At 44.6% G+C, this 144,179-nt stretch overlaps 1 protein-coding gene across 2 annotated transcripts; it reads left to right on the plus strand.

Moving 5' to 3' along the window:
• The first annotated feature begins 265 nt into the window (after nt 1-265).
• TRIM33 (tripartite motif containing 33) lies at nt 266-121,291 on the plus strand. Of its 2 annotated transcripts, XM_044288508.1 has the most exons (20): nt 266-854; nt 60,877-60,995; nt 65,155-65,302; nt 67,089-67,221; nt 76,777-76,893; nt 77,615-77,729; nt 79,195-79,341; nt 79,566-79,683; nt 81,472-81,716; nt 88,576-88,761; nt 90,790-90,993; nt 96,332-96,464; nt 97,626-97,689; nt 97,931-98,084; nt 101,875-102,230; nt 104,849-104,972; nt 105,604-105,678; nt 116,380-116,532; nt 119,551-119,601; nt 119,680-121,291. In XM_044288508.1, exons 1-20 carry the CDS (start codon nt 431-433, stop codon nt 119,890-119,892), a joined length of 3,279 nt encoding a protein of 1,092 aa, XP_044144443.1. In that variant the 5' UTR covers nt 266-430; the 3' UTR covers nt 119,893-121,291. The 2 variants fall into 2 exon arrangements, with proteins under 2 accessions (XP_044144443.1, XP_044144444.1); XM_044288509.1 differs by lacking the exon at nt 119,551-119,601.
• Nucleotides 121,292-144,179: the final 22,888 nt, after the last annotated feature.

Here is a 144,179-nt window from a genome sequence, read left to right on the forward strand (position 1 = left end):
TGTATTTGACAGGGCATCACCTGACATTATTATATTCATTTGGAGAATACTGGGCGCATGATTGAGGAAGAGGTGTGCTCAAGTACCACACTCTGCCTCCACTAGTTTCCGGCTACATGGGGGACGTCACCAGCTCATGCTTTCTGGAACCGCCCTAGTTTGCACGTATACGGAGAGCCCCTGCGCAGCCCGCCTCTCATCTACCAGTACGCATGCGTAGAGCTCCATGCCGTGCGCAGGCTCACTACGTCCTCGCTTCTTTCCGACGCATGCGTTATCTACAGTGTCCTGCACGTCGCCGCTGACGTCACCTCGCCGTGGCCGTTAGAGTAGAGGGAGGGCGAGAGGGTGGCCTTCATTGCGGCGGCGTACTGTACGTGCGCTGGTGGCGTCGCGAAGCGGTCAGTTCAGGGGTTCAAAGAGGAAAAACATGGCGGACAACAAAGGAGGCGGTGGCGGAGAGACGGAAGGTTCCGTGAGCAGCGACAACAACAACAATGGCAGCGGGCAGGACGGGAACGCTGCGGGCACTGAGGCCCAGGCCATGGAAGAGACAGAGAACGGGGAGAAGGCTGCGGCCCCCGTTGTGCCAGTGGCTGCCCAGGCAGCGGAGAGCCCGGCCCCCCCCTCCTCCTCAGCGGCCTCTTCTGCCACCGCTGCCCCATCGTCCACGTCGTCCGTGGTGTTTAACCTGCTGGATACGTGTTCTGTGTGCAAGCAGAGCTTACAGAGCCGGGACTCGGAGCCTAAACTGCTGCCCTGCCTGCACTCCTTCTGCCGCCGCTGCCTGCCGGAGCCTGAGAGGCAGCTCAGTGTCCCCCTGCCTGGTGGCAGCAACGGGGACATCCAGCAAGGTGAGAGGCCGCATGTGCTCGCCGGCAGCTGTCACGGTGCGGGCTCTCCTCCTGCACAGCTGTGTTCCCACCAGCCTGCCGGGCAGTAGTGTCGTTTCCCAGTGTTTTGGTCTCTAGTAACGTCTGTAAACTTGTCAGAGTTTCAGGGGTCTCGGTGTATTCTGCTTGGCTTGCTCCTCAGCCCTGCGTCCTACCGTACTACTTGTGTCATCTGCTCCACGTTTCTAATGTTGTTGTCGTTACTTGGATCGTACTTGATGCTTTGTGGACCAGCTATCCCAAAACGCTGTACGTTTGCCAGCAAAACCTCTCCTTGAAGTGTAGCCCAGAAACCCAAAACGCGCTTTCTTTTTTTTTTTTAATGGCAAGAACTGTGTTGGCATCATCCGAGAAGTGGAGAAATTAGTTGGTGTTACAGACGCCAACTTCTGCCAGGTTATTCACATGCCCAGTGGGTTTTCTGGTCTTGTCTGTATCTTGTGCTGTATATGGGAACGCGTTCATCGCTGACGTCGGTGGTGTAATATTACCGTACATTATTAGACTTTATACTGTATGGCAGGCACGCTCAACCTGCGGCCCTCCAGCTGTTGCAAAACTACAACTCCCAGCATGCCCGAACAGCCTACAGCAGGGCATTTTGGGAGTTGTAGTTTTACAACAGCTGGATGGCAGCAGGTTGAGCATCCCTGCTGTATGGTATTGATTTGCTTAAAGGGATTGTCTAGCTGATTATTATATAGATATATATATATATATATATATATATATATATATATATATATATATATATATATTTTTTTTTTTTTTTTTTTTTTGAATATGGCTTAGTGTGTAAAAATAAATAATATATCTCTCTGTGTGTGTGTGTGTACACACACACACACACACACCCCCCCCCCCCCCCTTACACACACCTCTTAGGCTAGGTGCATGTCAGTGGTGGAACTTTCATCCCATATTCCAGCAAAAGAGTAGCCGACTATAACAGTCAGTGTGGTCTGATGGGTGGCGATCATGTCTATATATTAATCCTCCGACGCTTCCCAGCCCCCCAACTGTCTCTACTTCCTGGTCCCACTCGACACACAGGAAATTACTGCTTAGCCAGTTGTCAAGAGGAAGAAAAAGCGAGGGGTCGATGTGCTGAGGGTTATTATTTTTATTTTTTTTAAATAATTTTACACGTTTCTAAGCGTTTTAGTACAAGTCAGCCAGACAACCCTTTTAAGCGTTTAAAATGTCCCGAATAGTGACTTCACAGTTGAGTTTGTGGATCATGGAGGCCATTTTTCAGTGTCGGTAAAAGGGGTTGTCACACTTCAGTAAATGGTATTTATTATGTAGAAGAGAAAGTTAAGACAAGGCACTTACTAATGTATCGTGATTTGTCCATGTTGCCTTCTTTGCTGGTTGGATTCATTTTCCATCACATTATACACTGCTTGTTTCCATGGTTACGGCCACCCTATAATCCAGCAGCGGTGGTCATGCTTGCACAAACTAGGAAAAAGTGCCAGCCTATCTGGTGGCCGCGACTGTGGGAGTGAGCATAGGCCAGTGCTTTTTCCTATAGTGTGCAAGCACGGCCACCGGTGATGGATTGCAAGGTGGTCGTAACCATGGAAACGCGAAGTGCAATGTGATTTAAAAAAAATGAATTAAGCCAGCGATAAATGCAATTTGCTGAAGGGAGACAATCCCTTTAAGGTTTCTTAAAGATGACCAGTTGAATCTTTGTCTTAAAGGGAACCTGTCACCTTCAAAACGCATATTAAACCGACCCCAGTACCTTACAGTATCCCCCAGTGTGTAGCTAATCCTGTTTTTCTTTCCTTTTTGTGTTTTTTCATACTGGTTAAAAATGCAGTTTTAATGTCGGCTGGCGCTGTCTCCGAGTCAGGCTTGAAGTCAAGGGATCAGCGGCCTCCTTGTTTCAAGTAAAGCTAAGCCCGCCCCTTATCCCTCCTCTCTACAATTAGATGGACATGCTGCCGTGATCGCGCTCTTCTAGCGCATGCACGGTAAGCTACCTGTTACAGTATGACGGCCGGGCGCACGTGCGCGATCGATCTGTCCGGCGCATCCGCAGTCAGCAGAATGCAGTCGGGTGAATGAGGATCGCACTGTAACAGGCAGCATACCGTGCATGTGCTAGAAGAGCGCGATCCCAGCATCACGTCCTTCTAATTGTAGAGAGGAGGGGTAAGGGGCGAGCTTAGCTTTACTTGAAGCAAGGAGGCCGCTGCTCCCTTGACTTCAAGCCTGACTCGGAAAAGGCGGCAACCGACATTAAAACAGGATTTTTATCAAGTATGAAAAAAACACAGAGGAAAGAAACAGCATTAGCAACACACTGGGGATACTGTAAGGTACTGGGGTCGGTTTAAAATGCGCTTTGCAGGTGACAGGTTCCCTTTAAACTGGGCGGCAGATCAAACCTGGAAATATTTTGGGTCCACATTTAGTCCTTGTGTACAGAGAGATTTCGGATTCGTTCTGTGGTCCGATGCATAGCCATTGTCCGTTACTTTACCTCACTGAGTTCAGTTTGGAGTTTTCCGAAAATAAACTGGGTTTTGTGGCATCACCAGCTGCATAGCGGAGTTGACTCCCAAGCTGCATCCTTAGAAGCAGCGTTCTGCAGTGAATTCACAGACGCACCATGTGGTAGCGACTCCATAGGGTGTTTCTAGAAATTTTTGGCATCTGTCCCATAGATTTATTTTAAGATTCTAATTTGGATGGATAAGGCAGGGGCTTCTTGGCCGTGATACTTGCTGCTTTACCATCGATTGCTGTTTAACACTGCAGCCATTGAACTGAATGGGGTTTTGGCACAACTATCCCAAAATTGCAAAAAAGAAAAAACTGCACTGCTGTTTACTTTGCAATTCTGTGGTCGCCACAGCCGTTACATCCCTGTCCGTTCAGTGGCTTCGGAGCTACACAACGATCGTTGGTTGTGATCAAGATCACCGTGTAACCCCAGCTAAAAAAACGGAAAAATAAGTAATCGAGCTGACCCATGCCATTGCTGTCCTCAGTCTCAGTAGTGTCTGCATCCATTATCTACTTGGTGGGAAAATATCAGGATCTCATCTTTGGAATCGGCGAGATGTTAGTATTCGTCATTTTTTTTTAAACTTTTATGTAAATCATATCGTTCCGATCTGTTGTATCTGTCATCCCATTGGCATGAAATATAAAAAAAAAGTACAATGAACAAAGCCTGAGTCTTTCACCAAATGGGAAAAGATTTGCGTACAAAATATAGTCTCCACCGTTAGAACACTAAGACGGTATACAGAGCGGGTCTTGCTGGTAACGTTCTGTCACTAATCCACGAGGGAAAGTAGGGAGAGCATCACGGAGAAGTACAATAAGAAAGGACAGGGATGGTAACGCACTTCTTTCCCTGTGATGAACACACGTCAGTGAGCAGATATCTGGGAGTGAAGGCTACACGCCATCTGACAGTCCACATGACATGCACGTGATAGGCTTCTGGCCAGTTTCATATGAATGAGCTTTCTGTGGCAGCGTCATTTCCCGTCCTGAAGTCTGGTCCGGTGACGGCGCCTCACAGCATTGTCATTTCTGATGCTGTGTGTCCCTGTCCATCAGCTGTAATGTCAGGCAGGGACACACAGCATTATGCACACGAAGCTTGTTTCCCGCAGACAACTCGCTCATCTGAAACTGGTCCGTTGGAAACCAATTACTCCAGAGGATATGTTACAGAGCTCACGCGCATCTTGTATACTGTCCCCTGTAACTTTGTGGGGAAAGTTTGACAACATTCATGACGTGTTTATTGTGGTACGTCGCATAAATAGGTCTGATCAGATTGGGTCAATTTATCGCTATTTCAGTGAATATTTGTTCTTATTGGAATGGCCGGGCATCAGACATAACTCCAGTCCCAGATGGACTTGGAAATGGAGCTGGGAGATTAATATTTGATTACGTAGAGAGAGAACTAGGAGATTAATATCTGTGATTATATGGAGATAGAGCTCGGAGATTAATAACTCTGATTACTTGGAGATGGAGCTGGGAGATTAATAACTTGGATCCCAGTTAGAAGTAGGGCAGTGATATTGGGCTGCAGGAACATCATAGGAGCCCTGCTCTTAACAGATGGGCATCAGAGATAACTTGGATCCCAGATGTTTAACCTCCACCCCCCACTCTCCCAGATTCCATGGTCGAGCATAAGATTAAAGCCTCATTCACACGTCAGTGTTTTGGTCAGTGGTTGGAGCCTCCAGACATTAGGTATAAGGGAAAGATCTGCCCCTGTTCTGTGTTCACAGCAGCACCTGGTTTTGGCTCCCAGTCACTCCCATGTAAATGTAGTTATCACCCCTTGCTCACAACCAGGCAGTTGTGTAAATGGGCCTTAGGTCTGCCCTAATAGCAGCCGCTGTCAGTCGGACATAGTATAGCACTTACATGCAGGAGTATAGTGATACATAAGATGTAAAGTACAGCGGCCCCTTGTGTTACTATATTGATTAGTTGAAATAATTGTAACTTGAGTTTATAACTTTATGGAAAAGTAGTAATTGGTTCCAAAGCCCCAAAATGTCACCCTGAGATAAGAAAAAAAGATTTAAGAAAAAAAAAAGCAGATAACTAAGGCAAAACAAGTCCTTCCATATAACAGTCGGGAATGGATGCTGGAAGCTGAAGTCACTTTCTGTGAGGACGACAGTGCACCAGAAATACACCATGGAGCCTCGCTCACCTGACCTCTCATCCTGGTACAGACAGGGGGCAGTACAGGACACGCACTGTAAAGAGGACATACCAGATAAACGGCCATGGTGATTGGTTGGATCTGACTCTGAGACATTGTATGTTTAGTCTCGTTTCAGCTTATGATTGCCCCAAGAAAGACCAATGTATGGTGAAAATACTGTATCCTAATGGGCCACCGTACTAACATCCTAAAAAAAGTTATTGCTAAAAATAATGTGCATGCATTACATAATAGAAAACTGTGTTTAGTGGTTATCCACCCAACCAGAAGAGCCTGTAGAAATAATTGAACAGATTATTCAGTTTGAAACATGAACAGTATTAAAAAAGAAACAGAACACAAATATAGCATCTAAATGAAAAAAATAAGAGTCTGGTCCTGGTGATTGGAGCAGCGGAGAGTGAGTGCAGTAGTAGAAAGTCCGCGGCCGCCTCTGCGGTTGGATGCAGGATTTTTCACAGTTGACTGACTCTATAAATGTTGAATTCTGGGAAGAAGGGATGTAGATGAGCCCTTAAACTGTAACTGTCATATTTTTTTATTTTATTTTTGCTAGTTTATTAGTGCTAGGCATGTATACCTGAGTTAGGATCCATTCACCGGGCCGGCACCCCAATAGAAATGCCTAATCTTGTCCGCAGCTGCTGACAAGAATAGGACATGTTCTATTTTTTTTTTTTTTTGCGGAGGCGCACACCGGAAATTCGGATGCGTACAGCACACAAATCGTCCCGCAAAAAATGAGCCCTCACACAGCCTCGTACACATAACTACAAAAAAGTTATAGGGGTCAGAATATGGTTAAACATTTTTTCTCTCCAAAGGTTTTAATTTTTTTCCTTTTTTTATTTTATTTTTCTTCAGTATTAAAACGCTAGAAAAATTATACAAGTGCAGGGTGGGCTTGATTTAAATAATAGTTTTCTACATAAAGTCTTATTCTTCCTGGTATAACTTATAATATGCAAGTAAATGAAGATTTTTTAGAATAACAACTTTTTCATATTAGTTTGATTAGGTTGATTCTGTATTCCTAGGTTTGTAGAAGTTGGGATCTTTTTCTCAACTCTGTTCATGTTATAACATTTTTGCTGTGAAGAAGAGGCATGTGATCTCTGCCGAGTCAAATTCAGTTTTGAGAACTGCAAAAGTAAACCAAGCATCTGTGATAATATCTTGTAGGCAGAGAAACTGCCCAATAATCTTACAAAAACCTCTGGAAGAGCATGACATTGTGAATGGACAAAGGGGGAAACTAACTCTCCTTAGGGAGAGAGCACCTTAATCAGTGTGAGGAGACTTTTAGGCCATATATGCTCCTCTGGAATTCTGGGAGGAAAGAAATGCAAATGAGCTCTTAACAAGCTTTGCTTCCAATGCCAACAGATGTAAGGCAGCTATCCTATAAGTCAATATTCAGCTCTTAAAATAGGCCTTGAGACATGACTTGGATATTAAATAAGCCAGCACCACATCTGCAGTCAGCTGTTTCAGACACAGGCCTTTCACCCAATTAAAGCCAGTACACTCTCTGCTCTGCACTGATGAGGGGCAATCACCCCGAAACAGCTGTCTGCAGATGGGGTGCTGGCTTATTTAATATCCAAGTCATGTCTCAAGGCTTATTTTAAGAGCTGAATATTGACTTGTAGGATAGCTGCCTTACATCCGGTGGCATTAGAGGCAAAGCTTGTTAAGAGCTCATTTGCATTTCTTCCCTCTGATTGTGAATGGATTAATGGAATTTATTTACCAAAAAAATTAACCATATACAGCTTTATTCTACATAATTAAAAAAAAAACTCTTTTGGATATATATATATATATATATATATATATATATATATATATATATATATATATATATATATTTTTTTTATATTATTATTATTTTTTTTTTAATCATTGATTTTTATCCAGCCTGCAAGTGTGGTATTGTTGCCGTACTGACCTGGAGAATGAAGATAACAGGTCAATTTTACCATATAGTGCACAGTGTAAAAAATAAAAAATTAAAAACCTTTATCAGAATTGCGTTTGTTCGAATTCTACCCCATTTGGAATTTTTTTCCCCGCTTCCTACTACATGGTATGCAACTCCTTAAGGGGTTAAACAGCCCTAACCAAGGGAGAAACTCAAAGAAAACAGTGGTATGTGAAGAAATTAAAAATTGCTTTATGCATAATGCTGCTGCAGCAGCAGTAAAATGTTAAAATTTATTTTTTGATGAAAACATGACGGTTACACTTTAACCACTTCAACCCTGCTAGCTGAAACCCCCTTAATGACCAGGCCACTTTTTACACTTCTGCACTACACTACTTTCACCGTTTATTGCTCGGTCATGCAACTTACCACCCAAATGAATTTTACCTCCTTTTCTTCTCACTAATAGAGCTTTCATTTGGTGGTATTTCATTGCTGCTGACATTTTTACTTTTTTTTGTTATTAATCGAAATTTAACGATTTTTTTTGCAAAAAAATGACATTTTTCTCTTTCAGCTGTAAAATTTTGCAAAAAAAACGAGATCCATATATAAATTTTTCGCTAAATGTATTGTTCTACATGTCTTTGATAAAAAAAAAAAAAAAAAATGTTTGGGCAAAAAAAAAATGGTTTGGGTAAAAGTTACAGCGTTTACAAACTATGGTACAAAAATGTGAATTTCCGCTTTTTGAAGCAGCTCGGACTTTCTGAGCACCTGTCATGTTTCCTGAGGTTCTACAATGCCCAGACAGTAGAAAAACCCCACAAATGACCCCATTTCGGAAAGTAGACACCCTAAGGTATTCGCTGATGGGCACAAGTTAGTGGATGATGATATTTTTTTTTTTTTTTTTTTTTTCTTCTTACAAAGTCTCATATTCCACTAACTTGTGACAAAAAATAAAAACTTCCATGAACTCACTATGCCCCTCACGGAATACCTTGAGGTGTCTTCTTTCCAAAATGGGGTCACTTGTGGCGTAGTTATACTGCCCTGGCAATTTAGGGGCCCATATGTGGGAGAAGTAGTTTGCAATCAAAATGTGTAAAAAATGGCCTGCGAAATCCGAAAGGTGCTCTTTGGAATGTGTGTGCCCCTTTGCCCACCTAGGCTGCAATAAAGTGTCACATATCTGGTATCGTCGTACTCAGGAGAAGTTGGGGAATGTGTTTTGGGGTGTCATTTTACATATACCCATGCTGGGTGAGATAAATATCTTGGTCAAATGCCAACTTTGTATAAAAAAATTGGAAAAGTTGTCTTTTGCCAAGATATTTCTCTCACCCAGCATGGGTATATGTAAAATGACACCCCAAAACACATTCCCAACTTCTCCTGAGTACGGCGATACCACATGTGTGACACTTTATTGCAGCCTAGATGCGCAAAGGTGCCCAAATTCCTTTTAGGAGGGCATTTTTAGACATTTGGATCCCAGACTTCTTCTCACGCTTTAGGGCCCCTAAAAAGCCAGGGCAGTATAAATACCCCACATGTGACCCCACTTTGGAAAGAAGACACCCCAAGGTATTCAATAAGGGGCCTGGCGAGTTCATAGAAAAAAAAATTTTGGGCATAAGTTATCGGAAATTGATTTTTTTTTTCTTCGTTTTTTTTCTCACAAAGTCTCACTTTCCGCTAACTTGGGACAAAAATTTAAAAGGACTTTCATGGACTCAATATGCCCCTCGGCGAATACCTTGGGGTGTCTTCTTTCCAAAATGGGGTCAGTTGTAGGGTGTTTGTACTGCCCTGGCATTTGAGGGTCTCCGCAATCATTACATGTATGGCCAGCATTAGGAGTTTCTGCTATTCTCCTTATATTGAGCATACAGGTAATGAGATTATTATTATTATTTTTTTTTTTCCGTTCAGCCTCTGGGCTGAAAGAAAAAAATGAACGATGCGAATGAAGAAATCTGTGCCGATCAATGTGGATGAAAAAATCTCTGCCGAAAAAAAAAAAAAGGAGGGGAAAGGCGTCTGCCAGGACATAGGAGCTCCGCCGAACATCCATACCCACTTAGCTCGTATGCCCTGGCAAACCAGATTTCTCCATTCACATCAATCGATGTGGATGAATAAATCATTGCCGGGATTTTTTATTTTTTTTATATACAAAGTGTTTGCCAAAGCATAGGAACACCGCCTCCTCCTCAGCTCGTATGCCTTGGCAAACGTATCTTTTACTGCAGAGGAGAAATCTCGTCTTTCAGCGCCGCATACAACGACTTGCGTGTAATCTGACAGCAGCGCAATGCTTCTGTCAGAATGCACATCAGTGCTGCAGCTAGTCGATCAGTTGGTCCACCTGGAAGGTAAAAAAAAAAAGAGAAAACCAGGCCGCAACGCAATAATTTTATTAACTTTGGAGCAGAACATATAAACTTTAACCTTTTTGCTTACTGGTGAATTTTTTTTTTTTTTTTTTTTTTTTACCTTTTATAGAACAACCCTCTCCTTCCCCATGGGTCAATGTGCAAAGCGCAAATCGCCCAAAGATGTGGCGAAGTGCGTTATGCACTTTGTCCCAGGTGAAAGGAGACATTTGCAGCAGCTGTATGTGAATGGGCCCTAATAGCCCTGTGTGCCTGTCCTGGTGAGATGTGATCCCTATGCTAGGTGTACCTGTGTGTGGTACTTCCGGAAACACTCCCCTAAGCATAGGGCAGGGTGGTCACGACAGTCAGGACAGAAATAGCGGGTGTCACGCCTTATTCCACTCCTGCTACAGACACAGCATCTTTTTCGGGGTGACGGTTGGGTTGAGGGGAAATGTCGCTCGTGTAGACGGCTAACTGCACTGGTGGATGGGGCCACGGAACCTCCTGGGTACAGGAGGTTCTCGATGATCTCTTCCTGAAATTTGAGGAAGGATCCAGTTCTCCCAGCCATACTGTAGAGAACAAAACTATTATACAGAGCCAATTGAATCAAATATACAGACACCTTCTTATACCAGCGTCTGGTTCTGCGGGAAACTAAATACGGAGACAACATCTGGTCATTGAAGTCCACCCCTCCCATGTGAAGGTTATAGTCGTGGACTGAGAGGGGCTTTTCAATGACACGGGTTGCTCGCTCAATTTGTATTGTCGTGTCTGCGTGAATGGAGGAGAGCATGTAAACGTCACGCTTGTCTCTCCATTTCACCGCGAGCAGTTCTTCGTTTTACAATGCAGCCCTCTCCCCCCCTTGCAAGACGGGTGGTAACGAGCCGTTGGGGGAAGCCCGCGCGACTAGTTCGCGCGGTGCCAAAGGCGCCAATCTGTTCTAGAAACAAATGCCTAAAGAGGGCCACACTTGTGTAGAAATTGTCCACATAAAGATGGTACCCCTTGCCGAATAAGGGTGACACCAAGTCCCAGACTGTCTTCCCACTGCTCCCCAGGTAGTCAGGGCAACCGACCGGCTCCAGGGTCTGATCTTTTCCCTCATAGATCCGAAATTTGTGGCTATAGCCTGTGGCCCTTTCAAAGAGCTTATACAATTTGACCCCATACCGGGCGCGCTTGCTTGGGATGTATTGTTTGAAGCCAAGGCGCCCGGTAAAATGTATTAGGGACTTTTCTACGCAGATGTTTTGCTCTGGGGTATACAAATCTGCAAATTTCTGGTTGAAATGGTCTATGAGGGGACGAATTTTGTGGAGCCGGTCAAAAGCTGGGTGGCCTTTGGGACGGGAGGCGGTGTTGTCGCTAAAGTGCAGGAAACGCAGGATGGCCTCAAAACGTGCCCTGGACATGGCAGCAGAGAACATGGGCATGTGATGAATTGGGTTCATGGACCAATATGACCGCAATTCATGCTTTTTAGTTAGACCCATGTTGAGGAGAAGGCCCAGAAAAATTTTAATTTTGGAACCTGGACTGGTTTCCACCGGAAAGGCTGGGCATAATAGCTTCCCGGGTTGGCGGTTATAAATTGTGTGGCATACCTGTTTGTTTCGGCCACGACTATGTCTAAGAGCTCCGCAGTCAAGAACAGCTCAAAAAATCCCAGGGCCGAACCGATCTGAGCTGTCTCAACCCGAACTCCAGACTGGGCGGTGAAAGGGGGAACTACAGGTGCGGCTGAAGTTGGGGACTGCCAATCAGGGTTTGCCAGCACCTCAGGGATTCTAGGGGCTCTACGGGCCCGTCTTTGCGGTGGCTGCGACGGGGTAACTACTGCTCGTGCCACCGTACCAGCTTCAACTGCCCTTCTGGTGCTCGCCACTTCACCAGGTTGTACGGCAGTACTGGTACTAGGTCCAGAGAGGGCTGCGCTCCGGTGTATGCCTCACCACGTAATCCGACAGCGCCAGCCCCACTCTGCTGCCCTTGAAGCGGATCCTGCGCAACCTGTGGTCTAGCGACACGGGGCCGGGCACGCCTGGTGCTATCAGGGACCTCAGCCTCCTCGTCCGAACTTTGGGTCAGAGAGCCACTGCTTTCTACAGGTTCATATTCTGACCCGCTAGATTCGTCAGATGAGGGTTCCCATTCCTCATCTGACTGGGTCAGAAGCCTGTAGGCCTCTTCAGAAGAATATCCCCTGACATTTGGGCAACAAAATTTAGCGGTATTCCCTGAGACTACCCAAGAAAAAAAGCAAGCCTGTCTTACAAATGGGAAGCTAGCGAAGTACCGGAGGCCGCTGCGGTTGATAAAAAATATCAAAACGGATTTATTTATTTTTTATCGCCGCAGCGCGTGTAAAGTGAATGTGCAGTGATCAAAAAAATAATAATTTTTGTCACTGCGGTGGGGCGGGTGTGGGCGAAAGCACGTGTGGGCGACCGATCAGGCCTGATCGGGCAAACACTGCGTTTTGGGTGGAGGGCGAACTAAAGTGACACTAATACTAGTATAGATCTGACCGTGATCAGTTTTGATCACTTCCAGATACTATAAAAGTACAAATGCTGATTAGCGATACGCTAATCAGCGAATCAGTGACTGCGGTGCGGTGGGCTGGGCGCTAACCGATCCCTAAACTACCTAACCAAGGGGCCTAAACTATCCCTAAAACCTAACAGTCAATACCAGTGAAAAAAAAGTGACAGTTTACACTGATCACTTTTTTCCTTTCACTAGTGATTGACAGGGGGGATCAAAGGGGTGATCAAAGGGTTAATTGGGGTGCAGGTGGTGATCTGGGGCTAAAGTGTGGTGTTGGTGCTACTCACTGTGATGCCTGCTCCTCTGCTTGATCCAACCGACAAAAAGGACCAGCAGAGGAGCAGGGCAGCCATATAACAGATCATATTTACTAATATGATCTGTTATCTGGCACTTTTTTTTTTTTTTTATTGTAATTTTTTTATTTTGAGCACATATAGCAATACATATGTCAATGCATTTAAAACAGTGTGTCTAATTACATATTATGGTGACATACATATATAAAAAACATCTATAGCCGAGGTTATCCTGACAATAATATCTTTTCCTAATCACATGTCGAGGTTCATCAACTCTATCCCCAGGATAAGAAACAATAGAAAAGTGGAAGACCCATTCCCCCCCCCCCCCATTATCCCCCACCCGCCGATCCCATCTAGTCTGGTCTGGTGCGGCGGCCCCGCGGGGCGATGGAGCACTCCTACCCCCATCTAAGATATCTATCAGAGTTTTATAGTATCCGATCCAGTTAATGTGGGCCATGTTCAGTGACATTTTTATTCAAGAAGATCGGGTATATTTATTAATGTGGGAGTGTAGCCTCACTGATAGCACTAAAGGAGCATCAGTTCCAGTCAGGGAATTTCCTCTCCCCATATCAACTTTCTCTATATTCCCATTTCAGTAGCAAAATGCACCCCACATCGTTTCATACTCTCGAAATTTGTTATTCTTGTCATTAAGGTTTGCCATTCATTAATTGTCGGAGGTCTATCTTTCACCCACTGTCTCAGGATTATTGCCTTGGCCAATAGAAAGCCCCTCAACCAGTAAGCCTGTTCAGTTTTGGAGGTTTTTTTTTTGTATTCAAGGGGGAGAAAGCCAAGCACAGCTACTTGAATGGTTAAGGGGGGGCTGATCCTGTTTTGTGCCGTCATTATCTGAAATATACTATCCCAAAAGGTCCTAATCACAGGACAGTCCCACAGCATATGTACGATCCCGGCGGCTACAAGGGAGCATTTCAAGCAGCTAAATTCTAAACCCTTATTGCTATATACTTTGGATAAGAGGCTCGGAGTGACATATAAACGGTGTATTATTTTAAATTGTAACAATTGATGTTGTCGTGAAGAGGAGGCCTTCTTGATATTTTGATATATTTCCCGCCATTGTGAGGGATTACATTCCCCTATGTCCGCATTCCACTTATCTATACTTTTAAATTTAGTGGTAATACTTAATTCCTCAATAAATCTCTTATATATTAGTGAAATCTTAATTTTCTTCCCGACTAAATTATAACAAAATACTAAAAACCCTGGGGTGTCTTTTATGGGTATTTTTTTAAGCGTACATGTTAGTGCGTGATATAGTTGAGAGTATCTATAGTGCTCTAGTGCAGTTCTTGGTGTCAATTGATTCAGTTCCCTTATTGGTTTAATTTTCCCTTTCATATATATATGTGAAACTAGTGTGATGCCTTTTTGCGTCCAATATTCCTTTGCATTAAGTGTCGAGAATTCCATTAACGCGGGATTGTCCCATATCGGGGAGAAGTCCAGAATTTTCGGAGCCAGAGTCAATTTCTTAATCTTATTCCAAACTTTCTGCAGCACAGCCCCAATGGGACAAGACTGATTTGTGCGCTGGAGAATTCCAGTTTCAAGTATATTAAATATGTTATACGTGGGTTGATGTCGTTGCCCTAGAATATGGGGCAGTAATGCTCCATCTCCGTTGTTACCACACCACTGTAGTTGTGCACACAAATAATATAGTTGAAAATGGGGCAAGCCTAAGCCTCCATTGCTAGCTGGCATTCGCAAGTATTGTAGTTTAATGCGAACCCTTTTCCTGCCCCATATCAGGTCGTTTATCAATCGATCAATCAGGTTGAAAACGCTGTCCTCAATCCAAGCCGGGCAAGAGCTTACCGTATATAGTATCCATGGCAGTAAAATCATTTTAATCAACGCAATCCTATTTATCTGCGACAGTGGGAGTTTCTGCCAGATCCTTATTTTTTCTTTTATCTTCCCGACTAAGGGGATAATATTTAACTTATTATAGTCGCTGATGGTATTACTAATTTTTATCCCAAGATAATCTAAATGATCAGTTGGAGCAATGATTCTTACCCGTAGGTCGTTCGGGGGGGGCGTCCGATTAATGGGGAAGAGCACAGACTTTGCCCAATTTATCGCATAGCCGGAGACTCTACCGAATTCCTCTGTTATCCGTATGACATCGGGGACATTTCTCCATCCGTCATTCAGGTAGAGTAACACGTCGTCTGCATACAGACAGATCTTATCATCCGTACCCTTCCCCCCAAAGCCCACAATGCCAGGTTCTGCGCGTATCCTGCAAGCAAATGGTTCCATAAAGATCGAGAAGAGGAGCGGAGAGAGTGGGCACCCCTGGCGCGTCCCCCGCTTTAGGGAGACGGCAGGGGTGAGTACCCCATTGACCTTGATTCTAGCGGTGGCGCCACTGTATAGCAATTTGACCCATCCAATAAATGTCTGACCCAGGTTCATCCTATGCATAACACGCCAGAGGAAGGGCCACTCCACCCGATCAAACGCCTTAGCGGCGTCTAATGACAGGATGGAGTGGTCCTCCCCCCCCCCCAATCTGGATGTTGAGAATGGTCCGACGTATATTAGTCTGTATCTGTCGCCCTGGTATAAATCCAGTCTGGTCAACATGGACCAACCGGGTTATTACTTTTTTTAGCCTATTAGAAAGAGCTTTGGCAATAATTTTATAGTCCGCATTAAGCAGTGATATAGGCCGATAGTCCTCAACCTTATTGCCGTCTTTTCCTTTCTTTAGGATCAGTGTGACTGTTGCCTCAGTCATGGACGGGGGCAGTTTTCCACATTCACTGGATCCATTCAGGACTTGTAATAACCCGGGGAGAAGTACCCCCGCGTGGCATTTATATACGCCAAACGGGAGCCCATCCGACCCGGGTACCGAGGAGCCCCGAGTCTCTTGTAGGGCCGCCTGTAGCTCCCCCAAAGAGATGGGGGAGCCCAAGGCGGCCGAGTCCAAATCCGACAGTACCGGGATCTTAACTTGTTTCAGAAATTCATCTATCTGAGGTCCTGCATCCGCCACGCCAGAGCGATATAGATTATCGAAGTATTTAAAAAACTCTCCCTCCATCTCCACTCCACCTCCCAGTCTATGCCCATCATCTGTCAATAATTGTTGGATCTTTTGGGAGGGTCTTTGATTCGCAATAATGGAGGTCAATAATTATCAATGGTCAATGTTATCTGGCACTTGATTTGTTTTTTTAAAAATCATCAGCTTGCCAGCCGCGATCATTGGGTGGCAAGCTAATGACGTGACCCCCCTTGACGAAATGCCGGCCCTCATTGCGCGGGCCGGCTAAGCGCGTCGTCTCGCGAGATGACGCGTATATGCGTCAGTCTGCGCAGCGCTAGGCGGTCCGAAGGCGGATAACAAGCGCTGCCTCTAATGCCACCAAATTTAAGGCATCTATCCTAGAAGTCAATGTTTGACCCTTTAATTATTCCATAAGACTTGACTCTGATATTAAATAAGCCAGCACCTCATCTGCAGACAACTGTTTCAGGGTGATTGCCCCTCATCAGTGCAGAGCAGAGTCTAATGGCTTAGGGTACTTTCACACTTGCGTTGTTTGATTCCGGCAGGCAGTTCCGTTGCCTGAACTGCCTGCCTGATCAGGCAAACTGTATGCAAACGCATGTCATTTTTCTGACTGACCAGGATCCTGATCAGTCTGAGAAATGCCTGATCAGTCAGAAAAATGCATTGCAATACCGGATCCGTTTTTCTGGTGTGATCAGGTATTTATTTTTTTCTCATTTTTACCGGTCTGCGCATGCGCAGACCAGAAAAGCAGATCCGGTTTTTTGAAGCCAGATCTGGCACTAATACATTCCTATGGAAAAAAATGCCAGATCCGGCATTCAGGCAAGTCTTCAGTTTTTTTTTCTCTTTTGCCTGATCAGTCGAAATGACTGAACTGAAGACATCCTGATGCATCCTGAACGGATTACTCTCCATTCAGAATTAATGGGGAAACACCTGATCAGTTAATTTCCGGTATAGAGCCCCTGTGACGGAACTCTATGCCGGAAAAGAAAAACGCTAATGTGAAAGTACCCTTAAAGGGGTGAGAAGCGTGTCAGGATTTGGGGGGTTCTGTCTCTTCTTGGAAAGGGAGCGCCTTAGTCGGATAGAGGAGACTTATAGGCCATACATGCTGCTCTGGAAATATGGGAAGAATGTGCTCCAGTGCAAAAGATTTATACTAGTCTGCTCCGGTCCACCTCCGCTGTGACTATGGTCCGGTCCCCGACGTCTTTCACATGCTCCGCTTCAGAGGTGACATGGCCACAAGTCATGTCTGAAGTCAGTCATTTGCTGCAGCAGAGCATGTGACACGCTGCAACGGATGTCAACATTGTGGGGGACATGGAGGCAGATGAGAGCAGGTAAGTATGAATCTTCTGTTTAGAGAACCCCTTTAATATTAGACAGGATTAGCAAGTGACCCCCATTATTATTTTTTTGCCGCTGATTTGCTGACAGTTCTATGGGAACAGCTTGAGCTGAACAGGATTGTCTATGGGGAGTGTTGGGAGCATGGCTGTCTGATGGCCATCTTCAGCACCCAGTGCTGTAGTGTAAAGTAGCTATTAGTGTGATTATCATCACATGTAATAGCGTTCAGCGATAAAACGACCAAAGATAAGTCCTTAGTTTTCTGTGATTTGGACAAATCTGTCAAACATTATCATCAGTCACCACCCAATCCCCTCGTTTAATCAGAAATCTGACGGCCATTACCAGTGTAAATGCTCAAGGGGCAAACGAACAATGATCGCGGTAACGAGCAAATGGCAAAAAATATTTCAAGGGTTTCTGTCACCTGAAAAATAGGTATTAAGCTGGCTGACTTTAGCGATGTGCTAATGTCAGCTGAACTATAGGCCGAATGCACACGGCTGTGAGCGGTCCGTGGACCCACGGGCTGGATTCCTGCTGTGAGAGCAGGGGCGCACCGCGTCATTGGTTGCTATGACGCTGTGCGCTCCCTACTGCCGCCGCAATACAGTAATACACTGGTATAGATAATACCAGTGTATTACTGTACTGTGGCGGCAGCAGGGAGCGCGCAACGTCATATCAACCAATAACGCCGTGCGCTCCTGCTCTCAGCCGTGAAAAACGTCTGTGTGCATTCAGCCTTACTATATTAGTGCCATCTCACTGCCTGACGCCGTTATTGAGAAAAATAAACTTTTATATTATGCTAATTGACCTCTAGGAGCAGGGCGGGCGTTGCACCTGCTCCTAGAGGCTCCGTTTGCCCACCTCTCTTCACACCCTTCTCTTGATTGACGGGGCTAGGGCAGCGCTGCTCTCCTCCCGCCGACTGTGTCTGCTAAGAAAATCTCGCACCTGCGCTGTCCTTTTCAGTATTTGGTGCAGGCGCAGTGAGGGAATTTCGGGGTGTCCGTGACACGGGCCCGAACATTTTCGTAGAAGTTCGGTGTTCGTCGCTTTCTTGACGCTTTTTGAAAGGCTGCAAAGCAGCCAATCAACAAGCGTCATACTACTTGCTAGGGATCGACCGATATTGATTTTTTTAGGGCCGATACCGATAATTTGTGAACTTTCAGGCCGATAGCCGATAATTTATACCGATATTCTGGGAATTTTCATTTTTTTAAAAAAAATAAAAAATTCCCACAAATCTGCTGAAAATTAATGTTTATTGTTAATGTGTATTTTTTTTTTTTTGTAAATCTTTCTTTTTCATTTATATTTAATATTTTGGTGTTTTTATTATTTTTTTTGTAACTTTTTTTTTTAACTAACTTTTAGCCCCCTTAGGGACTAGAACCCTTGTCCTATTCACTCTGATAGAGATCTATCAGGGTGAATAGGAGCTCACACTGTCCCTGCTGCTGTGTGCTCTGTGCACACAGCAGCATGGAGCTTATCATGGCAGCCAGGGCTTCAATAGCGTCCTGGCTGCCATGGTAACCGATCGGAGCCCCAGCATTACACTGCTGGGGCTCCGATCGGAGGAGCAAGGGAGAGGGGATCCTGTGGAGGGGCGCACTGCGACTGGGGTGGGGGGGAGGCGCACCACTGCTTAATACTGGGGGGGGGGGGGGGGGGGCGCACTGCGCCACCAATGCTTAATACTGGGGGAGCTTGGGGGGGAGGCACACTGCGCCACCAATGTCTGATACTGGGGGGCTTGGGGGGGCGCACTGCGCCACCAATGAAGCTTAATCTCACATTTATATACAGGAGGCGGGAGCTGGCTGCAGAATCACATAGCCGGCTCCCGACCTCTATGAGCAGTAGCTGCGATCCGCGGCACCTGAGGAGTTAACTACCGCAGATCGCAGCTACAGCTACAGCTCAGAGGCCGGGAGCCGGCTATGTGATTCTGCAGCTCCCGCCTCCTGTATATGAATGAATGATAGATTAATCTTCATTGGTGGAGCAGTGGCCATAGCTCCTCCCCTCCTCCTGTCCCCTGTCCTTACATTGGCGGCAGCAGCAGCACAGGGGGAGGAGACACTGCTCCTTCTCCCCTGTGCTGCTGCTGAGGGAACACGGAGAGCGCTGTCAGCAGCGCGATCTGTGTTCCCCATACACTATCGGAATATCGGCAAAATAAATGCCGATACCGATAGTGTTCAAAATCCTGAATATCGGCCGATAATATCGGTAAATCCGATAATCGGTCGATCCCTACTACTTGCCCCAAGAGGCTATCACAGCCATGCCTACTATTGGCATGGCTGTGATTGGCCAGAGCACCATGTGACCCAGCCTCTATTTAAGCTGGAGTCACGTAGCGCCGCACGTCACTCTGCTCTGATCAGTATAGGGAGAGGTTGCAGCTGCGACTGTTAGGGCGAGATTAGGCAGTGATTAACTCCTCAAAAACACTTAATTCAGTGATCGATCTACAGCTTTGGATCATTGAACTGCTGCTATTCAATTGCTCACTGTTTTTAGGCTGCCCAGAGCGTTTTTCGGTCACTTTTTTTCTGGGGTGATCGGCGGCCATTTTGTGTCTTGTGGTGCGCCAGCACAAACTGCCACCAAGTCCATTTAACGATCAATAGTATGGTTATTTTTTTGCTATATCCTACATCAGGTGCTTGGCTGTACTTGCTATTTTATTAAGGGGTGAAATACAATTGCTAAAATATCAGTACCCTAAATCTGGGGTACTGCTAAAATCTAAAAAGTTTCAGCTGTGGCCAGCCAATTGTAATACTGTTTGCTGTCTGGCAAAGGATATATTTTTGTTCTGGGTTGAAATACAATTCCCAACTTGGCAATTCCCTAAATGGTTTCTGCTGTATCAGGCCTACTTTAACTCTATCCATAAAAGGGTATATTAGATTGAAGGTGCAGATAGGGTCATTCTCAATAACTTCACACACAAGCTACCGTGCATTTCCAAGTCTAATTCTGTCCGTTAACGTATACCTGTCACCCAGCGCCTAAATAATAGGCCTCAAATTTATAGTCTGCTAAATCTGTCGTTACTGCTGTGCCTGTATTAGTGTAATACGGAACCTAAATAGATAGCCAGATAGTGTTAGGTGCCTGTAAAAAAAAAAAAAGGCCTGAATTTGAATTCAATACATTGGGCCAAATAATATTTTTCTTATTGTTGTGAACGGTAACAATGGGGAAAACATCTAGTAAGGGACGCGGACATGGTCGCGGTGGTGTTAGTGGACCCTCTGGTGCTGGGAGAGGACGTGGCCGTTCTGCCACAGCCACACGTCCTAGTGTACCAACTACCTCAGGTCCCAGTAGCCGCCAGAATTTACAGCGATATTTGGTGGGGCCCAATGCCGTTCTAAGGATGGTAAGGCCTGAGCAGGTACAGGCATTAGTCAATTGGGTGGCCGACAGTGGATCCAGCACGTTCACATTATCTTCCACCCAGTCTTCTGCAGAAAGCGCACAGATGGCGCCTGAAAACCAAGCCCATCGGTCTGTCACATCACCCCCTTGCATATCAGGGAAACTGTCTGAGCCTCAAGTTATGCAGCAGTCTCTTAGGCTGGGTTCACACCTGAGCGTTTTACAGCGCGTTCCTACGCGCTGTAAAACGCTCAACAAGGAGAAACCAATGATTCCCTATGGGAATGGTTCACACTTGGGCGTTTTACAGCGCGTACGATCGCGCTGTAAAACGCCCGACGCTCCAAAAAGTACATGAGCGACTTTTGGGGCGTTTGTGGCCATAGGACACTGTAGTGAATCACACAAACGCGCGTCAAACGCGCGTTTACTATTACAAAAACGTGCATAAAAATGCGCGTCAAAAACTTTACGCGCGTTTGCGCAACGCTCAAGTGTGAACCCAGCCTTATGCTTTTTGAAGACTCCGCTGGCAGGGTTTCCCAAGGGCATCCACCTATCCCTTCCCCAGCGGTGGAAGACATAGAATGCACTGACGCACAACCACTTATGTTTCCTGATGATGAGGACATGGGAATACCACCTCAGCACGTCTCTGATGACGAAACACAGGTGCCAACTGCTGCATCTTTCTGCAGTGTGCAGACTGAACAGGAGGTCAGGGAGGAAGACGATGCAGGGGACGATGAGGTCCCAGACCCCTCATGGAATGAAGGTCGTGCCACTGACTTTCACAGTTCGGAGGAAGAGGCAGTGGTGAGACCGAGCCAACAGTGTAGCAAAAGAGGGAGCAGTGGGCAAAAGCAGAACACCCGCCGCCAAGAGACTCCGCCTGCTACTGACGGCCGCCATCTGGGACCGAGCACCCCAAAGGCAGCTTCAAGGAGTTCCCTGGCATGGCACGTCTTCAAACAATGTACTGACGACAAGACCCGAGTGGTTTGCACGCTGTGCCATCAGAGCCTGAAGCGAGGCATTAACGTTCTGAACCTTAGCACAACCTGCATGACCAGGCACCTGCATGCAAAGCATTAACTGCAGTGGAGTAAACACCTTAAAAACAAGGAACTCACTCAGGCTCCCCCTGCTACCTCTTCTGCTGCTGCCGCCTTGGCCTCTTCCTCCGCCTCTGGAGGAACGTTGGCATCTGCCGCCCAGCAAACAGGGGATGCACCACCACCTCCATCACCAAGCATCTCAACCATGTCACACGGCAGCGTTCAGCTCTCCATCTCACAAACATTTGAGAGAAAACGTAAATTCCCACCTAGCCACCCTCGATCCCTGGCCCTGAATGCCAGCATTTCTAAACTACTGGCCTATGAAATGCTGTCATTCAGGCTGGTGGGCACAGACAGCTTCAAACAGCTCATGTCGCTTGCTGTCCCACAGTATGTTGTTCCCAGCCGCCACTACTTCTCCAAGAGAGCCGTGCCTTCCCTGCACAACCAAATATCCGATAAAATCAAGTGTGCACTGCGCAACGCCATCTGTGGCAAGGTCCACCTAACCACAGATACGTGGACCAGTAAGCACAGCCAGGGACGCTATCTCCCTAACTGCACACTGGGTAAATGTAGTGGCGGCTGGGCCCCAGGCGGAGAGCTTTTTGGCGCACGTCCTTCCGCCGCCAAGGATCGCAGGGCAACATTCTTTGCCTCCTGTTGCCTCCTCCTCCTCCTCCTCCTCCTCCTCCTCCTCCTCCCCCCCCCCCCCCCCCAGCCACACACCTTCAGCACAGCCCAGGGTAAACGTCAGCAGGCCATTCTGAAACTCATATGTTTGGGGGACAGGCCCCACACCGCACAGGAGTTGTGGCGGGCTATAGAACAACACACCGACGAGTGGTTGCTGCCGGTGAGCCTCAAGCCCGGCCTGGTGGTGTGCGATAATGGGCGAAATCTCGTTGCAGCTCTGGGACTAGCCGGTTTGACGCACATCCCTTGCCTGGCGGATGTGCTGTATTTGGTGGTGCAGAAGTTCATTCACAACTACCCCGACATGTCAGAGCTGCTGCATAAAGTGCGGGCCGTCTGTTCGCGCTTCCGGCGTTCACATCCTGCCGCTGCTCGCCTGTCTGCGCTACAGCGTAACTTCGGCCTTCCCGCTCACCGCCTCATATGCGACGTGCCCACCAGGTGGAACTCCGCCTTGCACATGCTGGACAGACTGTGCGAGCAGCAGCAGGCCATAGTGGACTTTCAGCTGCAGCACGCACGGGTCAGTCGCACTGCGGAACAGCACCACTTCACAACCAATGACCGGGCCTCCATGCGAGACCTGTGTGCCCTGTTGCGCTGTTTCGAGTACTCCACCAACATGGCCAGTGGCGATGACTCCGTTATCAGCGTTACAATACCACTTCTATGTCTCCTTGAGAAAACACTTAGGGCGATGATGGAGGAGGAGGAGGAAGAGGGGTCATTTTTAGCACTTTCAGGCCAGTCTCTTCGAAGTGACTCAGAGGGAGGTTTTTTGCAGCAGAGGCCGGGTACAAATATGGCCAGCCAGGTCCCACTACTGGAGGACGAGGATGTGGAGGAGGATGAGGATGAAGCATGTTCACAGCGGGGTGGCACCCAACGCAGCTCGGGCCCATCACTGGTGCGTGGCTGGGGGGAAACACAGGACGATGACGATACGCCTCCCACAGAGGACAGCTTGTCCTTACCTCTGGGCAGCCTGGCACACATGAGCGACTACATGCTGCAGTGCCTGCGTAACGACAGCAGAGTTGCCCACATTTTAACTTGTGCGGACTACTGGGTTGCCACCCTGCTGGATCCACGGTACAAAGACAATGTGCCCACCTTACTTCCTGCACTGGAGCGTGATAGGAAGATGCGCGAGTACAAGCGCACGTTGGTAGACGCGCTACTGAGAGCATTCCCAAATGTCACAGGGGAACAAGTAGAAGCCCAAGGCGAAGGCAGAGGAGGAGCAAGAGGTCGCCAAGGCAGCTGTGTCACGGCCAGCTCCTCTGAGGGCAGGGTTAGCATGGCAGAGATGTGGAAAAGTTTTGTCAACACGCCACAGCTAACTGCACCACTACCTGATACGCGACGTGTTAGCAGGAGGCAACATTTCACTAACATGGTGGAACAGTACGTGTGCACACCCCTCCACGTACTGAATGATGGTTCGGCCCCATTTTGTCTGAACGTGTATTCAGCACGGCAGGGGGCGTCGTTACAGACCAACGCAGCCGCTTGTCTACAGCCAATGTGGACAAGCTGACGTTCATAAAAATGAACCAGGCATGGATCCCACAGGACCTGTCCATCCCTTGTGCAAATTGGACATTAACTACCTCCCCTAAACCATATATTATTGTACTCCAGGGCACTTCCTCATTCAATCCTATTTTTATTTTCATTTTACCATTATATTGCGGGGCAACCTAAAGTTGAATGAACCTCTCCTCTGCCTGGATGCCGGGGCCTAAATATATGACAATGGACTGTTGCAGTGTTGGGTGACGTGAAGCCTGATTCTCTGCTATGGGACCTCTCTCCAATTGATATTGGTTAATTTTTATTTATTTTATTTATATTTTTATTCATTTCCCTATCCACATTTGTTTGCAGGGGATTTAACTACATTTTGCAGCCCTCTAGCCCTTTCCTGGGCTGTTTTACAGCCTTTTTAGTGTCGAAAAGTTCGGGTCCCCATTGACTTCAATGAAGTTCGGGACGAAGTTCGGATCTCGAACCCGAACATTTCCGGGAAGTTCGGCCGAACTTCTCGAACCCGAACATCCAGGTGTTCGCTCAACTCTACATATTATAAAAGTTTGTTTTTCCTAATAAAGGCTTCAGGCAGTGAGATGGCACTAATATAGTTATGTTCAGCTAACATTAGCACATCGCTAATGTCAGCCAGCTTAATACCCATTTTTCAGGTGACAGAAACCATTGAATGATTTGTTTTGTGTAATGAATGTCTTTTGAATGCAAACAACTCACTAAATTGTTCATTGCTGCTCGTTAAAGGGGTCGTCTTAGGGTACTTTCACACTTGCGTTGTGAGGAACTGCCTGCCTGATCCGGAAATTCATATGCAAATTGACAGCATTTGTCAGACGGATCTGGATGCGGATCCGTCTGACAAATGCATTGAAATTCCGGATCCGTCTCTCCGGATCCGATATTTGTTGTTCGCATTTTTAAAGGTTGCACATGCGCAGACCGGGAAACCGGATCCGGTTTTCCGGAACACTTGGTACCAGATCCGGCACTAATACATTTCAATGGGAATAAGTGCCGGATCCGGCATTCTGGCAAGTGTTCTGGAATTTTGGCCGGAGAAAATACCACAGCATGCTGTGGTATTTTCTCCGGCCAAATACTGTAAAGGGACTGAACTGAAGACATCCTGATGCATACTGAAAGGATTGCTCTCCATTCAGAATGCATTTGGATAAAACTGAAGCATTTTTTCCGGTATTGAGCTCTTAGGACGGAACTCTATACCGGAAAAGAATAACGCTAGTGTGAAAGTAGATGGCATTCATTATGTAGAGGACATTATTAATACACTGCACTTACTAATATATATTGCTATTATTCATATTGCCTCCTTTGCCGGCTTGATTTACTTTTACATCGCATTATACACTGCTCGTTTCCATGGTTACGACCATCCAGCAGAGGTGGTCGTGCTTGCACACTATAGGAAAAGGCACCGGCGCATATGTAGTCCCAACCACCAGAGAGACCAATGCTTTTTCCTAAATTGTGCAAACATGACCGCCACTGATGGATTGCTGGATGGTCGTAACCATGGAAACGAGCCGTGTATAATGTGATGGAAGAATGAATTAAGCCAGCCAAGGAGGCAACATAGCCAATCGCAATACATTAGTAAGTGCCTTGTATTAACTTTCTCTACATAAATGCCCCTTACTGAAGTGAGACTACTCCTTTAGGCCTCTTTCACACTACTGTATGGCTATTTCAGTGTTTTGCGGTCCGTTTTTCACTGATCCGTTGTTCTGTTTTCTTTGTTTGTTTTGTTTCTGTTCCGTTTTTCCGTATGGCATATACAGTAATTACATCGAAAAAATTGGTCTGGGCATAACATTTTCAATTGATGGTTCCGCAAAAATGGAACGGATACGGAAGACATACGGATGCATTTTCGTACGTATGTGTTCCTTTTTTTTTTTTTTTTTTTTTTGCGGACCCGTTAGCTTGAGTAGTTCCACGGAACGTGATTTGCGGGCAATAATAGGACATGTTCTATCTTTCAACGAAACAGAAACCGAATGCATACGGAGTACATATTTGCTCGCGAAGCCCGGCATCTCCTTGTGCCTCCTCTGCTGATGAACAGGACCTGGGGTGAGCTGCTCCATTAAATAGAGCTTAAGGACCTTCGATGACGTCACTCCGGTCATCACATGGTCTTTTACCATGGTGAATCACCATGGTAAAAGATCATGTGACGTACCATGTGATGACCGGAGTGACGTCATCGAAGGTCCTTAACCTGTATTTAATGGAGCAGCTCACCCCAGGTCCTGTTCATCAGCAGTGGAGGCACAAGGAGATGCCGGGCTTCGCGAGCAAGTGGCCTAAGGTGAGTTAAAAAATTTTTTTTTTTTTTTTAACCCCTCTAGCGCTGTTTTACTATGCATTCTGTATTCAGAATGCTATTATTTTCCCTTATAACCATGTTATAAGGGAAAATAATACAGTCTTCAGAACATCAATCCCAAGCCCGAACTTCTATGAAGAAGTTCGGGTTTGGGTACCAAACATGCGCGATTTTTCTCACGCGAGTGCAACGCATGACAATGTTTGGCACTCGCGCAGAAAAAATCGCGCATTTTCCCGCAACGCACCCGGCTCTTATCCGGGCAAAAAAACTGATGCCCGTGTGAAAGAGGCCTAAAAGTTTCCTCAAGGGCATGGTGAAACCCTTTCAGCACTGTGATGAAATGGGTTCTAATGAGCATTACCACAAGAAAGACAGGCCAGGACTTACTTAACGAGTGTTTGCGGGATGGTGATCTGGCAGTCTAATACTGCAGCCAATTGCCCGACGAACGAACAAGCGCTTGCTCATCTGGCTTGAAAATCATTGTTTGCTGGCAGCAGATTGTTCTGCTTAATCAAGATCTGCTGTCGGCAGTTATTTAGACAGCATGGGGACGAGCGATTGTATAATGATCGCTTCTCCTCATGCTGCGGAGGAGATAGCTGCATGTAATGGCAGTGGTCTCCTCCACTAGTGAGCTGTCTAATACATGTCTTCTGCCACACACATGGAAGTATATTTCAGTGAACAATCTCTGAAAAAGGAAGGCAACACCCCTTCCGGTTTTAGTTTAAGCTGCAGAGAAATCTCACCTGTTCAGAGGTAACTGAGTGAGTCTGTCCTTTTTATTGTATTGCTATATAAAAAAAATAAACTCTAGGAACGTCGGCCAGAAGACCCTGGCAGTGGAAATCTTCTGAATGGTCTGAGGCCAAGTTCAAGATTTTTGGCTCTACCTTTTCTTTGTTAAATGCACAAATAGTTAGATGGATGTTGTCTGGATCTGTAGTTCCCACAGGTCAGTGCTCACACCTCCGAGCATTGTAGGGGTAACATGCCAGAAATGAAGAGTGATGAAATGCTAAGTGAGATGATATGGCCTCCAAAAGTCCCCTTGACCTGAACCTAAGGTTGGGGGAATCATGGGGGTGCAGGTGGAAATTGCTCATTATAGGCAGGAACTCCATCCAGACTGCTGAAAAAGCAGCCATGCTGGCTATCTCCATTAAGTTGGTTGAAAGAATGGAAAGCTGTAAAGAAGGCAAAGGATGGCTTGAATGTAAAATTATGGCCGTTTTGATTGCATACCCTTGTTTAGTAGTTCATTGTATATTGTTACTGTAAAATGTGTATCAAGGGGGAAAAGGCCCCATCTGAGCAACCTGTGGCTCTCCAACTGTTGTAAAACTACAACTCCCACCATGCTTTGCTGTAGGCTGATACTTGTAGGCAGTCTGGGCATGCTGGGAGTTGTAGTTTTGCAACAGCTGGAGAGCCTCAGGTTGGCCAGCCCTGGTCTAGACTGTTTACGGGTACTGAACGTGATTAGATTTAGGCTTCATTCACACTTGCGTATTTTGCACCATTTAAAAAAAAAACTGAGGTAAAAGCCAATTTTCCACACTTTGGGGGGGGGGGGGGGGGGGGGGGGGTGTTCCTTCCCGACTCTAGTCAGGCAATCAGAATAACTATAATCTGCAATATTATTACTCTCCAGAAATACATCCAGGCACCTCTTGAATTCCTTTATTGTACTCACCATCACCACCTCCTCAGGCAGAGAGTTCCATAGTCTCACTGCTCTTACCGTAAAGAATCCTCTTCTTAGTTTCCGGTTCCTTAAAATTCCTAGTTTTTTTTTTCAATGTCGGTGTTACCCAGTGTGTTACTATTTAGTATCTACTGGTGACTTGCATTATTCCTTCCTATGTGCACAACCTTACATTTGTTGTAGTGTTAAACCTCATCTGCCACTTCTCTGCCCAAGCCTCTAATCTATCCAGATCCATCTGTAGCAGTATATTGTCCTCTTCAGTGTTAATTACTTCACACAGTTTAGTGTCATCTGAAAAAATGTATATTTTACTGTGCAAGCCTTCTACAAGATCATTAATAAATATATTGAAGGTCTCCATAGTTTTCTGTGGGCCAGATGTGTATGTGAACTGTCCTTTTAGCATATATTTGTATGGTTTACATTTGGATGGCTTTTTGTTTTGTACTATATAACATTGAGCTTATTCACATGCTCAGTCGCAATGTGGTAGCAAGATACCACATAAATTATTCCTTACAGTAAGTGGCAGATGTATGGGCTTACTGTTGCATGAACTTGCAGTATACTTTTTTGCCCAGTTCAGTTCTGGATGTAGTTGAACCAGACACCTCAGAGTCCTACTGGAAGGGAGTCTACGCTAGATTCCGACATGCCTTTCTGTGTTTTGCCCACAAGTTGCGTCATGCAGAAGGTGTCAGGAAAAAAAAACATTGGTGCTGAGTCTCCTCCTCCCTGTTTGTTTTCCTTCCTACTGTTTTGCTAACAAACGTGGCACAACCTCACCCCCCTGGTAGCACGCCCTTGATGCAACTGGTACAACCTGCCTGTCAATAAACCTCAGCTGCAGGACTAGAAACTACCCAGGGAAAGGAGTGGCTGGGTCTAGTAAAAAAAAAAAAGCTATTATTTTTTTTATTCCCAATCTCTAAGAACTCAATATCAGACCACATACCATCCTACTTGCATGCCACCTAGAAAAAGAAAGTCCACAAGAAGTTCACGAGAGTGCAACAAATGCTTTGACAAAGTTGTGTAAAGGGGCTTCCCAGCCTGAGATGTTAACCTGTCCTTAGGATAGGTCATCCTTTTCAGGTCTTTGGGGGTCTGAAGATAGGTCATTAGTATTAGTGTGCTGGAAAAACCCCTTGTGCTTGTGGAAAGGTAGACCAGAGTATTAGGATTTTCCTGGACTAACATATCAATGGCTTATCCTCGGAATAGGTTATTAGTATCAGATTGGTGGGGTCTGACAACCCTACCAGTCAGCTCTGTTTGGCCTCTGTCTGTGCCTGAAACTATACAGTGGACAGACCTGGAAAAGGGCTCCATCTACTGTGGTGGTCGTGTCGGGGTACAGCATGGCGCCGGAAACTACACAGTGGAAGGAACTTTGTCCACTGTATAGCTTTCTGTGCCAGTGGTTTCCATGAAACAGCTTAATAATGGTGGTGGTGCTGGGTTTTGGACCCCCATCAATCTCCTATTGATATCTCTCTATCGATACATCCTCTGTAAACCCCTTTAGAATTGGTGTAACGGTAGAATCTGAGTGAGTTAGAAGGGTTGTTCAGCAGTATCGGTTTGGCTCACAGTGGGTTAAAAATCATAATGAAAAAAAAAAAAGCCATACTCCTGCTGTTCCAATTCCTTTTGCTCGGCACCTTCTGGTCTCTGCTTTCCAGCAGGTTGGGCCGGGATCAGTAAGTAACGGATAGTATTGCTTCTTTAATAGTTGGATAGTTTTTAGGCTGCTGGACTCCCATTGACCAGGTCTTTGGCACATGCTTGGTCGATGTGTCATGTTTGGGTCTTTGTGGGATAACATGATGTTACCGGCACAGAGCTACTTTACAACATTGAAGCTGTTCTGTAATATAATATTAATAAGCGGCTCGGAAGCCTACTGCATGGCAACTGAGGAATATCTGGGACTTGGAAGTTACAATGAACAGCAGTTTATGGTCTGAAAATGAGAGGTGGTCCAGAAGGGAGCAGTTCTCCTGCAGTATGGAGTAACTATAGCTAAAAGGAGTAGTTACGCGATTTGTATACCTTTTCATACATTGACAAAAGGGAACCCGCCATGTTGAACGTGGTGTCTGAGTTGCAAGGTGCATGTGATGGAGCAGGAGGAGCTGAGCAGATTGATTGACTATATAGTTATAAAAACTAGCACACAAACGTATTTAGTTTCCGCGTGCATTTTTTTTATTGTGTGGATAGGATGCGGACAAAAAAAATGCGGACAGCATACAGTGTGCTGTCCGCATCAGTATGTCTGTTCCATAGCCCTACAAAAAAAAAAAAAAAGACCATGTCCTATTCTTGTCCGTTTTGCCGACAAGGATGGTCATTGTTACAATAAATCCGCCAAAAAAAACGGATGGCATACGGACGATCCCCGTTGTCGCCCCGACTTCCCCACTAATATGAGCATTGGAGCATTTCATGCTCCGATGCTTTCCTTTGTCCTGCTCTGAATCGTGCAGGGCAAAGGCTTTTTTAGGAGAACCATGGGCACTGCTAGGCAGAGGCTTTCGCCCTACAGTGAGCCCAGTGACATCACCGACACTAATGGGCTGGTTTTAGCGCTGCCCTAGCCTGTAAAACTGCTAGGACAGCACTAAAGCCTGCCTATCAGTGCTGGTGATGTCCCTGAATACACTGCTAGGAGGAAGCCTCCTCCTAGCGCCTAGCAGTGTAAAGATATAATTTAAAAAAAATCCCTTGCCCTGCGCAATTTAGTAATAGGACCAGTTCCTTTTATTCTGACATGGAGGCTTTCACTCCACCCAGCAGATGCTGTGGGATTGGGAGACTGAGACGTCCGGCAGCACCCGCAGGCTGGGAGTACTGTGGAGATGAACGTGCTGCCTTCTGTGAGCACTAGGAATAGAGAAATACCATTGTTGGACCTCGGCTGCATGTGACTGACTGACTTGTCTGGGGCATTCTTCTGTTTGTGGTTTGTTTTTGCTTTTATTAAACTGGGGAAAGCTGTGGTTGGCACGATGGTGCTCATAATGTATTATAGGGAGTCTGATGAATAATAAATGCAGTGGAACCAGTTAGTGATCACTCCGCTTTCTTTAGCTAATACTATATATTCTGAAGCCGGCAGTCGTTAATTTATTTGTTTTTGTAGTGTTTGGTTAGGCCTCTATAACACATCTGTGACAAGATGGTCAATGGTTTACATGTCTGTCTTTTTTATTTTTATTTTTTTGCCCTCAGCGTGTCATCCGTAAATCACTTACACTGTCTGTCTGAAAATGAATATCCAGAGCTTCTAATACAAATAGTCCATGAACACCACAGACCCATAGACTATAATGTGAGTGAGAAAGCCGTAGGGCATGCTTCCATGGTGTCGCCACAGTCTGTCAGAAACCACTGATGTGTGACTACAGACGAGTCAATGGTTACGGGAGTGGTCCATGGGGACCCTGGAAGCACATGTCTGCGCTTCACCGACCTGTGGAAGAGACCTCACTTCCAGTACTGGATAAACTAAACCGCCTCAGCTTGGTTTTTGTCTGCCTGTCGTCATACTTTTTATATAAAATTCTATCACTGTTGTTGTGCTAAATAATGTCCCTGCTGCTTCTCTAGTTAGGTTTCTGTAGGTAGTGTATCTTCTTCTGGGTCATCATAGCCAATAGTTTCTAGGCCGTGTGAGCCCCCAAGCGGCATATCACTTCTGGCAGTGCTTGAGGTGACATGACCAGTAATGGGGCCAGGCGTTCAGCCTACGGCATAAGCTGCCTGACCTTCGTGTCTTCCAAGTGACATTGATGAGATATGAATTGACCTTGAATCCGTTCTGACACTTTCCACTTCACTTAATATTCTTCTAGTGCCTTCTGTTTTTATTTCGCCATATAGAATTAATTTAGATGATTTATTTTGCAATCACTTGTATGTTTTTGCAGACCAGTTTGCCATCTTCCATTCTAATGGTAAAGTGATCACCTATGAGCAGGTTATGGACTGTATCTGTAATCCAATACAGTAGCTTTTCTTTACATGTTTCCCTAAAAAAGCTGGTCCCTTATTTACACTGCTTGTAGTCTTGGTAATTAAATTGGTGACCATTTTCCTTGTTATAGGCAAAGGTTACATGTGCGTGGATGAAGAGATTGGGGAATACAAGTCTTATTACCCTGGACTCCTAGTAGAAACTTCTGTGTAACTGCCACAGCTTCTAACAGAAGATGTGGCTGGTGGCAGTTGAAGATTAAAACTGAGCGTGTGCGATCACCTCAATGAGGTGGATAAGAAATAAGGAAAATAACAAACAGCAGGTGGCGCTATGCAGACAGACTTTATTGAATAGTTCAGTGGCTATACTAACTTTCATTACATACAGTTAAAGTATTCAGATCCAGATGCTGGCTATTTTTCTGGTGACGCCCCTTTAATAAGCGAGAGGAAAAAACTGTTTTGCGGGAGTGCCTCTTTAATTGGTGACTTTTGGCAGCATTTCCACCTAAAATACAGATTAACCTAAAAGTATTCAACAACTTAGCTGTTTAGACAGTATCACATGCACATGATGAATCTTAATGAGTGCCCTATAATTGGACCTCTCGATCATTAGAACGGCAAGTATTTTTTCCTGTTTAATACCTGTGATATACATCTGAAATATTGGCGGATGGCAGTTAGTGGTGTTCGTTTGTCCTTTTGAAATCCACATTGATTTTAATGCCGATATCAATGTATACCTTAACTTTGAAGTAAACTTCAATGGTTTTCTTTTTATTTTTTTTATTGTAAGGTATGTTACACCAGTATTACTGCATTTCTTAGGATTTTTCTCCCAAGCAATGCTCCCACTGTTTCTGCTATAGGTAGCTTTCTGTAACCTATAGTAACCCTAACAGAGTCTCGTGCAGGAGGAGCATGCGACCCTGGTCAGTACTTGGCTCTCCATCGTGCCACCGATAACTGCTGTCTCTGACTGCCTGCAGTCTCTTCCATTCAGGTCCCAACCAGATATATTCCTGAGTCCTCCTGTTCTTCCTGTACAGTATTCAGCTGAACAGGAAAGCCTGCAGCCAGTCTCAGAGACGGTGATTATTAGTGGCCCAACTGGCGGGTAAGTACTGTTGGGGCAAAAACCCTTTCTCTCTAATTGTCGTGGTCCCAGTTGAGGTGTTCTTATGAGCGCTCAGAGAGCTGACAGACACACTGCTGAATCAAATTCTCTTCTTTATTCCATACTAGCATACATCTTTATAGCACTACAGATAATCATGTGAACCCCCGGCTATGAGCTGTGCGCTATGATTGGCCAGCGCTGCAGCAAGGGACACGCCTCCTACAAAAAAAAACCAGTCCAGTACAACAGACGGAGCTGAGACACCGGAGCCTATACAGGGCAAACGGAGCGGCGCCCAGGCATACTAGTAAGTGCAGGGGACCCCTGGGCGCCGCTCTGCCAACAGATAGTTAGTTTTTAGTTTGTATACTAGTGAAAGGTCCTCTTTAAGGTGAAATAGGGCTGCGTCCGTAAGGGGTTAAAGCTGTACTGAAATACACAGTCTGGACTGCTGTTCTGTTCTACCATAATGGAGAGGAGTTATGTTCGCTTGCACAGCAGTACTGACGGTGTACTTCAATGCAGCTCTAAGCGCTGACAGCATAGGAACGGGATGCAGTAGGGAAATACAAAATAGAGATCTGGACTCCATATCTGCAGTACTAATGTATTACTGTGGATAATGGTCCAAAATTGGGATGACAACTTCTCTTTAAGTAGATTAGCCTTTGCATGTAGTCTATGATCGCTGTTGTGGGCCTTTGCGTTATGCTGCGTGTATTTGGCACTGCTTGGAAGCTACCCATGCACGAAAGGCAGGACTTAAAACATGCTTTTATAGCCTCGGTGGCGGTGGTATTTTTCAAGCCCAGAAGTGAAGCTTGCATTCTGGAGTCCCACCAAGAGTTTAAAATTGATGGTTTGAGATGCAGTGGAAGATTGGGCACCACAGTCGCCTCTTACATGTTCATTTATAGAAGAAAAGCCAGCACTCGCCTGCCAAGATATTCCAATTTCACCCCTCCCCAAATCGACAACAGCGCCTTTAGATTTTGTTAATCGGTCAGTGTGAAACATCAGCGCTTTTCATCTTCAAAGGGAATGTGTCACCTATAATTTCTTCTGCAGTTGAAACCAGATAGCGGCACATTTTTATTAGATTTTTTTTTTTAATTCTATTTTCTGAAGATTGGCTGATTCTGTGTTGTCTATGTAGAAGTAGAGGATATGTCACTCTAAGGCTACTTTCACACTAGCGTTCGATCGGATCCGTTCTGAACGGATCCGCTCATATTAATGCAGACGGTGGCTCCGTTCAGAACGGATCCGTCTGCATTATAACTTAGAAAAAATTTCTAAGTGTGAAAGTAGCCTGAGCGGATCCGTTCAGACTTTACATTGAAAGTCAATGGGGGACGGATCCGCTTGACGATTGAGCCATATGGTGTCATCTTCAAGAGGATCCGTCCCCATTGACTTCCATTATAAGTCTGGACGGATCCGCACGCCTCCGCATGTCCAGGCGGACACCCGAACGCTGCTTGCAGCGTTCAGGTGTCCGCTCACTGAGCGGAGCGGAGGCTGAGCGCTGGCAGGCAGATGCATTCTCAGTGGATCCGCCTCCATTGAGAATGCATTAGGGCCACACGGCTGCGTTCAGGGCCGCTTGTGAGCCCCTTCAAACGGAGCTCACGAGCGGACACCTGAACGCAGGTGTGAAAGGAGCCTAATCCTACTCGTGATAATGAGATGACTGCTGAAAAGCCATCTGAACAGACCAAGAAGTGATGCCTATTATAAGGCCTCACCAATTCTTTAAAATGTTTATTATAAAAACTTAAGCAATAGATTTTTTTCTGACACATTTCCTTTAAAGGGGCACTTTAGTCAGGTCTCTTTTGAAAGGAATTTTTGGCTGTTTTTCATTTTGACAGTAATATACATTTTGAAAATTGAATACTAAATAATGTCCTTCTGTAGCAGTTACCAAAAAGAGATATATAATACCTCCTATATTGATAGGTAATCTCTTATTTTACTACTGCTGTGAGGTAAAGATGCAATCTGTTAGTAGAATAGTAGAGTAATAGAATTAGGATAACTGTATGACATCTCAATTGTAGTATAACACAAATAGGCTGTTAATGAGATAAAACAATGTTTGATGGTTGTCCCTTTTCAGAGTAACTGTACATTAGAAAAAAAAAATAGAACTCATAGCTATATGAAGGCGCTGAGCGATGTTCTCACTGCTGAAGATGGCTTCCATAGAAGGTCTCTTGAGGGGCCGTCGCTGTGACCCTCAGTCACGTCCAGTGACTCCTTCAGTTAACTGTCCAGGAACATTACTGGTAATTTATTTGGGTGCAGTATACATTATTGTTGTTTCTGTGAAGATGCAGCTCGAACATTGTTCTCCATCACCTACGTGTGTGCTTTGTCATTATTCTGCAGTTAGTCTTATACCATGGATGCGTGGTGTTTTGACCCATCCTATGTATGCTATGTAGGGTTGCTTACTGAATGCCATGGGTATGTGAGAAAAATTTTGCCTTTTGTTTACTATGGTTTTATGTATGGATATAAGCAACTAGTGTTGCAGCAATGGTACCTGAAATCTCAGCTTGAAATGGGGATCGACCGATATTGATTTTTTTTTTAGGTCCGATACCCATAATTTGTGAACTTTTAGGCCGATGGACGATAATTTATACCAATATTATGTGAATTTTCATTTTTGAAAAAAAAATAAAAAATTCCTGCTGAAAATGAATGTTTATTGTTAGTGTATATTTTTTTTTTTGTAAATCTTTTTTTCATTTATACTTAATATTTTTTATTTTATTTATTTTACTAACTTTTAGCCCCCTTAGGGACTAGAACCCTTGTCCTATTCACCCTGATAGAGCTCTATCAGGGTGAATAGGACTTCACACTTTCCCTGCTGCTCTGTGCTTTGTGGACACAGCAGCATGGAACTTACTATGGCAGCCAGGGCTTCAGTAGCGTCCTGGCTGCCATGGTAACCGATCGGAGCCCCAGCATTACACTGGAGGAGGGGATCCTGTGCCACTGCCACCAATGATTAATACTGGGGTGGGGGGGCCGCGGGCGCACTGCGCCACCAATGTTGTTAATACTGGGGTGGGGGTGGGGGGCCACGGGCACACTGCGCCACCAATGAAAATAAATCTCATTCATTCATATACAGGAGGCGGGAGCTGCCTGCAGAATCACATAGCGGCTCCCGACCTCTGAGTGGTAGCTGCGATCCGCGGCACCTGAGGGGTTAACTACCGTAGATCGCAGCTACTGCTCATAGAGGTCGGGAGCCGACTATGTGATTCTGCAGCCAGCTCCCGCCTCCTGTATATAAATGAATGAGAGACTTATCTTCATTGGTGGCGCAGTGGCCATAGCTCCTCCCTTCCTCTTGTCCCCTGTCCTCCCATTGGCTGCAGCAGCAGCACAGGGGGGAGGGAGACACTGCTTCCTTCTCCCCTGTGCTGCAGAGGGAACACGGATATTGTGTTCTGTGTTCCCCGATTTGTTATCGGAATTTCGGCAAAATAAATGCCGATACCGATAACGGTTAAAATCCTCTATCGGCCGATGATATCGGTAAAACCGATAATCGGTCGATTCCCTAGATTGAAGGCCAGCTTTGAAAGTAGGGTTGCAAAACTATTTAAGGGGGAACCGGTCACTGGGATTTTGGGTATAGAGCTGAGGACATGGGTTGCTAGATGGCCGCTAGCACATCCCTAATACTCAGTCCCCATAGCTCTGTGTGCTTTTATTGTGTAAAAATATTATATTGTCAGGGACAGGACTCATCTCAGGTTAATATGCATATGTATCAACTCTGTTTTTTTAACATAGATTTTTGGTTGTGCTTTTTTAGTACTTTTGCTGTTCTGGAAGATATATACATATTAATATAATTGTGGGAAATCTCCCTGCGCTACCGTTGTATAAGTGCGTCGACCTACCTAAAGGGAAGATCCGCTGCTCGGTATTCTTTTAAGGTCCTGTTGTCCCCCTTAATTGGAATGATATATACTACAAAGGTTTATCGCCTGTATGGGTGATATGAGATACTGGCGCTAGATGACTGACTTAATAGGGGCTCCCAATATAGAGCTTTAAGGTTCTTATATAGTTCTCCCTTTTCGTTGTAGGGTGAAGGCTGTACTAAAATTTCCCTGTCAGCGTCCAATATAAAAAATAGGAGTATTCTCAGATACTTTGTAGAAGTACTGTGATAAAAGTAAAAGTGTACACTGATGTTGCTCTGTGCAGTCAATTACCTGCTTGCAATCTTCTGCGGACTTGTGCTTTGCCGTCCTTATCTCCTGCTACTTGGTATTCCTCTCTCAGGGCTTGACTAAGGAGCCCGGCAGGCTCTGAAACGCGTCGGTTGCTTTTTGACCTACGGAGGCTTCGGTATCTTCCACGGTGACGTCACCTATAGTGGTTTCCACGTGCTGCCGGCCGGAGCAGTGCTGGTGTTAGGAGGTGAACGAAGAGGACTCTCTGCTGTTTTCTTTTCGCCATCCCCACTAGGGGTTTTGATATTTCAGTAGGGGGAAACCACAAGATAAAACATGGTTCACATTGTTTCTATGTTTAGTTTTTCTGGTGGAAAAAGAATAACCTGTGAAATTGTGTGTAGGGTGTCTAAAGAAGCATCTCAGAAAATGTTATCACCGCCTTTGTAGTGTCGCATGGCATGAGCGTATTTCTGCTGCAGTTAGTTGATGTGCCTGTTATGTGTTGTCTGCAGTCATTCCCCTCTGATATTTTCCCTAATGCAACAAGGGTTGTTTCAGGTATCGAACTTTCGATACCCAATAGATACTTTTAGCCCGGTATCGATACAACACCGGGATTTGCCTTTTATCGATACTTGGCTGTGCTACTGCACAGCCTAGTATCAGAGAACATGAGCACGCTGCTCTCAGCATGTCCATGTTCCATCAGCAGCACTGGGAGAAGGAAGCAGTCTCTCCCTCCCCCTGTGCTGCTGCCGCTGCCTCCAATAAAAACGCAGAGGGGAGGAGGAGGGGGGGAGGGGCTGTGGCCACTGTGCCACCAATGATAACTAACGTTCAATATAAAACTACAGCCGGTGGCAGAAACACATTGCTGGCACCCTGCCTCTGACAGGCTCTGCGATCCGTGGCAGTTACTCTCTCAGGATGCTACTGAAGCCCTGGCTGCCATGGTAATCTCTCCGCTGCCGTGTGTACTATGCATCGGGCAGCAGGGAGCTTGTGAAGTTCTATTCACCCTAATAGAGATCTATCTATCAAAAGATCCCAGGTTCTGCCCCCTAAGGGGAAATGGTTATTAAATAAACTGTAAAGAAAAGTTAAAAAAAAATATAAAAACACACCAAGTATAAATCACCCTCTATCCCAATTTTACATATAAAATATATATACAATAAATAAAATATTACATATCGCCACGTCCGAAAAGTCCAAACTATTAAAAAAATATCTATGTGGTGAATGCTGTAAAAGAAAAACGGCGCGATTCGCCATTTTTATTTTTTTGTCACCTTGTCACACCAAAAAATAGGATAGGACTGATCGATTGGCATTTTTTTTCCCCGCATGGTATCGAGTATCGCAATACTTTTTTTTTTTTTTTTTTATGGTATCTAAACCGAATCAAAATTTTGGTATCGAAATAACCCTAAATGCAACACACTTCTCATCATTCCCCTGGCTTATCAGAGAAAGATGATGCACAGTCTCCTAATATTAGGAGTATAGCACTTGCTGCGCTGTCAGTCCTATATAAGGGCCTGTGAGTGATGGATCTGTGACGTAACTTCTCTCCCCTAGCCTCAGTATATGTGAATCTGCTTCAGCCTGCCTCCTTGTAATTTCTGCTCGTCAGCTTTTACAAGCATGAGGCTGGGAGAACAGTGTGAAGCTGCATCTCATTGATATACACAGAAGATTCTGGTCTTGTCTATTATATCCCTGAACTTGTAGCCTGTTAGAGCAGAAAATATAGTTGCAGCAGCAATGTGTGAGGGGACATGGAGGAACAGGGAGGGTAGAGCTGGATGGGTTGGGCTAGTTTCACACTAGCGGCAGCCTTCTCCAGCAGGTGAACAGCCTGCCGGATCTGTGCTGCCTCTAATGCATAGTTGTGTTCCGGCCGCCTCTCGTCATGTTTCTCATGGGGCCGGAGCGGACTACCGGCGGCACGCGTGCACTAGCGGCAGCATGGATTCGGCAGGCTCCTCACCCGCCAGAACAGCCTGCCGAAGAAGGCTGCTGCTAGTGTGTAACTAGCCTAAGGCTCTGAAAGCTACAGGAAGTTTTTGATAGATGCTGATGTATTCCTGTAGTTAACAGAAGAGACTTTGTAGCGTTGGTCAGACTGGATTTCTCATGACAGTAAAAAGTTTGAAAATGTATGGCTGAAACTGAGCTGGGAAGAAACAAATTACACAGGTAGAGAATTGTTTATTTAGCACCATTCATCCCAAAAACTGCCGGAGTGCTTTATTAACCACTTCAGCCCCGCTAGCTGAAACCCCCTTCATGACCAGAGCACTTTTTACACTTCGGCACTACACTCCTTTCACCGTTTATCGCTCGGTCATGCAACTTACCACCCAAATGAATTTTACCTCCTTTTCTTCTCACTAATGGAGCTTTCATTTGGTGGTATTTTATTGCTGCTGACATTTTTACTTTTTTTGTTATTAATCAAAATGTAACGATTTTTTTTGCAAAAAAAGAAATTTTTCACTTTCAGCTGTAAAATTTTGCAAAAAAAAACGACATCCATATATAAATTTTTCGCCAAATTTATTGTTCTACATGTCTTTGATAAAAAAAAAAATGTTTGGGCAAAAAAAAAAATGGTTTGGGTAAAAGTTATAGCGTTTACACACTATGGTACAAAAATGTGAATTTCCGCTTTTTGAAGCAGCTCTGACTTTCTGAGCACCTGTCATGTTTCCTGAGGTTCTACAATACCCAGACAGTAGAAAAACCCCACAAATGACCCCATTTCGGAAAGTAGACACCCTAAGGTATTCGCTGATGGGCATAGTGAGTTCATAGAACTTTTTATTTTTTGTCACAAGTTAGCGGAAAATGATGATTATTTTTTATTTATTTTTTTCTTACAAAGTCTCATATTCCACTAACTTGCGACAAAAAATAAAAAATTCTAGGAACTCGCCATGCCCCTCACGGAATACCTTGGGGTGTCTTCTTTCCAAAATGGGGTCACTTGTGGCGTAGTTATACTGCCCTGGCAATTTAGGGGCCCAAATGTGTGAGAAGTACTTTGCAATCAAAATGTGTAAAAAATGACCTGCAAAATCCGAAAGGTGCACTTTGGAATATGTGCCCCTTTGCCCACCTTGGCATCAAAAAAGTGTCACACATCTGGTATCGCCGTACTCAGGAGAAGTTGGGGAATGTGTTTTGGGGTGTCATTTTACATATACCCATGCTGGGTGAGAAAAATATCTTGGTCAAATGCCAACTTTGTATAAAAAAAAATGGCAAAAGTTGTCTTTTGCCAAGATATTTCTCTCACCCAGCATGGGTATATGTAAAATGACACCCCAAAACACATTCCCCAACTTCTTCTGAGTACGGCGATACCAGATGTGTCACACTTTTTTGCAGCCTAGATGCGCAAAGCGGCCCAAATTCCTTTTAGGAGGGCATTTTTAGACATTTGGATCCCAGACTTCTTCTCACGCTTTAGGGCCCCTAAAAAGCCAGGGCAGTATAAATACCCCACATGTGACCCCACTTTGGAAAGAAGACACACCAAGGTATCCAATGAGGGGCCTGGCAAGTTCATAGAATTTATTATTTTTTTCGCATAAGTTAGCGGAAATTTTTTGTTTTTTCTCACAAAGTCTCACTTTCCGCTAACTTAGGACAAAAATTTTAATCTTTCATGGACTCAATATGCCCCTCAGCAAATACCTTGGGGTGTCTTCTTTCCAAAATGGGGTCAGTTGTGGGGTGTTTGTACTGCCCTGGCATTTGAGGGTCTCCGCAATCATTACATGTATGGCCAGCATTAGGAGTTTCTGCTATTCTCCTTATATTGAGCATACAGGTAATGAGATTTTTTTTTTTCCGTTCAGCCTCTGGGCTGAAAGAAAAAAATGAACGGCACAGATTTCTTCATTCGCATCGATCAATGTGGATGAAAAAATCTCTGCCCAAAAAAAAAAAATGGAGGGGAAAGGCGTCTGCCAGGGCATAGGAGCTCCGCCCTACATCCATACCCACTTAGCTCGTATGCCCTGGCAAACCAGATTTCTCCATTCACATCAATCGATGTGGATGAATAAATCATTGCTGGGATTTTTTTTTTTTTTTTTTTTTTATATATATATATACAAAGTGTTTGCCAAAGCATAGGAACGCCGCCTCCTCCTCAGCTCGTATGCCTTGGCAAACGTATCTGTCACTGCAGAGGAGAAAATCTCGTCTTGCAGCGCCGCATACACCGACTTGCGTGTAATCTGACAGCAGCGCAATGCTTCTGTCAGAATGCACATCGGTGCTGCAGCTAGTAGATCGGTTGGTCCACCTGGAAGGTAAAAAAAGAAAAAAGAAAAAACCAGGCCACAACGCAATAATTTTATTAACTTTGGAACAGAACATGTAAACTTTAACTTTTTGAACTAAACATTAACGTGTTTGCTTACTGGTGTTTTTTTTTTTTTTTTTTTTTACCTTTATAGAACAAACCTCTCCTTCCCCATGGGTCAATGTGCAAAGCGCAAATCGCCCAAAGATGTGGCGAAGTGCGTTATGCACTTTGTCCCATGTGAAAGGAGACGTTTGCAGCAGCTGTGAGTGAATGGGCCCTAATAGCCCTGTGTGCCTGTCCTGGTGAGATGATCCCTATGCTAGCTGTACCTGTGTGTGGTACTTCCGGAAACACTCCCCTAAGCATAGGGCAGGGTGGTCTGGACAGTCAGGACAGAAATAGCGGGTGTCACGCCTTATTCCACTCCTGCTACAGACACAACATCTTTTTCGGGGTGGATGGGGCCACGGAACCTCCTGGATACAGGAGGTTCTCGATGATCTCTTCCTGAAATTTGAGGAAGGATCCAGTTCTCCCAGCCTTACTGTAGAGAACAAAACTATTGTACAGAGCCAATTGAATTAAATATACAGACACCTTCTTATACCAGCGTCTGGTTCTGCGGGAAACTAAATACGGAGACAACATCTGGTCATTGAAGTCCACCCCTCCCATGTGAAGGTTATAGTCGTGGACTGAGAGGGGCTTTTCAATGACACGGGTTGCTCGCTCAATTTGTATTGTCGTGTCTGCGTGAATGGAGGAGAGCATGTAAACGTCATGCTTGTCTCTCCATTTCACCGCGAGCAGTTCTTCGTTACACAGTGCGGCCCTCTGCCCCCTTGCAAGACGGGTGCTAACGAGCCGTTGGGGGAAGCCCGCGCGACTAGTTCGCGCGGTACCACAGGCGCCAATCCGTTCTAGAAACAAATGCCTAAAGAGGGCCACACTTGTGTAAAAATTGTCCACATAAAGATGGTACCCCTTGCCGAATAAGGGTGACACCAAGTCCCAGACTATCTTCCCACTGCTCCCCAGGTAGTCAGGGCAACCGACCGGCTCCAGGGTCTGATCTTTTCCCTCATAGACACAAAATTTGTGTGTATAGCCTGTGGCCCTTTCACAGAGCTTATACAATTTGACCCCATACCGGGCGCGCTTGCTTGGGATGTATTGTTTGAAGCCAAGGCGCCCGGTAAAATGTCTACGCAGATGTTTTGCTCTGGGGTATACATATCTGCAAATTTCAGGTTGAAATGGTCTATGAGGGGCCGAATTTTGTGGAGTCGGTCAAAAGCAGGGTGGCCTCTGGGACGGGAGGTGCTGTTATCACTAAAGTGCAGGAAACGCAGGATGGTCTCACATCGTGTCCTGGACATGGCAGCAGAGAACATGGGCATGTGATGAATCGGGTTCGTGGACCAATATGACCGCAATTCATGCTTTTTTGTCAGGCCCATGTTGAGGAGGAGGCCCAGAAAAGTTTTAATTTCGGAAACTTGGACTGGTTTCCACCGGAAAGGCTGGGCATAAAAGCTTCCCGGGTTAGCGGTTATAAATTGTGTGGCATACCGGTTTGTCTCTGCCACAACTAAGTCTAAGAGCTCCGCAGTCAAGAACAGCTCAAAAAATCCCAGGGCCGAACCGATCTGAGCTGTCTCAACCCGAACTCCAGACTGGGCGGTGAAAGGGGGAACTACAGGTGCGGCTGAAGTTGGGGACTGCCAATCAGGGTTTGCCAGCACCTCTGGGATTCTAGGGGCTCTACGGGCACGTCTTTGCGGTGGCTGCGACGGGGTCACTACTGCACGTGCCACCGTACCAGCTTCAACTGCCCTTCTGGTGCTCGCTACTTCACCATGTTCTACGGCAGTGCTGGTACTAGGTCCAGGAAGGGCTGGGCTGCTGGTGTATGCCTCACCACGTAATCCAACAGCGCCAGCCCCACTCTGCTGCTCTTGAAGTGGATCCTGCGCAACCTGCGGTCTAGCGACACGGTGCCGGGTACGCCTGCTGCTATCAGGGACCTCAGCCTCCTCGTCCGAACTTTGGGTCAGAGAGCCACTGCTTTCTACAGGTTCGTATTCTGACCCGCTGGATTCATCAGATGAGGGTTCCCACTCCTCATCCGACTGGGTCAGAAGCCTGTAGGCCTCTTCAGAGGAATACCCTCTGTTTGACATGTGGGCAACTAAATTTAGGGGTATTCCCTGAGACTACCCAAGAAAAAAAAAGCAACCCTGTCTTACAAATGGGAGGCTAGCGAAGTACCGGAGGCTGCTGTGGTTGATAAAAAATATCAAAACTGATTTTTATATCGCCGCAGTGCGTGTAAAGTGAATGTGCAGCGGTGGGGCGGACGTGGGCGAACGCACGTGTGGGCGACCGATCAGGCCTGATCGGGCAAACACTGCGTTTTGGGTGGAGGGAGAACTAAAGTGACACTAATACAATTATAGATCTGACCGTGATCAGTTTTGATCACTTCCAGATACTATAAAAGTACAAATGCTGATTAGCGATACGCTAATCAGCGAATAACGGACTGCGATGCGGTGGGCTGGGCGCTAACCGATCCCTAAACTACCTAACCAAGGGGCCTAAACTATACTGAAACCTAACGGTCAATTCCAGTGGAAAAAAAAAGTGACAGTTTGCACTGATCACTTTTTTCCTTTCACTAGTGATTGACAGGGGGCAAGAAGGGGTGATCAAAGGGTTAATAGGGGTGATCTGGGGGCTAAGTGTGGTGTAGTAGGTACTCACAGTGATGTGTGCTCCTCTGCTCCTCTGCTGGAACCAACCGACCAAAAGAAGGAGCAGAGGAGCACAGCAGCCATATAACCCCATCATATTTACTAAGGCTACTTTCACACTAGCGTTCGGGCGGATCCGTTCTGAACGGATCCGCTCATAATAATGCAGACGGAGGCTCCGTTCAGAACGGATCCGTCTGCATTAAAATGTCAAAAAAAAAAGCTAAGTGTGAAAATAGCCTCGGACGGATCCGTCCAGACTTTCAATGTAAAGTCAATGGGGGACGGATCCGCTTGAAGATTGAGCCACATTGTGGCATCTTCAAACGGATCCGTCCCCATTGACTTACATTGAAAGTCTGGACGGATCCGCACGCCTCCGCACGGCCAGGCGGACACCCCAACGCTGCAAGCAGCGTTCAGCTGTCCGCCTGGCCGTGCGGAGGCGAGCGGAGCGGAGGCTGAACGCCGCCAGACTGATGCAGTCTGAGCGGATCCGCTCCATTCAGACTGCATCAGGGCTGGACGGCTGCGTTCGGGTCCGCTCGTGAGCCCCTTCAAACGGAGCTCTTTAGCGGACCGACGAACGCTAGTGTGAAAGTAGCCTAATATGATGGGTTAAATGGCTGCTGATTGGATTTTTTAAAAATCAGCAACCTGCCAGCCAATGATCGTGGCCGGCAGGCTGCTGACGAAAGGCCGGCTGTGACGTAATCTTGCGTCTCGCGAGATGACGCGCCGATGCGTCCAGGAGGAACAAATCAACCACCTCCCGGACGCATCGGTGCGTTAGGCGGTCGGGAGGTGGTTAAAGGGGTTGTCCGAGTTATGAAAAAAAAAATATATAGCACTGTAAATCTGATGGGCAGCAATATATCTGAGGTAAGCAGGTTTTAGGTAAAAAAAAATGTTTATTTCCTCATTTCCCTGGTTCTTTTCTGGCCCTCTGTTTACATGCAATAACAACTATCAGTTGTGTATCAGCTGTACAATGACACTGCTGATACACACAGGATCTTCCCCCTACCGGTTCCCACCAGTTGTCTCTTCACTGCCTGCAGCTACTCAGTAAAGCCTTCAGCCCTGAGTCTGTACTGCTGAAGGGGTTTGGAATCCAGGGAGAGAGCAATAAGCAGCAGACGGCAGTGCAGGGGGGCGTGGCCAACACTGTGACCTCTGATGTACAGACACCTAGCTGCTCTCTGAGGCTTGTGCACGAAACATAATCAGAACAGGGAGAGAAGCTGACATCACAGGTCATGTGACCCTCGGTGAAATCTGAGAAAGGAGCAACTACAGATGCAGCAAGTGCATGGTAAAGCTATTACATTTGATTAGTTGGAAACAAAAAAACTCTGACAACCCCTTTTAACTTCTAGCAATTGAAGATCTGGTTTATGGATATGTTGCAAAAACAGTTATTGGTTAATAAAAATAATTGTGTAGTGTGGAGAGTTTGAGAACATGTAATTTTACCCGCCTGTGATTGCATTACAGAAAGTTTGGTGCGTTTGCCTTCAGTCACTTTAGAAATGCTGTACTTATTTACCACTCCCTATGTGTCACATTATGATGATCTGCCAGAGCACTGACTCAGTGTGACTCACTGTTACTCATGCTCATCAAGGATGCTGATTCATGTAATTAGGGGATGATGAATATGTGTAGTGACTCATAGCTTACCAGCCATCGGAAAACTTAGTGATATGACTTTATAGGGGGCTTTTGGCCTGTTCCTTTTTTTTTTTTTTTTTTTTTTTTTTTGTTAACAAAAATATTTGAGGGTATTTCAGATGGGTGCTTATTTTGGTGATATCTATATGCCCAGTAAGTTAAAGGGAATATGTAATCAGAAAAATTGTTTACAGTGTACCTTACCTTTCAACAAACCTTGTATTAATTAGTAGTCTAGTATGTGAACATGATGAATAATAACACAATTTTTGGCCGCTTCGTGATTTGTATCTTTTTTTTTTTTTTTTTTTTTTTTTGCAATTTCCACTTTGCATTTTTAATGTATAGGTTTCAGTTCTCCCAGTGATGGTGGATAGAGACTAGCTGCCATCCACTGCACATAGAAAGTAGAGGAGAATCTGCTTCCTAATCTTCTCTTATTCAGAAGCAGTCCCAAGATAATGAAATGCGAGTAGGCTTAAACGAATCGAGCTTCCGATCATGAAGCCGATCTGTTATAAAACTTCGTCTGAAATGCTATTTCCATACAGCATTAAAATGAATTAGCTCCGTGGAGGAAAACTTTGTCTCGCCCAAAGTTGCGCGATACTTAAGTGAATGACTTCGGTATTCCTATCTGCTTATTTTAAAACATTTTAAAATAGTGGGCTTTGGTACTGAGGTGCCAGCCAGTACCAAACCTGACTTCAGATTCCTATTTGTTGTAGAATTGGACACAATAGGACCAAGAGAAATGAGGTCATGAAGAAAGGAAGTGCTGAGAATGTTGTGTTTTTTTTTTTTTTTTTTGTGTGTGTGTGTGCATTTTCTACATTTTGGTGTTCTTCAAATGCAGCTACAGAAGTCCTTAATCACGGCAGTCACTAGTACCAGCATAAAGTGATCAAATAAGATGTAATATTCTCGATAAGCAACATCACGATGCAAAATATTTTACACAAAGTATCAGTGACAGACATGCTGTGATGAAACTGGGGATTTATAGTCTGCTCTGTATGTCTACTTATTCTTGAGTGATGATTTATTGCTGTGTGCGCAGCAGTACATCTGTGTTTGGTCGCTCAGAAAGGCAATAAATCTTAGATGGGCTTAGAATAGGGAGGAAAATGGGCTCTTCATCACAGTTAGCCCTGCTGCTTATGGCAATCTGTATTCCTTATTGGCTGGATTTGTTTCTCCTTTAAGAACTTGCTGTAATGAGAGCATGAAGTCCTTTAATACATGGTGGTATACAACAATTATAATAGCTACAAAATTACTTCAAGCAATTGTGGCAGAAAAGGGAGAGGCGCTCATAGGGTAATAGTGGTAATAGTTTTTGTGTTAAATATTTGAAAAGAAAAATAAGTTGTGCTCACCATAGGCACAACACTAGTGTAGGCGTGTGGTTAGACAGTGGTCAGCGCTGCCAGTATCGTTACAGTAAACATGAGGTCTACAGACATTTTCCTTCAAGTCCACGACAAAGACTCCACAAATTTACTATCTCCCCCTTTAAACAGGTTCCGAATACCCACATGGGCCGCTTCCAAAAACTTAGACGCAAAGAAATGTGCTTGTATATTCAATCTACAGACTATAGAACCGTACGGCCTCAACGAATCACTTGAAAGTAACTGCTTCTAACAGCCGTCACATCTAGTCAGATTATCATCGTTCAGCACCAGTTCCCAACATCCACCCATACAACAAAACCAGTCTACCAAAATTCTCCCTCTCACAACAATCAGTGAACAGAGACTTCATCCTTATCACCCTTTCATCTAACCAAATTTCATCATATCCATCCTATCACCAATTTTATACATTCCTTCCATTCCTTTCATCAGCCATTGGCAATAGAAGTGAACTTCCCCCTATACATCATTACACATCGCCAATGTTCTTTATTCTCCATGTTTTGCCCTCCCCTTTCCAAAATCTACACATCAGCCACTCATAACGGTCACCATTCATTCATAGCCTTATCCTGTTTATATACCACCTATTATTATTATTTATTATTATTATTATTATTATTGCGCCATTCATTCCATAGCGCTGTACATATGATAAGGGGTGCACATGCATAATGCAGACAATTGCATTAATCATAAACAAGACGAGTTACAAACTGGTACAGAAAGAGAGGGCTTACAATCTACATGTCATGCATTCACTCAATTTGTCCAATGTCCATCACCATCGGCCATTCAGTACACTAGCCATATATTGCCACCACTCCTCCTACACACTCCTATACATCCCCAGTTCATCATCATGCCATCCCAAACCCTGATACAATAGTTCTTCACATGAGGCATCAGCAATCTGACACCTTCCTTACTAGCGCCTCTGACTTCTCCCTGCTCAGACACAGCGTTCCTTACTGTTCGTTCCCTCCCCGCTCGGACACGGCGCTCGTTCCCTCCCCGCGTGGGGGGGGTTCAGCTTTCCCAAATTATAAGACTTTATCTATTAGACACACCAGGGTTTGAAAAAAATATACCAGCCATATCATTCCTAAACCAATCCTTTACCTTGATCAATACCGATTTTAGTTGTTTGACACCATATGGAAAAATGTTTTAAAAAGACTCGTAATTGGTACCTACGCACTCCAGTCTGGAGTGACAGTCTATGGCCCGCATGACACATCACATGCTAGCTTACTCTTGTAATTTCCATAAGAAATTAAGGGACTAGAGTGTGAGAGACTAGAAAAAATACATCAAACCAAGCAGCCTGCACAATAAGTGATGTGGACCAGCATGGTGGTGGCCAGTTCCCTCAATTCATAAGAGTCTGAGGGCTGGACTAAATATATGAATTGACACTGTCTGTAGCCTAGTGTGGGGGTGGGCTTTGAATCTTCTTGATTTTCTTTAACTATTACTTACACTAGTGCTCCAGAGTGTCTGTCTGTCTCTCTCCCTCTCCCTCTCCCTGAAGGCAGTGTGCATGCCATGAGATTATCAGTCATCCCTGCCTGGCTGCCCTGTGTGTGTCTGTGCCGCCGTACCTGCGCTGCCCGGCCCTGCCCTGCAGCCTCCATCACCTCTGTGTGCCGCACTGCCCGCGCCACTATTGCAGGCAGCGGCACGCCCGTATCCCCCCCTTTATCTACGCCCCTTCACCCAGGCTGTAAATCTATGCTACCCGCTACCTAACCTTATGTAGCGCGCCTTTTTTCTCTTGCACACACTGATCTAAAAATATATATATTTTTTTTTAATATATATAGAGATTTTCAGGAAAATATATTTATTTATTTTAGCATAGACCAAATACATTTTCTTTCGTTTGCAAACATGATCTTAATGTATATCTTATTGACATTTTTTTGATACATTTTATTTATTTTTTATTACTGTGACTCTTAAAAAAAAAAAAAAAACACGAAAAAATACTTCTATATACATCAACATGAATTTTATTACACCACTACTATTTTTATTTTATTATCACATACAATCCTTGATGTTATATATCCCCACTACTTACCTATGTATTTATTTTATGGAACTATACTACTTTTTAGACTTGAAAAAGGAGTGTTCACAACTTCGAAACACGTGGTCACCTCTATATATAAACAATAAAGGAACTACAACTACCTGAGGTCTTGTCTTTGTGCCAAGAAGTGTTGAAAAACGAGGACCACATTTATTCCACACCCTTAAAATTACTTAAAGGGGATTTTTGGGATTACTGTGGATTGTAATGGATATGCTCATGTACATCTTCGCCATGCTTTTTATTTTATTTTGGACTCTCCTGACCCATTGTCACATGCAGACAGATCACTTTGGGTTGTTTCCATCCTGTGTGTAGCACTTCCTGTTGCTGCGCCCAGACAAACCCATGATGTACTTCTCCTTTCTCTGCCAGAGCTTCAGCGATACCCAGCTAGTTACATAGACACTCCCCTATCCCTGCCCCTACACCCAGCTAGTTTATCGCTCCGCCCACCCTGCTAGTTACATACACTCCCTATCACTGCCCGTAACAACGCTCAGCTAGTTTATAGCTCCACCCACCCTGCTATAGACACTCCCCTATCCCTTCACATAACAATTCCCAGCTAGTCTATAGCTCCGCCCACCCTACTAGTTACATACACCCCCTATCCCTGCCCATAACATCTCCCAGCTAGTTACATAGACACTCTCCTATCATCTGCGGCACTGCTCCAAATAGCAGTGCAACACAGAGTGTCTGCTGCTGTTGTGCATATGCTGCTACACTTCTGGTGGTTATGGGGCCCAGAAGCCTTGCAATAGCTTTTAGGCCTGCCATTTACAGAGGAAGCCTTTGAGGCCCAGCCCCTCTGGCAAAATTGCTGCCTTTTCTTTATGCTGCTTCCCAAAAAGTGAAATAAAAAGCAATTAAAAAGTTTTATTTAAACCAAAATATGATACCAATGATGATGGCAACTGATCCCACAAAAAATAAGCCCTCACATAGCTCTGAGAAAAAGTATGGTTTTCAGAAAATGTCTACTACCCAGAGGGGTAGTACAGTGCCTGTAAACTAATCCATCAGTCATTGCTGCAAAAGCCAAAAGATGGCTTTTCCTTTTGGATCCCTGCAGTGTACCCGAACAGCAGTTTACATACACCTTTATTATAGCATTTTCTTACCCAGTAGAACAGATTTAACAATTTAACAGGCGTAGTGTGTCTCAGATGACACTAGCTAGACACTGCATTACAGTGCCCATTATGCTGTATCTGGAAAATTTACAGTTTTAATTTTACATGGTCACCTACTCGTTAATTTCTGCAATATACCTGTGGCTTCAAAATGCTCACTCCATCCATTCATAAATAACTTTAGGGGTGTAGTTTTCAAATGGGGTCACTTATTTAGGGTTTTCACTGTACGGGTACCTCAAGGTCTCTGCAGATGTGATGAGCACCCAAAAACTTTTGCAACAAAATCTGTACTTTAAAAGCAATATAGAGCTCCTTCCCTTATGAGCTCTGCCGCGTGCCTATACCGCAGTATACATTCAAATTTATGGCATTTCTGTACGCATTAAAACCTGCCTATGAACTTAGTAGTGTAGTCTCATATGGCACCAGATGGGCACTGAAATGGCATATCTGTGGAAAATGTGCAACTTTCACTTTGCACCATTTGCTGCGCATTAACCTTTGCAAAACACCTATGGTGTCAAAATGCTCCGTACACCCCTTTTAAGACCTTGATGGCAGGAATTTCCAGAATGGGGTCACTTAACATTTATTTCACAGTTTTCAGCACAAGCGGTTTAAAGGATAACTGTCACACTTAGACCCTAATTTAAATTTTCATATCTGTAGTTACTAATAACATGATATTCCAGAATCAGTTACTATCAGACTGACTTACCCCATATTTAATAAGATTCAGCCCTTAGTAACCAGTCTGCATAAAACTGCAATTTCACTATTCAGTTAAGATGGCCACCACTGCTCTCACCCTGAGGCTAATCCCGCCTGCCCTCACTAGCCAGTAACAATAGCCCCCCAAAAGTGTCAGTAACCACAGCCCTCCCCCTAAAGGGTTAATCTCAGCACAAAGGGGTCCTCTTACCACATGTTGCTTTCATTTATACACTGAGCAGATGGCAGATCTCCCTTCCCTGCTCTGCGCTGCTTCAGCTCTGCATTGTCCAGCTCTGCTGAGTGAGGGAGCATCTGCCAAGCGCAGAGACAGGGAGAAGTGCACACAGCCCAGGCACTGTTATCAGCTGCTGGGGAGGACCTGGCTTTAATCATTTACTTACAGTCCCTGGCTGTCTGTAATCTGACCTTGCACGCTCTGTCTATCACGGACCATGCCTAGCAACCCTATTTTAAGCACAGGTAAAAGTAGGCGGTACAGGGAACAAAACTGTGGAATTAAGGGGTAATTGAGTACACAGTGAAAAGTTGAAATAGGGCCACCAAGGAGATATTAATCACCACAATCTAATACCCCCCCCCCCCCCCCCAAAAAAAATAAAAAAAAATACGCCAGTTATCCTTTAAGGCCTCTTTCACACATAATGGATTGTGTCAGGATCTGTTCAGGAAAAAAACTGATGGTTTTGCACACAAGTTCAGTGAGTTTTTTTTTTTCTGCGATGTGCATTGTTTTCCCATGCAGATGCTATCTGTTTTGGATGTGTTATTCACGTGTGTGGGGGGAAAAAAACTGAAGAATAACAATGTACATCTCCTAGCAATCATCAGTGAAAAACGGATGCAATTAGTTTTTTACGCAAATGATGCTCGTGTGCATAGACCCATTAAAATGAATGGGTCAGGATTCAGTCCAAGTACTATGCGTTTGCTTCACGCATCGCACCCGGACAGAAAACTCGCTCGTGTGAACGAGCCCTAAGGCTGGGTTCAGACCTGAGCGCACTGAACGTACGCTCTGTATGCGCGATTGTACGGGCGTTTGTAATCGCGCATACAGAGACAAGCGAACGCCCATTCCCGCTGAAGTCTATGTACGGGAACGCGCGACAAGACGCCCCAAAAAAGCTCCTGTACTTCTTGGGGCGTCGGGCGTTTTACAGCACGATCGTACACGCTGTAAAACGCTCAGGTGAGAACTATTCCCATAGGGAATCCATTGGTTCTTGCCTGTTGAGCGTTTTACAGCGCGTAGGAACGCGCTGTAAAATGCTCAGGTCTGAACCCAGCCTAAATCACCACATTGGGCCTCAGAATGTGCATGGTGCACTTAATCCTGAGGGGTCTCATATGTTCAGGCAAAGGCCGCTTTCAGACGGGCGAGTGTCACGATCTGAACTTGAAGCGCAGCACCCGTTGTGAACTCCCAGCACTGCTGGGGTCACATAGCATTATATTGATTTATGATACTTACGCATTATACTGAAATGCCGTATGTGTGGAAAAAGTTTCCCTATGTACCATCTGCTGTGCGTTAAGTTTTGCTGTGGGGTCCAAATGCTCACTGCAGCCCTAAAGCATTTTCACAGCCAAGTGTTTCTAAATTCTGTGAAACGCCTGTGGGGTCAAAACACTTACTACACAACTGACAAATTCCTTAAAGGATGTAGTTTTCTAAAATGCGATCACTTTTGGGGGGTTTTCCACTGTAGGGAAATGTGGGAGGTGGAGCCCACAAACCATTTGAGCTGTTGAAACCATCTTGTCTGGGTACATTTATAAATGTGTGCTTAATAAAAGTGTATTAAAATTCTTTTAGAAGCTTAAGGCCACACGCACACCACCGTGTCCGTTTTTGCGGACCGCATTTTGCGAATTAGAACGTCCGACCCTATGATAGAAATGCCTATTCTTGTCCTCAAAACAGACCAGAATAGGACATGTTCTATTCTTTTTGCGGGCCCGCAGAACGGACGTGCGTTTGCAGACAGCACTGTGTGCTTTCTGCATCTTTAGCGGCCCCATTGAAATAAATGAGTGGGCATCCGATCTGCAAAAGATGTGGATCGGATACTGTCTGAAAATACTGTGGTGTGCATGAGACTTTAAAGGACTTGTCTCACTTCAGCAAATTACATTTATCATGTACAGGGAGTTAATACAAGGCACTTACTAATGTATTGTGATTGTCCATTTGTCTCCTTTGCTGGCTTCATAAATTTTTCCATCGCATTATACACTGCTCGTTTCTATGGTTACGACCACTCTGAAATCCAGCAGTCGTGGCTGTGCTTGCACACTATAGGCAAAAGGACCAACCTATGTAAACTTTCACAGTCCTGACCACCAGAGAAGCCGGCACTCTTTCCTATAGTGTGCAAGCCCAGCCACCACTGATAGATTGCACGGTGGTTGTAACCATGGAAACAAGTAGTGTATAATGTGATGGAAAAATTAATCTAGCCAGAAAAGAAAGCAATATGGACAATCACAATACATTAGTAAGTGCCTTGTATTACCCCTCTCTACATGATAAATCCCACCTGCTGAAGTGAGAACAACCCCTTTAAAGCTAGGGCTATATGGCGATCAGGATTGCTGAGTAGCGCTGATCCCATAGCAGTGCATGGGGGTCGCTGCAGCAGTCGTAAGAAATTCAACATGGCTGGATTTCTTGTGACTGCCACGGCGATCTCATTCATTTCTGTGGGATCACCGCTACTCTGCGTTCCTGGCCGCAACCAGTGTAGCCCTAGCCTAATATAGGCCAAGGTCAAGTGCAATCAAGTTGTAGATGGACAACTTTCCTGATAAAACTTTACTCTTTGGCCTCATGCACACGACCGTTGTTTTGGTCCAGCGGCTGGGATCCGGACCCATTCACTTCAATGGGGCTGCAAAAGATGCAGACAGCACTCTGTGTGCTGTCCGCATCCGTTGCTCCGTTCTGTGGGCCGCAAAAAAAAAAATATAACATGTTCTATTCTTGTCCGTTTTTCTACAATGGGCCGCCTGTTGCGTTACGCAAATTGCATGAGGTCTTGAGCTAATGCTGCAGACCTGCTGGTCCAAAATTAGGAATGTTTTCTAATATCTGTTTCAGGAATGTTCTAGTAAGGTGGCCAGTATAATAATGAGGTAGATTAGGATTTAGCTCCATAAGAACTTTCTACAGTCTTGGGATTACATACCGATTGCATTCATGTGTTCTCTGGCCATATAGATAGATGGGAAATCTGCACAAAAAAGGTTTTTAAGTTTACCCTGCATTTTGCTTCAACCCTTAGGATAACAGATTATTTTTTTCCTTTTTTTTGCTTTTTATTTTTCTTCCCCATCTTCCTTGAGCCATAACTATTTTTTGCGGGACAAGTTGTACTTTCTAATGCCATTGTTTAATATGGCATACAGTAGAGTGGGAAGCGGGCAAAAAAAAAACACAATTCCACAGTTTTACGGTTTTCTTCCTGCAAAACTGACCTGTGCCCTTCAATTCTCTGGGTCAGATTACGATACCCCATATGTATGTATGTATGTGTGTGTGTGTGTGTGTGTGTGTGTGTGTGTATATATATATATATGTATATATATATATATAGTATATATATATATATATATATATATATATATATATATATATATATATATATTTTTTTTTTTATGCCTAAATGGTGTAAAAATAAATTACATAACCATATTCTGACCCATATTTTTTTATTTTATTTTTTATAGTTATATCTATTGACCTGTGTGGGGGCTCTTTTTTTTTTTCATCGCATTTTATTAAATTTTTTGGGGTAAGAGAAGTGATGAAAAAATTGGCGAATTGGCCATTTTTACGCTTTTTGTCAGTTACGCCATTGACCGTATTGGAAAAATATTTTATATTTTAAATGTACAGGCATTTTCGGGTGTGGTGATGTCTAGTGTGTGTGTGTGTGTAATATATATATCTATATCAAATTATTCTATGGAAAGGGGTGATTTTAATTTGTTTTTGTTTTTTACTTTAATATATTTTTTACAATTTTTTTTATTTTTTTTAAAGGTATTGTAGCTCAGTGCTGCTTCAGTAATTCATCCGAGTTTATATGCGTTTTCCTTTCTTCCTGCAATTTTGGTGCAGTCCCATAGGCTATAATGGGCGCATTTGGAAGGAAATGTGCACAAAACTCGGACATGCTGCCGATTTCAAGCACTGATGGAAATGATACACCCATGTAGTTTTCTCTAGTCACTAACATTAGCAGCATATCTGGTACATAAAATATGTGCAGTATACAGATTCTGTATTCTTCAAAGTTCTTGACTCGCGAATTGGGACAGTGTTTCAGATTGTTTGTGGCAATATGGTTTTGTGTGATGTGGCTGATCGTCACCCCTCACCCACCTCATGTCTGCTATGGGTGGACTCGCCTTTACGTCTCACTTCAGCAATAGGCATTTATTATGTAAAGGGAGTTAATACAAGCCACTTACTAATGTATTGTGATTGTCCATGTTGCCTCCTTTGCTGGCTGGATTCATTTTTCCATGACATAATGATTTATACACTGCTTGTTTCCATGGTTACGACCACCCTGGAGTCCATCAGTGTTGGTCATACTTGCAAACTTTATGAAAAAGGGCTGGCCTCTCTGCTGGCTTTGACCTCAGGCGTGCACGTAGGTCGGCACTCATTTCCTGTAGTGTGCAAGCACGACCACCGCTGATTGATTACAGGGTGGTCATAACCATGGAAACAAGCAGTGTATATTGTGATGGAAAAATGAATGAAGCCAAGTCACAGTACATTAGTAAGTGCCTTTTATTAACTTTCTCTACATGATTAATGCTATATGCTGAAATGAGACAACCCCTTTAAGGGTAAATGCAAATGTATGATGAGATGTTGCCTGTTGCCTGCTTCTCCACTCCTGTATGGTGAGATGTTTGTGGCATCTGATGCTGCTGGTTCTGTCATAGACTTGCGTCTTTGGATGGGTTGATTTTTGTAGTCCACATTGCCCCAGCCTAAAACGTGCTTGGCGTCCACCAGTTTTTGTTTTTTGTAATATAGCAAAAATGTATTTGGCAGGTGTCCATTATACATTTACACATGATTCTTCTGGGAGTCTTCAATGGTTCTTAAAATACCTTGCACTGAACAGATTTCCCTTGAGAATGTACATACCGTGCAGACTGCTTCTCCGTAAGTTGTGGTCTCCCATCAGACCCACTTAAAAGTAAAAGCTCCTGGTAGCTTTCCCCCGTGGAGGGTGAACCCTCCAGACATTTTCAGCAAGTGTAGATTTTTTATATATATTTTTTTTTAACTTTGATGTGGCTTGCACTTGGGATTGTATTTTATCTGGGTGTTCAGAAGTTTTCACAGCTTTTCTGCAATGAACCCACAGCAAAATCTGCATGTGGTACTGCAAAGCGTGAAATCCGCAATGAAAATGCGCACATCTACATGCCATTTTGGAAAGCTCATCTACTTAGGGTACTTTCACACTTGCAGCAGAGGATTCTGGCAGGCAGTTCCGTCGTAATCTGGACGCACTAATACACTTCAACGTAAATGAATGCCAGATCCGGCATTCTGGCAAGTGTTCAGTATTTTTGTCCGGAGATAAGACTACAGCATGCTGTGTTTTTTTTTTTTCTCCGTCCATAAAAACGTAAAAGGGACTGAACTGAAGACATCCTGATGCATCCTGAACGGATTGCTTTCTATTCAGAATGCATTAGGATAAAGCTGATCAGTTTTCTTTTCGCTATTAAGCTCCTAGGACGGAACTAAATACTGGAAAACAAAAACGCTAGTGTGAAAGTACCCTTAGCTGGTACTGTGGGGTTGCTGTATAAAAATCTGCGTTTTTCTTAATTTTTTTTTCAATAAATACTTATAACTCGGGAGGCTTTCAGAAAAAAAATGGGAATGGGGCTGCCTCTAAAGGCGCACTTCCATCAGAAGGATTTTTTTAAACATAGTATATTAGAAAACTTTTAGAATAAAAAATAAATAAAACATTTTCAGCACTACCATACATACCATTGTAAACAAAATATTAATTCTCTAGCCGTATTCATGTAGATTTAAACATTCTGAATGGAACAGTAGAGCAGCCCTGCAGCACATTGAAGAGTTGGACTGCAAGGTAATCCTCATTATAGTAGTAGTTGGAGGACTGGAATGATTCTCGGAATAAGGGCTCATATACACCAACAGTAGGGATGCCGTATGGGGACACAAGACCCATCCACTTGAATGGGATAAGCGAGCCCCAGCGCAAAAAGGTAGTGTATTTTGATGAAATTGTTTCTTTTTAATTTTGCTTGGTATAAGAAATTTGGTTATATTTTATTTAATAAATCACCATTTCCAGATTAAGTTTGAGCATGAAAGAACTGATTTCAGCCGTTCTTCCCATGCTTCATTTTACACCTTTTATGAAGTTTCCTATTGTTTTAGTGGTTTTTGAAAGCGCTCATCATATACCAGTATAAATAACTGCATTTTGTCTGAAAAAATGATTTGGCTTAATTGTGTTGCTGTGGTCTGTAATAATTAAAGGGTTTTGGTGTAAGTAGCTCTTATACGCCCTCAAGACGTTGGGAAACTTAGTAATATAGCTAGCCTTCTTCCAATGCACAGGAGGGCCCATGTAAACAGCAGCAGGCATGGTAATGGGTTTGGTGACCTGTGATGCTTTCACCGCTCTTGTTTTCAACTTTTAATTTTATGCCAGTTTTGAGCCATTTATTACACACTCCCTTTTAAAGCTGCATTAGGCTAGATTCATATCTGCATCAGTGGCTTGATCATATGTAATGAAGCAGAACAGAAATAACGGCAACGTGATCAAATCCTTGGGGCTCATTCACAGGACCATATGGTCACTGTTCCTGTGCTGCGGACCGCAAATGGCGTTCTGCATTGTACAGGCACTGGCCGTGTGCACTCCGTGCTGTGGACCCCTTGACTTGAATGGGTCCGTGATCCGCAAAAGATAGGATGTCTTGTCTTTTGCAGTGCGGAGGCACAGGCCTGAAAGCCCGCAGAAGTGCTTCGTAGTGTTTCCGTGGTCTTCAGATCAGTGTCTCCGCTCCGCAAAAGACAGGACATGTCCTGTCCTTTGCCGTATCTTGTGGATCGCTGATCCATTCAAGTCAGTGGGTCCACATCCGCAGCACGGAGTTCACACAGCTGGTTCCCGTGTATTGTGGACCTGCTGTATGCGGTCTGCTATATGGACACCACGGCCATATGGTCATGTGACTGAGACAGATACATTTCATATTTTTTTATTCGTGCATTTCACTCATATTGGGATAAAATCATCTCCTCAATTGGTCTTTATTAAACAATTTTCAGCAGATTTCTCTGTACAGCCGTCAGTTTCTGTTTACACTGAGTCCCATCGGACTCGGTCTGTGGCCCTCCTCTCTGAACTCCTGACAGCTCATAAACACTCATTATAGCTTAACTCTTCTCAAACTGATAAGAATATAGCTTAACGGGTTTCTGTCACCAGATTTAACCCTATTAAACTAGCTGACCGTAGCGATGTGCTAATGTCAGCTGAACCTAACTAGCCTATTCTACTTTTATCTATGCCCCCCATTACTCCAAAAATCTAACTTTTATAATATGCTAGTTGGCCTCTAGGTGCAGCAAGGGTGTTGCCTCTGCTCCTAAAGGCTCCGTTCTCCCACCCTTCTTACACTAGATTGACAGGGCCAGGCAGCCTTCACCCCCAATTGCCGGCCCTGTGCGCTGGGGAAATCTCGCGCCATTCAGTATTTGGCGCAGTGAGGCAGCTAGCGAGCGCTCTTCAGTCACTGCGCCCGTTCTGAATACAAAACGGCGTGAGTTTTCCCCAGCGCTCAGGGCTGGCAGTTGGCGGTGAAGGCTGCCTGCCCCTGTCAATCTAGTGTAGCAGGGCGTGGCCAGAGGTGGGAGAACAGAGGCTCTAGGAGCAGGAACAACACCCCCCCCCCCACCCGCACCTAGAGGCTAATTAGCATATTATACACGTTATATTTCTGGAGTAACGGGGGCATAGATAAAAGTAGGAATAGGCTAGTTAGGCTCAGCTGACATTAGCACATTGCTAAGGTCAGCTAGTTTTAATAGGGTTAATTCTGGTGACAGAAACCCTATAAGTGAGTGTTTGAGCTGTAAGGAGTCCAGAGATAAGGCTTACAGACTGAACCGTCGGAGCTGCTGTCTCTACGGACTGGTGTAGACGGAAAGCAATAGTATACAAAGACATACATTTGTAATCCTTTTTCCTGACAGTGACTCAAAGCGCAGGGATGTTTATGTGGTGACTCCTTGGCTGCCGTATAGGCGCTTGAACACGACGCACACCTGGCTCCGTTTCATAGGAAGCCAATTTGCATATGTATATATTTTTGGAGTGTGGGAAGAAACCGGAGTGCCCGGAGGAAACCCACGCAAGCATGGGAAGAACATACAAACTCCAGCGCTGCAAGGTGCCACCGTATCTGCATATGGACAGGAACAGACCGCTGTAGACACAAAACTGAAAAGATTTTTAGCAGAGAACCTTTTTTCTGGTACAATTTACATATAGAAGTCTACCAAAATGTTGCATTACTTAGGCCATCTGAACATCCACAGCCTAATACACTGCCAGCTAAGGCTACTTTCACACTAGCGTTCGGGGCTCCGCTCAGAATGCATCAGTATGGCACCATTTGGCCTCCGCTCCGCTTGCAGCGTTTGGGTGTCCGCCTGGCAGTGCGGAGGCAAACTGATCCGTCCAGACTTACAATGTAAGTCAATGGGGACGGATCCGTTTGAAGTTGACACAATATGGCTCAATTTCAAACGGATCCGTCCCCCATTGACTTTCAATGTAAAGTCTGGACGGATCCGTCTGAGCTACTTTCACACTTTTTCTAAAATATAAACGGAGCGGATCCGTCTGTGCAGGCACCAGACGGATCCGCTCTGAACGCAAGTGTGAAAGTAGCCTAAAGTCGATAAGAAAATGAGTATTCCCAGAGAATCCGTTTAAAGGGATTGGCAGTTTGTAAATTTATTTGACAATTACCTGTAATCTATTTTTGGTGTGACAGGAGAAGACCCCGGATGGATTCTCCTCTGCACTTGTGTTGTAATGTTTTTACACATTTCACATAAACATGTCCTTCTCCCCCCCTCCCCCCCCCCCCCCCCATAATCCCATAATCTGCAGTGTATTTTGTGATGTTTTTGCAGTAGAATCCATATATGCAATCTAGTGTACATACTAGATGGTTATTTCATTCTACTCCTCTTCTGATATCTCGATTAGAGAGGAAAAGGATTGACACACGTGTATTATGCTTTAGAAGTCTTCCATGCAGCGTTGCCGTAACTGTCCTTTTCTTTCTTTTTGGTTTTAGTGGGTGTGATCAGGTGTCCGGTTTGCAGACAAGAATGCAGACAAATCGATCTAGTGGATAATTACTTTGTGAAAGACATATCTGAATCGCCAAATGGCACCGATGAGAAGTCTGAGCAGGTATGGCTGCCTACAATCCCATCATTGTGTGTAACCTTTCATGTCTCGCTAGGACATAGTGCATAGTTACCCAGCATCGGAGGAGAGTAGTTAGTGCTCTTGTATTGACCGGAACATGGATATACATCAGTTTGACAAATACTTTAAGCCGATTGTTGGGTTTTTAGAATGAAATAAAACTCAGGCAGCCTCTGTAAATATAGTAAGATTAAAGAATCCATTGTCGCCCCTCTTCTGCCTGTCGCTTCCAGCACTGTGATCCGGTCCTCGCTACAGTGGTGACATACGTGCACCGAGATAGCTGCTACAGCCAATCATTGGTGTGAGCAGTACATGGGACGTCACTGCTGCAGCCATGACCTGTGGGTTATGGCACCAACAGTGGGGAGGATCAGAGCTCAGTGCTGGTAGAAGCAGGGGAAGAAAGGGGTGAGTTTTGATTTTTATTTTACGGTATTTACAGTGGTATTTACATGCTTTTTGCGCTATATATGCAATTAAAGGGGTTGGCTCACTTCAGCAAGTAGCATTTTTCATGTAAAGTTAATACAAGACACTAATGTATTGTGATTGTCCATATTGCTTCCTTTGCTCCCCCCCCCCCCATCACATTATACTCTTCTAGTTTCCATGGTTACAGTTGCCATTCATTTTTCCTTTACATTATACTTGGCTTGTTTCCTTGGTTACGACCACCCTGAATCTCGCAGCGGTAGCTGTGCTTGCACACTATAGGAAAAAGCACTGGGACCTCAGGAGTGCACATAGGCTGGCACTTTTTCCTATATTGTGCAAGCATGGCCACCACTGCTGGATTGCAGGGTGGTCATAACTGTGGAAACGAGCAGTGTATAATGTGATTTAAAAATTAATCAAGCCATCAAAGGAAGCAATATGGACAATCCTAATACATTAATAAGTGCCTTGTATTAACTTTCCCTACATGATAAATGCCATTAGCTGAAGTGTCACACCCCCTTTAAACAAGGCAGTAGTTGTAGTAAACCACCTCTGTCTTTGCTTCAGGATGACCGCTTATCACTGTCAGCAGGCGCCTGACCTGCTCCTGCTTAAATTGAAGTGTTTACATAACTTGTACATGGTTGTTAACATGTTAAAATTAATATTCACATTTACAATCAAGGCTTAATTTTTATTCAACCTTAACCTCTTAGTAACTGCCAGAATGCCTTTTTTTCGGTCCTAGTCTAAATGCTGCAGTGGCGAGCAGGAGCTCGGCTCTTACAACAGCCGTGCTCCTACTGTAAGGAATCGGCAAAAGCGCAGATTCCATCCGTTTAACTCTTAGATGCTGCAGTCAGTAGCAACCACAGCATCTATCCAGTTTCAGAGGGAGTAGGCTTCTTCTGTCAGGCATTGGTTCTGTGGGGTGCTGATGACTTCATATGGCAACCAGGGACCTAATGAAGGCACCCAGGCCTGCTCTCAGTGTATGCCAGATGCACAGCCTAATAGTACCTGTTGGTATCATACTGACAGTATAAAACAGTGTACTTAACTAGGTAGTACAGTGTATTATGGAAGTAATCACATGTCAAAGTCCCCTTGTGGGACTAACAAGTGGTAGAAATTGTAGTTTTAAAGGGAACCTGTCACCAGGATTTTGTGTATAGAGCTGAGGACATGGGTTGCTAGATGCCCGCTAGCACATCCGCAATACCCAGTGCCCATAGCTCTGTGTGCTTTTATTGTGGGGAAAAAAAAAACATTTGATACATATGCAAATTAACCTGAGATGAGTCAGGGACAGGACTCATCTCAGGATAATTTGCATATGTATCAAATCGTGTTCCCCCCCTCCCCCACAATAAAAGCACGCAGAGCTATGGGGACTGGGTATTGCGGATTTGCTAGCGGGCATCTAGCAACCCATGTCCTCAGCTCTTTACACAAAATCCAGGTGACAGGATCCCTTTAATAAAATAAAATCTCCAAGTAAAAACAGACACCTTTTTCCATTGGAAAAAATGCTTTTCAATGGAAAAAAGTTGCAAAGATAAGATCCCCTTCACATATTTGGTGTCTGTAACGATCCGTGCTATACAGTTATGTAATTTATCCCTTTGAACGCCTTGGGATGTGGCAGTGCAAAAACTTTTTATTTTATTTTTTTATTTATTGTGTAAAATGTGTATTTAGTATCACTGTAATTGTGCTGAATGAGTGTCAAGTTACTATGTTAGGGCTCTTTCACACCTGCGTTCTTTTCTTCTGGCATAGAGTTCCGTCGTCAGGGCTCTATGCCGGAAGAATCCTGATCAGTTTTATCCTAATGCATTCTGAATGGAGAGAAATCCGTTCAGGATGCATCAGGAAGTCTTCAGTTCCGGACCGGAATGTTTTTTGGCCGGAGAAAATACCGCAGCATGCTGCGCTTTTTGCTCCGGCCAAAAATCCTGAAGATTTGCCGCAAGGCCGGATCAGGAATTAATGCCCATTGAAAGGCATTGAGCTAAACGTCGTTTCAGCGTATTGCCGGATCCGACGTTTGGCTTTTTCTGAATGGTTACCATAGCTGCCGGGACGCTAAAGTCCTGGCAGCCGTGGTAAAGTGTAGTGGGGAGCGGGGGAGCAGTATACTTACCGACCGTGCGGCTCCCGGGGCGCTTCAGAGTGACGTCAGGGCGCCCCAGGCGCATGGATGATGTGATCGCATGGCACGTCATCCATGCGCATGGGGCGCTCTGATGTCATTCTGGAGCGCCCCGGGAGCCGCACGGACTGTAAGTATGCCGCTCTCCATTACTACTATGGCAACCAGGAATTTAATAGCGTCCTGGCTGCCATAGTAACACTGAAAGCATTTCAGCACACTTGCGTTTTTCCGGATCCGGCATGTAATTCTGGCAAGTGGAGTACACGCCGTATCCGGACAACGCAAGTGTGAATGAGGCCTTATTTATGTCACAAAGTGAACGGCTCAAAATTTGCAACTTAAGAACTCAGCGGTATTGCGTTTTTTTTTTTTTTTTAGTTTTTTGTTCAGTCGATACAAACAAGCTAATGTCTGAACCTGTAAGAATTGGGGTAACCGCTGAAGTCATCGCCTTGTCACTAGCAAAAGCATTTTCATCTTTCCGGTTGGTAGGCCTGGTCATGAGCGCAGTAATTCACCTCTCAGTGTGCTAGTGAGGCATGACTCTAAAGACAGCGCTTGCCATTTCTCTGCAGGTATTTGTCATGGACCATAGACCAAAATAATTTAGCCACTGGTTTTGACTTCATAGTAATCAATCACTAATGAATGTGATAAAGAATCTTTTAGCATAAGAGGTTAACCCCATACTGTGTAAAAAAAAAAAAAAAAAAAAATGCATTATATATTTCTTCTTGGGGTCCTAACTACTGCCTGCATCATAATGAGCGTATTGTGTCTGGTAAAATGACAGACCCTGTTATAGGCCGTCCGGCCGAGTTGGTCTCCAGTATGTGCAGGATCCGTCACCTCCGTTATGTTTGTTTATAACTATGGATATCAATAGCACTGAAGTGAATGCTGCCTTGGGGTACTTTCACACTAGCGTTGTTGGATTCCGGCAGGCAGTTCTGTTGCTGGAACTGCCTGTCGGATCTGGAATTCCAAGCGAACGGATAGCATTTGTCTCTGGATCCGGATGTAGATCCGTCTGTCAAATGCATCCGGAAAACCGGATCCAGTATTTTATTTTTTTCACATTTTTAAAGGTCTGTGCATGCGCAGACCGGGAAACCGGATCCGTTTTTCGGGAACACTTGGTGCCAGATCCGGCATTTCGGCAAGTGTTCCGGAATTTTGGCTGTAGAAAATACCGTAAGCGGGACTGAACTGAAGACATCCTAATGCATACTGAACGGATTGTTCTCCATTTAGAATGCATTAGGATAAAACTGGAGCGTTTTTTTTTTTTTTTTCCGGTATGGAGTCCCTATGTTCGAACTCAATACGGGAAAACTACATGGAACACACATCTGATGGTCCCATAATAATAAAAAGGCTGAGGGCATCTCTGGGGCATTTTTATTTTTATTTTTTACATTTTATGTCTTGTATTAGGATAAAAATAATTTTTCAGCTCTATACAAATGCGCCCTGTTATTTGCCCCATATTTATATTCCATATTTTCTCTTTTGTGATCTTTCGTTCTTTTATTCATCTAGGTTTGTACAAGTTGTGAAGACAACTCGAGTGCTGTTGGGTTATGTGAGGAGTGTGGGGAATGGCTTTGTAAGACATGCATAGAAGCACATCAAAGGGTTAAATTCACTAAGGACCACATTATCACAAAGAAAGAAGATGTCTCTTCAGGTGAGATTGATAATAAAGTCATATTTGAAATAAATGTAATATCTAGCTTGAGATGATTGTGCTAAAAGTTCAGAACTTTTGGAAATATTAGTGATTCGATTTCTCATCATTTAAGTTCTGTTTGCTTTCAGCACATGTTGTTAAATAGGGTATTCCCATGTCCGACATTGGTGGCATATTGCTGGGATATGCCACCAATGTCTGATAGGTACAGGTTCCACCTCTGCATATCTCCAGAGCCCCACCCCCGCGCAAGCATGGCCACCTTCTGTTCACCAGTCTTGGGGTTCTGAAAATAGCTGGTCAGCCAATCCCATAGAAATAAAGGGGTTCTGACAGCTGTTGGCTATGGTGTATGGCCATCCTAAATGATTGGTGGGAGACATACCATGCTTTCAGGGCTCTGTATCTTACAGCACCCTGATAGGTAATTCAAAAGCACATTCAGTTAAAGGGGTTGTCTGGGTTTAGAGCAGAACCTGGACATAACCCCTTCACTCATTTAGCATGTCTGAGAGGAGCATTTCTTGCTCAGGTACTCCCCCTTGCCTTGTGCTGCACTGCGCAGGGCAAGGTCTGCTTTCTTTACTACTGGTGATCTACTGGGCTTCACATGAGTATGCTAGGTGGAGACTTCCACCTAGCAGTGATTCCGATGACCTCACCAGCACAAATGGGCAGTCTCTAGCGATGTCCTAGGCTGTTTTAGAGTCTAGGGCAGCGCTATAGACCGTCCATTTGTGCCGGTGATGTCACCAGGATCACTGCTAGGCAGAAGCTTCCACCTCGAGTAGTGCGGAAGTACCCAAATCAGACCTTTTGAAATGCTCCGATGGTCCACTCAGACATGCTAAGTGAGGAAGGGGTTATGTCCAAGTTGAGCTCTGAACCTGGACAACCTGTTTAAAGGGAGTCTGTCACCCAAATATGACGTTGTACACCACTTGCATGGCTCTCTAGCACACCTATCCATGATTCAAATGGTACCTTTTTATAATTTTCTTCTGAGTTTCACCAGCAGGAAAAACGCACTTTAATACATATGCAAATGAGGGCTTGCAAGTGCCATGGGGCGGCGTTCAGTGTGTAAGTGCCCGGGCTGCTCTGCCTTCTTTTTACATTACTCCTACCCAGCCTCTTCCTTGGCCCGCCCTGCAAGTCCCTTGCGTCATCCACAGGACTGGCCGATATCCCACGCGTGCGCAATGCACCGCCGTGATGCCAATTGTGGGCACGGCATCGCTACATGTAGTGCTCATGCGCCGGCCTCCAGTCCTCCTGCTTGCTTCTGGTCTGCCCTCTAGTCACTGGTTTCATGCCTGTGATGGCGCATGTGCACTACATGTAGCAATGCCGTGCCCACAATTGGCATCGCAGTGCGCATGCCCGGTGCCGGCGGTGCACTGCACCCGCACGGTATATCGGCCGGTCCTGTGACGCAAGAGACTTGCAGGGCGGGCCAAGGAAGAGGCTGGGAGAAGTAATGCAAAAAGAAGGCAGAGCAGCCTGGGCACCTACACACAGAAATCCGCCCCTGGGCACTTGCAAGCTCTCATTTGCATATGTATTAAAGTGCTTTTTTCCTGCTGGTGAAACTCGGAAGAAAATTATAAAGGTACCATTTGAATCGTGGATAGGTGTGCTAGAGAGCCATGTAAGTGGTGTATAAAATCATATTTTGGTGATGGGCTCCCTTTAATGTTTTTGCATATTTTTGTTTTGTGTGTTTGTATGATGAGTTACAATTTCTCTAAAACTTTTCTATGGAAATGTTGCTTTTCTCTAGATTCGGTGGGAGCTTCAGGGCAGCGTCACGTTTTCTGTCCCGTCCATAAACAGGAGCAGCTGAAACTGTTCTGTGAAACTTGTGACAGACTAACTTGTCGTGACTGCCAGCTTCTTGAGCATAAGGAACACAGGTATTTGGAGCCAGCAGGTTTACTAAAGCTACCCCCAGTACCAGTGCTTACTGGTTTAAATGGGTTTTCCGAGAGATTTTTTTTTTTTTTTTTATACAGATGGTCTATCTTCAGGAAAGATCGGTATCTGATCAGCAGGAGTCTGACTCCCAAACCCTCACTGATCAACTGTTTGAGAAGGCTTCGGCCCTCACAGTAACACCGCAGCCTTTTTGTTATCGCAGCTCAGCACCATTCACTTCAATGGGGCTGAGCTGTGCCTAGGCCACGTGACTGATAAATGTGTCATCAAATGGCCAAGGGTAGTGTTGGTGAACCTATGGCACGGATGCCAGAGGTGGCACTCAAAGCCCTCTCTGTGTGCACTCGCACCCTGGAAAAAGTCTATGGTGTACCGATATACCTTAGACCAGGCATGTCCAAACTGCGGCCCTCCAGCTGTTACAAAACTAAAACTCCCAGCATGCTCTAATAGCTGTAAGCTATCCAGGCATGCTGGGAGTTGTAGTTTTGGAACAGCTGGAGGGCCGCAGTTTGGACATGCCTGCCTTAGACTTTTCCTGCCATTCATCAGCGCAGGACCCAAGTGTCAGACCTCGACCGGTCAGATACTGATGACCTATCCAGAGGGTAGGTTATAAATAGCAAAACTCTCGGAAAACCCTTATAAATTTTGTTATTAACAATTAATAGTAATCATCTTAAATTATATAAATGATAAGAGTAGTAAACATGAATTCTGTCTCCTTTTCACTCCCTTATGAAGAGCCTTTAACACTGCCTGATGTTTGGGAAGATTAGCGCTAATGAGCATTTGTACGAGCGCTCATTAGTGATAATCTGCCAGTGTAAAGGTGCCATTGATTATCTGATGATCGAGCGAAATGCTTGTTCATCAGGTAATAGGATTGTTGGTGCAGACAACTAAATCGTCATTTCTCAGCAGCAGATTGTGCCGTCCAAATACGCTCTGCTGCCGGCAAACAATGGTCCTGTATGGGGACCAGCGATGGCATTAGCGATCACTGCTCCTCATGTAAATGCAGTGGTCTCATTCACTGGTGAGCAGGCGGTTGTCGGGAAGGAACAAAACAATACCGCTCAGCAAAGTACAGGGTTTGTGATTTTTATTTTCTGCAGAATGTTTACATTTCTATACTTGTTCATTGGGGGGAGGGAATGGGGGGGTGCATTCTGCCTCAGCTGCTGTTACTGCATTCAGAGATGCTTTACAGCAGGGACCATACACCAAATACTGTGCAGGGGACATCTTGATTTCAACAATAGGTCATTTTCTGATTTACACTTTATAGATGTAAATGGACAGCTTGTATTTTATTGTTTTGGGAAATTTAATACGCAATTGTCAGAATTTTGATCTTTAAAAAAAATAACTGTCATATTTTCATAAAAAAATCAATTTTAGCATATGTGCCTGCTGCAGCAGCATTATGCATATAGCAATCTTTAGTTTCTTCACTTACCACTGTTTTCCTTGAGTTTTCCCCTTAGTTGCGGCAGTTTTGAATACTACATTATGAGGATCTTCTCAAGATGGCTCCAGCCAGTTCTCTGAGGCCAAAACTGCATTCCCTCAGGTCACATACAAACTGGCTGGCAGGAAGCTGCTGGCTACAGCAAATCAGATTGGATTACTGAGAGACACACCTCCTCACTCTGAAGCCTAATGCAGGCATGCAGTGTGAAGGACCACCCCTCTGTCTTCCTGTCTTCTTAGCCGGAGACAGACAAGCCATAGCAGCAGTCTTTTAAGGGAGCAGTGGAAAGGGACAGGAGACATTAATGAAAGCTATTATTATAAGGTAATTGCAGATGTTTTGGCAATCATTGACAGACTAACTCAGGTATACATGCCTGGCTCTAATAAACTAGCAAATAAAAAAATATGACTGTTACCCTTTAATGGCAATATGTCATTAAAAAAATGACCTGTTGTTTAAAGGGGTTTTCCAGGAATTTTATATTAATGGTGTATCCTCAGGCAAGGGTCTGAAACCCCACACACCGCTGATTAGCTATTCACTCCATTGGGAGCAGCTCTTCCGTTGCCAGCTCTGTCCTCTACACAATTGATGGAGCTTTGTAGTTCTTGCATCAAAGCGGATCAAAATCCGAAGCCGAACCTGGGATTGTGCCTCATAAATGAAGCAGAGTTCAGCTCCGGATTTTGAAACTGTAATGTATGCGCCGAACTGTAACTTCACTGGCACGAGACTAAGCAAGTCTCGCGTTACTTGTGGCTAGAAAAAGGCCTCAGCAAAACCCATACTTTTTACTGTGATATGGAGCACATATTATAAACGAAGTTTTGAAAGTAATCTGGTTCAGATAGAACAGTCCGACCCCCGATTCTCTTAACACTAAAGGTAACAGTTGATCGGCAGTAGAGCCAGCAGAGATCGCAATAGCGCCTGTAGAAGCGTCATAGATGTTTTACTCTCTAACAAAGTCTTGATATACTTTAGGCTTATTCCTGCCATTCATGAGCGCAAGGCTGTGAACGGCACAGGCAGTACCGCCATACTGCTGGTGCCTGAAGTATCCAATAACAATGTTCCATACAGCAAGGAGCTTTATTTGGAAGCAAGCTGCCTATTCGTCAGTTTGGGCAGGCTGCCGGGCCATTCAGCGCTCCGCTCTAAAGTTGTGGAGGTATAGACTTGTGAAGCGGTGCCACAATCTTCAATGCTGCTAGCAGAATCGTGGCCTGCCAGGCAGTGGGCTTTAGTTGAACCCCTGGGAGGGATCTGGAGTGAATGCACAGCAGGCAATTGTAGCCAAGTGATAAAGTACAGAAGTCAGACACAGTATATTGGACTGTACTTTATCAATTGCCTGCTGTGCATTCACTCCAGATCCCTCCCAGGGCTTATTAACCCTATCCTAGCGGGAAGGGAGTGCTGGTATTTACATGGGACTATATGTTGGAGGGGGCTGGAGGGAATGAGTGTTATATACATGGGACTGTAGGTTGGAGGGAGGGGGAGATGTTATTTACATGGGGCTGAGGGTTGGAGGGGGCTTGTTGAAGGAGGTGATATTTACATGAGACTGTGTATGTTGGAGGGGGCTGAACGAAGGGGGGGGGGGGGGGGGGGAGATGTCTTTAAGCGTCCATTCACACATCCGTAGTGTATTGCGAATCTGCAATACACCTGGCCGGCACCCCCATTGAACTTTCTATTCCGGTCCGCGGCTCCCGGAAAAAAATAGAACATGTTTTATTCTTGTCCGCAATTGCAGGTTCTATGGGGGTGTCGGCCGGGTGTATTGCGTATCCGCAATACACTACGGACGTGTGAATGGACCCAGACTAGTAACGGTTCCCCTGCATAAATACCAACCTCTTTGGGCATGTTCACACCACCGTTATTTAAATCGGTGTTTCCCAACCAGTGTGCCTCCAGCTGTTGCAAAACTACAACTCCCAGCATGCCTGCACAGCCTTTGGCTGTGCAGGCATGCTGGGAGTTGTAGTTTTGCAACAGCTGGAGGTACACTGGTTGGGAAACACTGATTTAAAGTACCAGATTCGGCTCTCTGCAACTGCCACGCGCCCTGTCAGTCAAAGTGGAGAGGGCACTGCAGTTGTAGAGCGAGGAGCAACAAGTCAGCCAGTTTCATTAGGTACAAATCTGACAGATGCCCTTTTAAATTGATGTAGGTGTATTTATTATTTGAGTTATTGCAACTTTTGTACGCCTTGGATAAAATGTAGTGCAACCTCAGGGTGTTGGACCCTCGCTGATCTGATGTTTAATTCTGGACATAAAAGAAAGGCAAATGAAAAATGGAGGGGCACTCAGTTATCAGGAAGCCCTGGACAACCAAATCAGTCTAAAATCTGATTTAATGGACTACAAATACACATCACATAGAGGTACAATGACATATGTTAAAAAAAATATAAAATAACGTAAAATTGTGCTGTATAGCACAAGGATGTGTCACTAGGCAAATAACACTTGTAGCCTTGTAAAAGCACTCAATGATAAGTGGCTAACTGTCCCAGTGGAGCAAGAAATAAAACGTGCCTTCTGATTAGGGGACGCTAAGAACAAATATCCCTTGTAGAGATGAATCGGTGGTAGGAGCGGGTCGCTTATCCCCCTGTTGTAACAGATATGTCAGTATCCTCAGATTCTCTGCCAGATATATTTACTTTATATTCATTCCCTGTCGCCTTGACTTACCACAGCGTCCCGTGTAATCTCGCGGTCTGAACGCGGCGTCCCACGTGACCTGGCGAGACAATCATGTGATAGGATAGTGATTACAAGTTTTACTAAGTTTTAACAACTATATCTGTCTGCTCAGCTCCTCCTGCTCTATAACATGTGGTCTGCAGATTGCACTGCATTTTTGGGTGACAGGTCATCTTTAAAGACCCTTTTTTCCCCCCTAGTTGCTACCCATTGTGCAATGTGTTGTCAGTTCAGCAGATTTTCTAATGCTATCAGTCAGGAAGATAAATCAGCAGGTTTTCTCTTATCGGCTATGTACATAAAATCTTATCTGTTCACATGGCACAGACTGGACAAGTCACCAAGACATAAGATAGACTTTTATCTGCTGCTACAGCCTGCTTTTTAAATAAGTGGACAAGTGATGATATATAAACTGCTTATCAGGTTGCGTTTTAGCCTCCCCCAGAGGCAACAATATTTTTCCCTGTTTTTTTAAGAATCTGTTGTAGCACAAGCTGTAAGAATGAGTTATAGCATAATAATGGGTAATCGATTTACTAGGGTGTCGTACTTTGCACAGTCTAACAATACGAATCACAGTCTTAATATTAGATGGATGTACTATTCTGGCGCATGGTCCTTTTTTATAAATTTGGAGTATTGTAAATCCGGTGCCAGAGTTACACTAGGGTTCCGTTCATGGGCCAAAATTTCTCAGCAGGACTACAATGGATCCGGGCAAGTGGTCCCTGCCCCCGGAGGTGTTCGAGGCGATCTGTCTATGTTGGTCGCCCGGACGTGGACTTTATGGCCTCAAGACTCGATGGAAAACTTCCCACTTTCCTCTCCCGAGCAAGAGATCCAGAAGCTTGCGGCGTGGACGCCCTGATCTCCCCTTGGCGGGGGTTCTCCCTCCTCTGTGTGTTTCCCCCCTTCCCCCTCCTACACAGGGTTCTACAGAAGAGCAGGATGGAGAGCATCCCAGATTGGCCCCGTCGCGTGTGGTACGTCGACCTCGTTCTCCTTCTAGAAGATGTCCCTTGGTCACTGCCACTCATAGACAACCTTCTTTCGCAGGGTCTAGTCTTCCATCAGCATTTAAGGTCTCTTCGTTTGATGGCGTGGCTATTGAAACCGCCATTCTGACACGAAGAGAGTTTTCGGCGGATGTCATCTGCACTATGATTCAGGCCAGGTCCTTCCTGGGGTTCTGTAAAAGCCGGAACATTCCCCCACTTAGTTTTTCTCTCCCCACGATCCTGTCCTTTCTACAATCGGCGTTGGACCTTGGTCTAGCCCTTAATTCTTTGAAGGGTCACGTGTCGGCGCTTTCTATCCTTTTCCAGCGCCCCCTGGGGCCTGTAAAAAACATTCCTTCAGGGAATGGCGCATACGGTTCCTCCGTACCGTCCTCCTTTACCGCCTTGGGATCTGAATTTACTCTCAGCGCTCCAGGCTTCTCCCTTTTGAGCCCTTGCTAGAGATTTCGCTACGACTCCTGTCCTGGAAGGTAGTTTTTCTTGTAGCTATCACATCCATCAGACTGGTATCCGAGTTGGTGGTGCTCTCTAGCAGAGAACCCTTCCTGGTTCTCCATAAGGATAAAGCGGTTCTCCGGCCCGTTCCTTCCTTTCTCTCGAAGGTGGTCACTGACTTCCATATCAACAAAGAAATTGTCCTTCCCTCACTGTGTTCCTCTCCTGCACACCCCAAGGAAAGGGAGTTACACCATTTGGTTGTTGTCAGGGCTCTCAAGATTTATTTAGCAACCTCCAGTCCCTTCCGGCGTACGGACTCCCTTTTTGTCATTCCGGACGTTCCTTGCAAGGGATTGGCGGCCTCCAAGGTGGCAATCGCACCTTGGATTCGGTCTGCAATTGCAGAGGCATAATGCCTCCAGAGTGGTTTCCGCATCTTGGGCTCGAAGGAGTCTCTCTTCTGCCGCACCATTCACAAAATGTTACCAGGTGCATACTTATGCATCGGCGGACGCGGCCTTGGGCCGCATGGTCTTGCAGGCAGCAGTTTCTTAGATGCCTGCAGGGACGCTTGCTTCTATGGATCTGTGGTGGTTTCCCTCCCTGTGGACTGCTTTTGGACGTCCCACAGTTCCCGTGTCCCCCAATAAATATGGGTGAGAAAACGAGATTTTTGTAAAACTTGCCAGTAAAATCTTTCTCGCTCTTCATTGGGGACACAGCACCCACCCAGTATTGTTGTTCGGCCACAGTTGCGGCGGTTGCTTGTTAGTACCCTGTTGGGTCCTTTGGCATGGTTGGTGTTCCACGTTTTTTTCCGTTGGTTGGCTTGCTTCTCCTACTGCTTGTGCACAAACTGAAGTTCTCTCTCCAGGCTGGAGGGGGTATAGCTGCCATGGGAGGAGCTAACAGCTTTTACTAGTGTCAACGCCTCCTAGAGGACATAGCTATACCCATGATTACTGTGTCCCCCCAATGAAGTGTGAGAGAGATATTTTACTGATAAGTTTTACAAAAATCTCGTTTTTAACCCCTCCATTCCTAATTTACTTAGCCTTCTGTATTAAGAATGCTATTATTTTCCCTTATAACCATGTTATAAGGGAAAATAATAATGATCGAGTCCCTATCCCGATCATCTCCTGGCAACCATGCGTGAAACTCACACCGCATCAGCACTTGCTTGCAGATGCTTGCGATTTTCACGCAGCCCCATTCACTTCAATGGGGCCTGCGTTGCGTGAAAAAAACGCACAATATAGACCATGCTGCGATTTTCACAAGCCCCCTAGAAATGAATGGGTTCGGATTCAGTGCTGGTGCATTGCGTTTACCTCACGCATTGCACCCGCGCGGAAAACTCGCCTGTGTGAAAGGGGCCTAAGGGTTACTTAGCTTCATAAATCACTATAATGCTATGTGGCCCCGTCAGTGCTGGGAGGTCAGGACGGGTGCTCTCGCTTATGTGAAAGGGGCCTAATGCAAAAGATGCATGCCAGTTTTTGTAACAACGCGCCACACTGGCACCTTTCGAATTGTAAATCTGCCCTGTTGTCTTTTAGTCGTTATGTGGTAGGCTCGGTTTTCCCTATGCTGGCACCCCTTGATTTCTTTGTGTGATTTTGTAGCTTCAGGCAGACATTTCCCTGTATGTCACTGACTATCGCTCACGGCTCCTCCTCTCAGTTGATGTTTTGATATTCGTTATGCAGATGTAGTTTTGACTAATGGTGCCATTTGCTTTCTCTACACATGATGTATGGCATGTGCACTGCCTGTAGCTGCATTCATCTTTCAGCAGTGGCAGCACAATTGCTGCATTGTGCAAAGGTCTCGGTTTAGCTGGGTCAACCCTGAGCAAACTCTCATCATTCACAATTGCCTTATTACTGCTAAAATAAAGGAATAAAATGATAAAACTTTTCCCGCCTTGTAATCAATCGCAGTAACATTTGCAACTCTGTGTGAAAGAAGCCTCCAGCGTGCTGTTGGATCAGTAACATTGTACTTTATGTGGTGGTCCAGAAGTGGGTAGCGGATGCAGGTTTTTCATTGTGGAGTTGGTCTTTCCCCCACAAATGACTTTTCCCATCTCAGGATTGGTGACAGATGTGTGATTGCTGCGGGCCCCAGCACTGCTCTCACAGTTACTAGGATGGGGGTCCAGAGGCGAAAGCAGGGATTGGTGGGGTGAACAAAATGTTTTTTTGTTTTTTTTTTATGCCACTTGTACCCACTGCATCCCTTTTATTTGGCTGAAATATCCCTTTAATGTTGTTATTGGGGAGCTGTAATAGGATCATTCATTCAGTCTGCGCTTCTCATGTTGAATATAGCAAATATGTTGTGAATCAGGCAAAAAAGTAATCCTCTCTAAGCCTGTATTAGACAGGAAGATTATGCAGGTGATTGTCGGGAGGGAAGCGTTCCTTCCCGGTAATCGCCTGCTTGTCAGCGGAGGAGACCACTGCTGTTACTCCTCCAGAGTATGGGGAGTAGTAATCGATAAGGTCATTGCTCGTCCCTATAATTGATCATTGTTTACCCGCAGCAGATCAGAATTAGACACCGCGATCTGCCGCCGGCAGATGATTTTAAACCTGCTAAAGGATTGGGATTGCCCATTTGCTCGTTCATCGGGTAATCTGAGGCAGTGTAACACTAGTTAGCGAGGATCTGCCATTCTGATTCACCCTCTACTTTGTAAATGTAGCTTATTGAAGATTATAGGGAACCATGAAAATGCAAACTAATTTGCAGGCAGCAGGTTATAGGCAGAAGGAGCTGAACAGATTGATATATGGTTATGTTGGAAAAGATTCAGTAAAACTTGTATTCCTGCTCATTCTGGGCTTTGAAGTAAAGGAGACAATCCTATCAGTGACAGCCTTCCCTCTATGTGCATAGAGAGAGCCTCCTGGACGTTAAACCCCAGAATGAGCACAGATATACCGTATTTTTCAGACTACAAGATGCACTTTTTAACCAGAAAATTTTGCTAAAAGTGCCATTGTCTTATAGTCCACAGTTGGGGTGGCCCTGTAGTGTCAGACCTCTCTGATTGCCTCCTTAATGATCTGGCAGAACGCTCATACAGGCTCTGCTGGATCAATGAGAGGTGTGTGTCTGCACGCTTCTGTCTCCCCCTGCCTGACACCCTGAGATCAGTGCAGGCAGGAAAGGAGGCTGAAATACCTGGGGCTGAAGGTATCTAAGCTGTACTTGAGATGAATGCTCTGAACTGCAGTGATGATGTCACCATTGGTCCGGGGTCAGATCAGGAAGGGCAGAACAATGTGTGTGTTTACAGAGCTGTGTATGCATATAGCAGACATTTGTATGCATTGTATGATCACAGAGTTAGAAGAACAGCATGCTGGGAGTTGGAGTTTGACAGCAGCTGGAGCGCTCATTCCTGACCTAAAGTTTACTGCTCCATAGCATGCTGCTTGCAGTTCAGACGCCATGTTCAACTTGACATATTCCCTTTTAAAGAATGGTCGTTTTTCATAATCGCAAAGTTTGTATCAGCCATGTACAGTAGGAAACCATAGACTGCATTTAGGACAGTGTTTTCAGGTATGCCAGGGACATTCTCAAAGCCCATGCAAACCTTGTCCATAGAGTTACATTAGTTTGACACTCGACAAAAGAGCAACCCTTTTTACCTCCTCCTTGCTTGCGTTGGTATAAAAATAAAAAAAAGGTGACTGATGCCACCGTATCCGATTTCTGCTAGAGGCATCCCTTTATTGTATGGGTCCTAGTATATATTAGATATAGGCCATAAACCTGATGTGAACAGAGCCTAATAATGCAGAGCCTTGATGTTTTCTTTCAAGTTGTTAATAAAGTTGTTCTTTTATCAGATACCAATTTTTGGAGGAGGCCTTTCAGAACCAGAAGGGTGCAATTGAGAACCTGTTGGCCAAGCTCCTGGAAAAGAAGAATTATGTTCATTTTGCAGCTACTCAGGTCCAGAACAGGTAACATTAAACTGTTCATCAGTAAGTAGATGTTTCTGAAATATTAAGCTTCATGTATAAAATATGAAGGTGACCTTTTTTGGACCATAGTTTATAAGCTGATAAATAGTTCCTATGGACAACTCTGTTTTCTGATGCACACGGAAAGGTCTACAATAGACTGGTTACACACATTCCATACATAAAGTACCTCCACATGTTCCAGCACAGTCCTACACGGAGCCTGTGTTCCCCTAACTCCTCCCACACACATGACTTATCACATGACTGTGACCTCACGACATGTCCTGTAACCACAATGTTGTGTTTAGTCTGGACTCTGGAGCTATTTCCGGTAAGGGAAATGTCCGTGAGGGGCGGGGTTTCCTTTGTGCCATACCTGGCTGACTAGAAAAAGATCATGCGTAAAAATGCGCATTAGTCTTTTTTCAGCGAGTAAAATGGCCTGAGCAGGTGTCTATGGCGCTTGTACAGGCGTTATTGCGACCTCTGATCCCCATACAGATTAGATTGTCAGCCAGTCCCCATTATAGTGAATGGCGGGTGTCGGCTGGCAGTGCCAGATCCAAACATCTCTGGCAGGCTGTTCCCTGACAGAGATGCATAATGCAGATGGGAAGCTAGCCGAACTTAGAAATAAGGCTGGCAATGAGGGATCCCCCTTCCCTATTGCCCATATATAAAGTACATGGTTTATGTCGTCGTTTCTTGTATTTTGCAGGCTAAAAGAAGTGAATGAAACTAATAAAAGAGTGGAACAGGAAATTAAAGTTGCAATCTTCACCTTAATAAATGAAATAAATAAGAAGGGCAAATCTCTCTTACAGCAGCTGGAGGTAGGATACATGTTTACTGTTTTCTGTGTTTGCTATCCATTTTATCTATCTGAAGTAAAAAAATAAAATAACAAAATTATCTAAAATTAGTCCAAACTAGAAGTAATGCCAAGTGGCATTTGCTGGTTTCTTACACATTCAGAATTCTTGGATGGTCATAGAAAATGTTGTAAAACGTGAGGTTAGAGAAGCTCCAAGACGTGCTATGTATGCTCCTGTGGTGAATGGTTCTTGTCTTCTGCTCCTCATTATGTGAGCATTTATATTATCAAGGTGGTCTGGGTCAGCTATAGCTGCAAACCGTCAGAATTTCTGACTGCTGCTGGATTAAAGGAATTTTACTACATTGTGTCTTTATATGCTATAGACACCTTTAGGCTCATGTCACACGCGTTTTTTTTATAGGAGTTTTACAGCTTTTGGCATTTTCGAAAGAAAAATGTTCTGCAACTTAGAAACAACATCTCTTAAAAAATAAAAATAAAATAGCTTGTAAAAAAGCCTTAATTCTCTAGGGGTGTTTTTACAAGCCAAAAAAGACGGTGACAGTTCCCTAATGACTTTTTTTATTTTTATTATTGCATTGGCCATCTTATGGAATAAGAAGATATTTACAATTCTTTTTTATTACATTTTTATGTGCGTTGTCTCCTGCAGCCTGCTTGTGTTCTCCTATGTTGCAGGCAGCTCAGTTCCATTCATTCTCCATTGTACAAGCCCTTGTATTTATCGCCTCTCTCAGGGCAGCGGAGAGGAGGTCTGTACAACGAGCCTTCAGAGAGCTTGTCTTCTGGAATAGATTTTTAGTCCCAGAAAATGTGTGGACATAGCCCTAGATCAAACCGCTAACCTGCATGGTTCATGTCCAGGTCATTTGTTTAGTCCGGGAATGCCCAACCCGCAGCCCTTCAGTTGTTGTAAAACTGCAACTCCAGCAATGCCCTGCTGCAGGCGGTCTGCACATGCTGGGAGTTGTAGTTTAGCAACAACTGGAGGGCCGCAGGTTGGGCTTTCCTGGTTTAGTCATTTTCACGTAACGCTATCTGTGTGTTCCTCACACCATTCTCGGCTTGTAAGTACTGACGATCTGCTTTTTCAACTGCATTTCTCTAGATGTGTAACCTGGGAGTGCTTCTAAATTGTCATCCAGCAGGATTTTATTATTTTCTAGTAGCTGTTCATTTGTTATACAAAATATGAAGAATATTATTTATTATTATTATTTCCTTGACCAAAAATGACTATTGTTTCCTTTTTATAGATGATACATTTCTAATTGAAGTAAAGTAAAATTGATTTTGAAGTGGTATTTCCATCCCAGCCATTTACAGCACATCCCCATGATTGAAGGAAAAAATTCCGTCCCCCACGCTATAACCAGATGACCCCCCCTATACAACTGTATATTGTATGTTGTGCTTTCAGTATGTTGTAATTTGTCATAAATCATATTTTTCCCCGTCAGAGTGTCACAAAAGAAAGGCAAATAAAGCTTGCGCAGCAGCAAAATGACATAACTGGCCTGTCCAGGCAAGTGAAACACGTAATGACCTTCACAAACTGGGCGATCGCGAGTGGCAGCAGCACAGCGTTGTTGTACAGCAAGCGGCTGGTAAGTCACGTCTTTACTAATAATGCACTTGCATCGCTGTATTTGTAGAAAGGCATTGGCTACCTCAATGTTAGTCCCACTGAGGCCAACTTCATGGAAGGCTTCTGTATTGAAGCGAGATTCAAATAACATTTATAAAATGTGGCCTTTTGTGAGGTTTGACTTTTAAGTTATATTTTAAAAAAATTTCTTTCAGTAACTTTTTTTTTTTTTTTTTTTCATAGATCACTTTCCAGTTGCGTCACATTTTAAAGGCTCGATGTGACCCAGTACCAGCAGCAAATGGAGCCGTAAGGTTCCACTGTGACCCAACTTTCTGGGCTAAGAATGTAGTTAATTTAGGTAAGTTCATGATGTATTCTCTCCAGACTTTTATCCGGTTTTTCCAGTTTTCATATGTGAGAATTGATAACCGTATTAAAACTTGTCCTGTGTTATCCCATGTCCATTTTCTTAAAGGGAAGCTGAAAGCAACACAATATATGTGTATATAATGTAACACAACATAGCAGGTATATCGCTGGCAATATGTAGAAGCTTAATGAGGATACAAAGGAGAGAGAACTAAAGGCCCCTATGTGTTGTGTGGCTTCCTCAAGGGTTTTGGTCTTTAGGCAGATCTGAGTTGGGGTATATTTTATCATTGAAGAACACACCACTACAAGTCCTGCAGTTGTAACTGACTCTGCATGCTACGGCAGTGCTGCACATTTTACCTGTTGGTTTGGTCAGAAAATCCACAGCTCATGACAATACCAGGCATGTGGGACTTTTATGCACAAACATTGACTTGTCCATTTCTGTCAAGGATTTATTGCAGACATAACCTATTGACTTCAGTGGGGAAAGTAAAAATTTACAATAAATCCGAATGAGACCCCATTCACAGATGCATTTGGAATCCGGTAGCCTGATCTTGCTGAGAATCGGTTTACCGGAGCTTACCGTATCCAGCATTGCTGGATATGACAGTTTACCACGGGATCTGACCTTTTTCCAGCATATATCCTGGGAATCCGCCTGACAAAACCATTACATGCAGGGGTTTGCGTCCGATCGAACCTCTGCATATTAGGCAGGGAGCTGCCAGATCCCGTTATGTCCAATGTCGATCAGGCAGTACACAGTCACATCTGGCAATGCTGGATGCGGTGAGCTCCAGTAACCTGATCCTCAGCTGGATAAGGCTGCCGGATTGCAAATCCAACTGTTTTTTTGCAGATTTTGCCGCAAACGGTCTGTGGGTCCTTAGCAGAATCTGGCGCTTTTAATCATATATAAAATGAAATGAAGCAGTGTATTCACCTGACCAGTTGCCTGCCGCTCCCGTGCATCCCTGGGGTCCCACTGGTTTCTGGCTGCCGTTGATGATGTAGTGTGCCAACACGTGACTTCTGCGGTGGTTACATGTGCCACCACTTTTCTGGGTGAATGGCAGGAGACTGCAGTGGATTGGTAAGCTGAGTATTTTTTTTTTTTTTTGTATTTTCGACGATGAGGTGTTTGAGTTCGCAGAGGCTAATCCGCACACCCCTAGTGGTACTGTAAAATTGTTCTTCTAGTCTTGAATTTCAGCTGATTGGCTCAGTTATGAAAATGTCAGCTTGTCAAATCAAAATGTCAATTTTTATATAGACTTTCTATTTTGTGCATTTTGCACTGGTTGCTCGGTAGGGAAAAGTGGCACTTATCACTATAAAGCAGCTGTCCTGGTGTTACTAGAAGATTTATCTCCCCGCTGCGTTAGACCACTGAGATGTCTGCTTTTGACAGCTGTCGTGAATGTAGTCCGCTGACAACCTGTGAAGTAAATGTGATTAAATATGAGAGGGGTGTCAATCCACTGACAACCTAATTCCCCAAGTTCCAAATGTTACTGGATTTTTATTACACAAACCTGACTGTATCGAATGATTGATCCATGGTCACAGAAGTCCCTGTAAGTGGCTCCCCATGATGCTTACGTTTACCACTAACCCAGCCTTGTGCTCTTGCATTGCTGAAAATCTGCTGTAGCAAACATTTCTTTGAGCCATAGCCCAGCAATCCGAATACACAAATGACAATTTGTGTTCAGTTTTCGGGTTCCTGCTTACCCTGTGCTGAGTTATCATTTTTCTTTTTCTCCAGGTAACCTTATTGTTGAAAATAAGCCGACGTCCGGGTACTCTCCTAATGTGGTTGTGGGGCAAGGTCCCCAGGGAACAAATCATGTAAATAAACCCCCTGCGCAAATTAACCTAGCACAACTCCGACTACAGCATATGCAGCAGCAGGTGTATGCGCAAAAGCACCAGCAGCTTCAGCAGATGCGGATGGTTCAGCCTCCTAACCCGCATCAAAGGCCATCTGGCCCACAAGTAATGCATCAACAGGCAAGTACAATGGAGGGGAAGTGACAGTAGCATCAGATAACATCTTACATGAAATAGAAGTGCTTGGTAAGAGAATTCCAGCAGCCAAATTCAGGTGCTATACAATACCCTGTTGAGGGTACACTCTTCCCCATATGGCTTCTTACATTTCCTAATATACCCGAAATTGTATATATGAAGTTTTACCGTGGTCTTAGGTTAAGCAAAGGAGCGTGCTAGTTATAAGTGCCCATGCCCTTGGAAGTCACTGGACAAACTGCTCAATGGATATAGATGCTATCGCCAATATCTGCTTTCAGGAGCCAAGTTAAAGGGGCTGTGTCATCATTATTATTAGGCCTCTTTCACACGAGCGAGTATTCCGCGCGGGTGCAATGTGTGATGCGAATGCATTGCACCCACACGGAGTCCGGACCCATTCATTTCAATGGGGCTGTGTACATGTGCGTTGGTTTTCACGCATCACTTGTGCGTTGCGTGAAAATCGCAACATGTTCTATGTTCTGCGATTTTTCACGCAATGCTGGCCCCATAGAAGTGAATGTTTGTTTGTTTTTTATCACGAGTGTGCAAAATGCATTAAATTGCATTGCACCCGTGCGATAAAAACTGAACGCGATCGCAGGCAAAACTGAATGACTTTGCCTGTGAAATTGCACATTTTTCACTGAACTCATCTGTGTGTGTGTATATATATATATATATATATATATATATATATATATATATATATATATATATATATATATATATATATATATATTCATTTTGAAAAATAAGTTACTTTGTTACAAAAATGCTCCAGTTGTGAGATATTCTCTTTACCCTATTATAATGGCGCTCCTGGTGTTTACCCTACTGCTGTGGACTCACATTTCCATCTTTCAATCTACCTTTAAAAGCTGCCACAATTATAGGGAGAGACCTGCAACAGAAAGGACACATTCCCTTAGCCCTGATGGGAATGCAGCAAAAAGGACCACTAAGCTGCCAGCCTTAAAGGGGTTGTACCATCTGACATTGGGGGCATATCACTAGGATGGGACCCACACATATACTCAGGACTGAGCTGGCAAAGCTCCGGAGGGCGCATCGCGCATGCATGATTGCCCTCCATTCATTCCGATAGGAGAGCTGAAAATAGCGGAGCGCTGTCTCGGCTATTTCAGTCAGCCCCATAGAAATGAATTGAGCGGTGGTGTGCCACTTGGCTATTTTAACCACTTCCATGGGACACTGACCTTTACTTATATAACTGAACACTAGGCATAGACCTTTAATGCACAGTGGAGTTAAAAATTATTTAAACTATGATCTTCTGTCAGATTTTAGGGGATCCCTAAATATTTTACTGACAAACCCTTATAACACTAGTGCTCTAGTAGGTTTGTAACCACCCCTTGTCCTAAGATGTCCCTTCACTGTCAGGATGGTCAGAAGCAATTTGAGGGATAGGAAATGCTACAGTTATTAAAAATTATTTAAATAAAAAAAAATATCCGGCGCATAAAATACTTCAATGGCCAAACCAGATATAAAATAGTGGATGTGAGTTAAAAATCAAAAGGCTTGGTGGTGATACATATCAATTGGGAAAGCCCAAAATGGGTAACCTTTGGCAATTTGGAAATGGAAATCTACGCTTTCTCCAAGGATAGAAGGGTTAAAGCGGCTCTGTCACCAGGATCAACCCAATTACATAAGGCGTACTGCCTTGTGGGGCTCATCATGCTGATTAAAAGAACTTTTCCGTCTTTATGCTAAACAGTTGCAGAGATGTGTTTTTTATTTATTTGTAAATTATCATGTTGGAGCGCCAGGGACGGGGCTGACTCCTTTCAGCACTGCTTTTGTAACACCCCCACACTTTTGCCTCCCCTTTGATTGAGAGGGCTATACATCAGCATGCTGATGGCAGAGCTGTATCCTAGCATGTACATATACACTGCTTACTGTAGCCTTACCACATTGAGATGTGCTTAGAAAGCTAATATACATATTACTGCTTTATTCACAGGCACAATATATGATTATGACGACACCAATAATGTGTTAGCTTTTAAAGCATACAAAAAACATTATTTTTGATGTGGTAATGCTAAAGCTTTGTGGTAAGTGGTCAGATATAATTATTTTCTCATTTAACCCATAATATAATATACTATAATAAATATGATAATAAAATACCTTATTATATTGAGATTAGTTTTTTTATGTTTAGAAATCTAAAACCTATTACCGGTTTATTCACAGGCACAGTGTATGTTTATAAAGAAATCAGTCATATGTATTGGCTTTCAAGGTTTTCTAAGAAGCATTATTCTCAATATTATAAGGATATATACTTTTATCATGGGTTAAATGACAAAAAAAAACATCTGAAAGTCTCTCCCAAGATTAAAACATGGGATCTCTACATGCAAGGCCCACAGTACCACAAAGAATATTTTTTTTTTCTATGCCCTGAAACTAACAGATATTACTGGTGTCTTTAGAATCCTATATGGTGCCTTTTGAATAAAGTATATATGTGTGTGTGTGTTCAAAAGTTAAGGCAACAGTAAGGGCTCTTTCACACGAGCGGATCCCGTGCGTGGAATCCACTGCGTGAAAGAGCCACGCCCCCTTCCCTTGATTGACAGGGCTAGACATCAGCATGCTGAGGGCAGAGCTGTGTTCTAGCATGTACATATCATTATAAACTACTTATGGCTCTTTCACCCGCGCAGATGCCATGTGGGTAATCAACTGCGTTCCAGATCTTTTTACTACAAAATCAGTGAAATAAAGTTGTCACTATGATTTTGTAGTAAAAAGGTCACAGAGAGGCATGGAGCATTATCAATCATGTTAATGCTGCGTGTCTCTGCTGTCCGGAACGGGGCTTGGTTCTTTCACGCAGTGGATTGCCCATACTGCATCCGTTCGTGTGAAAGAGCCCTAAGGGTACTTTCACACTAGTGTTATTCTTTTCCGGCATAGAGTTCCGTCAAAAGGGATCTATGCCGGAAAATAACTGATCAGGCATATCCCAATGCATTCTGAAGGGATAGAAATCCGTTCAGTTTGCATCAGTATGCCTTCCTGTGTCACTGTCAGGCGTTTTGGCCGGACATAATACCGCAGCATACTGCGGTATTATGTCCATCCAAAATGCCTGATCAGTTGCCGGAATGCCAGATCCGGCATTAATTCCCATTGACTTGCATTAGTGCCGGATCCAGCATTGCAAAACAACTGAAGGACTGATCCCGCACCCGGATCAGTCTACAAATGCAGTCAGTTGTCACACTGATTGGCAGAGCTGGCAGGCAGCTCCGACGACGGAACTTCCAGCTGGATCATACTAACGCTAGTGTAAAAGTACCCTAAGTAGTGTATAATATGTACATGCTAGAACACGGCTCTGCCCTCAGCATGCTGATGTTTAGCCCTGTCAATCAAGGGGAGGGGGCGTGTGCAGAGTACAGGGGGTGTTACAGAAGCAGTGCTCCAAAGATTCAGGCCCCATCCCCTGGTGCTCCAACTTGCACATTTGCATATGACTAAAACGAAGATTTCTCTGCAGCTGTTTAGAATACAGACATAAGACAGTTATTGTTTTAATCAGCAGTATGCCGGGTTTAATGGGATTGATCATGCTGTCATAGCGACATCTATGAAATCTGAATGGGGTTCACTAAATTGTAGACCTTTTTGTCTTGGCTTATTTTATGAAGGTCAGGCACTGGGCTTTTGACATATCTTAGTATTTTATATATTTTTGTTGTGGGTTTTCTTTCTGAATGTATAAAGCCGAAGTAATAGGGTAAAGTTAAAGAAATGACATGCTGCAAGTCTGAAAATGCTTGTGGAAACGTTTTTTATTGCGATTGACCTATATAGTTTGAATGGAAATTGTAACATTTTATGTATTTCATCATACTAAAAATTGCATTATTTGGAGGAGAAAACAATGTCCAATTTTTCTAAAGTGCTTTACATGACTTATTCGATGTGTCCACCATTCTGCAGAATGCAAATGATTAGAATTTTAATGCAGTCGTCTTGAACTTGCTGAAGAACTGCAGGAGACACGATGGCCCACGTAAAAGTAGCCGGCTTTCAGCGATAGTATGACTAGATAAGCAAGTGGATTATTTTTTATTTTTTGTATTTATTTTTTATTTTTTGGGAAACTGGTCCCTGTTCACGTGTATGCATTTTTGGGCACTTTGGATTTTGTTGGCTGTAGGGCTGAAACGATTAGGCCTCATGCACACGACCGTTGTGTGCATCCGTGGCCGTTGTGCCGTTTTCCGTTTTTTTTCACGGACCCATTGACTTTCAATGGGTCCGTGGAAAAATCGGAAAATGCACCGTTTGGCAGCCGCATCCGTGAGCCGTGTTTCCTGGCCGTGAAAAAAATATGACCTGTCCTATTTTTTTCACGGCCAACGGTTCACGGGCCCATTCAAGTCAATGGGTCCGTGAAAGAACACGGATGCACACAAGATTGGCATCCGTGTCCGTGATCCGTGGCCGTAGGTTGCTTTCATACAGACGGATCTGAAGATCCGTCTGCATAAAAGCTTTTTCTGATCTAAGTTTTCACTTCGTGAAAACTCATTTCCGACAGTATATTCTAACACAGAAGCGTTCCCATGGTGATGGGGACGCTTCTAGTTAGAATACACTGCAAACTTTGTACAAGACTGCCCCCTGCTGCCTGGCAGCACCCGATCTCTTACAGGGGGATATGATAGTACAATTAACCCCATCATATCCCCCTATAAGAGATCAGGGCTGCCAGGCAGCAGGGGGCAGACCCCCCCCCCCCCCTCCCCAGTTTGAATATCATTGTGCGGCCCCCCCCCCTGTTGTTAACTCGTTGGTGGCCAGTGTGCGCACCCCCCTCCCTCCCTCCCTCTATTGTTTTAATACATTGGGGCCAGTGTGCGCGCGCCCCCCCAACCCCCCCTCCCTCCCTCTATTGTTTTAATACATTGGGGCCAGTGTGCGCGCGCCCCCCCAACCCCCCCTCCCTCCCTCCCTCCCTCTATTGTTTTAATACATTGGGGCCAGTGTGCGCGCGCCCCCCCAACCCCCCCTCCCTCCCTCCCTCTATTGTTTTAATACATTGGGGCCAGTGTGCGGTGTGACACCATATTGTGTCAACATCAAACGGATCCGTCCCCATTGACTTGCATTGTAATTCAGGACGGATCCGTTTGGCTCCGCACGGCCAGGCGGACACCAAAATGACTTTTTTTTCATGTCCGTGGATCCTCCAAAAATCAAGGAAGACCCACGGACGGAAAAACGGTCACGGATCACGGACCAACGGAACCCCGTTTTGCGGACCGTGAAAAAAAACGTCCGTGTGCATGAGGCCTTACTCGAGTAATTCGACACAAAAAAATCCTCTGCAAATTTTTGGGCCTTGAGGACTTGTTTGTGTCATGTGAGCAAAGAGCTTGCTGTTACTGCGTGGCAGGGGGGGGTGGCTGATGGCATGGGGGGCTGATAAGTTTTTATAAAGAACATTCTTTTCATTAGTTTTTATTAGAGTACTCGATTAATCGATACAATACTTGAGTACAGAAATAGTCGATAGCTGCAGCCCTAGTTGGCTGATACTTCAACAGTGATGATGAAGAATACATTTCCTACTTTTTCTAACACGATGAGGCAACATCGCACCTCGCTGAACTCACTGGCACGAAACAAGGGATTATGGCCACCATGTTCCCCACACTTGTCCACATGCAATTTTTGTCTGTGGGGAAATGTAAAACAAAGTGTCCGCTAACAATCCACATCCCCTGGATAAACTTAAGAAAAACATCAAACACGATCCACAGCATCACTGTTGAAGAGCTAATCCGACGTGCCCAAGGATGCATAGACTAGAACGTGGACCACCTTCAGCATCTATTGTGACTTGTGGGTTATAAAAAAAAAAAAATACTAATCCACTTGCTTGTTCATCTTGTCATACTAACTCCGGAGGCCGGCTACTTTTTCGTGGGCCACCCTATACTTCACGTCATTGTAGGATTTGGCATTTCAGGTGAGAAATATTACAAACGCAGATGGCTGGATGTGCAAATACCTGGGCCCTGGATTGAGCGTAGTGGTTTGCTAGAATGGCCCCCAATGTTGCCAGACTTAACACCTTTAGACTTTACCTCTGGGGTCATTTAAAATCCCATGTCTGTGCAGAGAAAAAAAATCCACAATACAGCTCGAAATGGCGAATCCTAGAGTGCTGTGAAAAAGCATCTCTTGTGGTTTTTCAGAATTCAGTGTTTAACCAAGTGTATCCAGCTAAATGGTGGACACATCATGTAAAGCACTTTAGGAAAGCTTGACTTTACTCCTAAACGGGTAAAGATAGGTCACAATTGACACTTTCAGGGTGTTTGAGTGAGGCTAGGATTACACATGCTATTTTCATGTCGCACCAATGCTGTGTGACATTTATTGTAATGATGCGACTGTCGTGTCATGGTCGCATATTGCAGTGCGACACCATAGGCTATCATTACAATAAAAGTCGCAAAGTAGTTGTACCCATTTTTGTCACTCAACACATTTTGCCGTGTAGCCCAAGATTAATTTCTCAAATGACCTTTTTCCCATTGGAAAAGCCTGAGCGGAATTCAATATGGCAGATTTCAAAATGCAAACCAAAAAAAGTTTGCAATAATGCAGCCTCCCTCCCAGTTAATACTTCCACACGTTGCAAGTCGATTTTCTCCAAATTACACCAGTTTAAACGGTATGTCCAGACTTTCACCTCACCCTGTAGTTTTGTACAAACAGCTGAATTTTGGCTAAAAAATGCTTACTAGAGAATGGACCTTTTTTTTTGCAGCCTCCAAGGTTAATCAGCATGCAAACCATGCAGAGGAATAACATGAACTGTGTAACTTACCAAGCACATCAGATGAGAATGGCACAGAATGCACACAACGTTGCACAGAATGCCAATCGCATGCCTGGTGTACCCCGTCACAACGGCCCTCAGTACTCAATGATGCAGCCTCATCTCCAAAGACAGGTAATCTTCTAAGGTTTTCTATATTAGACAACACATTCCTTTTTGCTTCCACACACACGTTTAAGGGGTCTTATTAAAAATAAGCTGTGCCTCAATTTTCTCTGAAACCGCATCCACTCTGTAAGCTCAGCTTTCCTGCTGCACGGTCTGAGAAGAAATGAATCCGGCATGAAATATTTCTCTTCTACATATTAAAATTTCATTAAGGGCTCATGCACACGACCGTCGGCTGTCTTCCGGTCCACAAACGCGGATACTGGCTGTGTGCATTCCACACTTTGCAGAACGGCTGGCCCCTAATAGCACAGTCCTATCCTTGTCCGTAATGCGGACGAGAATAGGACATGTTCTATAATTCTGCGGGACCACAGAACAGAAAGGTGGATGCGGACAGTACACAGTGTGCTGACACATTGAAATGCGGATCGGATGTGGACCGACCCAAACCACAGTCGGAGCCCTTATGAAAATAAAATGAAATGTGAGACCTTTCCTTTTACAGCACTGTTTCTCCCAGAGATACCAGTAATGTTTTATATGCTACTGCCTTATCTAACATTGTGACCGGAGAGATACAGCTGCACAATGGGTGCAGGTTGCTAAGGCAACCATGCAACACCCTCCAAGTATTAAACTGGAGTCATGCACAGTACTAACTAAGGGCTCATGCACAACCAAATGTATTTTGCAGCCCACAAAATGCGGATCCGCAAAAAAGATGACATCCGTGTGATTTCTGTGTTACATCAGTGTTTTTTTTTTTTTTGTTTTTTTTTGCGGATCCATTGTAACAATGCCTATCCTAGTCCAAAATGGATAGGAATAGGACATGTTGTATTTTTTTGTGGATTGGACTTGTGGACATACAGCTACAGAATGCACATGGAGTCATTTTAGTTTTTTGCAGCCCCATTGAAATGAAGCTCCTTTGGATTGCTTTGGGCAAATAAGCCAATTTTCCTTTACACCAGGGGTGAAGAACCTCTGGGCCATATGCGGCCCGTGGGGTCATTTCATGTGGCCCCCTGCCTGAAAATATTGTGGAAATGCCAATGACCGCTTTCATTATGGAAGCAGTCATTGACATGTGGGAGGCACAGGAAGGTGAGAACTGCACTGGCTGTCCTCGCCTTCCTTGGACTTATTCCAGGCCCACACTGTGTCCTGAAACATAAAGCATCAGGACGTAGTGCATGTAGATGCGCACCATGGCCTGACGCTGTACGCGAAGTGAATCTGCCAAGAGGCAGCGCCGTCCGGAGCTGGAGAGGTAAATTTATTTATTTTAAATGTCGGATCGGGTCTGATCTGAGGCTAATGGAGGGGGTGGGGTCTGGTCTGGTCTGAGGCTAATGGAGGGAGGGGGTGGGGTCTGGTCTGAGGCTAATGGAGGGAGGGGGTGGGGTCTGGTCTGAGGCTAATGGAGGGAGGGGGTGGGGTCTGGTCTGAGGCTAATGGAGGGAGGGGGTGGGGTCTGGTCTGAGGCTAATGGAGGGAGGGGGAGGGGTCTGGTCTGAGGCTAATGGAGGATGGAGAGGGGGTTCTGAGGCTAATGGAGGATGGAAAGAGGGGTCTGATCTGAGGCTGAGAAAGGGAGAAAGGCAGGGACAGTTGTGAAGAAAGAGGCAGGGAGAGTGAAAGCTAGGTGAACCCCTCTCTAAGTCAATTATTTGTTTGACCAAATATAGCAGTCAAATTTTTAAGTTGAGAATTTTCTATGGCCCGCAAATGATGTTACAAATATCCAAATGGCCCTCGGCAGCAAAAAGGTTCCCTACCCCTGCTTTATACCAGTTGTGATAAATCTCCCCTTTAAAATCTTACTTTTTTTTTTTCTTGAGTCACAAGTACATCATTAAGGGCGCACAAGTATTTACGCTGTGCAAATTTACTGTAAAACAGGATGGTTCTATCTAGTCCTGTGGGCTTTTTTTTATATATATATATTTTTTTTTATTGCTTTTTGATGTTTAGATGTCCATAAATTGACATTTATTTAAATGTTTTATTTTTTTTTCTTCTTTTCAGCACCACTCTAACCCTGGGCATGCTGGTCCATTTCCAGTAGTCTCAATCCATAATAATGTAATCAATCCTACTAGCCCTACAACAGCAACCATGGCAAACGCAAACCGAGGCCCAACCAGCCCGTCTGTTACATCAATAGAATTAATTCCATCTGTAACAAATCCAGAGAACCTTCCTTCTCTGCCTGACATCCCCCCCATTCAGGTATTTATGCTTTCACTATTGCCGTACATGACCTGCTGTAATGGCTTTCTTTATTCAGACTGTTTTATGGGCTGTGAATCGGCAAATCTTTCGCTGTTGTATCCAGTTTCTCAGAGCTGTATCGACCGGATCTAAATTAACTTCAGAAATTGACAACCTAATTCTCTGTGTGCTCTACTGTTGTATTCCATTATATGCGCTCTTTCAGTCGATACAAAAAATGCCTATTTACCAATGTGCCTTAACTCCCTAATATAAATTGAAATTTTTAAGTAAGGGCTCTTTCACACCTGCGTTCTTTTCTTCCGGCATAGAGTTCCGTCGTCGGAAGGCATTGATCCAGATCCGGCCTTAAGCTAAACGTCGTTTCGGCGCATTGCCGGATCCGACGTTTAGCTTTTTCTTAATGGTTACCATGGCTGCCGGGACGCTAAAGTCCTGGCAGCCATGGTAAAGTGTAGTGGGGAGCGGGGGAGCTACTTACCGCCCGTGCGGCTCCCGGGGGGCTCCAGAGTGACGTCAGGGCGCCCCACGCGCATGGATGACGTGATCACATGGCACGTCATCCATGCGCAGGGGGAGCTCTGACGTCATTCTGGAGCGCCCCGGGAGCCGCTTGGACTGTAAGTATGCCACTCCCCACTACTACTATGGCAACCAGGACTTTAATAGCGTCCTGGCTGCCATAGTAACACTGAACGCATTTTGAAGACGGATCCGTCTTCAAATGCTTTCAGTTCACTTGCGTTTTTCCGGATCCGGCGTGTAATTCCGGCAAGTGGAGTACACGCCGGATTCGTACAACGCAAGTGTGAAAGAGGCCTAAAAGAGATTTTGCTCTACTCCTTTTGGGGAATTGTTACTGTTTTGTATGTCCAGGATGCCCTATATATGTATTTTCAGTTGTGTATGCGTGCGTACTTGGCTATTTTTAGAAGCGAATGGAGAGAGCCGTTCGCGCGGCCGCCTCATCATTCACTGGTGCGAGATGGGGTCCCACTCCCATCAGGCATTTCAACAGGATATGCCATAAATGTCCAGAAGATTATGCCCCGTTGAAGTCACATTGTTAATCTGATTGTGCAATTAATTTCCAGGTATTTTGACCTATGTGCTCTTAATGTACTCAGGCAAACCTATGGCATTAACACCCCGCACCCTCATCGGTCAGCTGTTCTGCAGTGGCCTTGTGCCCGGACTGTACCGCTCCATCCATTTCTATGGTGATTGCAGCATGACTCCCATTCACTTCCCTGGAAGCAGCGATGCAGTAACCAACTACTTCCACTACAGAAATGGACGGAGCTACTGCAGAAGACCTCATTGTCCGGAGTGCAGGGTGTTGGACCCTTCTGATCAGATATTAATGGCGTATTCTGAGGATATCAATCTTAAAGGGGTCGTCCAAACGTGGCTGCTTTCTCTAATAACACCAAACCTTTCCATAGGATGTGTGTAAAATTACAGTTTAGCCCCACTGAATCTTATGGAGCTGAGATGCATTACACACTCAACCTATATACAAGTGTGGTGCTTTGTATAGAAGAAATCAGCCGTGTTTTTCTAATCATAGACAACCCCCTTTAAATGAAATATTATCAATTTAAGTACCAGAAACCCCCTTTAAAGGGCATCTGTCAGCGGCTTTCTACCTATGAAACTGGCTGACCTATTGCATGTGCGTATTACAGCTGCAGGCATCTGTATTAGCCCCATGTTCATATGTGCCAGCATTGCTGAAAAAAAATCATGTTTTAATGTATTCAAATTAGCCTTTAGAAGCAATGAGGGAGTTGCCATTACACCCAGCGGCTCAGCCCTCTCTGCAACTGCTGCACCCTTTCTACTTTAATTGGCAAGGCTAGACATTATGATTTCACTGCCAGTCCCTGCCAACTAAAGTGGAGAGGGCACAGCAGTTGCAGAAAGAGCAGAGCCTCTAGGTGTAACAGCAACCTCATTGCTTCTAGAGGCTAATTTGCATATATTCAAATATTTTTCTCAGCAAGGCAGGCACATATGAAATTAGCACCAACACAGATGCCTTCAGCTGCCAAGCGCACATGTAACAGGTCAGCCAGTTTCATAGGTACAAATCTGCAGGTGCCTTTTAAGGCTTCTGTCTTCCCATTAAATATAGGATTAATACAACTAATTTTTTCCAGAAGCTGGAACATAAAATCAGGAAGCGACTATGTGGTGTATATGTAGTAGTATAATTCCCAGTTTCAGAGCTTGTAGGAGCAATTGATAGTATTGTCTTGAGATGATAAAGGCGATACAGTTAAAGGGAACCTGTCACCAGGATTTTGTGTATAGAGCTGAGGACATAAATTACTAGATGACCGCTAGCACATCCGCAATACCCAGTCCCCATAGCTCTGTGTGCTTTTATTGTGTAAAAAAAAAAACTGATTTCATACATATGCAAATTACCCTGAGATGAGTCAGGGACAGGACTCATATCAGGTTAATTTACATATCTTAATAAATAAAAAAAAATTACACACAATAAAAGCACACAGAGCTATGGGGACTGGTTATTGTGGATGCGCTAGCGGTCAACTAGCAACCCATGTCCTCAGCTCTATACCCAAAATCCCAGTGACATGTTCCCTTTAAGTACTTTTAATGTTAGATAGTTCAGCATATATGGGGTTACTATACACTCGGCTGTAATTTTCAGAGGTTCTCAGTAGTCAATAGAAGTCCATTGGATGGTCCTCAGGCATTCTGTAAAGTTGCCGGCGGAGTACCCAACTCTGCAGGCGGGTTAACTAACTAATGCTGGTGGTTTTGTATGGTCTGCTCCACAGTCCTCACTAGCTGCAGGTTTATTTATTACCAACCAAGTCCAGATTATTGGTATCTGAATAAATCCAGCGATCATCACTAGAAACATGTGTTAGAGGTGTTGTCCGTGCGGTAAATATTATTTTGAAAAGGCTCAAAATGCTGTGAAAAACCAACTCTTCTCATCGCTGCCTTGTCACTTTAGTTTGTGTTTCATGATCCTCCGCCAGTCTCCACTTACTGATGCCTCTCAACACACAGGGGAAAGACCACTCAGCCGATCACTGGTTGTGGTGACGACCCATCTCAGGCAGTGATTGGCTGAGTGGTCGTTTCCTTTCTGTCAAGAGGCACCAGGAAAATTAGACCACAGGGGGGTGTAGTTTGTGCTTTTTCTAAACTTTTTTGGGGACAGATAACCCCTTTTGATTAAATCGCATGTGCCTCCAGGGTTACTTATCTGCTGCATTATCAGAAATTCTGGCGTAGTGCCGTCATTCCACATACATACACGCTCAGACCTGTAGATTTGTATCCTTCAGTGCAAGAATTTGTAAATGTTCCTGTTAAACTAATATTAAAGGGAACCTGCCATCAACTTTATGCTGATTTCACTGAGGGCAGCATAAAATAGTGACAGAAATGTTGATTTCAGCGGTGTGTCACTCATGAGCTAAATGTAAGTGGTTGCTGAGAACCAGCATCATAATCATTGCAGCCCGGGCCTTGAGAAGAGTCAAATCTACCTGAGAAGAGTCCTGGTTATTCATCATCTCCTGCTCTCTCACCATCTGCTAATTATTGGTGGAGTTGGGATTAGGGCTGAAACGATTATCGAATAACTCGATTAAATAGAGTCAAAAAATTCATCGATGCAGTTTCCCTGCATCGAGGAATCGTTTCCATCACGTGATCACGGAGCGGGAGTGAAATTAAGCGTCTCACTCACCGCTTCCGTGTCCTCCGGAGGCCAGAGAGGCAGGACTGAGCCGGCCGGCACAGCGGAGGGAGGCTGCCGCTGAAGACCAATGAGGACAGAGTAGGAGGAGGAGGGGAGGGACTGTGGCCACTGCGCCACCAATGAATGTGCCGGCCATATCCCACTACATTACACTGCTGGGGCTCCGATCGGAACTGACACTGCCACCAATGATGGGGGGGAGGAGGGGGACCCTGTGGCCACTGCCACCAATGATTAATACTGGGGAGGGAGGGGGGGGGGGGGGGTTGCGTTACCAGAGTGGGCAGGCAGATCAGAGGCTGGGGGGAGGGGGGGAGGCAGATCAGAGGCTGGGGGAGGGGGGAGGCAGATCAGAGGCGGGGGGGAGGCAGATCAGAGGCGGGGGGGAGGGGGGGAGGCAGATCAGAGGCTGGGGGGGGGAGGCAGATCAGAGGCGGGGGGAGGGGGGAGGCAGATCAGAGGCGGGGGAGGGGGGGAGGCAGATCAGAGGCTGGGGGGAGGGGGGGAGGCAGATCAGAGGCTGGGGGGAGGGGGGGAGGCAGATCAGAGGCTGGGGGGGGGGAGGCAGATGGAGAGAGAGTGGTTAATGGAGGCTGCAAGCACCACCTTGGCATGTATAAAGTTATTGGTTTAGAAAGGGGTTAATGAAGGCACCTCCAAGGTGCTTTCATTAACCTCTTCAAACCAATAACTTTATACATGCCTAATGCCAAGGTGCTTCCATTAACCCCTCCAAACCCAATGGGCATGTATAAAGTTATTGGTTTGGAGGGGTTAATGGGAGCACCTTGGCATTAGGCATGTATAAAGTTATTAACCCCTTCAAACCAATAACTTTATACATACCTAATTACGTACGTTATTTTAAGTAGCTTTTTCTTATTAGCTTACTTGATGAATCGAGAAATATAATCGATAGAATACTCAATTACAAAAATATTCGTTTACTGCAGCCCTAGTTGGGATAGATGTTTGCCCGACAGCTATTGAAGGTGTATGGCCACCGTTAGGTGAAGGGCTGTATTAGGTCTGCAGATCATCATTTCAGTTGTCGGGAAGGAAGCATTCTTTCCTGGCAATAGCCTTCTTGTCAGTGAAGGACATGCAGTGATCTCCTGCACAGTATGGGGAGCAGTGATCACTAATGCCATCGCTCAACCCCATACAGAATCATTATTTGCCGACAGCAGAGCGTGATTGGACAGCACTATCGGCGGCACTTTTACACAATTAGATTATCACTAACGAGTGTTCCTATGAACGCTTGTTAGCGAGGTTCTGGTCGACTGTCTACAGCCCTAAGTTTACACGGCAAAATCAGTTGAAGAAAAATCGGTAGCGGGTCAGAAGCAGATTTCTAGCTGTAAACATTGGCAGGTTTTATAAGATTTTATAAGATTATTAGAAGAGTGGTTGATGTTTCTTTGCTTCCCCATTGACTTCTATGACCAGCGTAAAGTACAGTAGTATTAACAAAGAAGTAAATACAATTTCAGAATTGTCTATACATGGTAGATCTTCTAGGTTGCCTAAAGCCTCATTTGTGCAGTGTATAAGCCGTCATGTTCCTGTCTTGTCTTGCAGTTGGAAGATGCTGGGTCAAGCAATTTAGACCACATATTAAGTAGGTACATCTCAATAGGTCATCAGCTTCCACAGCCAACAAGCACTATGAATCCATCCCCAGGACCATCTGCCATGTCACCGGGCTCAACAGGTAAGTGGTTCAGTAGTTTTTGTCGGTATGTAGTTTGTGAAGCATTCCTTTTTGATTGTAGTCACTATTGAAGTAAATGGAAGTTCACAGTGGACAGAGCTGTGCATATCTAGCACTGGAGCTTACTGTAGAACACCTAATCGACAGGGGGGCAGAGTTTCGGACTCTCGCCGATCAGATGCTGATGACCTATCCTGAGGATAGGCCATTATTATTAAAGTCCTGGGAAATCCGTTTAAAGCTATTGTGACATCAGAATGGAATTCTGTCTGTAAATACATGCAACATCATGAAAATGAATGGCTGACTTGTAATCACATCAAGTTCTATGGTGACATCATCACAATGGTTTGTGCATAGAAGTAAAAGACAAAAGTAATTGTGACATCATCAGAATGGAATTCTGCCTGTTAATAAAGACAGATGCAACATCAGTAAAATGAATGGTTGACCTATAATAACATCACGTTCTATGGTGACATCACCATGGTTTTTGTAAAGGAGTAAAAGACCAAAACAATTATGACATCAGTATGGAATTTTACCTAGGATTCTGACTTGACATCACAGTGGATTTCCACCTGGAATGAAGATCTCATGGCAATACCTAGAAATAAAGACAAGTCACAATAGATTCCTGCCTAGAAATAAAGATAAAGGCAGATCCGTCCTCATCAGAATGGCGTTCTAAAGAAAAATGCCATTGAGAGCTGATCCCAATGGAGTTCTTACTGGGAATACATGTTATATAAACTGTGGAATTCTAAATAGGAACAAATTCAAATTTCATTGTGACCTCATCACCATAGAATTTGGACAAAAAATACAGACAAACCCAATTGTGAGATGATCTCATTTGATTTCTTACTTGGGATAAAGATAAATGCAGCTGTGACATCTTGAACATTTTAGTTCTCCCTAGAGATTAAAAGGGTTGGCCCATCTGGGACATTGCCCACAGCAACCAATCAGATTCCACCTTTCATTTTTGACCTACTTTACACCAGTTTGATAAACGACCCCCAAAGTGTTCCCATTGACTTCCACTGTAAGAAAAAACTGAAAATAAGGCAGACAGAATGTGAGAGGATCCCAATAGTAAATCCTATATATTGCTGGATGTTTATTACACGTGAACAAAAACTTCCCTTTTTGTTTCAGGCCTGTCCAACTCTCACACACCAGTAAGGCCTCCCAGTACATCAAGCACAGGCAGTAGAGGAAGGTGAGTAATAACATTTAACAGCGTCTTCCATTTGCCACTCTTCCATGTAATTTTTACACCCCTGCAAAATGTTACCGCTATGTAAAGAAAGGCGGTTTATAATTTTTCCTTTTCTGTCTTTCACTAATCTGTCTGCATATTTTGAAATTTTTGGGGGGTACCTGGGTGTAAATGCATTATATGTATAGGGGCAAACGAAGGATGAATTCTTGTTAAATGCCTTATTTCTTTCATTACACAGTTGTGGTTCCAGTGGTCGAACTGTTGATAGAAACGCATTTAAATCGGATGCAATGAAGGTGAAGCAGGAACCTGGCATAGAAGAGGACGTGTGTAGTTTCTCAGGAGCCGTTAAGCAAGAGAAATCTGAGGATGGCAGACGAAGTGCATGCATGGTAAATTGGGAAAATAATTGTATTGGCTCAAACTAACTTAATAAAAAAGGGGTGAAATCTACAAATACCCCCATACAATACCAGTCAAAAGTTTAACTAGCCAACCAGAAATACACCTTAATTAGTTCGTTTTCTGGCACAGATTGAGGCGCAAAAAACCTTTACACTGCAATTTGCGACTTTTCCCCGCTCATGCCAGGTCTAAAAAAGTGGGTTGTCAGCCAAGATCGCATCTCTAGGTAAGTTGTAGTCCTCTTCAACTGGCTGCGGTCTAATCCATAGTGGAGGAGGAGATGGGGATCCAGTTTTGAGACAGTCTGCAGGGAGACATAGATCCACTCTCTGTAAATGTTTTAATTCATCCAGATCATGGGTATATCAGTAGTAATAAGTCAGAGCAACTGGATTTGTTGTATTTTCTCTTGGGCTTGCAATATATCACCCATCAATCCAAGAGCATACTTGCTCTGTCATATATTGGGTCTTTTTTCTTTTTTTTTTGCAAGAGGAGTGGAAAAATAACCGCTTGCCTATTTAAACACCCCTCTGCGCCTAATTGGGCTGTACGTTGATGCCACGACCTGGACATTTACAAGTCCGTAAAAATGCGGACAGCTCACGGATGTCCTCTATATGCTTCCATGTCCGTGCGACACATTGTGGTCCATGAAGATTAAATTAGGTCAGTCATTGTGCATAGACACAATGACTGGATTAATGATTATGTTCAAGTATTATGGGGTTGTCACTGTACCATTCACAAAGTGTAGGGCAGTTCTGTATTGACTAGACACACCTGCCACACTAACACCACTAAAGGCTCTTCTGGTGACAACAGTGGCTTATGCATAGTGCTCTCCTTGACGTCTCCAACTTCGTTGGCGGCCATCATTTCTGCTCAGCGTGAAAGCAACTTTCATCAGTGAACAGCTGAGGCCCACTGGTCCATCATCCAGCGTAAGTGCTCCCTGGCCCATGCAAGATGATGACGCCTGTGGTCGGGTCGTCTCGCACGCAGACCACGCTGATGTCAACAGTTTTGAATGGTCTGACGTGACATTTGGCGTTGTGTGGCATTCATCTTCCCTTTCCGCAGTGCATTGTTCACAATCAAGCAGGCAACAGTGGGATATGGACAAAGGACATCCACTTCTATGCCTTTCTGTGACTCTTCCAGTCTCTCTGCATCTGTTGAAACCTGCTGGTGACACACTGTGTCACTCTAACCTCAGTGGCCACTTCCATCTGAGAACATCCTGGTTGAAGCCTCGCAATGGCGAGGTACTGTTGATCAATTGTTAGGTGTTGTCTTGGCCTCATGATGTCAAAATGTGAACAGTATGATGAAGAGGACTGTTTAAATACCAATTCTAATTGAACCAGAAAATGTATTAGGCAAATTATGGATCAAACGCCTTCTGTGAATTTTGCCGTTGGAGAACAGCAAATTGTGCAAAAACTACAGAAACATTGAACAGTTGGACATGTGAATTCTCCCGCTCAGTATGTTAATACAGAGTATCGGTATAGGGAAGAGGAGACGCCAGGGTTTCTCAATGGGCATCTCCTTCTTTCTGGCCGTTCAGAGATCCATTCACAGCGGAGAGCGTCACCGCCAGGGAGAAACCTTCAATAAATACAGGGGGCATAGCTGGGAGCAGGAGCAATATTAAAATAAAAAAAAAACATTCAGGGTGGCAGCATCAGCAGGGGTACCCCTCCAGTAAAGGTATTTATCTACAATAAAAAACAAACTGTAAGGTCCTCTTTAAGTTCACCTTTAAAGGTTAGAGTGCATTTTAGGTTCATTCTCAAACTTCACCCTCAAGCCAAATACCCCTAACTTTTTGTGATTAATGTATTACTAGACAAAGGAACCAGTGCTGCCTGAGTATGAAGCGTTGGTCTGTCTCTGTGTGTTTATTGGATTTGTTCCAAGGGTGCCCAGGAGGCAAATCGCTAGTAGCCCTATACCCCGGCAGTTACACGCTGTTTATTTTAAACTTCCTAAATACCTAACGGCTAAACTGGTAGGAGATGGAGTCATATGACACAACCTGTGGCTAAACACCACTGGCAGTTACCAGGTGCATAAACACAAAGGTTTTTACCTGATCCAACTCTGGAGCAGACATTTATGCCAGCCACCTGCAATGATTGGCCTTGGGCCTTATTTCTCATCATTACAAATTATAGCTTCACTGGAAACTGTGTAATGTCAAAGGATCCCACTCCTGTCTGGAAGATCGACAGGCAGATGCCTCCAGAATTATGGCTGAAAACTTTAATATGTGCCCAAAAATCTTAAGATACAAGGGGGATGATTTAGCTAAACTGGTGTAAAAGAATGAGGTAGTTGTCCATAGCAACCAATCAGATTACTACTTTAATTTTGTCCTTTATTATATAAAATTATTATAATAGATATTAATATTATGTAATATTATTTGAGACATAAATTCAATATCTAAAACTAAAAAGTTACATTTTTGGGAGGGTTTTTCATGTTTAATGTAACTGTCAGGTGGTTAGTTTTTCCAGTACCTCGATATTGATATCCTCAAGATAGACCTCCATCTGATAGTAATGACCTGACACCTGCCACCCCCACCAATCAGATGTTTTATGCAGTTACCTCCAGAGAAAAATATCTATTGGAATGAATTGGAAGCACACGGTTCGCTCTTCTTTGTAGTGGCTACCATATCAAGATGTTTGAGAGAATGGCAAGACTGTGCCAAGCTGGAATCAAGACAAAGGGTGGCTGCTTTCAAAATTTTTAAATATTGGCTGGCTTTTCAATCACTATTTTTGATCACTCTGTAGTTCCAGTTGTAATACTATTCGGTTATCGCTTTTCTATTATTCTGGAGCGTGTTAGGAAGAAAGTTCATGCAAGCCTCTTCAATGAGTAGGTGTGCCCAAAAATTTGACTGGTACTGTATATGTATTTGCAGCGAGCACAGCAATTTATTATACCAGTATTTAGTTACAAATTTTAATGGCAAAGTAAGAAAATATTTTTCAGTGTCACTGGATTTGTTTTTAAAATGGAGTACCGCAAATGACAGACCCTCATGAATGTGGTTTCTGGTACTTGAAGAAATTATTTAGCTAATGGACGAAATGCAATATTATAAAATAAAAAAATTCAATCGTAATAAATCTCCCACTGGTTCCAGTGCTCATTTTCGAATGTGCCCACTGGTCTTTATTAATTTCCCTGCAGCGGTGCCATGCTGTAGACACACGTGACCGATGCGGCCGTTCCTTGGCCTTAGTGGTCTCTTTCCTTGCTTGCTACCATCACCACTGAGGAAGACCCCTTTAATGGCACTTCAAATTAACTTTTGTTTTACGCTGTCGGGTTTATGGAAAACTACATCATGAACTGTTGCAGTTTACATCGATTTTATACTCTGTAGTGACATTCATTGTCCATTATCACTAGACTGCAGAGGGTTAAAGTCCCAATCTCTGGGAAAGTCAGGTGTGTTCACACCACATTACTAAAGAGATGAGCATACCTAGGGGCCAGGGTTATGTCACGAGGACATAGATGAGGAGGCATTCTTACTACTCATCTCTGGTCTCGCATGTTATGGAGAGAGTGTTAAGCAGTTCCATTGAGCACAGTTTCCTAAATACAAATCTATTGTTGATATCATTGCTGTTTGGTTGAATGTAGTAATTTTTTTTGTGAAGGGTGCACTAACCAGTAGATCTTTAGTAGTTCTGTTATAGAAGTCGATGTATGTAGTTAGTAACTAATTTCTGATACCTTTACTAGCTAAGCAGTCCAGAGAGCAGCCTGACCCCACCGCTCACCACCACGCTGCACCTTGAAAGTGATCTAGAAGCCTTGGCCAATCTGGAAAATCATGTAAAGGCCGAGCCAAATAGCAGAAACAGGAGTTGTGAACAGTCTTCCCATGGTACTCTCGTAAATGGAAAATCGCCTGTCCGTAGTTCTATGCATCGGTCACCAAGAGGTGGAGGCAATGGTGATGGGACAAACAAAGATGAAGATCCAAATGAAGACTGGTGTGCGGTGTGCCAAAATGGAGGAGACCTCTTATGTTGTGAAAAGTGCCCAAAGGTTTTTCACCTCACATGTCATGTACCAACACTGCTTAGTTTTCCAAGGTATTGTCAAACATTGCTGATTTCTGCATGAAAAAAAAATCTTGTCTTGATTAGCTTGAATTCTGCTAATTTATAGAAGTTCTGATGTTGTGGTCATTAGGGGTTCAGACATTTAGGGGGGGGGGGAGAGAGGAGGATATGTGAGCAGAAAATCACCGAAAGGTTTTATGTTACACATATGTTAATTTAATTTTTGATGATGATGTTTTCCATGTCGGGGCATCCTAAAATCCTTCAGTTTTCACACTGACTCCTATGCCTAATAATAGACACCACATCTGTTCAGATCCCTTTTCTATATATATATATATATATATATATATATATATATATATAATATATATATATCTCTATATCTCTAACTGCTTACCCAAAAAATGTAGACTGAAACGGACAGCACTTCCAGTAGAAAAAGTTGTGGTTTATTAGGCCACAGTGGCACAGTGAAGCGACGTTTCAGCTTAAAACACAGAGCCTTTCTCAAGCATCAAACAGAAGTGTAACACAAGGTATAAGTAGACATACATGATTAGGGGGTGGAACAATCAATCAATGTGATCATTACAATAAAAAGTGTGTGAAAAATGAATAAATAGTGATTATAATGTGATATAACATGATACAATATATAGCAACAATGGTACAACACATGATTATACATAAATTACAAAAATTCATAATATAGTGCAATCAATACATAAATCCAGTAAGTGGCACCAATATAGATCGGCTGCTGCACATTAACATAATTACATTAGAATAAAAACAGGAGGAGCAAAGGACAAGATCGGTAACATACCACATAGAACCAACGTACATCCACATGCAGTCAATGGCCAAACTTGGTGTCTGTCCCTAAGGAGTGCGCAGGCGCCAGGTTGCGTCTCAACAGCATGACGTCACGCCATGCCTGAGGCAGACGTCACGCACATCACCTACCCATTCGGACACAGCGAGACCGGAAGTGTCTGTCAGCATTCCAACACGCATGGTCACATGAACCAATGTTCAGAAGCACCATGTTGGATGCTGGCAAGGTAACCCAAAGTTGTATTATTCTTATGATACACGGCTCAGAGGAAGCAAAAAAATGAAAATGGACATCCCTGTTCAAGGGGGTACAATATCCTAATGTTGGGCATGCAGTATGAGCCCGATCGGCACTACCGTGTCTATGAAGGTGCACAGGGGGGCCCTGGGTCATTTTCATGCGAAGGCACTCCCCCTCCGCCATGTCTGCTCGCCTTTTAGTCTTTGTTCTAACTTCCCTCCTCCCCGATGAACGCGATATCGGCGCGTGCACATTGAATGAGCACTGTCGGGCCGGGGCATAGCAGTTTAGCATGTGCATGCGCAGGAGGAAGGACGGGAGGACAAAGGTTAGAACAGAGACTAAGGGCGGGCAGAGGGGGAGTGCCTTCGTATGAAAATGACCCAGGGGCCTGGGCACCGGCCGTTGTAACGCCTGGGCACCTTCACAGACTCATTTGCATGCAGATTAAAAGTGTTTTTCTCCACAGCGATGCTAGCAAGGAACAAACGGTAAGCACCGTTTTAATAGGTGGGATGCCGTGGACATAACACTATTAGGGTGAATCTGCGTGAAAGACACCCTTTAAGCTTATATGTTGTAAAGTCTAAAATTTTTGTACAAGTCCCAATTTGTGTCAACATTTGTGTCCTTGCCCCCTTTCTAAAAATATTCACAAAAGAGCAGCATTCCAATCCCTCAGTTGGGTATAATTAGTTCCTAGTGACTGGCTATCTGGTATAGATCCACTGGTGCCCGTAGTGTCGGACCCTGGCTCCGGATTCCAGCATGTATAAAAAGTAGAAGATCTGCGTCAAACAAGTTATTTTAATTACCAATAGGCATTAAAAAAAGTGACGGATGAGTGCTGCAGGCAAGATTGTGGCATAGCAGCACAGAACGCCGGTCCTAATAAATATTTCCCTTTGAAAATCCATGAATTAGAGAGTTGTGCTCATCTTTAGAAACCACGTGGGGTTGTGCTCATGATTCCCTACTAATCACACCTTGTGACAAAAAATGTCAGTGCTATGCGCTGGAGAACAGAGTTGCACTGTAGTAGATAAAAAGCATTTGATGTTTTTAGGGTGCTGCCACAATTGACAGAAATGCTGTGGAGTTTTCATCCAGATTAGTTGGACACTGGCAGCATATCGCTAGGGTATGCCCCCAATGTCTGTTAGGTGCATGTCACCTCTGGGACTGCAGAGGGCGCACTGCGCATGACTGGGAAGTGCACCATGCAAGCGCTACCACCGTTCTGTTCACTATTATGGAACTGATGGAAATTGTGGAGCCAATGTTCCCATAGAAATGAGGGTGGCCGCACATGTGCGGTGTGACCTTCAAAACTTTGCGGGCTCCTTTCTTAGTATAGATGCGCCTCCCAGAGGTAGGACCCCTACCTATCAGACATTGGGGGCACATCTTACCAATATAGCCCTTTAACTGAAAATTAACAGAGTATAGTAGCAGCAATGTGGATGAGGTGCGAGTTTTCACAGCGGAGAGGGGTAAAATCACTAACATTGACGTCAGTGTTTAACGCTTGTGTTTTTTGTTGTTTTTCTTCTTCTTTTATGAATAGTGGTGAATGGATGTGCACGTTCTGTAGAGACCTGAACAAACCTGAAGTAGAGTACGATTGTGACAACTCTCAACACAGCAAGAAAGGGAAGACAGTTCAAGGCTTGAATCCTGTGGACCAAATGGTACGTGTGCTTTCATTGTGTAATCCAGCTGTTCTGCTGAGCAAGATCATTGTGGGAAAAATAAAACTGCTATACCTTTTGGAGTGTAAGCATTATTGAGTTGGTTTTGTTCAATGTTCCCCCCCCCCCTCTAGGTCCTTTGATTTTGGCTCTTTAAAATTACTGTGTAACCCATTTAAATTAACATGGTACCTCTTGAAAGAATCTCCCCGTCCCCAGCTTGTTTACTTCTGGGCTGTGTACGTACAGTGTCACATGTACCATTGCAGCCAATGAATGCCCTCAGCAGTAACGTGTGGCATATGACCCAGCAGTGGCATGCCGCTAGTGGGCACTTTCATTAGCTGTAACGGTGCACATGACCTTGCTGTCTATACCACGGCCAGAAGTAAACAAGCCGGGGACCAGAAGATCACTGTATGAAGCTAGAATGGAGTGGTGGGAAGGCAGGTGGGCAGCAGTACCCCAATGCCTTCCATCCACTGTATAGTTTACTGTGCCAGTGTCTTCCTGACACCACTAATAAAAAAATAAAAAGTTTAAAGATCTAAAATGCATTGCAAGATATTATTCTTGTGACTGAAATTGCATTGAAAAATATTTTCTATATAACGTTTGTGTCTTTTTTCAGAAATGTGAGCGACTGCTACTGTATATCTACTGCCATGAGCTCAGCATTGAGTTTCAGGAACCAGTTCCTGCATCAGTAAGTACAATGCTTGCTTACAATATGAAAATGTACAAGCCCCAAAACCTGACCGGTCATAAAGACTTCATGGAGGCCTTTATCGCTCTGAAGTCTCCAGATCACCATGCTAAGCAGCATGATTAACCCCTTCACGACTGCAATCTGTATATATACGTGATAGCTGCACATACCCCGTGCAGCTACCACGTATATATACGTTCTGGCAGCTCTTTAATCCAAGCGCTGCAAAGCGCTTGGATTAAAGCTTCTGCCCCTGCCCTGTATGCTGTCACGGACAGCATACAGTGCAGTAATGCCGGCAAGGGACCAATCAGAGTGGCCCCTTGCCGACAATCGATCCGATTGGTTAGTCTGTGCAGACTAACTAATCGGATCGCTGTGTGAAAAAAATGCCGGTTTCAGGCTCTGATCTGCGGTCTGCAGATCAGAGCCTGAAATCGGTAATGTGTCCTGAAGCCCCCGTGCCCCCGATCTGTGCCCCGTTCTTGTCCTGCCCCCCCCGATGCGGTCCGCCCCCTCCTGCCCCGACCTGCGCCCCCTTGTCCATCATCTTCTCCTGCTACTTCCTCCCGATGCGGTCCGCCCCTTCCTGCAGCCCCTTCCTGTAAATAATGAAATGCTGCCCCCCTCTCCTCTCCCCAGTTTCCAGCGATGCCCCGTCCCCTGCCCCCGATGCGGTCCCCCTTCTGTGTGTGATGGCGGCGGCTCCATTCCTGAGCCGCCGCCATCAGCAGCGTGTGTCAGCTCTATGCTGACACTGCTGTAACCCCATAGATGCCGCTACTGCGGCATCCATAGGGTTAATAGAGGGAGAGGGCTCCCTCTCTCTCAACCATCAGGGCTGCTGCGATCGCAGCGCCCGATGGTTGCCATGGCAACCGGACGCTTTGCAAAGGCGTCCGGTTGCCATGGTATAGGCGTCCAGTGCTGCCACCTACAGGCATCTGATTGTATTATACTTTGCAATGCAAGAGCATTGCAAAGTATAGTACAATCATCAGCCCCACTGGATCTTCAAGATCCAAGAGGGAACTGATAAAAAAAAAAAAAAAGTGAAAATAATAAAAGTAAAAATAAATAAATAAAAATGTAAAAAATTAATTTCCTTTTCCTATAAAAAAACAAAACAAAAAAAAAAACACATATTAGGTGTCACCGCGTCCGTAACGACCATCTCTATAAATATATCACATCATCAACACCGTCCAATAAACACCATAAAAAATAAAAACGGTGTAAAAAAATAAGCCATTTTTGTCACCTTACATCACAAAAAGTGCAACACCAAGCGATCAAAAAAGGCGTATATACCCCAAAATAGTACCAATCAAACCGTTACCTAATCCCGCAAAAAATTAGCCCATATTTAAGACAATCGCCCAAAAAATAAAAAGCTATGGCTCTCAGACTATGGAGACACTAAAACATCATTTTTTTGGTTTCAGAAATGCTATTATTGTGTAAAACTTAAATAAATAAGAAAAGGTATACATATTGGGTATTGCCACGTCCGTAACGATCTGCTCTATAAAACTGTCACATGACCTAACCCCTCAGATGAACGCTGTAAAAAAAAATAAAAAAAAAATATTCCAAAACAGCCAATTTTTGGCCACCTTGTCCCATAAAGTGTAATAATGAATGATCAAAAAAATTTATGTACCCAAAAATGGTACCAATAAAAACCTCAACTCTTTCTGCAAAAAATGAGCCCCTGCACAAGACGATCGGTAGAAAAATAAAAAACATACGGCGTTCAGAAAACCAATCCAGCAAAATCTGCCTTCCAAAAACCGTATGGCATTCCTTTCCTTCTGCACCCTGCCGTGTGCCCGTACAGCAGTTTACGACCACATGTGGGGTGTTTCTGTAAACCGCAGAATCAGAGTAATAAATATTTAATTTTGTTTGGCTGTTAACCCTTAATGTGTTAAAGAAAAAAAATTAATAAAATAGAAAATCTGCTAAAAAAGTGAAATCTAGAAATTTCATCTCCATTTTCCTTTAATTCTTGTGGAACACCTAAAGGGTTAATAACGCTTGTAAAATTGGTTTTAAGTAACTTGAGGGGTGTAGTTTCCATAATTGGGTCATTTATGGGGGTATACACTATGTAAGCCCCACAAAGTGACTTCAGACCTGAACAAGTCCTTAAAAAGTGGGTTTTGGAAATTTTCTTAAAAATTTTAAGAATTGCTTCTAAACTTCTAAGCCTTGTAATGTCCTAAAAAAATAAAATAACATTTCCAAAATGATGCCAACATAAAGTAGACATATGGGGAATGTTATGTAATAAATATTTTATGAGGTATCACTTTCTGTTTTCGAAGCAGAGAAATTGAAGTTTAGAAAATTGCAAATTTTTACAATTTTTTGGTAAATATGGGATTTTTTCATAAATAAAGGTGATATATATTGACTCAAATTTATGACTGTCATGAAGTACAATGTGTCACGAGAAAACAATCTCAGAATGGCGTGGATAAGTAAAAGTGTTCCAAAGCTATTACCACATAAAGTGACGCATGTCAGATTTGTAAATTTTGACCTGGACATTGGGGCATCAATGACCCTTGGTCATGAAAGGGTTAATATACATGCACATACACAAATTAATTGCAACTAGAAAGTGATCCTGGACCAACTGCTATGTATGCGCTAAATTTGTTTTTATGTGATTTATACTATGTTGACAAAAGTATTGGGACACCTACAGGAGCTTTTGTGGCATCCCATTCTAAATCTGTAGGCATTAATATGGAGGGGAAAGGTCAACTCCATATTAATGCCTATAGATTTAGAATGGAACGTCACATATTTTGGGAAGGCTTTTTTCCAAGATTTTATAGTGTCTGAGAATTTTTGCCCTTTTAATCCAGAACAGCTTTTGTGAGGTCAGAGGACAGTGATGTTGAATGAGGGTCTCGACTCTCAATTTCTGTTCTAGTTCATTCCAGACGTCTTTGATGTTGTTAAGTTCGGGGCTCTATGTTGAGTTCTTCCACTCCAATCTTCCCCAACCATACCTTTATGCACCTTGCTTTGTGCACTGGGGCATAGTCATGCTGGAACAGAAAAGGGTCTTCCCCCAAAACTATTCCCACAAAGTTGGAAGCATGCATTTGTCCAAAATGTCTTGTTATACTATAGCATTAAGAATTTCCTTCTCTGGAAGTAAGCGGCCTACGCCAACCTTCAAAAAAAATAACCCCATTGCATTTTCTTTCCTCCACCAATCTTAACTGTTGGCATAGTGCAGTCAGGCAGGTGACGTTCGCCTGGCATTTACCAAACCCAGACACATCCATCAGACTGCCTAATAGAAAAGTATGGTTAGTCACTCCATAGAACCTGTTCCACTGCTCCAGAGTCCAATGGCACTGTGCATTACACCACACCATCCAATGCTTGGCATTGTGCTAGGTGATGTAAGGCTTGCATTCAGCTGCCCGACCATGGAAACCCATGCCTTGAAGATCCTGGAGCTCAGTTTTTGTTCTGATATTAATACTGGAGAAGGTTTCGAGCTCTGCAATTATTGAGTCAGCCAAGCGTTGGCGACTTTTTTGTACTGTGCACCCCAGCACTCTGTGACCCCACTCTGTAACTTAATGTGGTCTGTGAGTTGCTGAGTGTAATAATACCACTCACAGTTGATGGTGTAGCAGGGATGACCATAAACTGACTTGTTACAACGGTGGCGTCCTATTGCAGTGCCATGCTGGAATTCAGTATGCTCTTTAGGACTACCCATTCTTTCACAAATGTCTGGAAAGGCAGACTGCAAGGCTAGGTGCTGGATTTTATACACCTGCGGCAATGGCACTGAATTAAACACCTAAATTCAGATAGAGGTGTGTACCAATACTAGATAGTGTTTGAGTGTATGAGCTTTGAAACTGAAATAAATGTTCATTGCTAGAAAACGGTCATAGATTATAACGGTCTCCAGGAAGTTTATTATAACAATCTGATTTAAAATATGTAATTTTCTAATTATGCATATGTATATTCATGTAAAGTGGTTTCTGGAGCTCTTCAAACCCATGTCCTTTATAAGGGTGACTGCTTATGTTGCCTTGTGAGGTGCTCTACTTTGTAAGATGAGCATAGATGTGGTCTATTTCAACACAGCAAATTGTGTTGAAATAGAATAGTAGAGGGTTTTGAAAATGCCATTCACATGTAGCAGAATTTTTTTGGTGTAGAAAAATTAACAATTTGCTGATTTTTTTTTTTTGGACGTGACACCTGAATTTAGGTAACTGGTTGTTCAGCTTTGTGATAGGCCTCTATAATAACTCCACCACAACAGGCAAAGGTGAACACCATGAATAAATAATGAACTTGGAGAAACTCTAAAAGGTAGACCCCTACCCTAGACAGAACTGAAACATCTATTTAGTGGACTAAACTGTTATATAGCGGAAACCTAAGCTGACCAATTCATAGAAAATACACCATTTATCTTGAATGCATTGGCGGACACAGCACCATGGGTATCTGCCCAGCTGCCACTAGGAGGCTGCCACTAGAAGTAAAAAGTGTTGGCTCCTCCTATCTGGGCTATACCTACTGCAGATGCAGGAGCAAACCAATTTTTTTCTAGTGTCTATAGGAGGCAGACACGACCTGCTTTTTTTCCTGCAGGTCTTGCTGCTATTTTGTTACATTATTTTATTTATTTTTTTATGCAGGATTTTCTCCTGCTGCAGGTGGGTGCTCCATCGTGGGCTGCCACTTTAGTTGCACCCCTGCGGGCGCGTAGTTCGGTACCGCTGGTCACCCAGTCCCCATTACTGGCTCTACAGTGGGTTGCCAGCATTCCCACAGGGGCCCGTGTTGAGTCTGCTGATGGGGTGACCCTGCTGCGCCTAAAGAAGTCAGAGGGTAAGTACAGCTCTCTCCCCCCTCTGGGCCACTGATCCCTTACTACCTTGGCCAGGGCGTCTGTTCATGGGGCTCCTGGTGTAGTCACTGAAGGGGACTCTTCCATTTAGAGACGCATGTAGCTGGACATAAGGGCCTGCAATCCTGCCTCCCGGTCGGTTCCATCTCTTTCTGGTGGTCTCCTGGGGTGTTGCGGCTCCCTCTGCAGGGATCCGCATCTTTCCAGCTCCCTTCTGTTTCTGTGCACCGCCGCCGGAGCTCTGATCCGGCCGCTTCAACTAATTTAGTCCCCAGCTTTTTGGCCTGCTAGGCTGCGACTTGGCTCCGCCCCTTTTTCTTCCCAGCTTCGGCCCGACGACTCCTCTCACTGGGAAGGACCTCCTGCTTAGCTGCCATCACGGCTAAGCGTGTTTTTTTTTCCCTGTGGAGGGGCGGTATCTTCTGCTGCTGAGAAGAGGCGGCTCCATATTGCAGCTCAGGGCCTGATCGCCATTTGGAGTGTTCCTGTTCTCCCTTCGCTGCTTCTGCGCATTGTGCGGCACTGCACCTGGGAGCCTGGTAGGATAGCCTCTCTGGTAGACACTTCTTTTCTGTAGTTGGTCTCTTTTTACCATTATGTTCTCTGCTAGTACGGACCCTAAAGCCCGGGTGCCTATTGGGGTGGCTATTTTTATGCTTGCTCTAAGCGCAATAAGGCTTTTCTTCCCCGCAGCCTAACTCGCTCTGCACGCACTGCGCTGCTCCCATGCCGCCCTCCTGACACCCTGGCCCCCCCTCCTGATTGGGCTGCCTCACTGTCTCAGGCCATAGGCGACCTTGCCAGCCTGTCCCGGTCCATGGTGCAGTCGCTGGACCGCTTGCCTGCTCAAATTGCGGCAGTCTGTCCCTCGCAGGGACCATGTAGCTGAAGGGCCTCGCCCCCGCTCTGACACCAGGTCCCGTAAAAGACCTTGTGTGATCACTCCTGGGGACACCTCTCACTCTGATTCTGTATCAGAGCAGAGTTCTACTTTATGTGCGGCCATGTAGAACCTGTTTAAGGCGGTTAGAGACGCTCTCCATGTGCAGGAGGGTACTTCCTCCTCTTCTCAGGATTCTGTGTCCTTCCGCGTTTCCAAGCGTTCTGTATTGGTTTTTCCTAACCACCCGGACCTCGACGCACTCCTGGCCAAGGAGTGGTGTCAACCTGATAGGCGCCTGCAGACCTCTAAGGGTTCGGATGCTCTGTTTCCTTTCAGTGCAGAGTCCGTGAACCTCTGGTCAGTCCCACCCCTGACAAGAAGATTGATTCCTTGGCGAAGGCCATTTTTGTAGCGGCAGGCTCCGCTGTTCAGCCTGCTTTTGCCGCCTCCTGAGTCGCCAAAGCCTGCGTGGTCTGGGCCAAGCAGCTCATCCGTTCGCTGCCAGATTCTGCTCCAGTTGAGGTTTTCATTCTTGCCTCTCAGCTTCTCCAGGCTTCCCGGGACCTATGTATCTCCCTGGTATCGGCTCGCCGGTCTAGCAGGGCACCTGCTAACTCTGTGGCCATCCGCCCTACGGTCTGGCTCCGTTCATGGGCGACAGATGCTGCTTCCAAAAAGGCGCTGATCTCTCTCCCCTTTCAGGGTGAAAAGCTGTTTGGGAAATGCCTGGTGGAGCTTATTTCAGAGGCCACGGGAGGAAAAAGCTCCCTCCTCCCCCAGAACAGTCCTCGTCGCTGTTGTCCTCCCTTGGTGGCTTCAAGGTCCAAAAATGTTTGCTCCTTTCGGGACTCTTCCTCCCGCTCGGACAAGAAGTTGTGGGGGCCTTCCTGGCATTCTCGCCCCAAGCCTTCAAAGCCAGAGTCTGCAAAAACCTCTTCTGCATGACTGCGCTTTACCACATGTGGGGGGCCGCTTGCTTCGACTTTCAGGAGTTGTGGTGTGCAAACGTGGATGATGCATGGAGTCGCTCAGGTCAGTGATGGCCTCCCTGAAGGAGGGCGAATTTTTGTTGTCCATCGACATACAGGACTCATACCTACATATTGCCATGGCCCATCAGCGGTTCCTTCACTTTGCGGTCGGTTCTCTGCATTTCCAGTTTGTGGCTCTGCCCTTCGGCTTAGCCTCCGCCCCAGAGGGTCTTCACAAATGTCCTGGCCCCTCTTATCGCTCTTCTCCACACTCTGGGGGTGGCAATGATTCCCTACCTGGACGACCTGTTGGTGAAGGCTCCATCCCTGGAGGACAACCTGGCCAGCCTCCGTATCACCCTGTCTGTCTTGTCTCAGTTCGGGTGGTTGGTCAACTATCCCAAGTCCTCCCTGGTTCCCCGCCAGAGAGTGGATTTCCTGGGCATGACCTTAGACACTTGCCTCTGTCGAGTGTTCCTTTCCCCAGGACAAAGTGGTGGCTCTCAGAGATGCAGTGTTTCACCTTCACAAGCCGTCCCCTCTACCTCTTCGGATGTACTTGCGGGTTTTGGGCCGGATGGTTGCCTCTTTCGAGACAATTCCACTCCAGGCCTCTTCAGCTGGCGATCCTGTCCAGCTGGGACAATTCCCAGCTGGGCCTAGACCATCTGGTTCGTCTTCCCCATCTCGTCCGCAAGGAGTTCTGCTGGTGGCTTCTACCTCACACCCTATCTCTGGGCAAGTCCTTTCTTCCCCTTCGTTGGTGGGTGATCTTCACGGACGCCAGCCTGGCGGGGTGGGGGGGCCGTCTTCGGGTCCCTCTCTCCTCCCTGCACATCAATATTCTGGAACTCAGGGTGATTTTTCTGGCTCTCTCATTGGACACACCTTCTCCCCGGTCTTCCGGCCCGAAACCAGACTGACATCTCCACTGCGGGGGCGTACCTGAATCATCAGGGGGGGCATCAGAAGTGTGAGGGTCTCACACATACTTCGGTGGGCGAAGTCCTTTGTTCCGGTCCTCTCCGCAGTCCACATTCCCGGGGTCGACAATTGGGCAGCAGACTCACTCAGTCGCCAAAGCCCCGACTGTCCTTTCACCCAGAGACATGGACCTTTTCGCCTCCTGTCTCAACCACAAGGTACTGCGTTACTTCGCGAGGTCCCGGGACCATCAGGCGCTGGCCTCGGATGCTCTGGTCCTTCCTTGGTCCCAGTTCAGTCTCTTGTACCTCTTTCCTCCCATTCCGCTCCTTTCCAGGGTTCACAAGCGCCCGAAGTCGGCAATTCTGGTGGCCCCAGACTGGCCTCACCAAGCATGGTACGCAGATCTTCTGTTCCTACTCCCTCTACGTCCCAACCTCCTTTCCCAAGGTCTGCTACTCTATCTGAGTTTACATCAGCTGCGTTTAACGGCGTGGCTGTTGAGGCCGCGGTACTGAGGTTCCGCGGTCTCTCGGAGTCTGTTATCCAGACTATGCTCCACGCAAGCAAGCCCCAGTCTTCCTGAATTTATCATCGTACCTGGAAGACTTATTTTTCCTGGTGCGAGGCTGCTAAGTTTCACCCTCTCAACCTTTCTTTTCCCAGAGTTTTGTCTTTCCTCCAGACGGGCTTTGACAAGGGCCTTCGGCTGGCGTCTCTGGGGTCAGATTTCGGCCCTATCTGTTCTTTTCCAGAAACCCCTGGCTTATTGCCGCCAAGTGAGAACCTTTTTGCAGGGGGTCGCTCACCGTGTTTCGCCTTTTCGTCCTCCTGTGGAACCGTGGGACTTGAACATTGTTCTGGGCGCTCCTCAGGTCTCTCCCTTTGAAGCTTTTACAGGATATTTCTCTTTCCTTTGTCTTGTTTAAGGTAGCCTTTCTTGTAGCGATTACTTCTATTCACAGAGTTTCTGAACTTGCTGCGCTCTCTTGCAGATCCCCTTCCTTGGTGTTTTATCAGGATAAGGTGGTTCTTCGTCCGGTCCCTTCCTTTCTCCCTAAGGCGGTGTCCTCATTCCATATTCATGAGGAGATTCTCCTTCTGTCCTAACCCCTCTCATCGTAGGGAGCGTTCTCTTCACTGTTTGGATGTTGTTAGGGCTCCTCGTCTCTATCTTCGGTTGACTGGGTCCTTCTGCCGGTCGGGCCTGCAAGCTTCCAAGGCCATCATATCCCATTGGATTAGGTCGGCAGTTAGGGGGGGCCTATGTTGCGAAGGGTCGTGTTCCTCCCTTTCGGTTGACCGCCCATTCCACTAGGGCGGTCAGGGCTTCTTGAGGCGGTTAGACATCAGGCCTTAGCTTTCCAGATCCGCAAGGCCGCCACCTGGACCTCTGTCCATATGTTTTCCAAATTTTATCACATCCACTCCTTGGCTTCTGCTGATGCAGACTTCTGGCTTCTGCTGATGGGTTGCAGGGTTCTGCAAGCAGCCGTGAGTTATTTGTGTTTCATGGCTGTTTTTCTGCCCTCCCTTGTGGACTGCTTTAGGACGTCCCATGGTGCTGTGTCCCCCAATGCATTCAAGAGAGAACTGGATTTTTGTACTCACTCTAAAATCCTTTTCTCGTAGGATGCATTGGGCGAGACAGATCTCACCCTCTTTGGCTAGTTTTTTCTGTTGGTCCTCTCTGGTTTAGGACTTGTTGGCTTATAGTTTTGTCTTGTGCTCCTACTGCTTTTCTACCTACTGGTTTGCTCCTGCATCTACAGTGGGTATAGCCCAGATAGGAGGAGCCAACACTTTTGACTTCTAGTGTCGGCCTCCTAGTAGCAGATGGGCATATACCAATGGTGCTGTGTCCCCCAATGCATCCTACGAGAAAATAATTTTACGGTGAGTACAAAAATCCAGTTATTATGAAAAGTATGTGGACACCTCACCCTGACACTTATGAGCTTGTTGGACATCCCATTTTTAAACCATGTTAATATGGTGTTTACTAAAATGGCCTTCATTTTTCTGGAGATACTTTTCATAAGATTTTGAAGGGTGTTTGTGGGAACTTGTGCATTTTGTGAGGGCAGACTCTGATATTGGGTGAGTAGAGTAAAGTTTCTGACATAGTGTTCGCAGACTAGAGGGGGTGGAGCCTCACTACACACTGCACTGCTCTGCAATAGATAGTATTGATGTAATCCTGCATACGATATGCTGTCACGGCGGAGCAGCCTCACCAATATGTAATGTGCCAGAGTGTAGTGCGTAGTGAGGCTTCACCCCTCACCTCCCTAGGCAGCTCTGCAAGTGGAGGCAACCAGTCCTACTCAGATTCTAGGGTTGGTTGCATGTGGCCTTTTTAAATCATTCCCAAAAGAAACCTTTAGGCCCCTTTCACACGAGCGAGTATTGTGCGCAGGTGCAATGTGTGATGCGAACTCATTGCACCAGCACTGAATCCGGACCCATTCATTTTAATGGGTCTGTGTACATGAGCATTGTTTTTCACGCATCACTTGTGTGTTGCGTGAAATTCACAGCATGTTCTATAATCTGCGTTTTTCATGCAATGCTGGCCCCATAGAAGTGAATGGGGCTTTTTCACTGGTGGTTGCTTAGAGAGAGTTTGTAAACATTCAGTTTTCTATCACGTGTGAAAAATGCATCTGTGCATTTCACCTGCGCCATAAAAACTGAGCAACTGAACACAATCGCAGGCAAAACTGAACTTGCTTGCGAAATCGCACATTTTTCACTGAACGCATCCGGACCTAATCCGCTCACGCTCATCTGCAAGAGGCCGTAAGGTGCTCATACACCTTCGATAACAGCTGAGTGTTCGTTCAGCTGCTAGCCATTTCTCCTGACTAAGGTTTCTCTACTTCTCCAACAATCTAGCTTTGCAAACTATCATATGGATAGTGGATACATGATGAATGTTAAAGGCCTCCTCTTTAATATTTTATAGCCATTTTGTACTTTATGCTTTAACCATTTTCTTTTTGTTGCAGATACCAAATTATTATAAAATAATTAAGAAGCCCATGGATCTATCCACAGTGAAGAAGAAGCTGCAGAAAAAGCACTCCCAACACTACCAGACACCTGAAAACTTTGTTTCTGATGTCAGGCTTATATTCAAGAACTGTGAAAGGTTCAATGAGGTATGTTGGTCTTATTTTACCATATTTTATATGATTTCTCTGCTTCGTACAATGCATGTTGATAGTCTCTCATTTTCTTACACTTGCTTCATATTTTAACATAAGTTTCTGTTTCTCTCTAAATTGCTTTCACACAGTGCCCTTAAAACTGTCAACCCCAAGATTCATTTGGCACCTCCTTCATTTTATTAGATTTTTCTTTACTTCCATTCATGAGTCTAATTATCTTATGTCCATATGGGAATTACATGTACATAAGAGCGGTTTGCCATTTGATTGGCTTCCTACAGTTTTCTTGGCACTTGTACTTTGCTTATTACCCCCCCACCCACCACCACCACCACTGTGTCCCCATTATAACAGAGTTAAAATGTTACACAACATTTACTTTAGTCAACTTTGGGTGTTCAGTGAATGTCCAGAGAAATTACTTCTATTCATGTTCAACTAGGATGCAAAGTGCCTCCACAGAACATATCTCTGGGGCAATAGCCCACAAAAAGGCAATGTAGCGTGCAGGTGCCGGAAGCTCAGGAGAGGGCACCTGTGTGAGACTTAGAGACTCATCACTGAGACGTCAGGGGAGGGGCGGACATGGGGGAAAAGAGGCAGGCTTGGACACGTGGGATCCTATTTGCATATGAAAAGAAGTTATTTTCCTGGACATTCACTGAACATCCAAATGACATGGCCTGTTGAGAATGGTCATGCCATATACTGGTGACCATTGCTGGTAGTTTTATTAGTGAAAAGTCTATGACACTCCCTTTTAGTGTATTTCAGATAATTCTTGTGTTTTTGGAGCAGTCATTTTAACATTGCTTTAGTAACTTACATTGATATTGGAAAACTGGCCATAGACTCACAGATCTTCCTGTTAGGACCAAAGATAGCAAGTATCCGAGATTATGTTCGCAGTGCCCATGTATTAATGATCATTTCTAGCAGGAAATTTGTTGGACAATATTATTAGAACATCATTTTTTTTTAAAATTATTGCGGTTTCTACACTTATGTTGAATAGATTGTACATATTCCATATTCGGCTGTCAGTCCCAAGCATAATGTGCTTGATGGAAATTTTACGCTTCGTGGGGAATACATACATGTGTGAAATTATGCATGCATTCTCATCGCTGCTCATTTTAGTTGAAGTACAACAATATACCAGTCCTCAAGGCTATAAAACAATAGAAATGAAAGAACCTTACCCATCAAATTCACTTAATTTAAACCAGGTCTATGCTAGTCCCAGAACATACAGATGAGTCCTCATATTCATGAGCTCCTGGACTCATGAATATGAGGACTCCTTGGCTTGTATTGGAGCAGTTCTGTACAAGGTTTCAGCAAAACAGGTGGGGCAATTAGTAAGTAAAGTGACTGGCCACATTATTTTCATTGGCCTACTTCTGATCAGTATGTTCCCAAAGATAGCAATAGGCATTAGGTGAATACACAGGCCACGCTGTATGGCGTAGATATAGCATCCATAGCAACTTCCACATTAATTTGACTTTAATATTTAAAAAATTAGTATACATAAATGTATGAATACACTGAATAACTAAGTGGCATCATTCAGTAGAAAGACGTCTTTGATTTTATTGCTCAGTCATAAATCGCTTTGGATACTGTGGCAGCAATATTTTTTTTTTTTCTGGGACACCAGAAGGAACACCACTATGAACATTGAGACACAATTGCGATGGTCCTTTAGCTGCCATGACAATTCCCTCCCCTGAACCAGCAGGCTGCAAAAACTACCAAAAGCAAAGCACGATAATAATCTTCTCCTTCCATCAGTGCGCTTTTACTCCTGCTGCCTTCTTTCCTATTTAAAGCGTTGTCCCACCATAGACTTCTGTGCTATAACCACAGTGGTTACTATGAATGTTTGATTAGTGGTGGCCCCACCTCACCTATTAGAGAAGAGTATAAAATGTTCATGTTTAGAAGAAATGGAGAGGTGGGATACATATTAAAATGTGTAGTATTAGGTTAGGAAAAACTGCTTATAAAGCAAATTTGCTTATATTTTACAGTGAGGGCTGGTATGTTGTCCTTTTTTTTTTTATATATATACTAATTTGTTATAGATGTTAATGGGGTTGTTTGGCAGGTTGGCATTCTTGAGATAAGGGACAGAATGGTTTAAAAATAGTAAAGCAGCATCACCAATGTTCTGCTGCTCCCGTTCCAGTGTTTTCTAGGTCCCTGCTGGCTTCTGCTTCCTGTTCGGGTTTCGACACACAGGAAATGGCAAAAATGCCCCCTCAACACTGGCATATTACAGGCGAGTCTTTGACTGTGTTGAGATGGGGAAACAGACCAGCGAGGACCTAGTATGGACTGTAATGCCAGTGGCTGGGGTTCCCTGAAATAATGCTATTCTTTCTTAAATCCATTATGTCCCGCTGAACAAGCTCATTAAGGGTGAAGCGTGCCCACTTGCCTTGAGAAGATTTATTATTTATCTATCTCATATAGCGGGACATCTTACTTGGCAGCTTCTTTTCTAGTCTATGCAGTACCATGTCACGTAGGTTAGAAATCAGTTTTTGTATAGGATATAACAAAATGTCCAGTCCTGGTATTATTTGTACTGGCATTATAGTGAGAGGGTATCCGATGAAATGTTTTACAGCAAGCACTTTTTACACATCTGGCACTTTCAAATCAGCCAGGATATTACAAATTCAAAGATTTTGATTAATTTTGACTTCTGTCATTGCGTAACTTTCAACCCAAAATAGACTTTTGATTCTGAATACCTTCCATCTTATTGTGTCTGTGCCCAAGTCTCTCATGGCGGCATAGATTGCTGCGATTTAGCAGCAGAATTCCTCTACCATATTCAAAAAGTATGCATCCCTTTTGATTCAGCCAATATTTTTGACATGCACCCTGGTCATAACTATTTTTGTCTTTGTTATGGCCTCGATTTCTAGTACAGCCCTTCGTATAAACCTTTAGAGTAAACCATTTTGCCTTTTTTGACTCTAATGTCCTTTTTAGATGATGAAAGTTGTTCAAGTTTATGCAGAAACACAAGAATGTAATCTGCAGGTAAGATTTCCGAACAATGCGAACTTGGCAGAAGTCTGTGCATAACCCAAGGTGAAATTTATTTTCTTTGTTCAACAGATTGACTCTGAAGTGGCCCAAGCAGGAAAAGCTGTGGCTTTATACTTTGAGGACAAACTTCCAGAAATCTATCCTGACAGGACCTTCCCACCATTACCTGAATTTGAACCAGAGGAGGATGATGGTGAAGTAACAGAGGATTCAGATGAGGATTTTGTACAGCCTCGAAGAAAACGTCTAAAGTCAGATGAGAAGCCGGTGCATATAAAGTGATTTAAATGCCCTGGACTTGACGTTTTTCTGTAGAGATATAACTTTAAGTACCTATTTAAGTGTTCCTGGAATATCTTCTCGCCTACGTTGGCTACCTTCATTGAGAAGGTGGGAACTTTTAGACAGTATTAGACCAACTAATTTGTACAGAAGAGATGAACATTCTTTTAAAGAAGATGGAAACTTATTGTCACATTTTTTTTTTTTCTTGACTTTTTAAAAAATATTTTTAATTTGAAGCTGGACAGACTCCTTTCAGAAGGAACAGTCTATTCGTAATCTCAATTAGGTTTTTGTGAAAAGTTGAAGACCGTTCCTTTGATTTGGTATTCTCAAGCGTTCTTTGTACAGACCTATAAGCGGACTCGATGGTTGTTGTTGCTTGTTAATCTATTTCTTTATGGAAGATTGGACCAGTACTTGCAGTTCTCTGTAACATCTTCTCTTTTGATCAGGCTGCTCTGAAGCTTGATTTCAGCGATAACATGGTACAGGTTTAAGTGTGGTTTCTGAACGATTCATTTCTAGTAGTTCTCCATTTCCAAGTTTTTGTTACAATTTTTTTTTCTTTGAGTGCTTAGCTTCAGTAGGTTATCTTCTCCAAGGTTCTGGTATATAGATATATATTTTGTGAAGGAAACCGTTTAACTTTGATCCTAAAAACAGTAACTTTTTGCTATGTATATATGAGGAAGCTTCTACGTGTTCGTAAATCCATATTGCATTATTTCTGACAACAGATTGTCAATCCTTGCTGTTGTCTTGCATCCAAGACGAGGAAAAATAAATTAAGAAACTGGTTAAATAGTCTTGATTTTATCCTACTTTAACAGCAAATGAGTAGATAGAAATTGTTAGTATATTTGAGAGAATAAAAAAACAACAACTTGGTCTTCCTTAGAGTTACTCCACTTTTGAACATTGTATCAAAGTTTAAATCTATGTATAATGTGGAGCAAATTGGCAGCCACTTTGCTGTATGACTGCTGGACTTGGCTCCTTGTACGATTAGAGCTCATCTTGCTCTCTGCAGTGAATTATGGGAAACGTAATGTTTTTTTTTTTCTTGTTGTAAATACTTTTTTTCTCCAACAATGCTCTGTAACGGGGCATGTTCTGTACAGATGTCGGATTAACAAGAGGTCGTATCCATGTTTGAGGCCCTTCATTCTGAGATGAAACTGGCAACCAGTAGCATTTTAGAAAAATGCATCTTATGGTTGTAAAGAGTAAAGCAAAAATTCTGAGCCTTTATATGTAGCGCTAAACTCGAAATGATGATCAAAGTTGGAGTTATTTTAATCTTTTTAATTAGTTTCAAGAAATGTATAATTTTGCTATGCTCACTGTCTTTCTTGTACATAAAACCTGACTGCCTCGAGGCAGCTGCCTTTCCAGACTTGTTTTTATGATGCGTTGTGTTTTTTTTGTTGCAGAGCTTGCTTCTACTGCACAACATCCTGAAACCACTTAGTGGTGAAATTTCCACTAGAAATACCCTAATAAAATCCATTTATCATTTTCAACAAACCACAGTTATTCCCTCCTTTCCCTTGCCAACTATAGATTCATATTTAGACGGGACTTCCACTTTTTGGGCCTCTTTACAGTGAATGTCCTTAAGTACCATTTTTATCTAAATAGGTTTAAAATATAAAGCTTATTAATTCCTTAATATATCTTTATAGCAGTCAGGAATCACTTTTTCTGATACAGAGCTTCACATCCCCTGCATAGCAATAATTAAATTAAGATACCTGCTACCTGCAGCCACCACTGGTGGGAGGTTAGTTCATATTTGTATACTTTGAACTTATTTCTAGCGCTGTATGCAGTAAGCGTCTAAGCTCCCTTTTAGTGGTGGCTGCGGGTATTTATGAAGATTTGTAGCTATATCAGAAAAGCTGAGCTCCAACTGCAGTAAAGCTAAATTAAAGGGGACTGAACTGTTAATGACCCATCCTTAGGATAGATCAATATCGGATTATCAGTCTGACATGCAAATTGCATGAACAGAAAAGTTCTCTGTATGGCCTCATGTGCACAACTGTATGTATTTTGCAGTAAGAAAGTTGCGGATCCACAAAATAGAGAACATCCTTGTTGCATTCACATTTTTTGCAGACTCTACTTCAATAGGTCCATGGTCTACTATAGGACATGTTTGACATATATGTGCGTAAAGCACACTGATCATCCGTGTGCTTTCTACATCCTTGTGTCCTTTCCGCAAAAAGAATATATCCTAAAAACGTGGACCATGGAACCATTAAAGTCGGTTGGTCCGCCAAAAAAAATGCAGATGGCACACAGACTGCCAAATACACAGTTGTGTGTATGAGGCCAAAGGAATATATTAAGGAACTCTACTGAACAGCTTACTGCAGTGTATCAATATGGAGTCCAGAGTGTTTAGCTCACAGAGACTTGCTTGAACTGGATATAAATGTTAGTTTTATGCTAAAAGGTTTAATACCTTTAGAACTAATGGTTTTGCAACTTTAATACACTTTGTTTCAAGGTACATGTTTGCTGTCAGTGGCTGGAGACAGGAGCTGAAACCCCATACAGACCTAATCATGCTCTTCCTTAGGCCCCTTTCACAGGAGCGAATTTTCCGTGCGGGTGTGATGTGTGAAGTGGACACATAGCACCCGCACTGAATCCTGACCCATTTGTTTTTTTTCATGCATCAGTTCTGTGTTGCGTGAAAAACGCAGCATGATCTATATTCAGCGTTTTTCTGGTCCCATAGAAGTTAATGGGGCTTTAGTGAGAAACACATTGAATCTGCAAGCAAGTGCGGTTGCAATGCGTTTTTCACTGATGTTTGCTAAGAGATGTTTGTAAACCTTCAGTTTTTTTTTTTTTAGTTTTTTTTTATCATGCACGTGAAAAATGCATCAAAACGCATTACACCCGTATGGAAAAAACTGAACGCAATCGCAGATAAAACTGAACTTGCTCGCAAAATGGTGCGAGTATCACTGAACGAATCCAATCTGCCACGCTCATGTAAAAGAGGCCTTAGAGTCACTGTACTTTAACACAATTTTATTTTAGATATTGGGGAATGGTGTATCATCATGGCTACTAGGGGTCTCGCTTTTGCAGTCCACTGCCTGTTGTCAGACCAGATCCGTTCCTAGTAACAGAGACAGAAGATGTGTCACAGGAAGTGGGTGGTGGGCGGGTGATTCTACACTGCTTCTGAAGATCACAGGAGCAGTAGTGTGAAATAAGGAAAAGGATGTCACTGGAGTAACTGGCAGATTCCACAGAAGGGAGAGACCCCCTTCATCTGAGAGAAATGCATCTAGCTCTGCAGCTCAAGAGGGAAATAATTACATAGTTTATAAGGCTGGAAAAAGACCTCTGTCCACCCAGTTCAGCCTGTTATCCTGCAAGTTGATCCAAAGTAAGGCAAAAAAAAGAGGTAAAAGACAGTTTTCCTCACTTCAGGGGAAAACAAATTCCTTCCCGACTCCAATCAGGCAATCAGAATAACTCCCTGGATTAATAACCCATCTCTAGTAGCTATAATCTGCAATATTATTACTCTCTAGAAATACATCCAGGCCCCTCTTGACTTCCTTTATTGTACTCGCCATCACCACCACCTCAGGCAGAGCGTTCCATAGTCTCACTGCTCTTACCGTAAAGAATCCTCTTCTATGTTTGTGTACAAACCTTCTTTCCTCCAGATGCAGAGGATGTCCCCTCGTCACAGTCCTGGGGATAAATAGATGATGGGATAGATCTCTGTACTGACCGCTGATATATTTATACATATTAATTAGATCTCCCCTCAGTCGTCTTTTTTCTAAAGTGAATAACCCTAATTTTGATAATCTTTCAGGGTACTGTAGTTGCCCCATTCCAGTTATTACTTTAGTTGCCCTCCTCTGGACCCTCTCCAGCTCTGCTATGTCTGCTTTGTTCTCTGGAGCCCAGAACTGTACACAGTACTCCATGTGTGGTCTGACTAGCGGTTTGTAAAGTGGTAGGACTATGTTCTCATGACGGGCATCTATGCCCCTTTTGATTCAAACCATTATCTTATTGTCCTTGGCAGCAGCTGCCAGACACTGGTTTCTACAGCTTAGTTTGCTGTTCACTAAAATTCCTAGATCCTTGTCAGTGTTACCCAATGTTTTACCATTTATGACTTGTATTATTCCTTCCCATGTGCATAACCTTACATTTGTCAGTGTTAAACCTCATCTGCCACTTCTCTGCCCAAGCCTCCAATCTATCCAGATCCATCTGCAGCAGTATACTGTCCTCTTCTGTGTCAATTACTTTACACAGTTTAGTGTCATCTGCAAAAATGTATATTTTACTATGCAAGCCTTCTACAAGATCATTAATAAATATATTGAAGAGAATAGGGCCCAATACTGACCCCTGAGGTACCCCACTAGTGACAGTGACCCACTCTGAGTGTGTACCGTTAATACCCACCCTCTGTTTTCTATTTCTGAGCCAGTTACTTACAGACATATTCTCCCAGTCAAAGCATTCTCAAAAGCATTTGACCCTGTACCACACAAAAGGGCAGTATATAAAATGAGAAGTCCAGATATACGACATCCTTTGATTCGGTGTGGTCAAGTCTAGAACTTACCTCCTCATAGAAACTGATTAAATTAGTTTGACATGACCGATCCCTCATGAAGCCATGCTGATATGGTGTTATTTGCTTATTTTCATTGAGGTACTCCAAGATGGCATCTCTTAGAAAACCTTCAGTTTACCCACGACAGATGTTAAACTTACCAGCCTATAGTTTCTGAACTCTGTTTTCGGACCCTTTTTGAATATTTGCACCACATTTGCCATGCGCCAATCCTGTGGAACACTCCCTGTCAGTATCAAGTCCTTAAATATTTGAAATGAGGGTCTTGCTATGACATTATTTAAAGGGATTCTGTCATCCGGATTTTGGGTACAGACCTTTTAACATCATCACATCAGTCTCTTCGATTTAGTTTAAAATATACTAGTTGTACCCCCATCTGTCTTGTCATTTAGGTTTAAAATATTTTATTCATATGCAAATTACTGCTGGCCGTTGGAGCCCAGCCACACTCATTATCTTGGAGCCCAGCACCGCCCGCTGTTAATTATCCACTCCTCTCCTCGCTGACTTTTTAAATTTTCTAGTGCGCCCTAATTTTGCTCATGTGCCCTGGATCCACTCGTTCAGGCCCACTCTGTGTCCTGGCAGCAGCCTCAACAAACCACACGCCAGCTATCTGCGCACTACACAGCTGCACACTACTTCTGTTGTTTCTTCCTTCTTGTATTGCCCTACCTTCTTTTAGTTTGGACCCACCTACATCATGAGGCCACTTTTTGTTTTTTCCAGGTCCACTTTGTTCCCCGTTCGCCCCTGATTATAACTGAACATAAGAACTGCAGGAGTGTTCTACATATGGGCGAGCCATCCGGTCAGTATTTTTCCTGCTGTTTTGTTTTTTCCTTCTACTTGCAAGGAGGTCCAAGACTAGCTCTAAGCAGTTTCAAGTGTCAGGAATTATCAAAGAACCTAGAATCTGCATGTGTTCAAGACCTACCCCAGACAGACGTAAGGAGCCAGCCTAAGTCACAGGAATGCAGCATTGAAGAAGTTGCAGTAGAAGATGCTGCTGTACTAGAGTATGAAAATTATTCTAACAGTAAATTAGTCCCTTTACAACCTCTGCAGTACATGTACAAATCGCCACTGGGTAGTACCATAGCCACCTGGTTTCTATTGTTTCACACAGCAGATACCCGGGGCAAATGTATGCGATTAGCCATAGGGCATTTAACCCCTCAGATGCCGTGGTACAGACGCGGCTCCCACTCCTGTAACAGATTTCCCCAGCTGAGATCAGAGAAGCTGTTATGTGTCGGTGATGGCTCCGATACCCATCACTGCAATATTCCACTATAGGCCAGCAGGTGTGGCAGCACTGGAATACAGTAAATAGTGTGGTCTGTGGTGGATATATACCCATAACAGAACACAATTGGCAATCTAATGATTGCTAGTTAGTCACCTAGGGTGACTTAAAGTAAAAAAAATAAAATAATTGAAATCGCCCCCCTTTCAGAAAAATAAAAAAAAGTATAGGCACCGCCATGTCCTAAAACATATTTTTTTTTTTTCCCAGTTCCCCACTACAACATGTGAAATAGTAAATGGTACCATTAGTAAGTACAACTTTTCCTGCAAAAAACAAGCCCTAATACAGCCATATGAATGGAAAAATAAAAAAGTTATGGCTCTTGTAGACAGGGAGTGAAAAACGGAAAATCACAGGGTTGTCTAAGGATTAAGTTTGTGAGTAGTCACAGTGATGCACATCTCTGGTCTAGTTTATAGTCAATGTGAAGAGGAGATTAGGAAAATTGATAGGATATTCTTAGTAAATAAATTGAAACCTAAGCTTGGAATGTATTTCACATGGTTAAAGTTTATAACTGCCACAAACACTGATGCCTGTTTCACACTGCCGACAGTAGTTCTGGCAGAGACCAGGCTGCTGGAGCTTTCTGGATTGACTGTTATGGGGTCCAGCCAAATCCCTGTGGTAACAGCCAGCAATCGGATCTGGCAGGCTGTTTTTTGCTGGCAGAGTCACATAGGCCTAAAATACAAAAATTGTCAGATACTTGCAAACGCATAAAAGTAGGCTTGAGCAAGTCAGGTTCTTTATCTGAGCCTGATTAATTTGAAAACTTTGTTTAGGATATGCGCTCAGTACCGCAATAAAATGTATTTGCTCCGCTGAGGCCTTGTTCTTGTTGCCACAAGTAACGTAAGACTTGCTTAGTCTCGTGCCTGTGACGTTACAGTTCGGTACTGCGCATAAACTCTGGTTTGTGCCTCATTTTGGCTTAGTAATGTAACGTCAGAGACACATGACTAAACAAGCCTTGCGTTACTTGTGGCGAGAAGAACAAGGCATCAGACGAGCTGGTATTCCCATCACAGACAATATGCCCCCATTTTCTGATGGGTGGTACCTGCACCTACAACAAGAACGGAGCGGGGAGAGCTGTGGCCAGGGGTCTGTCCACCACCAAGTGCTGCTCCCATAGAAGTGAATGGGAGCACACGAGCGGCCCTTGCTCCTATTCATTTCTATGGGGCAGAAGGAAATAACCAAGCCAGTGCTTGGCTATTTTCGGCGGCCCTATAGAAAGAAATGGTGGGCAGATGCGCATTGTAGTTGCGGGTCCCAGATATATGCCCTTATTGTCTGTGATGGGAAAACCCCTTTAACGCTGTGTGCTACTTAGTGCTCCATGACAAATATATTCGTCATGGCACTAAACGGTCACCATATCTATGTACATGCTGACAGTGCTGAGATTGCGGTTGTTACACACAGCCAGGGATCTCAGCTAACCGGCCATTGCAATAAATGACTATTGCAATGCCCTGTATAGCCATACGGCCCACTGGATCTTCAAGATCCAAGTGGGACTTGATTAAAAAAAAAGCGTAAAAGGAAAAAAAATATAAAAACAAAACAAATGTAATAAAAGCAAATACAAAATAGTTGTTTGCTTCTAAGCCTTCCAATGTCCTAAAAAAATATGACATTTACAAAATGCCAATATAAAGCAAACATATGGGAAATGTTAAAGGGAATCTGTCACCTAGTTTTACCCTATAGAGCTGCGGACATGCATAGATAGATCTCCGCTAGCATGTCCGCAATATACCTGTCCCATAGCTCTGTGTGGTTTTTATTTTGTTTAAAAAATGATTTTATAGATATGTAAATTAGCCAAGTAAGGTGCCCAAGGCGTGTTTGCTTACGTTAAGGAGCCCAGCACCACCTGCATCCAGGAATCTCCTCCTTGTTCACGAAGTTACAGTGCTGTAACTTCAGTGCTTGGCTAATTTACATATCTATACAATCATTTTTTAAACTAAATAAAGCCACACAGAGCTATGGGACGGGTATATTGCAGACCTATTAGTGTAGATCTATCCGTGCATGTCCGCAGCTCTATAGGGTAAAACTAGGTGACAGATTCCCTTTAAGTAATAACTATTTTCTGAGGTATTACTATCCGTCTTAAAAGCAGAGAATTTCAAATGTAGAAAATTGGCAATTTTTTCATATTTTGGGTAAATTTTGGATTTTTTAATAAAGGAAGAACTTAACTTAAATTTTCCACTAACATGAAGTATGACGTACTACAAGAAAATTTAGATTAGCACATTCATAGTCGCAGGTGCACATCCATAAAGCTAGCATGCAGGAAGCAAACCAAAACAGGTATGGCAGCACAACATTTCACATACAAACAATAAAGCTGTAAAATAGGGATTATACTAAATTAAAGCGGTATTATACCTACTATAAATGGAAAAAAAATAGAAGCTCTTTACGCAAATTGTTGATCAAACGTATGTCAGGCCCATCCACCAGACGTCAAGGTGGCTTCTACAGATAGGTCCCTAACAGTATGACGTGTCGCGAGAAAAAGAAAATCTCAGAATTGGTTGGATAAGTAAAAGCATTCCAAAGTTATTACCACATAAACTGATTTCCAAAATTTGGCTCGGGTATCAAATGGTTGTTCTGAAGGGGTTAATAGATCAGGTTGTTATGGTCGTGGCAATACCAAACTTGTGTAGTATATTTAATTTAATTTTTTTTTAACAAAATGTGAATGTGCAGGTATAGGAAAAAGCTATATTTTTTAAATTGAAAATATATTTTTATTTTTAACTTTTTTTTTTTTTTTTGTACCCAGACCCACTTGGTTCTTGAAGATCCAGTGGGTTGTTGGCTGTACAATACACTGCAATAGTGTATTGCAGTATATTGTCACACTAATCCTGATCAGGCTCCTGCCTCTTGCAGGGGCTGTCAGACTTAGGGTACAGGGCAAGCAAGGAGGCTGTTGTAAAGTCTCGGATTGCCTTGATAACCATCAGGACGCTGACACGGCAGTGTCAGTGGGTTTTTGGAAATATCTTCTAAGCCTTCTGTGACAGTGAGGGGAATGGTCTGGGAAAACAGGTATTTTCCTCCCAGCGTGTGCTGCTGGGCTGATTTGCAGCCAGGTGGGGTCAAATACAGGAAATAAAACTGGATTTTAATTGCTGGTCCGGGTTTTTAGCAGCACCTGGCTGTCCTTAAAAAGCCAGCTGGGCTCAGCAGCAGGATCTCTGTGTTGGGATCCCCTAATGTCTGCCGTGGACTGTTGGAGGCAGAACTGACATCAAGGTGACTTGTCTTATATGAACTTTCTAATTTGTGTGAAGTAACACCAAGATGTACTTTTCATTGTGTGTGAAGTAAACACCAAGACTGCAAAGTAACGCATTGTTTTGTGCATTTGCCTCAAGTGTGAATAAACACTGGTTTTGCGTTAATAACTTGCCTCTGTACTGCATCCGCTTACCCTAACGATCAGAGCGAAACCCCACAAATTGGTGGAGGATACGAGCAGACGTGATCGCCGAAGTATTGTTTTTCATTTTTTGCACTGGGCACGGTTGTATGTCTTGCATTAAACCCGCTAAATTCCAACTCGTGACCATCGACAAAATGGAGGCTATAGTGAAGGCTCTTGTGGAGGCTAACCAGCAGCAGCGAGAAACCAACCTGCAACAACGGAAGGCTAACGGGCAGCAGCAAGAAACAAACCAGCTGCTGTTACAACACGTGATGGCTATAAAGATGGCAAGAACATCCCAAAGAGTCCATGATGTCTGGAAAGCTGTCAGTGCGGCGATCCCCAATATGACACTCTTAGATGACGTCAAAACCTACCTGGCGATGTACGAGAAGGTGGCCACGAGGGAGAAATTACCCCAAGACCAGTGGACTGAAGTAGTCGTTAAGTTCCTGGCATCCAATTCTCAGCGGGTGTATTTCGACTTGCCGGACGATCAAGCGGCCGACTACTAGAAAGTAAAGGGTGAGATTCTGGCAAGACTGGGGGTCAATGTGTTGGTCCGGGCCCAGCAGGTACATTAGTGGGGGTTTAACTCCCATGAGCCGCGAGACCCTAGTATTATGAGTTATTTCACCTCTTGCAAAAGTGGCTACAGCCTGGATTGGCCAGGTGTCTCCTGGTAATGCCCTGGAGATGGTGGACCTAGTGGAACGCTATGAGGCTACTAAGAAGCTACAGGGGGGTTCTTTTGGGAGGCCTGGAGATTTGAGCCGATGAAACCCACCTGGGATGTACCCATTATGGGCCTGGCTCAGTTAGTCTGCTGGCAGTGTCAGGAGCCTGGCCATGTAAAAGCTAACTGTCCTCATTGGGTTGAGCCCATGGACGCTAATTGTAATTACCGGCTATATGCCAGGAAACTGTGTGCAACAGGTACCCCGGAATTTCTAGATCACTTTTGCCAGGTGGAAGTAGGAGATACTCAAGCGGAGGTGCTGCTGGACTAGGGAGCCTGGTGATCCTAGTAAGGGCTACTCTAGTGCGGCCCACTGACTATACTGGCTGGAAAGTCGGGGTGATGTGCATCCATAGAGACTTAAAAGACTACCCCACCGCGCTGCTGTATTTAACCACAGTAGCCAGCAGGTGGACCCATGAGGTGGCAGTCCCCACAAATCTACACTACAAACTCATAATAGGGAGAGACTTTCCGGCTTCCCGACCCTATGGCCGGTTGTGGGAGTTACTGATACCCGCGAGTCAGGGATAAATCCATGGAAATTGGCCTTGTTCTGGAGGAAGGCCAGAACCCTGGGAACTTGAGGCGAAGGGCCAGCATTACGGATGACTGCCACTTTGGTGGAAGAGGGGGAGACAACCCCACTGAGTATAATGGTGGGAGACATGGAGGACTTGCCACCGGGTCCTGAGTTGGCAGACCTCAAAGTCTCCAGGAAAAATTTTGATACAGCACAACCCCGGGACCCAAGCCTGGGAGAATGTGGTAATAATTGTTGATGAACCACAGTAACCTGGGGCCGAGTTGATGTTTCCCCGTTTTGTGGTTCATAAGAATATGCTGTATCGGGTAAACCAGCTGCGGGGTGAACATATTGAACAGTTGGTGGTGCCCCAGGCTTATCTCAAACTCGTGTTAGTTAGCCCACCAACATGTTCTCGGGGGTCATCTGGGAATGCAGAAAACACAGGACTGGATATTACATTGGTTTTACAGGCCCCGTGTGTTTAGAGAGGTGGACAAATTTTGCAAGTCTTGCCCGACCTGCCAAACAACTAGCCCCAGCACTTTTTCCGCCGTCCCTTAGTGCCTCTCCCGATCATCGAGGTACCGTTTGAGCGAATCGCTATTGACCTCATAGGCCCAGTACCGAAGTCCACTAGAGGACACAAACACATCTTGGTCGTCCTAGATTACGACACTTGGTATCCGGAGGCGGTGCCACTGCAACATACATCGGCCAAACTTATAGCTAAAGAGTTAATGGAGATGTTTTCCCGAGTAGGACTACCTAAAGAGGTTCTGACCTACCAAAGGACCCTTTTTATGTCCAAGGTCATGAGTAGTGATGAGCGGCAGGGGCAATATTCGAATTTGTGATATTTTGCAAATATTTGGGCAAATATTCACCATAAATTCGTGAATTTGAGAATTCGTTATCTCCAGTCTTTATTCTCTTGATTGCGTAAATCGCCAATTGAAAAATTTGCGATAAAAATTTGCATTATGAAAATTTGCAATCAACACTAATCCTAAAGTCAAAGCTATTGCAGCCTTCTCATTGGCCCACAAGCTAGAAGCAGGGAGGGATCATGTGTACTGATTTAAAAAAAAATCTCAAATATTCGAAATTACGAATATATATCACTATATTCTAAATATTTGCGAATTCTCGAAGTGCCGATATTTATTTGCAATAAAAATTTGAATATTTGTGATCAACACTAGTCATGAGGGAACTTTGTAAGTTGCTGCACATCAAACAGTTACGGACGTCCGTTTATCATCCGCAAACGGACGGCCTGGTAGAAAGTTTTAACCAAACATTAAAAACCACGTTAAAAAGAGTGGTGTCCAATGATGGGAAGTACTGGGACCTCCTTCTGCCCTATCTTATGTTCGGAGTGCGAGAGGTGCCCCAGGCCTCTACTGGGTTCTTGCCCTTCAAACTGCTATAGGCCTCTTGCACACAAACGTTTTTTCATTCCGTATACGGAACCATTAATTTCAATGAATCCGCAAAAAAAAATTAAGGTACTCCGTATGCCTTCCGTTTCCGTATTTCTGTTCCGTTCAATGATAGAATATGCCCTATTATTGTCCGCATAACTGACAAGGATAGTGCTATTCTATCAAGGGCCAGCTGTTCCGTTCCGCAAAAAACTGAATGCACACGGACGTCATCCGCATTTTTTTTTTGCTTTTGCTGGCCGCAAAATACTGAAAAAGCCATACGGTCGTGTGCAAGAGGCCATATGGCAGACATCCTCGTGGTTTGTTGGACATAGCCAAAGAGGCATGGGAGCAACAACCCACCCCATATAAAAGTATCATTGAATACGTCACCCAGATGCAGGTACGTATGGAAACAGTGTTGCCTCTTCTATGAGTTCATATGGAGGCAGCTGAACGAGTTCAAAGTTGGGTCTATAATTGGCAGGTTCGGGTCCGGATCTTTAACCCGGGAGATCGGGTTTTGGTTCTGGTACCGACCATTGACAGTAAGTTCCTGGCTAGGTGGCAGGGACCCTACGAAGTAATTGAAAAAGTTGGTAAACTACAAGGTACACCAGCTAGGGCAGCAAAAGCCGGAGCAGGTGTACCATGTGAATTTACTCAAACCTTGGAAAGATAGGGAGACCGGTACTGACGACAGCCCACGGCCAAGTTTTCTAGGGGCAGAGGTTACTGCCCCTTGGTCTGATGCAAGGGAAGCGGTTGCCACAGTGAAGATTGCTGACAGCCTCTCCTCTAAACAGACTCAGGAGGCCAGGGAGTTCGTCAGCAGGAACATGGATGTGTTCTTGGATCTCCCCGGACGCACTTTCACAATTCAGCAGAACATTGTCACTGAGCCTCAGGCAAAAGTCTGGTTAAAACCATACCGGGTACCTGAGGCTCGGCGACAAGTCATCTCAGAGGAAGTGCAGCTAATGCTGCAACTAGACATTATTGAGGAGTCTAAAAGTGAGTGGGCCAACCCTATAGTTTTAATACCCAAATCGGACAGGACGTTACGGTTCTGTAACTATTTTCGGAAACTAAACGTGATTTCCAAATTTGATGCGTATCCCATGCCCAGGGTGGATGAGCTTATCGAGAGGTTAGAACTAGCACCGTATTTTTCTGTTTTGGACCTCACCAAAGGGTACTGGCAGGTACCCTTGACTGAGGCTGCCAAAGAGAAAACTGCCTTCATCACACCAGAGGGGCTGTACCAATATCAGGTGTTACCCTTTAGTTCACATGGCGCCCCTGCCACTTTTCAACGACTTATGGACATTGTGCTTCGTCCACATTGTCGGTACTCTTCGGCTTACCTGGACGATATTGTCATCCACGGTACTGACTGGGAAAGTCACCTACCCAAAGTGCAGGCCGTAGTGGACTCCCTTTAGAAGGCTGGACTAACCGCTAACCCAAAAAAATGTGCGATAGGGTTAGAGGAGACTAAATACCTAGGGTATGTCATTGGGCGCTGAGTCATCAAACCCCAAGTGAACAAAATAGAGGTGATACGGAATTGGCCCCGACCTGTCACCACTAGGTAAAGTAATTCCTGAAGTGGGCACTTGAGTCTCTCCGTTATTATTTGTTGGGAAGAAAATTCCGCCTGGTGACCAACCACTCCCCTCTCATGTGGATGAGCCAGGCCAAAGACAGAAATGCCCGGGTCACCAGATGGTTCCTTTCCCTAACAGAACTAAATTTGCAGTGGAACACAGGGCAGGCCGGTTGCAGGGAAGCGCGGATGCCCTGTCCCGGGTACATTGGCGAGTGTTCACCCTCTCAGGGTTGAACAAAGGGAGGGGGTGACACAGTGAGGGGAATGGTCTGGGAAAACAGGTATTTTCCTGCCATCGTGTGCTGCTGGGTTGACTTGCAGCCATGTGGGGTCAAATACCGGACTGGATTTTATTTGCCGGTCCGGGATTTTGGCAGCACCTGGCTGTCCTTAAAAAGGCAGCTGGGCTAAGCAGCAGGATCTGTGTTGGGATCTATGGCTTGGTGCCAGGATGGAGGTCTGAGACCCATGGGCCGAGGAAACAGGCCCCCAAACGCCTGCCGTGGACCGCGTACTTACCCTCATACCTCTTTCAGGGATGCGATGCAGGCCTCTTACCGCCTGTGTCCTATGCTGTGCGGATCAGGCAGCGCAATTACGTCATCACACTGCCTGCACTGGGGAAGGGAGACTCCTCTCCCCTGCACTGCCGGAGCAATCATCTGTATCGCTTCTTGAGGACAGCGATACAGATGAATATAGAGATGAGTGCTTCCACAATGGAAGCATTCATCTCCCGCTGCCCTGCTGCTGAAGCTGGTAATGGGCCCCCCTTCCACACTGGGCCCCTGTGGTCAAATATCTTGGTCAAATGCCAACTTTGTATAACAAAATGGGAAAAGTTGTCTTTTGCCGAGATATTTCTCTCACCCAGCATGGGTATATGTAAAATGACACCCCAAAACACATTCCCCAACTTCTCCTGAGTACGGCGATACCACATGTGTGACACTTTTGTGCAGCCTAGGTGGGCAAAAGGGCCCACATTCAAAAGAGCACCTTTCGGATTTCACAGGCCATTTTTTACATATTTTGATTGCAAACTACTTCTCACGCATTAGGGCCCCTAGAATGCCAGGGCAGTATAACTACCCCACAAGTGACCCCATTTTGGAAAGAAGACACCCCAAGGTATTTCATGATGGGCATAGTGAGTTCATGGAAGTTTTTATTTTTTGCCACAAACCTCTCCTTCCCCATGGGACAATGTGCAAAGCGCAAATCGCCCAGAGATGTGGCGAAGTACATTATGCACTTTGTCCCAGGTGAAAGGAGAGGTTTGTGGCAGCTCTGTGTGAATGGGCCCTAAGACCCCTGTGTGCCTGTCCTGTGTACGCAATCCCTACGCTAATAGTGTACCTGAGTGTGGAACTTGCGGAAACACTCCCCTATGCATAGGGCAGGCTGGTCAGGACAGTCAGGACAAAAAAAAGGTGGTGTCACCCCTTATTCCACCCCTGCTACAGACACAACATTTTTTTATTGGGGAACCAGGATAGACAGACGGGAAGTGTCGGCCATGTAGCCGGCTCACTACATCAGGGCCTTGGGGCACAGACCCTCCTGGATACAGGATTTCCGAAATGATCTCTTCCTGGAATTTTAGGAAGGATCCTGTTCTCCCAGCCTTACTGTAGAGAACAAAACTATTATACATCGCCAATTGGATCAAATAAACAGACACCTTCTTATACCAGCGTCTGGTGAAGGCCACCCCTCCCATGTGAAGGTTATAGTCGTGGACAGAGAGGGGTTTCACAATGACTCCAGTTGCCCTTTCAATTTGTACAGTCGTGTCTGCGTGAATGGTGGACAGAAGGTAAATGTCCCTCTTGTCCCTCCACTTCACCGCGAGCAGTTCTTGGTCACACAAGGCAGTCGGGTACTAACGAGCCGTTGGGGGAAGCCCCGGCGACTAGGTCGCGCGGTGCCACAGCATTGAATTCCGACTAGATGTAAGTGCCGAAAGAGGGCCACGCTTGAGTAAAAATTGGCCACGTATAAGTGGTACCCCTTGTGGAGTAAGGGTGACACCAAGTCCCAGACAATCTTGCCACTGCTCCCCAGGTAGTCAGGGCATCCAACAGGCTCCAGTTTTGAGTCTTTTCCCTCATAGACCCTAAAATGATATGTATAGCCTGTGGCCCTTTCACAGAGCTTATACAGTTTGACCCCATACCGGGCGCGCTTGCTGGGGATGTACTGTTTTATGCCAAGGCGCCTGGTAAAATGTACTAGGGACTCGTCTATGCAGATGTTTTGATTAGGGGTATACGCATCTGCAAATCTGGATGACAAATGGTCTATGAGGGGCCGAATTTTATGGAGCTGGTCATAAGCAGGGTGGCCTCTTGGATGACAGGTGCTATTGTCAGCGAAATGCATAAAGGACATGATGGCCTCAAAACGCGCCCTAGACATTGCAGCAGAGAACATGGGCATGTAATGTATTGGGTCTTTAGACCAATATGACCGCAATACATTTTTTTTTAGTTAGACCCATGCTGAGGAGAAGGCCCCAAAAAATGTTAAACTCGGAAACTGTGACTGGTTTCCACCGGAAAGGCTGGGCATAGAAGCTTTCCGGATTGGCGGTAATAAACTGTGTGGCGTAGCGGTTGGTTTCTGCCACAACTAGGTCATAGAGATCCGCGGTGAAGAACAGCTCAAAAAACTGAAGGGCTGATCCTAAATGAGCCGTCTCCACGCGAACTCCAGACTGGGCGGTGAAAGGGGGCAATACGGGTGCGGCGGAAGCAGGGGATTGCCAATTAGGATTTGCCAGCACCTCTGGGAGACTAAGGGTTCTACGGGCCTGTGAACGCGGTGGCTGCGACAGGGGAGTTATTGCACGTGCCACCGTACCAGCTGGAACTGCCCTTCTGGTGCTCGCCACTTCACCAGGGAATACGGCAGTGCTGGTAGAAGGTCCAGGGTGTGCTGCGCTGCTGGTGTATGCCGCACCATAAACAAGATCAGCGCTAGCACCACTCTGCTGCAAATGAGGATCATCATCCGGGGTATGCAGAACTCTGATATGGGATCGGGTACGCCTGACCGTAGCAGGGACCTCTACCTCGTCATCTTCGCTAGCATTTAGAGTGCCACTGCTGTCTACAGGTTCATATTCTGAACCACTGGATTCAGCGGATGAGGCGTCCCCATCGCTTTCATCCATCACGGCCAGAATCCTGTAGGCCTCTTCAGCGGAATATCCCTTGTTTGACATTTTGGGTTCACAAAATTTAGGGGGTATTCCTCTGAGACTACCCGGGAAAAAGAGCAAACCTACCTAGTAAAAAGGGGTGCTTTCGAAGTAAAGCTGCGATCGCTAATAAAGATCCAAAAAGCTCAAAAGTGATCTTTTATAGCGGTGCAGCGATTTTACAGTGTTTTTGCAGTGATCAGAAAAAAAAATATTCTGTCACTGCGGTGGGGCGGACTGAACGCAAGTGTGCGCACAAGATCAGGCCTGATCGGGCGAACACTGCGTTTTTTTTTTTTGTAGAACCTAAGGTAACCCTAATGTACTGATATAGATCTGATTGCGATCAGTATTGATCACTTACAGATACTATATAGTACTAGTGCTGATTAGCGACAGCGATGACGCTAATCGGCGACTAATCAGTGACTGCGGTGCAGTGGGCTGGGCGCTAAACTACATAGCAAGTAGCTAACTAACTACCTGGCAGGGATGAGGGACCCTTACAGGGGGGGTGATCAATGACAGGGGGGTGGATAAGGGGGTGATCAGGGTGATCAGGGAGTCTAATATGGGTGATCAGGTGCTAAATAAGGGGTTAATAAATGACAGTGTAATATCTAATGTGTAGTGTGTTGATTTGGTGCTACTTACAGAGCTGCCTGTGTCCTCTGGTGGTCGATCCAAGCAAAAGGGACCACCAGAGGAGCATGTAGCAGTTATATCAGACGCTATTTTCAAAATAGCGTCTGACATAACCATTTCATTGGTCGATTCAAAAATACACAGCCTGCCAGCCAATGATCGCCGCCGGTAGGCTGTAGATGAACTAGTGCACTATGCGATCCTGTGAACGCGCGCTCCTGTGTGCGCGCGTTCACAGGAAATCTCGGCTCACGCGAGATGACGCCAATCGGCGTTAGTGTAGCCTGAGAGCGCCGCAGCAATGACGCCTTTCGGCGTTAGGTGTGCGGCAAGCGGTTAAATGCTGCATTTCAAGCATAATGTGGATGTTGAAGTACATGCTAAAGCTGGACCCAAAATTACATTCCCTCAACTGCAGGGTATATATACACACAATAGTAGAACAGTTATCTGGCAATAAATACTAAAAGATACATTTATCCTGGAATATATTGGTAAAGGGTAATGAATCTGCTGAATGGACAGGTCACATTACAAATAATATATTTTCTTCTGAGAAAGTGGGTAGATCTGAGAATGAGATTTGGTTTACCGCCCAGAATTACGGTAACATTTTAGTTACTTCAACTTTATTAAATATGGGAAGAGATGATTAGGATTAGGTGAAAACTTGGAATTTCCAGATAACAAGTAAACCTGTTTGACTAAGGCCCTTTTTACACGGGCGTCGCCTGTGAGGGCCGGATAGGATGCGGGTGCTTCGTGGGAAAATGCTAAATTTTTCAGTGTGAGTGCAAAGCGTTTTAATGCGTTTTGCACACGCATGAGAAAAATTTGCATGTTTGGTACCCAAACCCGGACTTCTTCACAGAAGTTTGGGTTTGGGATTGGTGTTGTTTAGATTTTATTATTTTCCCTTATAACATGGTTATAAGGGAAAATAATAGCATTCTTAATACAGAATGCAAAGTAAATTAGGGATGGAGGGGTTAAAAAATAATAATGAAACTCACCTCATCCACTTGTTCTCGCAGCCCAGCTTCTCTTCTTTCTTCTTCTTTGAGGAGCTGGGAGAAAAGGACCTTTGATGTCACTGCGCTCATCACATGGTCCATCACCATGGTGATGGACCATGTGATGAATGTGGAGTCATCACATGGCCCATCACCATGTTGATGGATCATGTGATGGACCATGTGATGTGCGCAGTGACGTCACCAAAGGTCCTTTTCCTCCCTGGTCATCAAAGAAGAAGAAAGAAGAGAAGCCGGGCTGCGCGAACAAGTGGATGAGGTAAGTTTCATTATTTTTAATATTTTTTTTTAACTCCTCCATTCCTAATTTACTTAGCATTCTGTATTAAGAATGCTATCATTTTCCCTTATAACCATGTTACAGTAACATTATAGTTCCTGAAGCCAGGGTTACTTCACAAATAGTGAATATCCAAGAAGGTGCAGATTCACTGACTTTGAAATGCAGCACAAGATTAGGATTACCTCTTGAATCCTTGTTAATTTGGACAAAAGAGTACTTTTGGGAAGTTTTTCATCACAAACCATTTCCCAACAAGTCTAGAATCCGACAATGCCCAATTATATGCAATGGAAAACTGTCAATATTAGTGTCAGGTCACCTAGAGAAAATGATTGTACAAGGTCAAATTCAATCCATCTAGTCCACTCCAGATTAACCATTTCCACTCCAAGCCTCTTTTGAGGAATGATACCATAGTATGGACTTATAATATGTCAGATTGGACCATTTCTACACGATATCCTCAATGTAAACAGTACCTTAAAAATTTGAGGGTATAGTAGAAAGTATATTGGAGGAATGAGTACTCTCGGAAGTTTGCTTGATAATATGGATATCAATTCTTTCTAATTGGGTCCCAATTAGAAACAATTAGAGGAGTTAATTAGCCATTATATCACTTGCATCTGGCATTTTTAGCAGTTTTTCTCTGTGCTTAGTGAATATCTAGTTTTCAGTTCTCTTCGCCATGGTGGGTGGAGACTAGCTGCCAACCATTGCACACACAGAAAGTACAGGATAATCTCCTTTCTAAGTGTCTCACAGTCACTCTGAAGCAGATAATGGAGAAAATTACAGAGACATTTTGACCTTTATTTTTCTCAATGAAGCACTCGTGCTGAGCTATAACCTTCCTATGTAGCAGTGCACCCTCATTATGCCTGTCTCCTCAGCTCCTGCTCACTGCTTCCCCTCCCCTCTCCATAGATTTTCATTGACATGTGTAATATAAACCTACAGAGAGGATCCATTCTGCATAGCAAAATTGCATTTTTCAAAGTGAACAACAATTGTAGGGAGAGCTGGTAAACAGCTAATAACATGAGAACTAGACTTTTCTCACTGTTAAAGTTCCTTGTGGTCGCTTGTACTATTGATTTATGAAGAGTCATGTAAAAAGTTAGTGACCATTTAAGTCCGTTTTTTGAAAATATATATTTTTAATACCATAGTAGTATTGGGAATTCTGTCTCATCTTCAGTATGCTACACTACCTTTGATAAAAATAGATCAAGAAACACGGATAGTTTAGAAGTTCAGATATTCTACAAATCTTAAAATGATAGCTTAAGCACTGCAAAGTGGAATTACACTTCTTGGTGTATTGATAAATTTACCTATAAAAACAATTTAGTTTAGGACACATGGATTTATGGGTAAATAAATGGATTGGTATACCCCTAATGCCAGGAGAAAGAGACCTAGCTATTTTCCTAGATTAGCTATAAGTGTGTTTAAAAGGCTGAGCAATGACTGGAAAGATATACTGTAGCTGTAAAACACTCAGCATTTTTTTTGGAAAGAAAGCTGAATTACACATTTAATATTTGGGCTGCTTAGAATTAAAGAAGTTGTCCGCTTGTACTATACTGATGACCTATCCTCAGGACCTCACTCTTAACCTGCTTGCTGTCGACCTTGCCGCAGTGTTCAGGTGTAATTACTAGTGTTGATCGTGCACCTGAGTAAATTGGTAATCAATGGGAGAACCTGAGCATTAAACCAGACACCCCTTGCTCTGAAGACGAGAGGGTGCCTGGTTCATAGGAAAAGGTCAGAAATTGATGGAAACAGCACTGAAATGGTTCGGGAACAGCACGGGAAGGATGTCTCGATGCATCTTGGACTCCCAGGTCGCTGCTAGCAACCATGTTGTCTGAATAGTATGCCACTTTTAATGTTAAGAAACATTCTTTCCTGTATATTTACTTGTATATAAAGTGCAAATGTTGCCAAAAATTACAAGTAAGAGGTACTCTGATACAACCTGTATATCACATAATGGAGGGCCTCATTCACATTGTGGTACAATAGTTCAGGTAGTGGGACTCCTATACTAATGAAGCCTATGCACTAAGGGAAAGGGCTGCCAAAAATTACAAGGAAACGGCACTCCAAAACACCATTTGTTACACATAAAGGAGGGCATCATACACACCCTTGAAAAATTATGATTGATGGCCTGCTGGTGACCCTCAAAAACATTTGGAGCAAGGGCCTGCTGATCTGACCATCTAAAAGATTAGGGGTGAGGGCCTGCTGCCGCAATGGTGACTCTAGATCACCTCTGGGCGATTGCACGTCTGCCTTATCAACTTTTGATGTTCTTTTCTGTGCCTACCATGGTGATCGCGGGTAACGGGGAATCGGGGTTCGATGCTGGAGAGGGAGCCTGAGAAAGGGAGGTCAATGGCTGAAATCTGATGTTGTTGCCTTGCCCCTTTTTTTTTTTACCAAATTGTGAACCACCCAGAGAGGGTGGGACAAGTTATTAAAGCACAAGTGTCCAAGGAAGGCAGCAGGTGCGCAGCAATTACCCACTCCCAACTCGGGGAGGTAGTGACGATAAATAACAATACAGCTGTAACGGATCTCCTAGCACCCCGACCAGGTACCTCCGTTAATAGATGCTCCTAGTGCTTTTCGAGGACTCCAAGCACTCTACTTGATACCGTAAGCACTGCAGACCCCATGAACCGCCGTCTCCTACCCACCCTGGACCTACGACAAGGCTCCAGGCTCCAGTGGGTGAACCTCTCCTAAATCTAGAAAGCAGGAACAGTTCTTACAAGAGCTAGTAGTTATAGCCTGGGGAGTATAGCAAATCTTCAGCGTACAGCAATCCCCCAGTGTCGATCAGTTACCCAAACACCAGTCTCAACACGATGAAGGGTAAAACAGGAACTCTTTATTTGAACACAAGCATTGATTTATACACATCTTCCAACAAGGTTACCACACACAGGGTTTTGTAAAAACAGCCAATAACCATGTACAATACACTCAGACACCCCCACACAAAATCCTCCTCTCTGCCTGTGATACAATTACCTCACACTGGGTTGATGCAATCATCACAGGCAGGAGAATACACAATGTCTTCTGTCCTGGTGACAACCTAGACATAATTCAATTATCTCTCAGGACAAAGGGACATCGCCAATACACACATAGAGACAACGGAACAGTCCTCACTACTCAACGTATACAATGTCCCACCCTTTACAATACACATAGACATTTATCATCTTAAAATGGCACGAATTAGACCAGGGGTTCAAGTTAGTACAAGTCCTTTGTGAACAAAGGAGGCCTGGCTGATGAGAGGGCCCATAATCCTGGGGCAAGAGGCTGGTAGCCAGGCCTCTCCACCACCCAGTGGCGAGGTTGGTTTCATCACATTTCTCCCCTTTTCCAAACAGACTAACAGGGTCTCTGACCTTCTGCCGGTCAGTGCCCTTGTTAGTCCAGCAGCCCACCCACAAAACAGAAACAGCAGTACAGCCCACCCAGAATAAATGGTTACTACACCTGAGCAAGGGATAAACCTGTCCATGTGCCTCACCAGGGCTGTGTGGGGGACTGGTAGACTGCCTTGGTGGGTTGCTGAGTGGGCAGAGACCAGCGGTACTTTGCCCTGGTGCCAGCGCTACCACGGAAGAAGCCTGGTTGTAGCCTGGTTGTTGTAGGGTGAGACTGACTGTCTCCCCTTTAGATACACCACTCTGCTGTTGTAGGGAGAGACCGACTGTCTCCCCTTTAGATACACCACCACCACTGCTGCTGGGGGATGGAGATTGTGCTCCCAATTCCCTGTAGATCACACGGCTGCTGGGGAATGGAGACTGGGCTCCCAATTCCCTGTAGATCACATGGCCGCTGGGGAATGGAGACTGGGCTCCCAATTCCCTGTAGATCACACAGCCGCTGGGGAATGGAGACTGGGCTCCCAATTCCCTGTAGATTACACTGCCGCTGGGGAATGGAGACTGGGCTCCCAATTCCCTGTACATCACACGGCCGCTGGGGGATGGAGACGATGCTCTCCTCTCCCTGCACAACATACTGCCGCTGGGGAGCAGGACTGACTGTCCCTACTCCCTGAAACTCCGGCTGCCGTTGGGGATCTGGGCTGACTGACCAGCATCCCTGTAGGGCCGGTGGAGATACCTCGGTCCCATTTCCACCTGCCCTATGGGGTTCCCCCCAGGACCAGTCTATGAGGTCCCCTACCTGTGTAGCTGGTACTGAAGCAGGGGATACTTCAGTCGGGTCTTCCCAGTAAACCTCCACAATATCCTCCCAGCTGAAGGGCTCTGGACCTGGGTCTGCCACTCATCTCTCTTGCTGAGCCCTCTCAATGGAGTGGAAGAGATCTCGGTAGTCCTGCTCCAGTTCCCACTCCAGGGTTGCTAGGTGAGCCAGGTCTTTCCCTACCTCGTGGGGGTCATCCCAATCCTGCCTAGCCTCCCTCTTGTAGAAAATGTTCTGAAGTCTGGACTGTGCAGGGCTCCCGAAGTCCGGCTCTGCAAAGGACTCCCATAACAAGCCAGGACCATCAAAATCCTCTCCCTCTGGCTTGTCATGCTCAGCTGTCCAGGGTATATACTGTGCCATATACCACCAGAGCCCATAAAAGGTAGGAACTAGTGTTAGGGACCACTCATTAAGGCGACCTTGACGTGCTGAGTGGCTTATTACGCTTTGGCCAAAATGTACACCAATGCCTTATTCAACATCCAGCATAAAGGCAGGGCAGAGTGCTGGTTGCAGAGTGCGATTGCATTTTGTGTTTTTGCGTTTGTATCTGTATTTCGCCATAGCAATCTGCACCTGCTAGGGGTTGTGCGGGCTGAATCCCCCATATTTACCACCAGAGCGCCTGGTAGGCCTTCTCCAAACATAGCTCCTGCCATACCCGGTGCTCTAGTTCCTTCACCCATTCCTCCAGGGGCTGCCCTCCCAGGAAGGGCATCCGCAGGGCCACTTGCTTCTGCAATCGCTGCTCTACATTGGGGAGACTCTCACCTCGCTGGTATTGTACATTACCCAGGGCCTGGTACCAGATGCCTTTCCTTAATGCATCCCGGCCATCCATGTCTTCCTCCTCGTATGCCACTTCTGGTTCTATTCTGCTGCTGTAGCCAGGGGCGCTGTACGGATACTAGCGTTGCCCTCAATATACTCCACGAACGGTGTCTCTGAGCTGCTTCTCCTCACACTAGGACACCATCCCACTGCTTGCCACCAATGTAACGGATCTCCTAGCACACCGACCGGGTACCTCCGTTGACAGATGCTCCTAGTGCTTTCCGAAGACTCCAAGCACTTCACTTGACACCGTAAGCACTCCAGACCCCATGAATCGCCGAAGCTTGGTTGAAGTCTCGCCGTCTCCT

This window comes from Bufo gargarizans, chromosome 3, assembly GCF_014858855.1.
Source record: "Bufo gargarizans isolate SCDJY-AF-19 chromosome 3, ASM1485885v1, whole genome shotgun sequence".
NCBI classification, from domain to species: Eukaryota; Metazoa; Chordata; class Amphibia; order Anura; family Bufonidae; genus Bufo; species Bufo gargarizans.

Bases quoted from the DNA above. Each gene is read 5' to 3' on its own strand.
- TRIM33 (XM_044288508.1), top strand. From the start codon at position 431: ATGGCGGACAACAAAGGAGGCGGTGGCGGAGAGACGGAAGGTTCCGTG. The intron at 97,690-97,930 runs GTGAGTAATAAC...TTCATTACACAG, and splicing joins AGCACAGGCAGTAGAGGAAG to TTGTGGTTCCAGTGGTCGAA. The intron at 105,679-116,379 runs GTAAGTACAATG...TTTTTGTTGCAG, and splicing joins AGGAACCAGTTCCTGCATCA to ATACCAAATTATTATAAAAT.